Source organism: Strigops habroptila, chromosome 15, assembly GCF_004027225.2.
Source record: "Strigops habroptila isolate Jane chromosome 15, bStrHab1.2.pri, whole genome shotgun sequence".
In the NCBI taxonomy this organism is placed as follows: Eukaryota; Metazoa; Chordata; class Aves; order Psittaciformes; family Psittacidae; genus Strigops; species Strigops habroptila.
Genome location: NC_044291.2, coordinates 11,942,946 through 12,082,646, shown reverse-complemented (window position 1 = coordinate 12,082,646; position 139,701 = coordinate 11,942,946). Strand labels below are relative to the sequence as shown.

At 48.7% G+C, this 139,701-nt stretch overlaps 4 protein-coding genes and 3 long non-coding RNA genes across 16 annotated transcripts; 3 read left to right on the top strand and 4 right to left on the bottom strand.

Annotated features, from left to right (window-relative positions):
• The first annotated feature begins 3,459 nt into the window (after positions 1-3,459).
• LOC115617147 (sperm-associated antigen 4 protein-like) lies at positions 3,460-18,675 on the top strand. Of its 4 annotated transcripts, XM_030507346.1 has the most exons (11): positions 3,460-3,472; positions 11,230-11,663; positions 12,367-12,434; positions 13,026-13,087; positions 13,285-13,325; positions 14,148-14,244; positions 14,805-14,889; positions 15,429-15,541; positions 16,097-16,264; positions 16,615-16,704; positions 17,505-18,675. In XM_030507346.1, exons 2-11 carry the CDS (start codon positions 11,413-11,415, stop codon positions 17,628-17,630), a joined length of 1,101 nt encoding a protein of 366 aa, XP_030363206.1. In that variant the 5' UTR covers positions 3,460-3,472; positions 11,230-11,412; the 3' UTR covers positions 17,631-18,675. The 4 variants fall into 4 exon arrangements, with proteins under 4 accessions (XP_030363206.1, XP_030363205.1, XP_030363208.1 ...); XM_030507345.1 differs by lacking the exon at positions 3,460-3,472 and having other exon boundaries at positions 10,513-11,663; XM_030507347.1 differs by lacking the exons at positions 3,460-3,472; positions 11,230-11,663 and adding an exon at positions 11,859-11,862.
• Positions 18,676-20,775: 2,100 nt separating this feature from the next.
• Positions 20,776-26,459, bottom strand: LOC115617044. Its single transcript, XR_003994484.1, has 3 exons — positions 26,450-26,459; positions 24,911-24,913; positions 20,776-20,893 (listed from the first exon to the last, which is right to left on the bottom strand). It is a non-coding gene; the product is annotated as an uncharacterized LOC115617044 (long non-coding RNA).
• On the bottom strand, positions 21,675-22,822 carry LOC115617043. The gene is made up of 3 exons (XR_003994483.1): positions 22,787-22,822; positions 22,311-22,373; positions 21,675-21,828 (listed from the first exon to the last, which is right to left on the bottom strand). It is a non-coding gene; the product is annotated as an uncharacterized LOC115617043 (long non-coding RNA).
• Positions 26,460-33,881: 7,422 nt separating the features above from the next.
• Positions 33,882-41,284, bottom strand: LOC115617168 (SUN domain-containing protein 2-like). Of its 2 annotated transcripts, XM_030507386.1 has the most exons (11): positions 40,425-41,284; positions 40,095-40,179; positions 39,324-39,391; positions 38,671-38,732; positions 38,433-38,473; positions 37,514-37,610; positions 36,868-36,952; positions 36,216-36,328; positions 35,493-35,661; positions 35,052-35,141; positions 33,882-34,247 (listed from the first exon to the last, which is right to left on the bottom strand). In XM_030507386.1, coding segments are annotated over exons 2-11 (1,074 nt in total). In that variant the 5' UTR covers positions 40,097-40,179; positions 40,425-41,284; the 3' UTR covers positions 33,882-33,900. The 2 variants fall into 2 exon arrangements, with proteins under 2 accessions (XP_030363246.1, XP_030363245.1); XM_030507385.1 differs by having other exon boundaries at positions 40,095-41,284.
• A 12,848-nt stretch (positions 41,285-54,132) lies between these two features.
• On the bottom strand, positions 54,133-137,324 carry LOC115616921 (ankyrin repeat and MYND domain-containing protein 1-like). 6 transcript variants are annotated; one of them, XM_030506729.1, is made up of 17 exons: positions 137,139-137,231; positions 120,606-120,805; positions 81,084-81,230; positions 78,537-78,970; positions 77,330-77,546; positions 76,371-76,535; positions 74,587-74,645; positions 72,951-73,122; positions 72,324-72,464; positions 67,201-67,371; positions 66,051-66,158; positions 63,556-63,687; positions 62,608-62,721; positions 60,234-60,396; positions 59,251-59,317; positions 57,715-57,869; positions 54,133-56,050 (listed from the first exon to the last, which is right to left on the bottom strand). In XM_030506729.1, the coding sequence occupies exons 2-17, from the start codon at positions 120,792-120,794 to the stop codon at positions 55,890-55,892; spliced, it is 2,595 nt and encodes an 864-aa protein (XP_030362589.1). In that variant the 5' UTR covers positions 120,795-120,805; positions 137,139-137,231; the 3' UTR covers positions 54,133-55,889. The 6 variants fall into 6 exon arrangements, 4 of the variants coding, with proteins under 4 accessions (XP_030362589.1, XP_030362591.1, XP_030362590.1 ...); XR_003994437.1 differs by having other exon boundaries at positions 54,192-56,050; positions 60,136-60,396; XM_030506731.1 differs by lacking the exon at positions 120,606-120,805.
• Positions 75,011-87,431, top strand: LOC115616925. The gene is made up of 3 exons (XR_003994439.1): positions 75,011-75,117; positions 86,287-86,293; positions 87,421-87,431. It is a non-coding gene; the product is annotated as an uncharacterized LOC115616925 (long non-coding RNA).
• LOC115617016 (ficolin-2-like) lies at positions 88,907-103,942 on the top strand. The gene is given in 11 exon segments (XM_030507009.1): positions 88,907-88,918; positions 94,011-94,064; positions 94,066-94,160; positions 94,162-94,244; positions 95,062-95,175; positions 95,900-95,953; positions 97,102-97,128; positions 100,874-101,001; positions 101,418-101,547; positions 102,441-102,575; positions 103,468-103,942. Coding segments are annotated over 11 exon segments (1,080 nt in total). The 3' UTR covers positions 103,716-103,942.
• Positions 137,325-139,701: the final 2,377 nt, after the last annotated feature.

Below are 139,701 nucleotides of genomic sequence, written 5' to 3'. Positions count from 1 at the left end.
GGCTCTCCAGAACGGGTAATGTTGCTGCCATTCATTCTGAGTGGTGCTCCAGCCTTCATTTACATCTGGTATCTCAGATGTCCCAGCCTTTCTCTAGAGTAAGTCTCTGATATCTGACAATAAATTTAGGTGCAAATTATGAGAGCCAAGATCCTGCATTTGGAATATGCCTGCCTCTCTGCAATATTCAGTTGTGCTCCCTGGTATGGGTGGATCTGCCATAAAAGCAGAAGTCATTCACAAAAGATATGACTTCCTTTGTAATTCAGGATACTCATCATACTTGAGGAAGACCTTTCCTGTTAAACAGAAACTCATTGCAAGAATACCAGGAGATGGTATTGACAGAGGAATTGTTTACACATCCTTCGTTATTAGCAAAGGTAGCTCATGGTTTAAAAAAGAAAAAAAACAAAAAAAAAAAGTTTGAATTATTTGGGCATCTGTGACATTATCAGGACATGTAGCAGTGCTAGTTCAAGGTAAAGATTTTAGGGAAATTCCTTGGCTTTAGCCTTTTTACCCAAAGCCATACGCTGGCCCAAATCACAGCTTCGTGGAAGCAGACTATAAAATGGATTTCTTGGAACACACAACGAAGTGTGAGCCCTCTTCTAGGCGTACCATCTAGGGTATTAAAACACTTTAGATAGATGAAAAGAATAGTAGACTGTTCATATAAACTGTGAATGGTGTGTTTCTACTGTTGAAGTTTGTAATGCTTTGGAGTATCTTTGCCACCTTCATCTTCTTTGCCAAGACTTTCTTCTGATAACACTATAACTACCGTACCTCAATTTAACATTAAACTGTTCAAGTACTCTTGCAGATTCTATGAAATCCAAAACGCCCTGCATGGACGCTTACAGGTTTTGCTATTACCGTCATGTTGAAGACACATCGATCCTACCCAAACCTCAACCCGCAAAACCTGAAGACCAATTTAGGCAAAACCCATCCCAAAATTTGCAATTGGTGCATATGCATCAGTCTTCTGTCCTCGCCAAAACTGTTGGTGACTTGTCATCAGCCTCCCTGACTGGCAGCAGGCAAGACTCTCTCACATGGCTTAGTTCAGTTGGCAGCTTCTAGGAAGATGGCTGCTGCAGAAAGTTATGTCTTGTTTTGGGAAAGTGTTTCAAGGAATGTTTTTAATACCTAAACGGTAACACTAAGCATGCTAATCTCGCACCAATCCCAGGTCTGCCATGGATTAAATGAGCAATAACAGGCAAGTCATGAACTTCCCCACTGAGAAAAACAATGTCTAATGCACACAGTCTCTGCTACTAGCTTTGGTACGTTTTTCATGAAAGATGTAAAAGTGCTAACAGCAGTGTACAATTACCTAGCAGATTTCAGAGCCTGAGAGCATCAAGCCCTCTGTCCTCTTTCAGCTGGAATAGCGTTAATTTCTTCCTAGAAGCTGGCCACAGGTGGCTCCATCATCCAACACTAAGCTGGGCTCTTCAGTCCCCCCAGGTGTTGCAAAAGCAACACTGGTTTTCCCTCCCATTGCTGCTATCATGGATATAAGGAACCTGTCCTTCCTTGTAAGGAAATAACATAAAAAAGGACAGTAATCCGAAGTATGGCTTTCTATCTGATCCTTTAATCTAATTTTTATGTGTGCTTATGAGTTCCTCAAAAAGTGTTTTCAGAGTCTTCTTTTCAACCATGTACTGGAGGGTTTTTTTCTCAATAATGTTGTAAAAGTATTAAAGTATTGTTTTGCAGTTAGCCACAAGATGGCAGTTAAGGAGGGAAAACCTCAGCAGGAGCTGGGTTAGTGCTTACAATGTACAGAAGCCATACGTACCATAAAAGCATGTTGGCGAGGCGGGGGTTGGAGGGGAGTGAGCTGTCAAACAGAGTAATGCACTCTGTAAACAGGGATGGACTTCACGTGGGTAACTTAGGCACTTTAGATAGGCTGTAAACCTTGGAGTACCTGGCCAATAGAGAAACAAGGGAGGGACTTTGCGGTCAGGTCATAGAAGGGAGAAGCCTTGTAACCAGAGTGTGCCTACTTACTACAACATAGTAAGTTGCAAAAATGTTAAGTAAATAGATGCTTCACTGTTGTCTCTAACCTGAGCCTTTACAAGAAAAGTTTTTAAGTTTCTAACAATCTTACTGCAAGCACAGATCATTTTGTGAAAGCCACCTTAAATTAAGCCATTTGAAAGTTGTTCTCAAGGGGCAGGCAACTTCCGTGTTGCCCCAGGAGAGCCCAGCGGGAGCCCTGCTCAGCCCCACTGTGACATCAGAGCCACCACTCTGAGTCAGAACTAGGCTGCCCTTGGCTGTTGCCCTGGGCAGGCATACTCCTGTGGAAGGGTGGTGTGGAGCTGCTGCTGGAGCTGGTTCTGCCTGAGAACCCAGATTGCTGAGGCTTAGGAGTAAGAGCTGAGCAGGGAGCCTGCGTTTGCCCAGAGATGGCAAGGAGAAAGGCACCACAGAAAAGAGGCCAAGGGAGCTTAGATGTCTCCTTTGAGAGCAAGGCTGACCAACAGTCAGCAGGGGAGGGACTGGCAGCAGGGAGCCACTGCCAGACGAGTAGGTACGAAGTTGGCTGCTCCTGCCCAGGGCATCAGGTTAGGACAGTAGATGGGACATGGCCTAATGAGCCAGTGGATCATGGATCAGCATGGGGAAGCTGACAGACGCTTCTGCACAAGAGCCCGATGGCTTGCCAAGCCCCCTTCTGGTGGGCCTCGGCTGAAAGCCTGGCTTGCTCTCCCAGCCAAAAGCCAGCATGCAGCAGGGGATTCCTCATGCTGCGAGGGTTGGGGCTCAGCTTAGCTGTGCGGGGGGCCCAGCCCCTGACACCTCAGGTTGGTCTCCTGGGACCTGCCTGGCAGAGGGGAGGGTGCTACCTGGGGAGGAGAGGTCAGCACCAGGGAAGAGGTGGGGGATGGTGGTTGGGGGCAGCAGCCTGTGCCCCCTTTGTGAACAGCCACTGAGAGGAGCTGCCAAGAGGCAGGTTGGGGCAGAGAACATGGAGGGAGGGGATGAGAATCAGGCTGTGCTGGGGTGTCACCAAAAGTCAGGAGAATAAGAACCCTTTACACCAATCCTAGAATCATAGGTTGGAAAGGACCTTAAGATAATCTAGTTCCAACCCCCCTGCCATGGGCAGGGGCATCTCACACTAAACCATATCACCCAAGAGTCCATCCAACCTGGCCTTGAACATTGCCAGGGATGGAGCATTCACAACTTCATTGGGCAACCCACTCCAGCGCCTCACCACCCTCACAGTAAAGAACTTCTTCCTTATATCTAACCTAACTTCCCCTGTTTAAGTTTGAACCCATTACCCCTTGTCCTATCACTACAGCCCCTAATGAAGAGTCCCTCTCCAGCATCCTTGTAGACCCCCTTCAGATACTGGAAGGGGGTCTTCACGCAGCATTCCCTTCTCCAGGCTGAACAGCCCCAACTTTCTCAGGCTGTCTTCATACAGGAGGTGCTATATCCCCCTTATCATCCTCATGGCCCTCCTCTGGACTTGCTCCAACAGCTCCATGTCCTTTTTATATTGAGGACACCAGAACTGTACAGTACTCCAAATGAGGTCTCACGAGAGCAGAGTAGAGGGGCAGGATCACCTCCTTCAAGCTGCTGGTCAGCTTCTTTTGGTGCAGCCCAGGATACAGTTGGCTTTCTGGGCTGTGAGCACACACTCCCAGCTCATGTTAAGTTTCTCATCAAATGTAGCATTAAGAAGCAGGCACTTTTTACTACGGCACTGGATGCACAGGGCAATTGCTCCACCAAATGTGCATGTCAAGTCTTACAGGGTTCTTGCTTTAAGAATTCGTCTCATACATATATATTACAATTCCCAGGAATCTTATATGTAATTTCTTCCCAGAACTAATTGACATGAGTTACTACCCACTAGAGCATGTGCAGTAACTCTCTCTGGTGGTCCCGGGGGTCGTTACTTCATCTCTCTTCTTCAAGTTATTCACAAGTCACATGGAGGAAGATGAAGGCACGTTACTTCATCTTTTTCTCACTGTAGTAATCCTCCACACAGTGCCAGATGTCCTTCTTGATTGCCTGTGCTAGCCCTGTTATCTATGAACCACATGTGTACATTATAACATGTTTCCATGGTATGAACGGGCTACTTTTAGCTGAGTTTGCAAGTCTCAAGGCACTTAAACAATTGAGCATTGTAGAAGCGTTTTTATATGTATCATCCCCCCTTTTTCTTTTGAGAGTTCCTTATTATGATCCTCAACTCCATATAGTCTTTTCGATCCTACAGTTACTACAGTGATTACTATTACTAGAACTATTATTCTTAAAGTTTGTAAAAGAGATGCTAACCATCCAGTAAGCAAAATGCCACCCAGATTTGATAATAATTTATTTAACCAATTGTCTTCCATTCCTTCTTTGAGATCTCGTGATTGTTGGGCCACTTCTCTCATTCTATTAATTTGTTCATTCAAACTGTCAGTTACATTAGGGGTGTGTATGCAACAATGATCATGATCCAATTTTACACATACTCCATGTTCTTTCAGTAATAGAAAATCTAGGGCTAGTTTATTCTGCGAAGTCACCTCTGTGTTGTCTTGGACTTGTTCATTTGTTTTAATCCTTGAGCTGTAGCATTAACTGGAGTCAAGTTAGGTTATCCATGTTAAGTTATCCAGAATTAATCTATTTTCTAATGTCATTAAACCTGGCATTAGGAAACTCTGAAGTCCCCAGCTTATGACTACTGATGTAGCTGGGAGCCTCCAGGCATCAGGAGAAACTTCCCTCTTTATTCTTGTCCAGTGTTTTACCTAGATGGGACTTTCTTTCCATAAAGGACACAAGGTTAAAACTCCAAAGGTGACTTGATAGATTTGAGTAGTCCATGTTAGTCTTGTAGTTCATTTACGATTGCTCAGAACCCAAACTGTATACCCTGGACCTGAAATTCCTACATTTTGCATACCATTGTTCGTACATGGGCTAGATGTCCCATTACAGATGATACTAGTATTTAATGCCTGCTGAACTATTTGCAGGAGTTTCGTTTGGTCATGACTTGTCATATTCTGTTGATTTAAATGACAAGTTATAACAGTGTTATTAGTGCCATATTTCCAATCCAGGATTGTGATGGGTTTGCTATAGGGACCCCATGCAAAGCTCCAGATCATATTTCCTAAATATTTCCAAGTTCTCTCCATGCCTTTCTTCCCAGTTTCTCTATCTATCCTCAGAGGCTCATACTGTGGCAATTTGGTGAAGTTAGTATGGTTTTTTGTAGTTACACATAAAGAGTGAAGTCCCTGACTTGAGATTGCTCCATTCTGGGTATTTGTTTCTATCCATGCTAAAAATCCTTCATTTAACAGAGTTGAGTGCTCAGGGCAAGGAGTTCCATTTGCGTGTGCAAATAGTGTCCGATTATCTCCTTATGTCCACAAGCCTGAATCCTGTAATATATCTGTTCCCTGGTGGAACAGATTTTTGTCTAGGTAGTGGATGGCATTTGCTTTTTGGATAACTGTGGTAACATTATCCATTTTCTCTAAGTAACTTAAATCTAAAGGTATAATTCCCCAAGGCCAAGAATCAGATGCTGATTTTGGCAAAGGAACACAGGCAGTTAAGCTAGATAGATTACGCAGTTGTCCAAACCCTGTAGTTAACCCTAAGATAGTATTTTGTTCCCAGTCGTGTGTTTTTACTCCTAACTTTATCTATACTTGTTCACTTACTTATTGTTATTTCACTTAACAGCAAAACTGCTATTATCCAAAGATCCTCACCTATTTTAACAGGAGATAAAAGTCCTTTTGTTACTCACTAACCTGTTGTCTAGGAATTTTCAGTCGTAGAGGTCCCGTAGTGTCGACCTTCCATTCCGTGGGTGCCTCTTTCTTGATCCTGGCATAGTGAATCCACGGAGCAATACCATCTACTTTGATGGCTGTGCGAGTGGTCAACAATACCTAATAGGGTCCTTTCCACTTCTCTTGAAGTGGTTCAGAGTTCCAGGTTTTCATATACACATAGTCTCCTGGTAGGTGCGAAGGGGCTGGAGTGTCAAGAGTCAGTGGTTCAGAAAGGATGATGTATTCTTTAAGTAGGTGTAAAACTTGTCCTAGAGAGATTAAATAATTGTTAATTTCTTGTCTCCCCACTTGTTCCATTGAACCCAGGAGGGTGGACATTTGATAAGGTCTACCAAACATAAGTTCATATGGACTAATTTTCAGTTTAGTCCTTGGCTGTACAATTATTCTAAGTAGAGCCAAGGGTAATACCTGAGGCCACTTTAAAGAGGTTTCTTGGCAGATTTTGAGGACCTGCCTCTTTAGTGTTTGATTCATCCTTTCTAATTTCTCACTGGACTGTGATCACCAAGGGGTGTGTAGATCCTATCATATTCCTAGAATTTTACTTAACCATTGGAGTATTTCTGCTATAAAATAGGGTCCTCTATCAGAGGACATTCCTATTGGTACTCCAAATCTGGGAATAATTTTTTTAATAAGGTTTTTGTTACTTCTCTAGTCTTGTTAGTGTGGCAGGGAAAGGGTTCGGACCATCCTGAAGAAGTATCTATCAATGCTAGTAGATACTGGTACCCTTGTTGTTGAGGCAATTCTGAAAAATCTATTTGCCAATAATCTCCTGGTGAATAACCTTTCCTGGTTATACCCAGAGGTGGTTGCTTTATATTCAGGGGGGTTTTCTTTAAGCACACTGGGCATTTTTCAGGGATCAATTTTACTATCTTTGTCATCCTAACACTAATCACCTGAGGCTTTAAACTATTTAACGTAGACTCTACTCTCCAATGCATCTGTTGGCTTTTATCTTTGACTATTCATGTCATTAATGGTACAGGTATTATTACCTGATTTTGTGGAGTTATAAACCGGCCTTGATAATTTTTAAGTGCAATGCTAATTTATATCAACTTATAGATAATTTGGCCTGACATTTAGTATTGAAATAACCTTTTCTGGAATTAATGCTAGGATGCCTTCTTGTGCAGCCTCTTTTGCCATTTTATCCGCCAATTTATTCCCCTGATGAACTGGTAAAAACCCTTGCTGGTGTGCTTGACAATGCATAACAGCAACCTCCTTGGGCTTTTTAACAGCTTCCAAGAGTTTTAAAATTTTTTCTTTGTGTTTTATTGATGATCCTTGTGTTGATAACAAACCCCTTTCCCTCCAAATAGCTTCATGTGCATGTATTACACTGAACACATATTGTGAATCAGTCCAGATATTTACGCTTATCTTCTTTCATTTCCAATGCCTGGTGGAGAGCAATCAGTTCTTCTTTTTGGGCAGCCATATTTATAGGCAAGGGTTTACCTTCAATTACCTCCGTGGTAGTTATGACAGCATACCCTGCTTTTTGTTTTCCTTCTTGAACAAAACTGCTACTGTCCGTGAAAAGTTCATAATCAGGATTCTCCAATGGTTCATCGAGCAGGCCAGGACGACTTGAATATGCCTGTTCAATAGTCAGTAAACAATCATGGGTCAATGGTTCCTCCTTTGATTCTTGGGTAGTCAGGAATAAGGCTGGGTCAACTGCTGAAGTTGTCTTCAGTTCTACATCATCTTGTTCCATCAAGACCGCCTGATATTTCAGCATTCGACTAGGAGACAACCAATGCCCTCCTTTTTGCTCTAAACCAGAGCTGACTGCGTGGGGTACATATATGGTCATCTCCTGCCCCATAGTCAGCTTTCTGGCTTCTTGAATTAACAGGACAGTTGCTGCAACTGCTCAAAAGCAGCTGAGCCACCCCTGGCTTACTTGATCTAATTGCTTACGGAAGTAACCCACAGGTCTTTCTTCTCTGCCGACTTTTTGGGTCAAAACTCCCAACGCCAGATGCTGTCTTCCGTGCACAAAGAGTTCAAAAGGTTTTGTTAAATCTGGGAGTCCCAGCACAGATGCTGTCATCAATGCTCATTTAAGAGCCTTGAAAGCACTTCTGGCTTCTGGAGTACAAATCAATAGTCCTTCAGGGACTTCCTTCAGTAATTCATAACTAACAGTCTGTAATTTGAAATCCATAATCTCCACCATCCAGCCATTTCTAGAAAGGCCCTCAAGTCTCTGACTGTCTGTGGCATGTTGCTTCTTTACGATCTGGCCCTAATCTTTGCTGTCCAGGTATAATTTCAAAGCCTGACCTGTTATTGCACAATCTGGGTCTTTTTCCAAGATACGTTGTATCCCCCTTGACCCAAAAAGTTCAGGAGGCTAATGGTTAATTCCAGGCACTTCTCATTAGTCTCTCCTGCCCTACATATTGCAGTACCAGTCCCTCCAGGTTCTCTTTTTTTTTCCCACATTTCCAATTCTTTGGCTAATTGATTTCCAAAGATTGTCGGGCTGTTTTTAAACCCTTATGGTAATACAGTCCATGTAAGTTGAGTCTTGTGGTGTGTCTGAAGATTGTCCCATTCAAAGGCAAAAATCGCCTGACTGTTTAGATCAAGAGATATGCAGAAGAATGCATCTTTTAAATCTATGACTGTAAACCACTGATGTTTTTCCCTAAGAGTGGTTAGTAGTGTGTAGGGGTTAGCTGCTACTGGATGGATGTCCTGAACTATCTGATTTATTGCCCGTAAATCTTCCACTAATCAATATTGTCCTGTCCCAGGCTTTTCAACAGGCAAATTGGAGTATTATACTCTAATTCACATTCTATCAAAAAGCCAATTTTTTTTAAGTTCTCTATCAACCCCTCAATTCCCTTTTGTGCTTCCAGTTTCAGGGGATATTGTTTTCATCTTACCAGTCTCAATGCAGGATTTAGGGTAACACAGGTTGAGCTTGTCGGGAACGTCCTGTAGTTCCACTGGCCCAAACCAGGAGCGTTACTGCATTTTCTATCTCCTCCAGTACTCCTTCAAGATTATCTGGTTCTGGTTTTCCCTGCAACATAAAAGTCTTTGCCTCAATGGCTTTAGTCTCAGGTACCAATAATTGTACCTCTCCCCCTTTGAATATAATTTGAGCATCCAATTTACCTAACAGGCCTCTTCCCCAGAGGGGTACTGGGCATTCCGGCATATATAAAAACTGATGAGTTAAACATTGCTTGCCAAATTTAAAATTAATGGGGTTAAAGAAAGTCCATGTTTCCTACTTCCCAGTCACACCGACGTTTACAGTTTCTTTTCTTAAAATACCTTGCTTAGTATTTATAACTGAAAATGAAGGCCCTGTATCTAATAAAAAGATTGACCTTTTGTTTCCCCAGTTCCAGTGTAACCAGGGGCTTAGCTGGGGTCTGTTCCCCTGGTTCCCTTCATTGCTGATTTAAAGGAAAGTTCCAATGCTCCCTCCTCAGGTGGCTTTTGAGGACATTCTTTCCTCCAATGTCCAAATCTCTTGCAACAAGTACACAGGTTCGGTTTCAAGCCTCCTTTCTTAGGTGTTTGCCTACCCCCACCTCATGGAGTTGGTGGTCCTCTCAAAGTGGTAATAAGTCCAGCATCCCTTTTTCTATCTCTTTTTTTATTTTTCTAACTCTCTTTTCCTTTCTTGTTCTTCTCTTTCCTGTTCTCTTTCTCTCAGTTTATTGTCTTCTTCCTCACCTCAATTATTAAAGCTACCCAAGCTACTTCTATCATTTTGTCTAGGTTTCATGAATCTTCTCCCTCTAATTTCTGTAATTTCTTTCAAATATCCGGTGCTTCCGGATATCTATCTTCCTTGAAAGATAGAGGCTAGTTATACTGCCTTCTTGGGCATGTTTAGACCCACTTGTTCCCATTTCTTAGTACTCCTCGGGACACCACAAAGTATTCTTGTATCAATTACACCACTAACAGATTAAATTGATTATTATCTCAACACTTGCACCTGGTGAATCCATTTTTTCCAATCAACAAATTTGAAAAAGATACTTAAAGGTTCTGATTTTACTCTGGAACTTATCTTGCGCCCCCCCACATATACAATAACAACAGATTCCTAGTTGAAACTTGACAGACATTATAACCCACAATACACAATATTGTATTATATCAACCAACAGTATTCATAATTGGGGTCTCAAATCCCCCCTTTTTTCTTTTTTTTTTTTTTCTTTTCTTTTTTTTTCCTTTTTTCTCTCCTAGGGGTCTCAAACCCCTTTTGGCCAATTCATCCAATCCTAGGGGACTCGAACCGCCTACAGACGGTAAGCTTACCACAGGGACTTGGACTCTGTTCAGGGGACTCTAACCCCAGTTTCCATTAATCAGTTTTACTTCAAAATAATGCCTTTAAAACTTACTCACCCAGGGATCTTGTCCCAAGCCCCTAACAGTCTGTTGTTGCGGTTCTCCCCAAGAATCCCTTGGTGCCAGCTGGAGATTAGTTGATTCCAGATCTGCTGAGGCTCAGAGGTGAGGTCCCATATGGGTTGCCAAAACTGTCACCGAAAATCAGGAGAATAAGACTCCTTAACACCAATACAGCATTAAGAAGCAGGCATTATTTATTACAGCACCACATGCACGGGGCAATTGCTCCACCAAACATGCATGCCAATTCTTACAGGTTTCTTGCTTATAAGAATTCATCTCATACATATACATTATAATTACCAGGAATCTTATACATATTAAAATTTCTTCCCAGAACTAACTGACATAGGTTACTACCCACTACAGCGTGTGCGGTAACTCTCTCTGGTGGTCCTGGGGGTCGTTACTTCATCTCTCTTCTCTTCCTCAGGTTATTCACAGGTCACATGGAGGAAGATGAAGGCACATTACTTCATCTTTTTCTCGCTGTAGCAATTCTCCACATCATAATGCCAGATGTCCTTCTTGATTGCCTGGGCTAGCCCTGTTATCTATGAACCACATGTATACATTGTAACATGTTTCCATGGTATGAACGGGCTACTTTTAGCTGAGTTTGCAAACCTCAAGGCACTTAAACAATTGAGCACTGTAGGAGTGTTTTTACATGTATTAGCTGGGTCTGCTTCCAGTGGTGGAGACTGCTGCTGCTGCCACCAGCTTCTTCCTCTTCCTCCACTGCAGGCCTGTAAAGCAAAGGATGGGGAAAGAAGAGAGGGGACCCCTGGAACCAGCCCAGCTGTGCTGCCTTCTCTTGCTGCAGCTGGAACGTCTCTTGGGAGGCTTCCCAAGGCTGAGCTCTGGCAAGGGCCTTGGCCCTCAGAGCATGGGCACTGCAGGCAATCAGCATCTTTTTTTCCTCCCATAGGAGCCTTTTCACAGAGGTGGAGCTGGTGAAACGCTTTTCTCAGACCACTTCCAGCTCAGCCACTCGAGGGACAGCAAAGTGGCATGACAATGCCACAGCACTTGCAAGTAAGCTCAGCACTGGTTCTTGTTGCAAAGTCCTTGGGGGTGAACTCAGAGAGCTGCACCGTGCCAGCAGTCTGGCGAAATGTCACAAGTGGCTGGAGAAATGCAGGCTGCCCTGCACCCCAGAGATGTGGCACCTAGGACTCAGTGCTTGCCTCCCTACAGGGAGCCAAAACACTCTTGGCTGGGCATCCTAGAGAAGAGACCTCAAGAGAGAGACCTAACTGTTCTCTGGTTTCTTTGCCCAGGGACGGTCTTCAGCCTTGCTTGCCATCCGGCAGGTACCCTTGCATCCCTCTGGAGATGTCTGCTGAGCACGTGCGTCTTCACCATGTATGTACTACCTGTTTTTGCTGTTGGGCTTTTGGGGAGGCGGTAGCTTCATGCTGCAGGGGGCAGGGAGGGAGGGGGTGAGAATTGGGCTGTGCTGCTGGCTGTGCTTCCAGCAGTGGGGACTGCTGCTGCTGCTGCCAGCTTCTTCCTGTTCCTCCACTGCAGGCTACACTGCTTTACAGCAAAGATGAGGAAACGAGTATGTATGTACTACATGTTTCTGCGTTGGACAGGGGGAGAAAGGAGATGTCTGAGGGCCAGTGCAAGCAAAGGGGAGAGCAGGGGGTGTTCCCCAGCTTGCTGCCCATTCTCACAAGCACTGCTCATGTTGTGGCCATTCTCAGGGAGAACCAAGAGCAAAGGCCCTGGGCACTCTCACTGCTACACATTTGCCAGAGGCCCAAATTTTGGCCATGGTAGGACAAACTGCCATGTAGCCAGATGCTGGGGTGCAGAGCTGAAAGTCTTGTTTTGCTCAACCTCTTTACTTTCTGGGAGTAATGGCTTCTGGAGCCCTTCCTTTGGGGAAGAGCTGCTGGCAGTTTTGAAAGGTGTGGACAGAAAGTGTTCCTCCTGGGCGCTGCTCTAGCAGCTGTCAGCAGCAGGCTTCTGAAACAGTGGCTTTCCTGCCTGGAAGTGGTAATCCAGCTGGTTTGCTCAAAACCTGGCTCATTGACAGACACAGGACTCCCTCCTTTTTCAGGCAAAAGATGGCCGTGCACAAGAAAAGGTGCTTGAAATTCATTGTCTTCTTGCTCCCAATGGTTCTTGGTGAGTGTCCATGAGCAAACATGTGAGAGTGACAGCCTGGTTGTGCTGGATGCCAGCTTTCCTTTTCAGCCTGTATGTGTGGAAACTCGCATGGCCCAAGTGCTTCCAGAGTACGTCCTTTACGAGGACTTGCTTTTCAGCTACCAGTAAGACTGGTAGTCTCCCAGCCATGCTGCTGCACTGGCCACAGGACCAAAGGGCTTGCTTAGTCTGCAAGCTCGGGAGAGAAGAGTGTATGTATTTCCAAGCCTGAACTGGGGGATTCCCAGAGGGGCCGTGCAGGGTGACCAGTGGAGAGGTACCTCTCCTGGCTGATGCAGCCTGGTCTTGGGGCTCATGGAAGCAGTAAGGGGAAACAGGGAATAGCTCTGGGGCACCAAGCACACCTGAAGATCATGGCTACAGAGTGCCATGAAGCCCGCGGTGATGACTTCCGGTCAGAGGCATGTCCTCTCTCTGCACTCCGTGTTCCCCACCTCCTCAGCTTACCTGCTGCCCCACCCACAATGCAACCAGGAGGAGACCACAGCACTGCCAGGGATCATTAGCAACCCTCGTCAAGTAACTGTCTCTTGGTGATGTGAATTGCAGCTGGTGTTTACTGTGGGACCTCACTGCCAGTGTGGACTACACAGGCAAAGGCACAGAGAGAGGTTGGTGACTCTTTGGGACAGGCAACTCCTGCAAGGGAGCATTGCTGACAATCGCTGGCTAAATCATGGGCTCTTCTGTGTCCACACAGGATGACCCAAAGAATCAGTAGCGTTTGCTGGGGCTTCCTAGGGAAGCCTCTTCTGGGAAGCCCCAGCAGCTCTGGTGGATGCTCTAATGGAGCGTTTTTCCCTTTCAGGATCTGACATGGGCATCTGCAGCAGAAACAAAGATGCTGAGGTAAAAGATGTTTCCTGGGCTGGAATTGGGTCTGTGCAGAAGCATCAGCCAACCTGTCATGGTTTAAGCTCAGCCGGTAACTCAGAACCATGCAGCCGCTCGCTCACTCCCCTACTTCTTCCTCCCCCTGCTCCCAGAGGGATGTGGAGGAGAATCAAAAGAATGTAACTCCCACAGGTTGAGATAAGAACAGTCCAATAACTAAGGTATAATACAAAACTACTGCTGCTACCACCAATAACGATAATGATAAGGGAAATAACAAGGGGGGAGAATGCAATTGCTCACCACCCGCCGACTGACACTCAGCCCGACCCGAGCAGTGGTCTGGGCCTTCTGGGTAACTCCGCTCAGTTTATATAGTGGGCATGATGTGCTGTGGTATGGAATACTCCTTTGGCTAGTTTGGGTCAGGTGTCCTGTCTCTGCTTCCTCCCGGCTTCCCCTCCTCCCTGGCAGAGCATGAGACTGAGAAAGTCCTTGGTCGGAGTAAACATTACTTATCAACAACTGAAAACATCGGTGTTATCAGCGTTGTTCCCAGGCTGAAAGTCAAAAACACAGCACTGCACCAGCTACTAAGAAGGAGAAAAAATGACTGCTGTAGCTGAACCCAGGACAACCTCGTGCTACCTGCACCTGTTTTCCTAACAGCCAGGGCTCCCGTACTTCCCTTTGGCCTTTGCCTTTCTCTCAGCCTGGGGAGGAAGGGAAGCATTCACTAAGCAGGGAAAGCCCCTGTGTCTCTGCTCCTTGCTGAGCTCAGATGCTCCCAAGGGAATGGGCTGCTCTCTGACAACATCTGCTTTCCTGTTCTTGCAGGAATTTGCACACCTTTTTGACAGAGCAAACCCAGAAGCTGCAGCTTCTGCTGGAGGAGGTGGCTCAGCTGGGGGCAGAGATCAGCAGTCTGAAGAAGGTAACCCTGCATTTTGAGGAAGGAGGCTTGGCTTCTGCCCAAGAAGCCCTGAGGAAGCACTCCTTGGGATTAGTGATGGGCTCAGCCTGCTGACTGCGCAAGCCAGCCTTTGCCAGGGGCTTGATGGGTGAGCTTTGATGCTGCCAAGGCCTTTCTCCGGGCCCAGGTTAACCGGTGCTTCAGGCAGTGGGGGTCTTTTCCCAGGTTAACCAGTGCTTCAGGCAGTGGGGGTCTTTCAACATGCTTCCCTTGGCACGGGCACCTCTGGCTGCTCTGGCTGGGCCCTGAGCAGCAGTAAGGCCCAGGCCCAGTCCTGGGGCCAGCCATCGCAGACAGGGCCTGAGCATGGAGGTTGCGATCAAGGCGGTGGGGACCCCATGGCCATGGCCATGGCCATAGGTACTGTGCTTGTGGCTCACGTCAGCTGCAGTCTCTCAGCTCATTGGACAAGGCTTGCCTTGTGTTTCTGACACTGACCCTTTGCCTCTCTTGGTGCTGGTAGCCATGCTGAACTGCCTGCAGATGTGCTCATTTTCTGTGCTTGCTTGTGTCTTTCCCAGGAGAGACAGGAGATGAATCAGGCAGCGCTGGAGCTGGCTTCGGAAGTCTACGTCGGGAGATCTGACTGGGCCCTGAAAAGTTCTGGTATGGACACAGCAGCCCATTCTCCTTGCCATGCACTTGTCTGTAGCACTCCCCAGAGGAGGCTGTCCTCCAGGCGCTGCTCTCCAAAGTGGGGGAACTGAAAGCAGAGGACCTTCATGAGGTCCGAGAGCAAGGCTGTGGCAGTGGCTCTCTTGGATTCCCTCCCGGTCCCACCTCTGTGTGGGTGCCTCTGGCACTGCCCCACACACATCCAGGGCTGATGGAGGGGCTCCCTTCCTCAACAATGCATTTGGAAAGGGAATGGCTGCGTCATCCTATACTGCCCCCATAGCAAGCCCTCAGCTTTGGTCTGCTGTCATTCACCCGCACCCTCAGACCTTCTCCTTGTGGCGCTGAGAGGAGCAGACACCAGGCATATGGGTGCCGTTGTCCTGTGCAGCTAGGTACCCCCACCAGCATGGAGGTGAGGAGAGGACTGACAGACATGGAGCTGGCCAGCGGCATCAGAAATAGTGTCTGAGCACAGGGTCCTCCTAGTCTGTGACCTCTTGCAGTCACCTGCTCTCCCTTCCTTACAGGTGCCACCATTGACATGCAGAGAACTTCCAAGACGTATGACTGCAAAGAGAATTGGGTCTGCAGGGTTTTATGGTTCTTCCGCGCTCCCAACCCTCCTGATACAATTTTGCAGGTATTGTAGCAGAAATCATCAGTGCATGTTTCCTTCCTGTGAAGTTGGGGACTGACCTTAGGGGCTGTCCTCTCAGGCCAGTGGTTATGCTCAAGCCCACAGTGTTGGCCTGGTGCCTGAAACCAAAGCTCAAACTCAGGGCTGGACTTGCTAGAAAGCAGTGGTTCCCCTCAGGAGGGGAACAGAGCTCAACTGCTGCATCTTGCCCACAGTCCTCTGTCACAGCTGGGTGAAAGACTTTCTCCCTGGTGACCACATTTCCACACTTACCCCTAACAGTACCTTTTTGAAGTGGGAGGCAGGAGGTCCTCTGCAGAGCCACTGGGCAGAGAGGTGTATCTGTAAGGCCCTGACTAGGATGGCTTAGTAACAGGTATACTCCTCTTTCCATAATACTGAGAGGCTGCTGCTTCTGTCCATTTCCTCACACATGCCTCATTTTCAAGCTGGAATAGACCCCACAGACACACCAGTGCCTGTGCTTCAAGCTACATGAGCAGCTGTGTTGGACTGAACATGGGCTCACATTTCATTACTCTCACATTCTGGTTGCAGCCGGATGTTTCCCCAGAAAACTGCTGGCCTTTACAAGGGCACCAGGGCCAGGTGGTCATCAGGTTGCCAGCACGAGTCCATCTGACTGCTGTCAGTGTGCAGCACATCTACAAAGAAGTCTCTCCATCTGGGACCGTCATCAGCGCGCCCCGAGACATCACTGTGTTCGTAAGTCTCTGCTGGGTGCTTTTGGCTGGCATGTGGCCCTGGAGGAAAGCTGTGACTGGGACTTGCTTGCTTTGTGCATTCTTGGAGGTTCATGTCCTGTTTTCTCCTAAGCCTAGCAGTGCCCTTGCAGGATACTTCAGGGGGTCTAGAGGTTCCATCCCTCTCAAGACTCATTCTGGTGAGAGCACCTCAGGGTTCTTGAGTAAAACACGAGGTGGAGACAGCACTTAACTACTGCTAGAGCCCCAGGAGAGGCTGGACACATAACAGGGCTGATCCAGCACATATGTTCCCTCTTTGCTGCGACGAGTCTGAGCTTCTCTCCTTCCTCCTTGTGCTTTGCCCTTGAGGGAGTGGATGCAGACAGAGAAGAGGAAACTCTCCTTGGGACGTTCATGTACAACGTGGCAAAAGAGGCCATTCAAACCTTCCCTCTAAAGGTACGGTCCATGCATGGGGGCAAGATGCCCAGGAGAAAACCAGGAGCGCCTGCAAGTCTGTGACAGGAAGAGCGTGAATGCTCTCTCCCGTGGCACAGGGGCCCGGGCTGCTGCGGAGGAGACCTGGTGGAGTTGGGAGGACTGAGTAGCATGCGGTGGTGGTAGCAGCAACAGGTTTGCAGGGGCAGGGTCATGCCTGTGTGAGCTTAAGTCCCGAGAGACCCCTGGTTGCAGCTGCTGCCTTCAGCAGAGCCAGCTGCACACGTGGCCGCTCCATCAAAGCAACATCTTTGCAGCAGGAGAAACAGGGATGCCTGGTGGGGAAATCTGCCAGGCAGCACTGTCGCTCCACCCTGTGGCCTGCTGGCAGGCTGGACAGTGTCCTCTCCTCCCAGCACAGCACGCCTCTTTTCTCCTGGTGCCCTCACACCTGCCAGGAGGAAGGCAGGCAGAGCGGATAGTGGGAGCTTAGTGGGGATTCACACCAACTGCCCCACGCACAGGAGGACCTCCCCGGCCTCTCTGTCAGCACAGAGCGAGCTGCAGAGGGAAAGGGACAATGGGAAGGGAGGCGCAGTCCCCAGCAGGCCAGGTTGCAGGGGGTGCCAGGTGCCTTCCCCCTTCCCGTGCCTCCAGTCTCTGCAGGAGCCCCGGTACCAGCGGTGAGCCTCAGATGCCTCCAGCCACTCCCACCCACTTCTGGAAGCTTGTGCCTGAGCAGGAACAGGGCTGGCAGGGGAAGAAACATCGATTGCACTGTCACGCTTAACGCCTCAGTTTCCCTGTTGCTCTCTTCACAGGACGCACACAGAGCCTTTTCACACATCAAACTTATTGTGAAGAGCAACTGGGGAAACAGAGCCTACACCTGCATTTATCGAGTGCAGGTTCATGGGAAGATGGCAAAACCAGAAAGCCTCAACTGAGATCAGAGGAGAAAAAGAACATAAACAAAAAAGAGGAAGAGGGGAGGAGGGATAAATGCTTTGTCAGATCGGAGTGGTGTAGAAGATCTGTCTCCAAAGTCCAGTGTGCAGGAAGGTCCATCGGGGGAGGGCAGGAGTGCCCACTGACATGGCTACAGGGCAGCCTGCAGGCAGGGGATGTGGGTCGACCAACAATCCTTGGGGCTGCCAGGGGCTTGTGAGCTCCCCCTTTTAATTTCCCAGTAGTGGGGCTGGAGGAGCATCAGATTCCCCACTGCACCATCAGAGGGGTGTGTGTGATGGCTGCCTTCTCCCGGGGATGGTTTCAGGGTTGTGCAGCCAGGTGTGCAGCCAGGGCTGTCCTTCCAAGCAGGGTCCCTGCACCCCAGGGGCTGTGTGTCAGAACAATCTGGGTGAAGTCATCTTCCTGCTGAAAGAGCCAGCACAGGGCAGCTGAGACCAAGGCTGATGGACAGATGAGATCTTCTGAAAAGCTCTTTGATATCATGTGTGAATTTCATCTGACACCACCCCCCCCACCATGTTCCTATATCCCTACTGCTGGAGGGCAGGACTGGCTCTGCCAGAGCCCCCAGCAGAGCCCTCTCCTCCCAGTGACACCCTCAGCCTGCACCAACCAGAGCTCATGGAAGGGGCCTGCCGAAAGTCTTCCTAAAACCAGAGAAGAGGCAGTTTCAGGGGGTTTCTGTGAGAAATGCATTAGGTTTTGCTCAGAGAATTCTCCCCTAAATCGTCACTGTCTTTTCCCTCTTGGGAAGCCCCCCGTAACAAGATGAAGCAAATGTCCAGTGGCAGCTCTATCACCCAGTCGCTCCTCCTGGCATTTGCAGACACGTGGGAGCTGCAGCTCCTGAGCTTCTGGCTCTTCCTCGGCATCTACCTGGCTGCGCTCCTGGACAATGGACTCATCATCACCACCACAGCCTGCAACCAACGCCTTCACACCCCCATGTACTTCTTCCTCCTCAGCCTCCGCCTGCTGGAGCTGGGCTCCATGTCCACCACTGTCACTAAAGCGATTGCCAATTCCCTCTGGAACACCAGGGCCATTTCCTTCCTGGGATGCACTGCCCAGGTCTTTTTCTTTCTCTCCTCAATCACAGCCAAGTTTTATCTTCTCACCGTCATGTCCTACAACCGCTACGTGTCCATCTGCCAACCCCTGCTCGACGGGATCCCCCTGGGCAGCAGAGCTTGTGTCCACATGGCAGCAGCTGCCTGGGCCAGAGGGTTTCCCAGTTCTCTGCTGCACACTGCGGGACGTTGTCACTCCCCTCTGCCAAGGCAATGCCCAGGGGACCAAAGCCGGGTGAGAAGAGTGGAATCCTGTCCCCTCTCTGCCTGTCCTGGGACAGTTCTGCCACTGTCCAGAAGCTCTGGGAGAGCTTGGAGCCCTTCCCTGAGGCTGTGTATGAGGAGATCAGTTACAGCTCAGCACGGGAGAAGCAGGCAAGGTTCAGTTGCCCACATTCAGTGGGTCCCCTCCATGGGGCACATCTGCCAGGCTTTTTTCCCTCACTCCCCCACCCATGGCTGACCCCCTGTGCTGGGGTCTGTGTGAGGAGAGCAGCAAGGTCCTGGGCCCAAGACAGGAGCTTCCTCTCACCAGTTCTTCCTGTCCAAGCCAGGGACAGCCCCTCTCTCTGTGCTCCTGCATGCTGCGTGATACCTGAGGGTTGAGGGAAGGTGCTGTCCCAGGGCAGCTCTGGGAGCCCCTTTGAGACAGGGTTTGTCCCAGGGGAGCATGGTGAGTCCTGAGCCCTCCTCCCACTCGGCCTTGGCTCTCTGGATCCCCCCAGCACTGAACACAAGCTTGGTCAGCAGAGCACATCCCGTAACATCTCCAGGCTCCTATTCAAAGAGGTCCCTGCCTTCTAAGATTCGATGATTCTTTCAGGCTGGAACTTGTGATTCTCTCTCCTTAACTGTTGGTGTTTTGGGGGACTTGTCTGTGGTATTTAACCCATGGCAATGGTCATGCAGAGCATCTGTGTTTCTGGCTACACCCTTCAGAGAAGCTAGACACGTGCACTGCAAAGGGGAGTGCTTAGATGGGCTGTGTCCTTGGAGGCAAGCCTGTTCCTGCGGGGGACACAGCCCTGGGAGAGAGTGTGTAGGGAAGGGCTGGGCTGCGTTCACAAGGCAGTGTTTATCTCCAGTCAAGTGACACGATGCTGTCAGAGCTCTGTGCCTTGCTTGTTCCTCTCCCTTTGCCCTCACCTTGCAGGGTTTTGGCTGAGGCACAGCCATGGAATGGAGAGAGCTGATCATCCTCAGCCACGCACACCCCCTCTCCCCGTGGCTGAAGGGAAGAGACCAGCTTTTGGGGAGTGTTTTTCATTAGACTCATATTGGAGGTAGTAGAGGAGCCGTGTAGAGGGAATGTCGGAGTCCAAAAGAGGGAGCAGGTGCCTGTGGCTTAATCAGCGTCACCTGGAAGGGGAAAAGAGAGGAAAACAAGGTGCCCATAGTGCCTCGTTCTCCAGAAGACTTGTCTGCAGTGCAGGCGTCTGGCATAACGAGTTGCTGTACGTGCATTTGACGTTTGCTGTGTGTTGCTGTGTGCATGCCTGGGAACCTTTAGCTAAAGTCCCCCTGTCCCAGTGGCACGCTTGATGGAAACATCCTGTGTAATCAGGACATTGTTAATGGTCTGCTGCTGTCACTGATTGACATTTCTCCCCTTTTTGAGGAGGAAGGTAAAGGCAAGAGAGACAGAGCTAAGGGGCAGGTAAAATACGTCCCTCAAGGGGTTTTAGAAGGCCTCCCAAAGGAAAGATCTTGTCTCTGATGCAAACTGGAGTGACATCAGAGACATCATGTGGCAGGGCAAGCTCATGGCTGGAGCTGAGCTGGCACTGGAATTGGTTCTAAGTCCTGAGCCCTCCTAGCTCCAGCCAGACATTGCTGGGTGCCCCTGCTCTGCCAGCTGATCCCCAGTGCGTGAGAAACGTCTGATCCAGGGTCTGCTTATGCCTTCTAAACAGCTTGTGATGTGTGAGCGCACGTCAGCATTGAATAGCTGAGCTAGTGAAAGGCAAAGATGTGTTCTTTGGCCTCCCTCCGCTCAGCTTTGGGCCAAGGCAGGGGAGCAGGCCTGCTGTCCTGTGGCTGCCCACTCCGGTAAGGTGGTCGTGTGTTCTCAGAAGCCCCGTCAGAAGGTGGAGATTCTCAAGGGCTGGTAGTTGCAAAGCAGAGGAGGAGGGGTGGGCAGGCTGCCTTACCTTTCCTGGGCAGTAGTGCTGGTTTTGGCTGGGATAGAGTTAATTCTCTTCCCTGTGGCTGGTGCAGTGCTGTGTTTTGGCTTTAGTCTGAGAACAATGCTGGTAACACACCGATGGTTTAGTTGTTCCTCAGTAGCACTTGCCCTGATCAAGGACTTTTCAGTCTCTCATGCTCTGCCAGTGAGGAGGGGCACAAGAAGCCAGGAGGAAGCAGAGACAGGACACCTGACCTGAACTAGACACAGAGGTATTCCATACCACAGCACGTCATGCCCAGTATAGAAGCTGGGGGGAGTTGGACAGAAAGGGCCAATCACTGCTGGGTCAGGCTGGGTATTGGTCAGTGGGTGCTGAGCAATTGTATTGGGCAACACTTGTGTTTTCTGGATTTTCATTCTCTTTTTCTGTTGCTCCCTATTATTATCATTACTGTTATTATTAGTATTATTTATATTATCACTGTATTTTACTCAATTTCAATTATTTAACTGTTCTTATCTCCACCCACAGGTTTTACGCTCTTCCGATTCTCCTCCCCATCGCACGCGGGGGCTGAGCGAGCGGCTGCCTGGTGCTGAGTTACCAGCTGGGTTTAAACCAGGACAGAGGGACACTCCAGTTTGCCCTCGTCTGCCCTTATCTGGGGCACATGGTGTGTGGGAAGGGAATCTCCTTTACAGAGACACCCCAGGCGCCCACGCTCCCTCAGCCACTCTGCTCATTGTGGTGGTGCAGCCAGAGAGGATCCAGGCATGCGGGCGCTGGCAGAGGAGGGGGGACACAGACACAGACACACAGACACACAGAGTGCAGCTCTGCTAAAGGGATTTAATGGATCATGAGAGGGAAATGGCCCAGGGCTCCCAGGGGATCAGGCGGGGTCCTCCAGGGATGACTATCTCCTCATGCCGCTGGAGAGGGACACGATAAGGGTGTCACCACCACTTCTGGTCCTGAAAGACAGAGATCAAAATGAGACACCACCACCCCCCCCGCGGCAGTATCCTCTGGGACATGAGAGGGGCCTTGTCCCCACTGTCTGTCTCTGCAGAGACCTGGGGAAGGAGAAGGGAATTGGAGACCCCAATATGCCTGGGATGGGGCTTGGCTCTTGTGAGATCCATATGGCACCCAGAGTCCCTTACCCCAGGATGCCTTGAAAGCTCCCAGAGCCCTGCCCAGCCCTCACGGTGATCCTGGGGGTCTGTATGGCACCAGGGCCCTTGCCTGGCCTGCACGGTGATCCTCTGGGCCTGCCGAGCCCCACTGAGTGCAAGGAAAGGCAGCTCTGTCCAGCTTGCCCTGGGACATGGATCATGGACAGTCCCCTTTGTTTCCCTCTCCCATACCCAAGCTCTGGCCACCCCTGAGGGCTCGGGGATTTCCTGGCTCTCAGAATCCCTTGTGGGGCCAGAAATGCCATGATGCCGCTCACCTAGGCATGAAGACCTACAGCCAGGCGTTTCTGGCGGACAAGCTCCAGCACCTGGAGAGGAACCTGAGGAGAAAGGGAGGGTTAGGGACATGCTTGGGTGCACTGGGGTGTACTAGGAGGCAGGGAAAAGCAGTGAGCAATGGGGTCCTTGGAGAAGGTGCTTTCAGGGAGAAGTGGGGTACATGAATTTGCATGGCGGTACACAGAAAGCAATGGGGGTCCTGGGGAAGGGGCCCACCTGGGTGCATGGCCGTGCACTGGGGTATCCTGGAGTGCTCTGGGTTGTAATGGGATGGATGGGAATGCAAGGGGGACCCTGGGGAAGGGGGCCTCCCTGGAAAAACACTGGGGTGTGGGGATGCTCTCGAGGGTTGTAGTGGGGTGCACTGGGGTGCGCTGGGACACACTGGGATGTCCTGGAGTGTTGTGGCCATGAGAGGGGAGCATCTGGGGACAGTAGAACTCATGATACCTACCTCAGGCTTCTTTCCTTCCTCTATTTTGAGTTCCCCCTGTAGAGAGACCACGAAACCTCACTGGTCACTGGGATGTCCCCAGTACCAGCAAGGGACCAGCAAGGGACGGGAGGAGCAAACTGCCCTCCAGTTCCCCAGACTGGATGCCCTCCAAGCCCACCCCAGTACTTACGTCCAGGCTATAATCTCCGCTTTCTTCTAAGACTGCCTGGGAAAGAGAGCAAAGAGCTTGTCTGGATTGGACCTTGGTGGGGCTGTGTGTGAGGCACAGGTGTCCCCAGCCTCCCCAGGCCCATGGCTTCCCCCTGGTCTGAGCAGGAAGATCTCTTCTGCTCCCCCAGCCCCATTGCTCCAAGTTTCACCTGGGAAACCTGTTCATGCAGTGACCAGGGGTGGGGACGGAGGTAAGGACAGCCTGGGGAATTAGGGGTCTCCAAAGGGGATGGGGTGACTGGGACCCAAAGATAGGGCACTGGCGTAAATTAACTGGACTGGTGGCATTGAAGGGACAGGACTGCATGGGATGTTAATGCGGGGTATAGGAATTCAAGTGGAGGGGATACGGGGACTTCAAGCATGGTGGATGGTAGGGGCAGAAGGACGAGGACTGCAGAGGACCAAAGTGAGGGGATTGGGAGAGTGTTTGGGAGTTGGGGTTCAAGGAAGGGGTTTTGGGGACACTACCGCAGTGGACAAGATGAAAGGCAAAGGGCTGAGTGGGGAAATGTCCCGGAAGGCACTGGGAACGATCAAAGGGAGGGCATTTGGGGACCCTAGGTAGGACACAGAGGAGATCCCAGGGAGGAGATGTCTGAGGGGACCAAAAGGATGGGATGAGGGGGCCCAAAAAGGAGGGGTGTGAGGGCATCGAGACAAGAAGCTGGTGGGGGCCCTCCTAGGCAGGAGATAGGTCCGGCCATTCAGTGGAGAAGCTGGGCTCTGGGTATCGGGAGCTATACTGCGGGGAAGCGTGGGAACAGGCAGAACTGTGGAAGGCAGAAAGCTGCATTGCCTGGGGCTGGAGGTGCAGGGAGGCCTGGAGGGGCCCCTTGCTTGGGAAAGGGAGAAGCCGACTCAAGGGGTTTCATGCCCACCACTATGATTTCATTCTGCAGGAGAGCTGATGTCTTGCAGCCAACACCTGTTCCCAGCCGTGAGCCCCTCCACGGGGCATTGGGGACTCACCTTAGCATCTGCTGGGGTGCACAGCAGGATGGTGAAGAGCAGGGCCATGCTGAGCACTGCGACTTCATGTTTCTCTGCGGTGTGGTGAGTCCTGGGTGAAGCTGGAGAAGGTGAGAGGCAGATTTATCCCTCCCAGGACTCCTCCTTGCCCTCCCCAAGAGCCCCCAGGGCAAAGCCAGACTTGGCAGAGACACCAGCCCTGGCAACAAGCCTGGCCTCGGCACAGAGTCACCCCCACCTCCAGCATGGCTTCAGCCACCTTTCCCGGCATCCGGCCAGCTTCCTGCACGGGGCAGCTGGACATGCAAGGGCCCAGGCATCTGGGGGTGGTGAAGGGCAACAGACAAAGGACCCCTGACAGCCAGACATCCTTTGGTGACTGCCCACTGCTCCAACACAAAACCATCCCCCAACAGCCCCCCAAAGCCAGATCCCCCCATCTCCCAGTGCCCCTCACCTCCCAGCACTGCCATCTCCCAGTACCGCCTGCCTCCCCGGACTGTCTTTCGCCCCAGGACTCCCCCAGGGATGATGCCAGCCTCAGACCAGGGGTCTCTGAGGCAGAACTGTCCCTGCCCCCTCTCCATCCCTTGGGTAAACAGGGGGCTGGGAATGACCCCTCTTCTTGGGGCATCAAGGACCCCAGGATTAGGGAACACCAGGAGGTGGGAGGACAGCTGCGGGGTGTTGGCAGTGGGGGTACTGGTGGGTGACTGGGATCTTCAGTCACTGGAGGCAATGGGGAGCACTGGTGAATGCTGGGCACTGGAAGATGAGGGTTCGGCTTGAAGGAAGTGCTGGGGTGGTCACAGTGCCCAGCTCCAGCCCACCCCATTTCCCATGCACTGCAGGCCCCAGTCTGGTCCAGTCCCCAGCCATGGCCTTCCCAGTGCAGAGGACAGAGCAGAATATCCCCTGCCCTGGCCATCACCCTGCCACTGCCTGGGGCCACCATGCCCACCCAGATCACTGGAGTCCCACTCTGCAGAGCTGCCCCCAGATGGTGGGTCCCAGTGATGCCAGCAAGGCATCCCCAACAAGGGTCTGGCTCCAGCCACGTCCCTGGATGGGACTTGGACACGGCCCACCCAAGGCCCTCATGCCCAGGAGATGTCCCTTCAATGCCCTCATCCTTGGCCAGGCCAGCTCTGTCCCTGAGCAGGATGTGGCCGTCCGGAGGGACACAGTGAAGTGGGTGCTTGCCCTCAGGCAGCCACTTGGAGCTAATTGTGGGGACAACAGAGCTCCCATGGCAACAGGAGGGATGTTTGTTCTTGTCATCCCTCCTCTGTATGTGTGTGGCTGATAAGCTGTGTTTGCCCAGGGCCAGTGGCGCAGGAACCTGTCAGCAAGAATATGTTGGTGCTTCCAACATGTTCTGCAAGGTTAGTGCTTCATGAGAATGCCTGATGGGGGGTGAGGGGGAACCTGGAGAGGTTAAGCAAGCCTGGCAGAGCCTGCTGAGGAGGGCAGCGCTGGGGGCATCAGGGAGGAGCAGGTCCAGGGCACCCCGCACACTCACTGGGGCTCCCTCAGGACAGGCTGGAGCCCAGAGGTGGGGGCAGTCCCAGGGGAACAGCCTCACGGCCAGAGAGTCCCTCTCTTTCATGGCAGCCCCATGGCAGGGGTTTCCCACGGGAGCGCTGCTTAGAGACTCCTGGTTTAGGGAAGTGCCTCCCCAGGGGCACCGTCCCCTCTTCCTTCTGCCCCCCACCTCCCCTGCAACTATCCCTGCCTTTCCAGAGTGGTTTCTTTCACGGCACCACTGGTCCAGACATCACCATCCTGGTGACCCTGGGCAGTGTCATTTGCCCAGTGTGAGGCAGGGGCAGTGTGGTATGTGGCAATTGCTTCATTGCTCCATGCTGAGTGGGGTGCACCCCAGGGGGTGTGGGTGTTGAGTGTTTTCCATCTCCAGCCCTTGATCATCACTCTAAGCAGAGGAGGATTCCAGATGCCCAATACCCTATTTCCCTCCCCTGTGCTGCTGGCAGCCATTCAGGGACATCTGCCAGACACCTCTCAGGTGCAATTGGGGCTTGTGGAGTAACGCAAGTGTGGATGCCATGGTTACTGTCAGGTCTTGCCATAAGATGCTGGGCTACCACCCAGACTGCCAGGAGTTGGTTCAGGGGTAGTTGATAGCATGGTGGGAGGGGCAGGAGCAGGGGCCATGGGGCTCAGGGGCAAGGGATCACACAGCTGGAGGAATGTTCAGTCACCTTTCTCTCCCCTTACAACACCTGCACTAACTCTGGGCTCCAGCCTGTCCTGAGGGAGCCCCAGTGAGTGTGCGGGGTGCCCTGGACCTGCTCCTCCCTGATGCCCCCAGCGCTGCCCTCCTCAGCAGGCTCTGCCAGGCTTGCTTAACCTCTCCAGGTTCCCCCTCACCCCCCATCAGGCATTCTCATGAAGCACTAACCTTGCAGAACATGTTGGAAGCACCAACATATTCTTGCTGACAGGTTCCTGCGCCACTGGCCCTGGGCAAACACAGCTTATCAGCCACACACATACAGAGGAGGGATGACAAGAACAAACATCCCTCCTGTTGCCATGGGAGCTCTGTTGTCCCCACAATTAGCTCCAAGTGGCTGCCTGAGGACAAGCACCCACTTCACTGTGTCCCTCCGGACGGCCACATCCTGCTCAGGGACAGAGCTGGCCTGGCCAAGGATGAGGGCATTGAAGGGACATCTCCTGGGCATGAGGGCCTTGGGTGGGCCGTGTCCAAGTCCCATCCAGGGACGTGGCTGGAGCCAGACCCTTGTTGGGGATGCCTTGCTGGCATCACTGGGACCCACCATCTGGGGGCAGCTCTGCAGAGTGGGACTCCAGTGATCTGGGTGGGCATGGTGGCCCCAGGCAGTGGCAGGGTGATGGCCAGGGCAGGGGATATTCTGCTCTGTCCTCTGCACTGGGAAGGCCATGGCTGGGGACTGGACCAGACTGGGGCCTGCAGTGCATGGGAAATGGGGTGGGCTGGAGCTGGGCACTGTGACCACCCCAGCACTTCCTTCAAGCCGAACCCTCATCTTCCAGTGCCCAGCATTCACCAGTGCTCCCCATTGCCTCCAGTGACTGAAGATCCCAGTCACCCACCAGTACCCCCACTGCCAACACCCCGCAGCTGTCCTCCACCTCCTGGTGTTCCCTAATCCTGGGGTCCTTGATGCCCCAAGAAGAGGGTCATTCCCAGCCCCCTGTTTACCCAAGGGATGGAGAGGGGGCAGGGACAGTTCTGCCTCAGAGACCCCTGGTCTGAGGCTGGCATCATCCCTGGGGGAGTCCTGGGGCGAAAGACAGTCCGGGGAGGCAGGCGGTACTGGGAGATGGCAGTGCTGGGAGGTGAGGGGCACTGGGAGATGGGGGGATCTGGCTTTGGGGGGCTGTTGGGGGATGGTTTTGTGTTGGAGCAGTGGGCAGTCACCAAAGGATGTCTGGCTGTCAGGGGTCCTTTGTCTGTTGCCCTTCACCACCCCCAGATGCCTGGGCCCTTGCATGTCCAGCTGCCCCGTGCAGGAAGCTGGCCGGATGCCGGGAAAGGTGGCTGAAGCCATGCTGGAGGTGGGGGTGACTCTGTGCCGAGGCCAGGCTTGTTGCCAGGGCTGGTGTCTCTGCCAAGTCTGGCTTTGCCCTGGGGGCTCTTGGGGAGGGCAAGGAGGAGTCCTGGGAGGGATAAATCTGCCTCTCACCTTCTCCAGCTTCACCCAGGACTCACCACACCGCAGAGAAACATGAAGGTCGCAGTGCTCAGCATGGCCCTGCTCTTCACCATCCTGCTGTGCACCCCAGCAGATGCTAAGGTGAGTCCCCAATGCCCCGTGGAGGGGCTCACGGCTGGGAACAGGTGTTGGCTGCAAGACATCAGCTCTCCTGCAGAATGAAATCATAGTGGTGGGCATGAAACCCCTTGAGTCGGCTTCTCCCTTTCCCAAGCAAGGGGCCCCTCCAGGCCTCCCTGCACCTCCAGCCCCAGGCAATGCAGCTTTCTGCCTTCCACAGTTCTGCCTGTTCCCACGCTTCCCCGCAGTATAGCTCCCGATACCCAGAGCCCAGCTTCTCCACTGAATGGCCGGACCTATCTCCTGCCTAGGAGGGCCCCCACCAGCTTCTTGTCTCGATGCCCTCACACCCCTCCTTTTTGGGCCCCCTCATCCCATCCTTTTGGTCCCCTCAGACATCTCCTCCCTGGGATCTCCTCTGTGTCCTACCTAGGGTCCCCAAATGCCCTCCCTTTGATCGTTCCCAGTGCCTTCCGGGACATTTCCCCACTCAGCCCTTGCCTTTCATCTTGTCCACTGCGGTAGTGTCCCCAAAACCCCTTCCTTGAACCCCAACTCCCAAACACTCTCCCAATCCCCTCACTTTGGTCCTCTGCAGTCCTCGTCCTTCTGCCCCTACCATCCACCATGCTTGAAGTCCCCGTATCCCCTCCACTTGAATTCCTATACCCCGCATTAACATCCCATGCAGTCCTGTCCCTTCAATGCCACCAGTCCAGTTAATTTTACGCCAGTGCCCTATCTTTGGGTCCCAGTCACCCCATCCCCTTTGGAGACCCCTAATTCCCCAGGCTGTCCTTACCTCCGTCCCCACCCCTGGTCACTGCATGAACAGGTTTCCCAGGTGAAACTTGGAGCAATGGGGCTGGGGGAGCAGAAGAGATCTTCCTGCTCAGACCAGGGGGAAGCCATGGGCCTGGGGAGGCTGGGGACACCTGTGCCTCACACACAGCCCCACCAAGGTCCAATCCAGACAAGCTCTTTGCTCTCTTTCCCAGGCAGTCTTAGAAGAAAGCGGAGATTATAGCCTGGACGTAAGTACTGGGGTGGGCTTGGAGGGCATCCAGTCTGGGGAACTGGAGGGCAGTTTGCTCCTCCCGTCCCTTGCTGGTCCCTTGCTGGTACTGGGACATCCCAGTGACCAGTGAGGTTTCGTGGTCTCTCTACAGGGGGAACTCAAAATAGAGGAAGGAAAGAAGCCTGAGGTAGGTATCATGAGTTCTACTGTCCCCAGATGCTCCCCTCTCATGGCCACAACACTCCAGGACATCCCAGTGTGTCCCAGCGCACCCCAGTGCACCCCACTACAACCCTCGAGAGCATCCCACACCCCAGTGTTTTTCCCAGGGAGGCCCCCTTCCCCAGGGTCCCCCTTGCATTCCCATCCATCCCATTACAACCCAGAGCACTCCAGGATACCCCAGTGCACGGCCATGCACCCAGGTGGGCCCCTTCCCCAGGACCCCCATTGCTTTCTGTGTACCGCCATGCAAATTCATGTACCCCACTTCTCCCTGAAAGCACCTTCTCCAAGGACCCCATTGCTCACTGCTTTTCCCTGCCTCCTAGTACACCCCAGTGCACCCAAGCATGTCCCTAACCCTCCCTTTCTCCTCAGGTTCCTCTCCAGGTGCTGGAGCTTGTCCGCCAGAAACGCCTGGCTGTAGGTCTTCATGCCTAGGTGAGCGGCATCATGGCATTTCCGGCCCCACAAGGGATTCTGAGAGCCAGGAAATCCCCGAGCCCTCAGGGGTGGCCAGAGCTTGGGTATGGGAGAGGGAAACAAAGGGGACTGTCCATGATCCATGTCCCAGGGCAAGCTGGACAGAGCTGCCTTTCCTTGCACTCAGTGGGGCTCGGCAGGCCCAGAGGATCACCGTGCAGGCCAGGCAAGGGCCCTGGTGCCATACAGACCCCCAGGATCACCGTGAGGGCTGGGCAGGGCTCTGGGAGCTTTCAAGGCATCCTGGGGTAAGGGACTCTGGGTGCCATATGGATCTCACAAGAGCCAAGCCCCATCCCAGCATATTGGGGTCTCCAATTCCCTTCTCCTTCCCCAGGTCTCTGCAGAGACAGACAGTGGGGACAAGGCCCCTCTCATGTCCCAGAGGACACTGCCGCGGGGGGGGTGTGGTGTCTCATTTTGATCTCTGTCTTTCAGGACCAGAAGTGGTGGTGACACCCTTATCGTGTCCCTCCTCCAGCGGCATGAGGAGATAGTCATCCTGGAGGACCCCGCCTGATCCCTGGGAGCCCTGGGCCATTTCCCTCTCATGATCCATTAAATCCCTTTAGCAGAGCTGCACTCTGTGTGTCTGTGTGTCTGTGTCTGTGTCCCCCCTCCTCTGCCAGCGCCCGCATGCCTGGATCCTCTCTGGCCTGCACCACCACAATGAGCAGAGTGGCTGAGGGAGCGTGGGCGCCTGGGGTGTCTCTGTAAAGGAGATTCCCTTCCCACACACCATGTGCCCCAGATAAGGGCAGACGAGGGCAAACTGGAGTGTCCCTCTGTCCTGGTTTAAACCCAGCTGGTAACTCAGCACCAGGCAGCCGCTCGCTCAGCCCCCGCGTGCGATGGGGAGGAGAATCGGAAGAGCGTAAAACCTGTGGTGGAGATAAGAACAGTTAAATAATTGAAATTGAGTAAAATACAGTGATAATATAAATAATACTAATAATAACAGTAATGATAATAATAGGGAGCAACAGAAAAAGAGAATGAAAATCCAGAAAACACAAGTGTTGCCCAATACAATTGCTCAGCACCCACTGACCAATACCCAGCCTGACCCAGCAGTGATTGGCCCTTTCTGTCCAACCCCCCCAGCTTCTATACTGGGCATGACGTGCTGTGGTATGGAATACCTCTGTGTCTAGTTCAGGTCAGGTGTCCTGTCTCTGCTTCCTCCTGGCTTCTTGTGCCCCTCCTCACTGGCAGAGCATGAGAGACTGAAAAGTCCTTGATCAGGGCAAGTGCTACTGAGGAACAACTAAACCATCGGTGTGTTACAGCATTGTTCTCAGACTAAAGCCAAAACACAGCACTGCACCAGCCACAGGGAAGAGAATTAACTCTATCCCAGCCAAAACCAGCACTACTGCCCAGGAAAGGTAAGGCAGCCTGCCCCACCCCTCCTCCTCTGCTTTGCAACTACCAGCCCTTGAGAATCTCCACCTTCTGACGGGGCTTCTGAGAACACACGACCACCTTACCGGAGTGGGCAGCCACAGGACAGCAGGCCTGCTCCCCTGCCTTGGCCCAAAGCTGAGCGGAGGGAGGCCAAAGAACACATCTTTGCCTTTCACTAGCTCAGCTATTCAATGCTGACGTGCGCTCACACATCACAAGCTGTTTAGAAGGCATAAGCAGACCCTGGATCAGACGTTTCTCACGCACTGGGGATCAGCTGGCAGAGCAGGGGCACCCAGCAATGTCTGGCTGGAGCTAGGAGGGCTCAGGACTTAGAACCAATTCCAGTGCCAGCTCAGCTCCAGCCATGAGCTTGCCCTGCCACATGATGTCTCTGATGTCACTCCAGTTTGCATCAGAGACAAGATCTTTCCTTTGGGAGGCCTTCTAAAACCCCTTGAGGGACGTATTTTACCTGCCCCTTAGCTCTGTCTCTCTTGCCTTTACCTTCCTCCTCAAAAAGGGGAGAAATGTCAATCAGTGACAGCAGCAGACCATTAACAATGTCCTGATTACACAGGATGTTTCCATCAAGCGTGCCACTGGGACAGGGGGACTTTAGCTAAAGGTTCCCAGGCATGCACACAGCAACACACAGCAAACGTCAAATGCACGTACAGCAACTCGTTATGCCAGACGCCTGCACTGCAGACAAGTCTTCTGGAGAACGAGGCACTATGGGCACCTTGTTTTCCTCTCTTTTCCCCTTCCAGGTGACGCTGATTAAGCCACAGGCACCTGCTCCCTCTTTTGGACTCCGACATTCCCTCTACACGGCTCCTCTACTACCTCCAATATGAGTCTAATGAAAAACACTCCCCAAAAGCTGGTCTCTTCCCTTCAGCCACGGGAGAGGGGGGTGTGCGTGGCTGAGGATGATCAGCTCTCTCCATTCCATGGCTGTGCCTCAGCCAAAACCCTGCAAGGTGAGGGCAAAGGGAGAGGAACAAGCAAGGCACAGAGCTCTGACAGCATCGTGTCACTTGACTGGAGATAAACACTGCCTTGTGAACGCAGCCCAGCCCTTCCCTACACACTCTCTCCCAGGGCTGTGTCCCCCGCAGGAACAGGCTTGCCTCCAAGGACACAGCCCATCTAAGCACTCCCCTTTGGCAGTGCACGTGTCTAGCTTCTCTGAAGGGTGTAGCCAGAAACACAGATGCTCTGCATGACCATTGCCATGGGTTAAATACCACAGACAAGTCCCCCAAAACACCAACAGTTAAGGAGAGAGAATCACAAGTTCCAGCCTGAAAGAATCATCGAATCTTAGAAGGCAGGGACCTCTTTGAATAGGAGCCTGGAGATGTTACGGGATGTGCTCTGCTGACCAAGCTTGTGTTCAGTGCTGGGGGGATCCAGAGAGCCAAGGCCGAGTGGGAGGAGGGCTCAGGAACTCACCATGCTCCCCTGGGACAAACCCTGTCTCAAAGGGGCTCCCAGAGCTGCCCTGGGACAGCACCTTCCCTCAACCCTCAGGTATCACGCAGCATGCAGGAGCACCAGAGAGAGGGGCTGTCCCTGGCTTGGACAGGAAGAACTGGTGAGAGGAAGCTCCTGTCTTGGGCCCAGGACCTTGCTTGCTCTCCTCACACAGACCCCAGCACAGGGGGTCAGCCATGGGTGGGGGAGTGAGGGAAAAAAGCCTGGCAGATGTGCCCCATGGAGGGGACCCACTGAATGTGGGCAACTGAACCTTGCCTGCTTCTCCCGTGCTGAGCTGTAAACTGATCTCCTCATACACAGCCTCAGGGAAGGGCTCCAAGCCTCTCCCAGAAGCTTCTGGACAGTGGGCAGAACTGTCCCAGGACAGGCAGAGAGGGGACAGGATTCCACTCTTCTCACCCGGCTTTGGTCCCCTGGGCATTGCCTTGGCAGAGGGGAGTGACAACGTCCGCAGTGTGCAGCAGAGAACTGGGAAACCCTCTGGCCCAGGCAGCTGCTGCCATGTGGACACAAGCTCTGCTGCCCAGGGGATCCCGTCGAGCAGGGGTGGCAGATGGACACGTAGCGGTTGTAGGACATGACGGTGAGAAGATAAAACTTGGCTGTGATTGAGGAGAGAAAGAAAAAAGACCTGGGCAGTGCATCCCAGGAAGGAAATGGCCCCTGGGTGTTCCAGAGGGAAATTGGCAATCGCTTTAGTGACAGTGGTGGACATGGAGCCCAGCTCCAGCAGGCGGAGGCTGAGGAGGAAGAAGTACATGGGGGTGTGAAGGCGTTGGTTGCAGGCTGTGGTGGTGATGATGAGTCCATTGTCCAGGAGCGCACGCCAGGTAGATGCCCGAGGAAGAGCCAGAAGCTCAGGAGCTGCAGCTCCCACGTGTCTGCAAATGCCAGGAGGAGCGACTGGGTGATAGAGCTGCCACTGACCATTTGCTTCATCTTGTTACGGGGGGCTTCCCAAGAGGGAAAAGACAGTGACGATTTAGGGGAGAATTCTCTGAGCAAAACCTAATGCATTTCTCACAGAAACCCCCTGAAACTGCCTCTTCTCTGGTTTTAGGAAGACTTTCGGCAGGCCCCTTCCATGAGCTCTGGTTGGTGCAGGCTGAGGGTGTCACTGGGAGGAGAGGGCTCTGCTGGGGGCTCTGGCAGAGCCAGTCCTGCCTCCAGCAGTAGGGATATAGGAACATGGTGGGGGGGTGGTGTCAGATGAAATTCACACATGATATCAAAGAGCTTTTCAGAAGATCTCATCTGTCCATCAGCCTTGGTCTCAGCTGCCCTGTGCTGGCTCTTTTCAGCAGGAAGATGACTTCACCCAGATTGTTCTGACACACAGCCCCTGGGGTGCAGGGACCCTGCTTGGAAGGACAGCCCTGGCTGCACACCTGGCTGCACAACCCTGAAACCATCCCCGGGAGAAGGCAGCCATCACACACACCCCTCTGATGGTGCAGTGGGAATCTGATGCTCCTCCAGCCCACTACTGGGAAATTAAAAGGGGGAGCTCACAAGCCCCTGGCAGCCCCAAGGATTGTTGGTCGACCCACATCCCCTGCCTGCAGGCTGCCCTGTAGCCATGTCAGTGGGCACTCCTGCCCTCCCCCGATGGACCTTCCTGCACACTGGACTTTGGAGACAGATCTTCTACACCACTCCGATCTGACAAAGCATTTATCCCTCCTCCCCTCTTCCTCTTTTTTGTTTATGTTCTTTTCTCCTCTGATCTCAGTTGAGGCTTTCTGGTTTTGCCATCTTCCCATGAACCTGCCACTCGATAAATGCAGGTGTAGGCTCTGTTTCCCCAGTTGCTCTTCACAATAAGTTTGATGTGTGAAAAGGCTCTGTGTGCGTCCTGTGAAGAGAGCAACAGGGAAACTGAGGCGTTAAGCGTGACAGTGCAATCGATGTTTCTTCCCCTGCCAGCCCTGTTCCTGCTCAGGCACAAGCTTCCAGAAGTGGGTGGGAGTGGCTGGAGGCATCTGAGGCTCACCGCTGGTACCGGGGCTCCTGCAGAGACTGGAGGCACGGGAAGGGGGAAGGCACCTGGCACCCCCTGCAACCTGGCCTGCTGGGGACTGCGCCTCCCTTCCCCATTGTCCCCTTTCCCTCTGCAGCTCGCTCTTGCTGACAGAGAGGCCGGGGAGTGTCCTCCTGTGCGTGGGGCAAGTTGGTGTGAATCCCCACTAAGCTCCCACTATCCGCTCTGCCTGCCTTCCTCCTGGCAGGTGTGAGGGCACCAGGAGAAAAGAGGCGTGCTGTGCTGGGAGGAGAGGACACTGTCCAGCCTGCCAGCAGGCCACAGGGTGGAGCGACAGTGCTGCCCTGGCAGATTTCCCCACCAGGCATCCCTGTTTCTCCTGCTGCAAAGATGTTGCTTTGATGGAGCGGCCACGTGTGCAGCTGGCTCTGCTGAAGGCAGCAGCTGCAACCAGGGGTCTCTCGGGACTTAAGCTCACACAGGCATGACCCTGCCCCTGCAAACCTGTTGCTGCTACCACCACCGCATGCTACTCAGTCCTCCCAACTCCACCAGGTCTCCTCCGCAGCAGCCCGGGCCCCTGTGCCACGGGAGAGAGCATTCACGCTCTTCCTGTCACAGACTTGCAGGCGCTCCTGGTTTTCTCCTGGGCATCTTGCCCCCATGCATGGACCGTACCTTTAGAGGGAAGGTTTGAATGGCCTCTTTTGCCACGTTGTACATGAACGTCCCAAGGAGAGTTTCCTCTTCTCTGTCTGCATCCACTCCCTCAAGGGCAAAGCACAAGGAGGAAGGAGAGAAGCTCAGACTCGTCGCAGCAAAGAGGGAACATATGTGCTGGATCAGCCCTGTTATGTGTCCAGCCTCTCCTGGGGCTCTAGCAGTAGTTAAGTGCTGTCTCCACCTCGTGTTTTACTCAAGAACCCTGAGGTGCTCTCACCAGAATGAGTCTTGAGAGGGATGGAACCTCTAGACCCCCTGAAGTATCCTGCAAGGGCACTGCTAGGCTTAGGAGAAAACAGGACATGAACCTCCAAGAATGCACAAAGCAAGCAAGTCCCAGTCACAGCTTTCCTCCAGGGCCCACATGCCAGCCAAAAGCACCCAGCAGAGACTTACGAACACAGTGATGTCTCGGGGCGCGCTGATGACGGTCCCAGATGGAGAGACTTCTTTGTAGATGTGCTGCACACTGACAGCAGTCAGATGGGACTCGTGCTGGCAACCTGATGACCACCTGGCCCTGGTGCCCTTGTAAAGGCCAGCAGTTTTCTGGGGAAACATCCGGCTGCAACCAGAATGTGAGAGTAATGAAATGTGAGCCCATGTTCAGTCCAACACAGCTGCTCATGTAGCTTGAAGCACAGGCACTGGTGTGTCTGTGGGGTCTATTCCAGCTTGAAATGAGGCATGTGTGAGGAAATGGACAGAAGCAGCAGCCTCTCAGTATTATGGAAAGAGGAGTATACCTGTTACTAAGCCATCCTAGTCAGGGCCTTACAGATACACCTCTCTGCCCAGTGCTCTGCAGAGGACCTCCTGCCTCCCACTTCAAAAAGGTACTGTTAGGGGTAAGTGTGGAAATGTGGTCACCAGGGAGAAAGTCTTTCACCCAGCTGTGACAGAGGACTGTGGGCAAGATGCAAGCAGTTGAGCTCTGTTCCCCTCCTGAGGGGAACCACTGCTTTCTAGCAAGTCCAGCCCTGAGTTTGAGCTTTGGTTTCAGGCACCAGGCCAACACTGTGGGCTTGAGCATAACCACTGGCCTGAGAGGACAGCCCCTAAGGTCAGTCCCCAACTTCACAGGAAGGAAACATGCACTGATGATTTCTGCTACAATACCTGCAAAATTGTATCAGGAGGGTTGGGAGCGCGGAAGAACCATAAAACCCTGCAGACCCAATTCTCTTTGCAGTCATACGTCTTGGAAGTTCTCTGCATGTCAATGGTGGCACCTGTAAGGAAGGGAGAGCAGGTGACTGCAAGAGGTCACAGACTAGGAGGACCCTGTGCTCAGACACTATTTCTGATGCCGCTGGCCAGCTCCATGTCTGTCAGTCCTCTCCTCACCTCCATGCTGGTGGGGGTACCTAGCTGCACAGGACAACGGCACCCATATGCCTGGTGTCTGCTCCTCTCAGCGCCACAAGGAGAAGGTCTGAGGGTGCGGGTGAATGACAGCAGACCAAAGCTGAGGGCTTGCTATGGGGGCAGTATAGGATGACGCAGCCATTCCCTTTCCAAATGCATTGTTGAGGAAGGGAGCCCCTCCATCAGCCCTGGATGTGTGTGGGGCAGTGCCAGAGGCACCCACACAGAGGTGGGACCGGGAGGGAATCCAAGAGAGCCACTGCCACAGCCTTGCTCTCGGACCTCATGAAGGTCCTCTGCTTTCAGTTCCCCCACTTTGGAGAGCAGCGCCTGGAGGACAGCCTCCTCTGGGGAGTGCTACAGACAAGTGCATGGCAAGGAGAATGGGCTGCTGTGTCCATACCAGAACTTTTCAGGGCCCAGTCAGATCTCCCGACGTAGACTTCCGAAGCCAGCTCCAGCGCTGCCTGATTCATCTCCTGTCTCTCCTGGGAAAGACACAAGCAAGCACAGAAAATGAGCACATCTGCAGGCAGTTCAGCATGGCTACCAGCACCAAGAGAGGCAAAGGGTCAGTGTCAGAAACACAAGGCAAGCCTTGTCCAATGAGCTGAGAGACTGCAGCTGACGTGAGCCACAAGCACAGTACCTATGGCCATGGCCATGGCCATGGGGTCCCCACCGCCTTGATCGCAACCTCCATGCTCAGGCCCTGTCTGCGATGGCTGGCCCCAGGACTGGGCCTGGGCCTTACTGCTGCTCAGGGCCCAGCCAGAGCAGCCAGAGGTGCCCGTGCCAAGGGAAGCATGTTGAAAGACCCCCACTGCCTGAAGCACTGGTTAACCTGGGAAAAGACCCCCCACTGCCTGAAGCACCGGTTAACCTGGGCCCGGAGAAAGGCCTTGGCAGCATCAAAGCTCACCCATCAAGCCCCTGGCAAAGGCTGGCTTGCGCAGTCAGCAGGCTGAGCCCATCACTAATCCCAAGGAGTGCTTCCTCAGGGCTTCTTGGGCAGAAGCCAAGCCTCCTTCCTCAAAATGCAGGGTTACCTTCTTCAGACTGCTGATCTCTGCCCCCAGCTGAGCCACCTCCTCCAGCAGAAGCTGCAGCTTCTGGGTTTGCTCTGTCAAAAAGGTGTGCAAATTCCTGCAAGAACAGGAAAGCAGATGTTGTCAGAGCGCAGCCCATTCCCTTGGGAGCATCTGAGCTCAGCAAGGAGCAGAGACACAGGGGCTTTCCCTGCTTAGTGAATGCTTCCCTTCCTCCCCAGGCTGAGAGAAAGGCAAAGGCCAAAGGGAAGTACGGGAGCCCTGGCTGTTAGGAAAACAGGTGCAGGTAGCACGAGGTTGTCCTGGGTTCAGCTACAGCAGTCATTTTTTCTCCTTCTTAGTAGCTGGTGCAGTGCTGTGTTTTTGACTTTCAGCCTGGGAACAACGCTGATAACACCGATGTTTTCAGTTGTTGATAAGTAATGTTTACTCCGACCAAGGACTTTCTCAGTCTCATGCTCTGCCAGGGAGGAGGGGAAGCCGGGAGGAAGCAGAGACAGGACACCTGACCCAAACTAGCCAAAGGAGTATTCCATACCACAGCACATCATGCCCACTATATAAACTGAGCGGAGTTACCCAGAAGGCCCAGACCACTGCTCGGGTCGGGCTGAGTGTCAGTCGGCGGGTGGTGAGCAATTGCATTCTCCCCCCTTGTTATTTCCCTTATCATTATCGTTATTGGTGGTAGCAGCAGTAGTTTTGTATTATACCTTAGTTATTGGACTGTTCTTATCTCAACCTGTGGGAGTTACATTCTTTTGATTCTCCTCCACATCCCTCTGGGAGCAGGGGGAGGAAGAAGTAGGGGAGTGAGCGAGCGGCTGCATGGTTCTGAGTTACCGGCTGAGCTTAAACCATGACAGGTTGGCTGATGCTTCTGCACAGACCCAATTCCAGCCCAGGAAACATCTTTTACCTCAGCATCTTTGTTTCTGCTGCAGATGCCCATGTCAGATCCTGAAAGGGAAAAACGCTCCATTAGAGCATCCACCAGAGCTGCTGGGGCTTCCCAGAAGAGGCTTCCCTAGGAAGCCCCAGCAAACGCTACTGATTCTTTGGGTCATCCTGTGTGGACACAGAAGAGCCCATGATTTAGCCAGCGATTGTCAGCAATGCTCCCTTGCAGGAGTTGCCTGTCCCAAAGAGTCACCAACCTCTCTCTGTGCCTTTGCCTGTGTAGTCCACACTGGCAGTGAGGTCCCACAGTAAACACCAGCTGCAATTCACATCACCAAGAGACAGTTACTTGACGAGGGTTGCTAATGATCCCTGGCAGTGCTGTGGTCTCCTCCTGGTTGCATTGTGGGTGGGGCAGCAGGTAAGCTGAGGAGGTGGGGAACACGGAGTGCAGAGAGAGGACATGCCTCTGACCGGAAGTCATCACCGCGGGCTTCATGGCACTCTGTAGCCATGATCTTCAGGTGTGCTTGGTGCCCCAGAGCTATTCCCTGTTTCCCCTTACTGCTTCCATGAGCCCCAAGACCAGGCTGCATCAGCCAGGAGAGGTACCTCTCCACTGGTCACCCTGCACGGCCCCTCTGGGAATCCCCCAGTTCAGGCTTGGAAATACATACACTCTTCTCTCCCGAGCTTGCAGACTAAGCAAGCCCTTTGGTCCTGTGGCCAGTGCAGCAGCATGGCTGGGAGACTACCAGTCTTACTGGTAGCTGAAAAGCAAGTCCTCGTAAAGGACGTACTCTGGAAGCACTTGGGCCATGCGAGTTTCCACACATACAGGCTGAAAAGGAAAGCTGGCATCCAGCACAACCAGGCTGTCACTCTCACATGTTTGCTCATGGACACTCACCAAGAACCATTGGGAGCAAGAAGACAATGAATTTCAAGCACCTTTTCTTGTGCACGGCCATCTTTTGCCTGAAAAAGGAGGGAGTCCTGTGTCTGTCAATGAGCCAGGTTTTGAGCAAACCAGCTGGATTACCACTTCCAGGCAGGAAAGCCACTGTTTCAGAAGCCTGCTGCTGACAGCTGCTAGAGCAGCGCCCAGGAGGAACACTTTCTGTCCACACCTTTCAAAACTGCCAGCAGCTCTTCCCCAAAGGAAGGGCTCCAGAAGCCATTACTCCCAGAAAGTAAAGAGGTTGAGCAAAACAAGACTTTCAGCTCTGCACCCCAGCATCTGGCTACATGGCAGTTTGTCCTACCATGGCCAAAATTTGGGCCTCTGGCAAATGTGTAGCAGTGAGAGTGCCCAGGGCCTTTGCTCTTGGTTCTCCCTGAGAATGGCCACAACACGAGCAGTGCTTGTGAGAATGGGCAGCAAGCTGGGGAACACCCCCTGCTCTCCCCTTTGCTTGCACTGGCCCTCAGACATCTCCTTTCTCCCCCTGTCCAACGCAGAAACATGTAGTACATACATACTCGTTTCCTCATCTTTGCTGTAAAGCAGTGTAGCCTGCAGTGGAGGAACAGGAAGAAGCTGGCAGCAGCAGCAGCAGTCCCCACTGCTGGAAGCACAGCCAGCAGCACAGCCCAATTCTCACCCCCTCCCTCCCTGCCCCCTGCAGCATGAAGCTACCGCCTCCCCAAAAGCCCAACAGCAAAAACAGGTAGTACATACATGGTGAAGACGCACGTGCTCAGCAGACATCTCCAGAGGGATGCAAGGGTACCTGCCGGATGGCAAGCAAGGCTGAAGACCGTCCCTGGGCAAAGAAACCAGAGAACAGTTAGGTCTCTCTCTTGAGGTCTCTTCTCTAGGATGCCCAGCCAAGAGTGTTTTGGCTCCCTGTAGGGAGGCAAGCACTGAGTCCTAGGTGCCACATCTCTGGGGTGCAGGGCAGCCTGCATTTCTCCAGCCACTTGTGACATTTCGCCAGACTGCTGGCACGGTGCAGCTCTCTGAGTTCACCCCCAAGGACTTTGCAACAAGAACCAGTGCTGAGCTTACTTGCAAGTGCTGTGGCATTGTCATGCCACTTTGCTGTCCCTCGAGTGGCTGAGCTGGAAGTGGTCTGAGAAAAGCGTTTCACCAGCTCCACCTCTGTGAAAAGGCTCCTATGGGAGGAAAAAAAGATGCTGATTGCCTGCAGTGCCCATGCTCTGAGGGCCAAGGCCCTTGCCAGAGCTCAGCCTTGGGAAGCCTCCCAAGAGACGTTCCAGCTGCAGCAAGAGAAGGCAGCACAGCTGGGCTGGTTCCAGGGGTCCCCTCTCTTCTTTCCCCATCCTTTGCTTTACAGGCCTGCAGTGGAGGAAGAGGAAGAAGCTGGTGGCAGCAGCAGCAGTCTCCACCACTGGAAGCAGACCCAGCTAATACATGTAAAAACACTCCTACAGTGCTCAATTGTTTAAGTGCCTTGAGGTTTGCAAACTCAGCTAAAAGTAGCCCGTTCATACCATGGAAACATGTTACAATGTATACATGTGGTTCATAGATAACAGGGCTAGCACAGGCAATCAAGAAGGACATCTGGCATTATGATGTGGAGAATTGCTACAGCGAGAAAAAGATGAAGTAATGTGCCTTCATCTTCCTCCATGTGACCTGTGAATAACCTGAGGAAGAGAAGAGAGATGAAGTAACGACCCCCAGGACCACCAGAGAGAGTTACCGCACACGCTGTAGTGGGTAGTAACCTATGTCAGTTAGTTCTGGGAAGAAATTTTAATATGTATAAGATTCCTGGTAATTATAATGTATATGTATGAGATGAATTCTTATAAGCAAGAAACCTGTAAGAATTGGCATGCATGTTTGGTGGAGCAATTGCCCCGTGCATGTGGTGCTGTAATAAATAATGCCTGCTTCTTAATGCTGTATTGGTGTTAAGGAGTCTTATTCTCCTGATTTTCGGTGACAGTTTTGGCAACCCATATGGGACCTCACCTCTGAGCCTCAGCAGATCTGGAATCAACTAATCTCCAGCTGGCACCAAGGGATTCTTGGGGAGAACCGCAACAACAGACTGTTAGGGGCTTGGGACAAGATCCCTGGGTGAGTAAGTTTTAAAGGCATTATTTTGAAGTAAAACTGATTAATGGAAACTGGGGTTAGAGTCCCCTGAACAGAGTTCAAGTCCCTGTGGTAAGCTTACCGTCTGTAGGCGGTTCGAGTCCCCTAGGATTGGATGAATTGGCCAAAAGGGGTTTGAGACCCCTAGGAGAGAAAAAAGGAAAAAAAAAGAAAAGAAAAAAAAAAAAGAAAAAAGGGGGGATTTGAGACCCCAATTATGAATACTGTTGGTTGATATAATACAATATTGTGTATTGTGGGTTATAATGTCTGTCAAGTTTCAACTAGGAATCTGTTGTTATTGTATATGGGGGGGGGGCACAAGATAAGTTCCAGAGTAAAATCAGAACCTTTAAGTATCTTTTTCAAATTTGTTGATTGGAAAAAATGGATTCACCAGGTGCAAGTGTTGAGATAATAATCAATTTAATCTGTTAGTGGTGTAATTGATACAAGAATACTTTGTGGTGTCCCGAGGAGTACTAAGAAATGGGAACAAGTGGGTCTAAACATGCCCAAGAAGGCAGTATAACTAGCCTCTATCTTTCAAGGAAGATAGATATCCGGAAGCACCTTGTGTTTTATTCAAGAACCCTGAGGTGCTCTGGCCAGAGCTCTGCCTCTCTTGCCTTTAGCTTCTTCCTCAAAAATGGGAGAAATGTCAATCAGCAACAGCAGCAGACCATTAACAATGTCCTGATTACACAGGATGTTTCCATCAAGCGTGCCACTGGGACAGGGGGACTTTAGCTAAAGGTTCCCAGGCATGCACACAGCAACACACAGCAAAGGGCAAATGCACGTACAGCAACTCGTTATGCCAGACGCCTGCACTGCAGACAAGTCTTCTGGAGAACAAGGCACTATGGGCACCTTGTTTTCCTCTCTTTTCCCATTCCAGGTGATGCTGATCAAGCCACAGGCACCTGCTCACTCTTTTGGGCTGTCCTGGGTTCAGCTATAGCAGTCATTTTTCTCCTTCTTAGTAGCTGGTGCAGTGCTGTGTTTTTTAACTTTCAGCCTGGGAACAACGCTGATAACACTGATGTTTTTAGTTGTTGCTAAGTAATGTTTACTCCGACCAAGGACTTTCTCAGTCTCATGCTCTGCCAGGGAGGAGGGGGAAGCTGGGAGGAAGCAGAGGCAGGACACCTGACCCAAACTGGCCAAAGGGGTATTCCATACCACAGCACGTCATGCCCAGTATATAAACTGGGGGGAGTTACCCGGAAGGCCCAGATCACTGCTCGGGTCGGGCTGGGTATTGGTCAGCAGGTGGTGAGCAATTGTATCTTCTCCCCTTGTTATTTCCCTTATTGTTATTATCATTGGTGGTAGCAGTAGTGGTTTTGTATTATACCTTAGTTACTGAACTGCTCTTATCTCAACCCATGGGAGTTACATTCTTTCGATTCTCCTCCCCATCCGTCCGGGAGCAGGGGGTGGAAGAAGGAGGGGAGTGAGCGAGCGGCTGCGTGGTTCCGAGTTACCGGCTGGGCTCAAGCCACGACATGGACTCAATAGGCAGTTTTCTCTTGTCCTGTCCCTTGTTAGTTGGGAGAAGAGGCTGACCCCCAGCTCTCTCCATCCTCCTTTCATGTAGTTGTTGAGAGCGAGAAGGTCCCCCCTGAGGCTTCTCTTCTGCAGACTAACCACCACCACCTGTTCCCTCAGCCATTCCTCATAGGACTTGTTCTCTGGACCCTTCACCTGCTCTGTTGTCCTTCTTTGGACATGCTCCAGCACTTCTCTGTGTGTCCTGTAGTGCATCTCCTGCACGTCTTTCAGGACTGCAAAGAATGGATCAGCTTCCAAACTAACAGAAAGCTGCATCAGTTGTTAACACATCTGTGGAGAGAGGAGAAGACAGGGACAGTTGGAATAAAAATAGCTCCAATTTCCTCTTGACCTTTGGCAAATAAGCAGCCAAGTTTTCCATAGCAGTTGCACTGACATCTTGTAAGAATTTTATCTGACCAGCCCCTTGAGAGACATGATATTAATTTGCTGCTTTACTTGGACAATCTTGATTATTTCCACTTGGAAATGGATGGAAGAGAGCAGCTAAATCATATTGTGCTCTCCATCACAGGGGAAATCCATACCCCAGCTTCTTCATAATGTTGCCACAAAATCTATTTCCTCTTTCATCAACACAAATGTCAGTGATTCAGTGGGTGGGCTGGCACAGGAGAGACACTGTGGTGTAGGGAGTGTTAATAGTAATTTCTGATTCATTGAGATCGTGCAAAAGCACCAAGAGTTGAAGACTAATTAACCCACAGTGGTCTCCAAAGGCTTACAAATTGTGGTTTGGGGCTTTTTTGTTTGTTTGGAATTTTTAAATAGTACTTTTTAGATATTTTCTAAGCAGTCTTGCAAAAAAAACCATCACCACTGAGCTTTGAATGAAAGAAGCCACCTCGTAACTTCTCTGGTGGCTCACCGAGTTTGTGAACTTTGATGTTCACAAAGCCACCAACCGAGAAAGTCATTTCCTGGATGTAGTTGGTCTGTTACAGCCAGTCATCTGTGCAACAGAAGAGGCAGAATTAGAGACATCAGCTTGTCTTGGAAAACTAAGTAGAGTTGAGCAGAGTAAATGCAGGAAGATCTCACACCAGGAATCCAGTCCTGCAGGCATGATGCAAAACAAGTGCACATCTCCCTTTTAGTGTCAAATGAGTTTTACTTGGCCATTCCTGTTGCTTTTATATAAAAGTCTGCCACACAATGGAATTACAGAATGGTGATGTTTAACTAATATATTACAATAGTAAAAAGTTTGGGAAAAGACCCTAAGACCAGGCAGAGCACTACTGTTTGCTTTAAAAACAAAACCCCACACAAACCCACAGAGCAGTGAAGCTGCTTTCTGCAGCCTGGATGTGGCCTTTAGGATGATTCTGCATCCATCTTGTGCTTTGAGCCTCCCTATTCCTCTTACCCTCAGGCTTACAGAGGGCAAGCCACAGACCAAATGGCAGAGACAGGTTAACCCTCATCATTCCTGTTGCTGTCAATCCCACATAGAGCTACCACCTGGGCCATGGAATGCACAGGCATTGAGAAATCCCTCTCTTTTCCCTGGGAAATAGCATTGGCTGTGCTTCTGAACACATTGCAGACGGTCACCAGGAACGTAGAAATTCCAGGAAGCTCCAGGATCAACTGCAGCTGCTCATCACCTTCTGAGAAAAACACCTCCAAAAGAGCAACAAACCTGGGAAACAAAATGGCAGCCAAAGGAGTTGCCCTTTAGGGCATTGTAAGGGGTATGTGAATAGGCACAACTCATCTAATCCTTCTCTCTCTGTCCCCCTTCACCAGCCCAGATGGCTGAGCCCTTCCATTTCCACCTTCCCCGTGCAGCACTGGGGAGGATGAGGGGAATTAGAGACCAGAAGTAGGAGAACTGGTGCAGACTGGGTGAATGAGAGAGCAGAACTGGGAGCACAGGGGTGGGTTGGGTGAATGAGAGAGTGCACTGGGAGCACTGGGGTAGGAGGGGGGAACAAAGAAGTGGCACTGGGAGGGTGGGAGAGAAAGGAAGCAGAACTGGGACCACTGGGGCAGACAAAGGGAACCAGGCAGTGGCGTGGGAGGGCACTGGGGCAGGTGGGTGGACTGAGGGAGAAGAACTGGGAGCACTGGGGTTCAGGGGAGTTCAGGTGATGCTGGGGTCACACTCAGGGTGTATGGGATGACACTGGGGGCAGCAATGTGGCAATAGGGGTTGCTGGCAGCTGTGGGGTCACTGGAACCCTGGGGGTAGAGAACCTCTGTGCCCTGATGGACATTGTCACCTACCTATTGTTCTCTAGAGGCAGCTGAAAATCAGAAGTCACCACAAGTAACCACCAGCCAGGCTAGAAGCCCCACATCTCTCCCCCCTCCAAGTCATTTAGACACTATCTGGTGGCTCCTCACCTCTCACTCTTCTCACATTCAGGACCATTCTCCCCCACATGGCTCTCACAGTCCCTAGAGGTGTTGATTGAGGTGGTAATCAGTAACCTCCAGCCCACTAAATTACAGGTCCTTGTAGTTGATGTCCCAGTTGGGCATGAAGCTGTAGAAGGAGGCATATCAGCTCCTGCATAGTGGACTTCACTTGTATGCTCTGATACTGCCCAAAGGCACCCATAGAGAAGATCCAAGGTGCAGAAAGACTCGAGTCAATTTGCTGATGATAAAATCATTGCTGGTCCATTTGTGGTGCTCCCACTGATATTTGTGGGTGTTGGTGAGTTGCTTCAACCACCACAGCCCACCTGGATCAGGCTCTTTCCAAGTTCCCTCGGTAGGCTCTTTGTCCTGTGAGCCCTGGGCAAACATGGCTTATCAGAGATGCTGTGAGAACAAACATCCTTCCTACAGCCAAGGGAGCTCTGTTCCTGCAATTAGCTCCAAGTGGCTGCTTGGGGACAAGCAGACAATTCATTGTGTCACCTCAGAATGGCCATATCTTGCTCAGTGACAGCACTGACTTGGGCTGACGATGATGGTGGTGGAGGGTGTCACAAAAACTCACACTGACTGAAGCAAGAGGTCAGCACACAAAGTACAGAATTACAACAATAAATATTCATGTACATAAGGTGTTCCAGCCAAACTGGGGCACCCAAATGTGGTTTTACACAGGGTTCATGTAACCTTCAAATGTTCAGGTAAGGCGTGAATCGACTGATCACTAACACCTTCACAACCAATTAATAAACATAGTAAAACAAAGGAGGAAGATGAAGGTCACAGTGCTCAACTTGGCCCTGCTCCTCATCATCTGGTGCACCAAATCAGATGCACAGGTGAGCCCAAATTATTAACCATTATTAATGATTAAGGCTGGGGGTTGGTCTGGGTTGCAGGAGGTCCCAGTGACTATGAGGGTTCTTTGCACTCATGGACATCTGGGTCCCAGCATAAGGTGTGGATCTGTGTCTGGACTCCTAGGTCCCTAACTCTCATCCCATTGCCCTCTTCTCTCTCTCCAGTTACTCATACCTCTTTGATTGTTGAACTTGGACCATGTGGTAAGTGCCCAGATGGCCCCTCAGGTGCCAGTCTGGGGTAATGGTACCCCAGAGAGCCTGGAAATGCCCTCCAGACACCTCCAGGGAGCTCTGGGGAGACTGGGGTAGGATTTCTCAGCAAGCTGATACCATCAATCTTGCAGAAGAAAGCTGCAGTGCTGGGGATCAAACCTCTTGACTTTGCCTCTCCCTGTCCCAAGCAAGGGGCTACCCAATCCCATTAGAACCTCTCCTTCCTGCCATAAGTCTTTCTGTTCCTGGAGCCCGGGTTCACAGTGAATGGTCACATCTGTCCCATGCTTGGGCAGGCACATCCCAAACTCATGGAGGGGCCTCCACCAAGTCCATGGTTATGTGTCCGTAAAGAAATCCTCCTTGCTCTCTCTCCATGACCTTTTAGTTCTTCCTAGATCTACACATATTATTTTGTCTGGTCCATAGCCCAAATCGCCCTAAGAGCAGTCCTCCCAGGCCCCTTAATTTGAATCTGCTTCAGTTCTTTTCCTTCAATGCCTACCAATTACCTCAGTTGAACTTCCCAAAATCCTCTCCCTTGACACTTCCCAATCTCCTCTCCTTGGGTACCCAAATTCCCTGCAGTGTCCTATGCCTCCATCTCCACCCAAGTTGTCTTTGCATGGGTAGACATCCCAGACAAACCTGGAAAGTAACGAGGCTGGGGGTGTACGAGGGGGAAGCTTGGGGAGGGATGAGGAAAAACGTCTCTGATCCTCCCCACCTCTCAGGTCCCATCACAACTGCTTTGTGGATCTTCTTCCCTAGGACATGGCAGATGCTGATCTCCCAGCAAGTGGAGATGTTCCTGTGACCACGAGTAGCTGAGAGAGGTTGGACTTGGCGTCAGCCAGCATGGGGAAGCAAAGGGGGAATCTGTCCCCTCTGCTCCCTGATGGCCCTTGGGAACATCCTTGTGACCTTCAAGGTCTCTCATGGTCACCCTCCTGTCGCAGGTGAATGACATTCAGGAGAAGGAATCTCTGGTCAGCACCATGAGTTCTGCAGGCCCCTTCCTCTCTTGGCCAGGGCTCCTCAGTGTGCCCCAGTGCATCCCATTGCCACACCATGCAAACCCGTGAACTACAGTTTTTTCCCTGGAGGTCCTCTTCCCCATGGTCCCCATTGCTTTCCCCTCCCAGTACACTCCAGGGCTCCCCAGGGTGGCCCTAACACTCCCTTTCTCCCAGCCTCTGGTCGATGAGATGATGCCCTTTGTGCATCAGAAACACCTGGGTGGGATCTTTGGTCTCTGTGAAAGCAGCACTGGGACACACATCCTCACATGGGATGAGGGATCTTGGGGGATCGCAGAGACCTCAAAGGCCTGGGGGGCAGGGCCTGGATGGGGGTAGAGGGGACTGTCCAGGAATGGTTGCAGGGGTGAACTGGGCAGATCCATCTGTGGGACTGTAGAGCAGAGACCAGGAGGGTCTCTTGTAAGGACCAGGAAGGGCTCTGGGTGCCACATAGAAAGGCCAGGGTCATTGTACAGATGGGACAGAGGTTCTGGGTGCCCTCCGAGGACAGCCAAGTCCTGCCATGCGGGTGTTGGCTGCTCTAAACCCTTCTCCCTCCCTAGATCTTTTCAGAAAGAGACAGTGAGGATGAGGCCCCTCTCTTATCCCAGTGGATTTGGGGGTCACACTTTGGGGTCTGTCTTTCAGGACTTGAGTGAGGCTTTATGGACCCATCCTGTTCTCCTCCAGCAGTGAGAAAAGATGACCATCCCCCTTGTAGTGAAGGGCCCAGAACTGAACTCAGGATACAAGGTACAGCCTCACCAGTGCCAAGCACAGGGGGATGATTGCTGCCCTGATCCTGCTGCCACACTGGTGCTGATGCTTATATTCTTCTTTTCCTCTTCCCCAGACCCAAGGAAGTTGGGGGGAATCAAAATCATAGAATCATAGAATAGTTAGGGTTGGAAAGGACCTTAAGATTATCTAGTTCCAACCCCCCTGCCATGGGCAGGAACACCTCACCCTAGACCATGTTGCCCAAGGCTCTGTCCAACCTGGCCTTGAACACTGCCAGGGATGGAGCATTTACCCACTTCTTTTTTTGGGCAACCTGTTCCAGTGCCTCACCACCCTCACAATAAAGAACTTCTTCCTTATATCTAACCTGAACTTCCCCTGTTTTAGTTTGAATCCACCACCCCTCGTCCTATTGCTACAGTCCCTGATGAATAGTCCCTCTCCAGCATCCTTGTTGGCCCACTTCAGATATTGGAAGGCTGCTAGGATGTGGAAGGTCACCACACTGGGGGGATAAAGGCAATAAGAGTTGATGGATCAGGCACTATCAGGTGGGATATTTGAGCCCAGTCATCGATGGCTCTTTGATGCTATACAAATCGGTAGTCAGGTTTTCCATCCAGGCATAGTTTAGGTAGTTGTTAATGGGTAGTTAAATTGGCCTGCAGTTTGCAGTGTAAATGTCTCCCTAAGACATTGGTTGGGCTGTTTTCAAATAGTACAAAAGAATGTGTAATTGATAAGTGGCCCACCTGGAAGGGTGTCTTTTCTGAAAAAGGGTACATCTTGGGGACCTTTGTTCAATTCCCATGCTATATTGTCGTCCCACTCTGTTCATGTTGTGTGGTCATTTGTTCAGAGATGAATGCATGGTGCACATATCTATCGGGCACAAAGAATCTCCCACACACACCTTCCTCGCCTGTAAGGGTGTGTGGGAGCTCTTGTTGTGGGTTTATGTTATTTAAAATCATGTGGGCTTTACTCATGGTTGCTATATAACAGACTCCCAGTAATTGTGAATCTTGGGTACATTTATGTTCCTGTGCAGGTGCAGGGGATTGGATTTGGAAGTCATGGTTAAACCTGGCATAGCTTGTGGTGCCAAGGAAAAACATACCTTAAAGGGGTAATCTTTTTTCCGGTGGCCGTATGACTCACAATAGTTGCAGAAATTGGCTTGGGGGATTTCAGGGGGGAAAAGTCCTCGTGGTTTACTGTATCCTTGCCGTTGTTCCCTTCCTCTTGGGAAAAAGGGTCCTGGACCCCTAAGGGCTGTGGGAACTAGCAAGGGAACTTTCCTCTTGCATTGTTCCTCATTTTCTCCTTATGATCTTTCCTGCCATTAAAGACAAAAGTTGCTATGCTAACAATTTCATGTCTTCCTTGCCCTTGCCATGCTGGAGCATGTTTAGAAAAATCTTTTTGGATGTCAGGAGTGGGTTGGTTGACAAAAAGGGAAAAATTATTTTCAGGGTGGACCCTCCCATACATACTCCTTTGCTAAGCTCATCAAGCATAAACATCAGATGGGTGCTCTGTTGACCCTTACTGACATTCCCTCATCTGACTGCAATTGGTTGTTTTTCATCCTGCTCACTCCAGGGATTCTAAAAGTCCGTCTCTATGTTGTGCCAAGGTGTCCCTACTTGCTTCTGTACCATGATCCCACCCTGGTTTGCCACTGGCTGCAGCCTTTTCCCAGAGGCTTCTGCAGCCCAGTGCTATACCTGCCCCCATGCTCAGCACTGTCCCTGTCCCCACGCTCAGAGCCATACCCATCCACCCTTCCCATCCCAGCGTCAGTGCAGTCCCCATCCCCACACTCGTCCCTGGCTCCAGCTCCATGCTTGGCCCTTACCTCCATGCTCTTTGTGAGCCCTGATCCTCAGCTTGGCCCTTGCCCCCCATTTGATGAGGTCCCCAGCCCCATGCTCAGCAGCACCCATGTCCCATGCTGGCACAGTTTAACCCTGGTAGGCAGCTAAACCCCTCACAGATGCTCACTCACCTCCACACTGGGATGGGGGAGAGAATCAGAAGGGTAAAAATGCAAAACCTCATGGTTTGAGATAAAGACAGTTTAATGAGCAAAACAAACTCAATCAAGATAAAGAAGACAAGTGATGCAAAGAGCTACAATTGCTCACCATGAGCTGGCTGATGCCTGGCCAGTCCAGGAGCAACAAAAGCACAAGCCCAGACTGATCAAGGTTGGAGGGCACCTCTGGAGACCATCTAGCCCAAGTGCCTGCTCAAGCAGGGGCCTCCTGGAGTAGGCTGTCCAGGCCCATATCCAGATGGGTTGGGCCTGGCTTCAAGGCTGGAGACACCACAGCCGAGCACTGCAGTCCTGTAGGTGTGCAAGAACGGCAGACCTCCTGACCCAGGTGCCAAGGGTTTGGTCCTGGCCTCGCAATTCAGACCCACCCACTGTGAGATGGTGGCCATGTTACAGGGGGTAGCAGGAAGCCAAGGCCGTCCTTGCCCCCTTACTGGGGGCACATGCAGATGGGTGGTGCTGTGTCACAGTGGCTACTTCCACCATTGCCAAGGCCTGGATAAAAGAGTGCTGGGCTCCAGCTGCGTGTTGGTGTGACCCGGTGAGGGGAGGACAGGGAAGGAAGGGGTTCTCCTGGGGCTGCTGAGGGAGGAGGGGAGCTTCACACCTCGGGGCTCTGGGGCCTGTGCAGAGAGCTCACCCACATCCCACTGTTCTGTCAGGGTTGGAAGAGGAGCATCTGGACGAGAAGCATTGGTGCTGATGGGGCAGAGGCGCTCCAAGTGCTGGCTTTCAAAAGGCACCATGTGCGCAATGAAGCAGCAAGATGCTGACTTGAGGGAGAAAGGTGAGAGCAAAGTATCCCTCTTCACAGCTTCCCATAGCTGGCAAAGGGATTGTCGGGACAGTCTGTGCGTGGCCAAGACCAGTGGCAGAGGAATGAAGGGGCTTCCCAACTACCCTAGGGCAGGGTCCCTCCTCTCCTCAGCAAGTGGGGCCCAGGCTGGGTTGTGGACACCTGCAGGGCACTCATGCCTGCCATGCTCCCCTCTCCACAGGCCCAAGCTCTGCCCTTCAGCCACCTAGGCAGGGACAGAGCAGGGCCTCGGAGGCAGTCTCACAGGGACTCTTTCACAGGCGTACAGAGGTGCTCATTCCCAGCGGCATTTGCTCTGTCCCCTCCAGCATGCGTGCTGTGTCACCGGGCAGAGGCTGACCCAGATATCTGTGGGCGCAAAACAGTGAAGAAAGGGCTCTGTGCCCACACCTATTGCCTGGTGAGTTCCACTGCTTGCATTGCCAAAACAAAGATCAGTTTGTGATGGAAATGCTCACCATGGGTGTTCAAGTCTCCAAGAGGTTGTTTTTTCTCTTCCCAACTCACACAACATCAGTCACAAGCACAGTGCCAGGCCAGGGATGGCGCTAGCAGGCCTGGCCTTCTGCTGTCCGCTGACTCCTGTCCTCAGCTTCATGGAGAAGATGGAAATGGGGTGGAGGCAGAAGAGCAGGGACAGCCTGGATCAGCTGGATGCTGGGGCAGCAGGAGCTCAACACTTTTCCCTTCCTTCTCCAACAGACAACCATCATGGAAACAGGACTGAGCACTTGGACTGGTATATCAGAGGCACAACTGCTGCAATGCCAGAAAGTGCCTTTGTCCGGGAGGCAGGGAGCAGGCAGAAGAAGAGGGGTAAGTTGCTAAAGAAGCAATCTAGGGCTCTGCATGGGATCTCTGTCTCCCCAGGGGCTCAGGGAGGAAGGACTAGGAAAAAGGGCTCTGCTGGGCTTGTCTGCATCACTTTATCTTCACAACCAGCAACCTGCTTGCTTCCCCAGGCCCTGGCAATTGCTGCTGAGCAGCTCCTGTACCACCAAAGGCATCCACCGACTCCGCTCCTACTTGAGGTACAGAGCAATCACCTGGGAGTGTGGCTGCTTTGCTGGTGTGGGCACTGGTAGGAGACAAAGCACCCAGGAGCCCCTGCGCTAGAGCCAGGGGCCAGGCTAGGCCTGGTAGCAGGGTTTTAGGGTAGGTTTGGCTCCAGGAGCTCTGTGGGCACCACCACAGCACGCACCATCCTGCCCTAGGGCTGGGTGGCTGTACTGCTGACCTTCTTATATCTCCCCTCATAGCCTCCAGTGACAATTCAGAGATTGTCAGCTCCACCTCTGCCAGCCAGCAGGTATTGGGGCTGTCCCATGGCTCCCAAGCCTATGAGAGCAGCAGGCCCAGCACCATCACCCAGGGTCCACTAGGGCGATTCCACAGCTGCCCAGTGCCTGAAAGCAGAAACCATTCCAGCTGCCCTGGGCCAGACCGGATCCAACACTGCTCATGATTACAGGGGCAGGAGCAAAAGCCATACACCTGGCCTGGAAAACCCTGTGGGACCAGCCATGTGCCTGCCCTAAGAGCCGCTCCCCATCTCCCAGCACAATAAAGTTGACTGTATGTCTTCTCCTAACTGGGATATCCCACACTCATTTGTGAGTCATTCTCCTCTGCTTTTCTTGTGGGGCAGTGCTAGGGGACAGGACTGGTGGGTCATCTTCTTTTCCAGGCTTGGCAGCACCTTCGCCAGACCTTCCTGTTCTCTGGCCCTATCCGGCTGCCCAATGCTTTGGCCATGTGCTTCAGGCCTTGCTGGCCCCGGGAGGCTGCTGTGCCGTGTTTATTCCGGAGCGGTGCTTTCCCCCAGTGGGATGTTCACAAACAGCTCACTGAGCCCTTTCTGCTCCCACAGTCCCTGCCACTTCCCCACTCCCATGCAGCAGCTTTTCCCCACCTCTGGGCACAGCTCCACCATGCCCCAGGGTGCTCCCAGCCCCTGAGAGAACAGCCTTGCACAGGAAGGCCTGACTGGGCCCCAGCACCCTGGAAGTAGCCTTAGTATCATAGAATCATAGAATTATAGACTGGTTTGTGTTGGAAGGGACCTTGAAGCTCATCCAGTTCCAACCTGCTCCCACAGGCAGGGACACCTTCCACTAGACCAGGTTGCTCCCAGCCCTGTCAAACCTGGCCTTGAACACTGCCAGGGGTGAGGCAGCCACAGCTTCTCTGGGCAACCTCTGCCAGCACCTCACCACCCTCACAGGGAAGAACTGCCTAATGTCTAATAAATCTACAGTTGCTACTAATGTACCTTAATCTTGCTACTCATAAAGCAAAACCAACTGCTTTATAATATCTCAGTGATAGCCTTGGCTGCAGTGATCGTAACATTGTGGAGTCTGAGGTCGAGCTGAGAGCCCTGAAAGTTGGTACTAAGACAAGGTTTTACATTTCAGAAGAGGAAACTTCAGCTCACTTCAGTCCCAGTAAGGGGATTGAAAGGGTCCCTCCCCATCCTGTGCCCTAAGAGAGGAGCTAGAAAGAACATCAGTTTCCCATGGGACCTAAAAGCAGCACGGGTGGACATTTCTGCTTTCTTTGCTGTGGAGTTCCCTCTAGGAAGCCACATGGCTTCTCTATACAGGCACACTTGGAAGCTAAATTCCAGCTTCATAAAGATCCTTCGGACTTGGAAAGGCAAATAGTCCAGCTCATCTGACTCCTGAGATGGCCTCTTAATCCATAACATGACAGTCTTCACCAGCATCAAGCGGTGAAATTGGGCTGTTGCTTTCCACAGCCTTACGTGTTCCTTTCTCTGGACATCTGCCTGTGCAGCCTCCTCTCTTGCCTTAATGCTTGACTGTAGGCACCTGCAGCCAGCCCTCTTTTCCCTTGACTAGGGGAGCTAAATAATGGAAGTGACGGTGCCTCAGTATACCACCATGGAGTATTAGGGTACAGAAACACACCACTGACATAAAAAGGCTACATCAGCAAGTACATTAATGATTTACTCATTTACAAATTCTTAATTTGAAAGATGATGGAGTATCACTGGCATCCATAATACAAAGTGGCAAATGTAAGATTTCTGCTGTTTTCATTCGTAATCACCTGTCCAAGGTGCTTGGAGTTGGTCTAGTCAGTCAGCTCAACCTTCCAGATTGATGTCACCTAACCAGTTAATCAGTTTTAACTTCTTTGTAAGCATTAGGTTGAACAGCGCACCTCCCTTGATTGGATCCTCAATCACCTGTGCTAGGAAGTTGTTGTGAGTGTACTCCAGAAACGCCCTGGATTATTCATGTTCTGTATGTCCTTCTATGACATACCAGGGTGCTTAAAGTCCCCCCCTGAGGACTTGGTCCTATGAGCATGAGGTTTCTTCCAGCTGTTTGACGAAGACCTCATCTACTTCTTCATGATCAGGCAGTCTGTACAGATACCTCACCTCACATCACCCATGTTAGTCTGCCGGCTAATCCTGAGCCATAACCTCTCAATCAGCTCATTGTTCACCCCAAGGCAGAGCTCCATGGATTCCAGCTGCTGTCACAGTAAGAGCAACTCCTGCTCATCATCTTCCCAGTCTGTCCTTCCTAAAGAGCCTGTGTCCACCCATTTCAGCACTTCTGTCATGTGAGCTTTCCCACCTCATCTCTATGACTTCACTGAGACTGTAGCCCTCTAATGGCATGTAAACTTCTAACATCTCCTGTTTGCTCCCCATACTGACTGCATTAGTGTATAGACACTCCTGAAAGGTGAGGGACAACCTCCACCCCTCCACCAATGTCCTCTCAGCAATTCCTTATTTGTGGGTGTGCACCATTCTTCCCTGTTCTGTAGATTTTGAGGACTGTTAACCACATCACTCTGCACCTTTGCTTGCCAGTCCAATCCACCACTTCCTCACTTGAATGTGGGTCATCATCTCCCTCCTATCTTATTCTAGTCTCCTCAGGTTTGCCAGTCTGTTAGCAAAGAGTGGTTTTTACCCCAGTTTGTCAGGAAGATTCTACTTGTCCCTACCAATCCTTGACCCCCAAAGAGGGTCCTGTGGTTTTAAAATCAAACCATTGTCAGTGACACAGCTGCACAACAATGTGCTGAACCTCAAGATCCATCCACTCCTTAAACCTTTCCAATTCGACAGTAGGACTAAAGAGAAAACCATGTGGACTCACCCTGACCTTAGCCCTCATCCCCCCAGCCATGTAGTCACTCTCGATATGCTCAGATACTCTCCTGGCAGGACTGTCAGTGTCCATGTGGGCTAACATCAAGGGGTAACAGTCTAAGTGCTGAACAGTCTGCAGCAACGTCTACCCAGGAGCCCAGACCTAAGCTCCCCATGAACTTCCCTAGAGAGCAAGTCTCATTCCCAAATGGGCCCATTGCTCCCTACTGGAGGGAGTATTTGTGACGATGATTAATAAGGGGCAATGTTGGGTTTTAAAATATATATATATATGGCATTAGATCATTAAAAGCAATCTGAAGGTCACTGTATTTCTAATTGCAAACTTACATAAATACATAGCTTGCATACACACACACACACTGGTTTTCGAGGGGATTATAATCCTTGAGCTCATATGCAATATCTTAGAAAGATGGTTTGGCTTTACTTTCTCAAAACATGTCAAATTAGATCACTTTTAAGCTTAGTAGAAGTGCGTTACAAGGCTGAAAGAACAGTGGTATTAAAACTTGTCCTAACAATAGTAGGAGTGACCTGAAACAAGTCAGTCATTCTTTGTGATGCTCTCTTTCACCAGTCCCAGCTTTACTCTTTCTTCCACCTCTCTCTTCATCTTTTCTTTCTCTTCCGTTTTCCCCCTTTTTGCCAGTGACGTTCTTTTGGCATCCTGCGCGGCTTCCATCCAGAGCTGCTCGAGCTGTACTCTTCTCTGGAAAAAAAAAAACAAAACAGGCCATGTTTCTTTGTGTGACTTTTGTTTCTCTGAAACAATAAACTGGAAGCATGTACAAGACTCAAGGAAGCTCCTATTTTGGCATAGTTTATTAAATGTGATGTTAACAGATACAACTCTTGGGTAGCTGTGGCTACCTACTCACCTATAAACTTCCTAGCAAACAATGACTACATATGGAAGTGTAAATGACACTTGTTTCTTCTAGTAAATGTATTTGAGAATGTATTAATCCTGCAGTTAATACTATTAGTTACTTCAGAACTCAGATAAACATTGAGAGTATTGCTTATAAAGTACAAAATAAATGCTAATCACATCATACTACAGTGAAAAGGAATCAGGAAAGGGGGTGGAGGGCATCAGAGCCTCTCAGAGCAACAGATTGAATTGCTGAAACTCATCTGAGGGAATTTCAGGTCATTTTAAATCAAGGACATGATGGGAGAGAAAAATAATATAACAAAGGAACAAACAAAAACCTTTCTACCTCAAAATTAACTAGACAGGGAAACACTTCTGAGGAAGTTTGTTTATTACCGAAAACAATTCTGTCTACAGGAAGGCATTCACACTGGTTCTGAATTGAAGCCACTGAATTTGAATTGAATGAAATTTGACATTTGCCATACAGGAAAAGGATTATCTCAAAGAAGCAGTAACTTAAATAACTACTAATTAGCATCATAACATCACCCAGCTGTATCCATAATGCATTAAATTTTTAAACACAAGGTAGTAAAATTCTGTTTTCTAAACGAATGTACTTTTTTTCATGTTTAAGTCCTTCAGTGTACAGCTGCCATATTACCCACCATTTGTCCTTTCCGGTTGATGCCTATTCTGTTCTGTTCCATAATATTTTGATTCTATACAGAGCCCATACTGGTATGCATGTATGTTTGACATAACTTATCTCCAATGAGACAGACCTCACCATTCCAAACACACAGGGTTTTCCATGTATCCAGATTTAAAAGTCCCATTCAAGGCAGCCGCTAAAAAATAGATCAATCGCAGAACTTCTGTGAATACAGCAGTTCTGTATCCACCTCACAGTTGACAGATTTCTCATTCAATCTATGTGAGCATCTGATATAATTAAAATAGTGTAATTTCTACCTTGCTAGTCTTCTACTGCTAGGTAGCACGTGGCTTCATTTTTATGAGCACAAGTGTGGTTTCCAATAAGCACAGTGGTGTGGTATCAACAAATCCATGCATAAAGGTCAGAAATCTCATTTACTTCTCTTCTAATATACAGGTACAGGTGATTAAGTGGTAGAGCTTGTACCGAAAGCTCCACCCTGCCTAGCTTGTTTGATCTATAGTGGTCTTTCAGCCTGGAAAGTTGTCTATTGATGTCTACAGTAGCTAACCTTAGTCTTAGAGAGAGTATTTCCTTTGCTCTGCACTCACCTTAAAGATTCTTTTCTCCTGAAGTTGTGAGTAATGACCAACAGCTCTCTCAAAGCTGGTGGCTTTACAAAGATCACAGCTATTCAAGTGAATGAACCGAACCTTCTTATTTAAATTCTTTTGTAAAACACATTTTACTGGTGCATTACACAGAAGGCATACCCCAGTCAGTATACAAGCACAAACCATTGTACTCAGATCGTAATGACGGGCAGACTTACCCAGCAATCCCAAACACTCCTGCCTATGCCGCTCATTCCAGGATTTCTTTTTGCAAATATCACTGCAAGTGAAGACTTCATGACAACGCTGGCAAGGTGAGAGCTGAACACCAACTGAACGTCCGCACTGATAGCAGTATTTAAAGAAAGGTAGTCTAGAACAAAGGCAGTTGTAAAATGAAAGCACATTGTTGTTTGGTTAGTGCTTTCCTCAAGCTGAAAGCATGTCTGCAGATCACACTAAAACTGAATTAAAATGGCTATAACACAGAAATAATAATGTTCAACAGTAATGCTCAGCAATAAAGGAACAGGAGTCTCTGTAGCTTATCACGGGGGTCAGTGGGGAGCAGACTGCATACCAGCTGCAATGCCAGCCCCGAGAAAAGCCAAGTGTCCTAGTGAGAAAAATGACCGAGCTTTTACCAAACCAACATTCACATCCTTCCATACACTAGAACACTGCATGCTTTATGGTACACTCAGCCTGGAGATGTCTGTTTTCAAACTGGCATACAACCAGATAATAAATGGCCAGAGATAACAAAGCCTTGCTGGCAAACTTAAAACAACCCTGACAGAACCCCCTGGAATACTGCAGAGACAAACAAGGACTTTCACAGGCCTCTGCACCACAACAGTTATTCCAAAGTTGGAACACAAAGAGTGCTTGGGCTAAGGCTGTCAGTGGGACTGGGAAGCAGAACATTAGATATAAGTGCAAGCTGGACTACAGATTCACATCCTTTTAAAAGCATCTAAGAATCATTTTCAAATAGCAAGTTTCACTAAGGTTTCATCTGTTGCTGCAAGTCATCAGTGAGATCTATTTGTAAAATCTTTGTGTACTAGTTTAACTTTCCAGATTTTAGTTTGGGTCAGTTTATGTTCTTCTAGCTATTTCTGTATCTTATGCTATTATTGATCTATCTCAGTTCAGAAAAAAATGCTACTTCAAAATTTCCATCTTCAAAAGGGCCCCAGTTCCTGATGCCTATCTTACTTCCTCTTGATTCAAATACTGAGACAAAGTTCAGAAGCCTGTGAATTCCCTGCAGTAAGAGAAACTGGTGACAGAATTCAATATTCTTGAGGCAAGTATTCCATTATTATTCAAACTTTTGTTAATACACAGTTCCAAGAATAACATTCAAATTGTACAACTTATTCCTGCAATTTCTGGAGAAATGTAAGCTACAAAATTTGTATGGGCCTAATTCTTAATATTTGCATGCTACTCTAATGTACTGATGTCATTAATTGGTTTAAAACACAAGGACACTCTGCTTCCCACAAGAAGACTGAATATTATAAACAGTCACAGCAAAGTCTGAAGCTGAAAAGGAGTGATATGATCAGGGCAGAGAAAGAACCTAATGGCAGCTGGTAAGTCTGGATGGACCGGAGAGGAAAATTAGGAACGAGAAAAATGGCAGGGTGACAATAATTTTGGTGAGGAAAAAAAACCCCAGGGCGTAAGATTTTTGACTCCTAATAGTCAATACTCGAGTGCAGTATCCTGTAGTAGTGTCTTACCTCATTTCTTCCACATGATGGCTCCCTCCCTTCTTCTTTGAAACACGTGTATGAACGGCTGAATCCACTACACCAGCAAAAGAGAACACGGGGGAAAACAAAAATTGGTATTCTGACATAAGAATTCAAATACTAGTCACAAGACCCATTTTCATTAAAAGTCTGCTTGGCTCTGTCTACTGTAGAAAATTTGAAGATACATAATAAAATGCATCTTCCATCCATAAGCTTCAGAAGCCAAGAAAATAGGAGCCAAGTTGCTCCTTGTCATAGCCAAGAGGAAGAAACCATACAGATAATTTATTCTTACCACCTGCTTGTGACAAGCCACAGAGTCACAGGTTATGCTGAACTGCAAAGGTAACAACCTTACATTCCGAGTTCACTTCCCAGGTGTGCTACATCTTATGTCCCAAAGACCTATCAGAGACCTAGATTCTAAGCCTGATTTCACCACACATTTGATCACTACTGAGGGTGTAACTCAGATCATCCAAATTAAGATTTATGTAACATATTAATATATTCATTGTTGCTACTTTAATAGCAGAAGAGCACTGACACAATGGGAGCCTTAGGAAAGGACCTGATAGTCAGTTGCCATAAGGAATGAAGATACGCTAGACACCCACAGTGACCATTGCATGTATCCGGATCCCTGCACTAAATGCAAAGCAATTCCAAGGTTCTCCCATGAAAGAAGAGCCAACTCCCTCAATCACTCCTTAACACATGTAGTAGATCTTGTACAGGGATTTACCAGGAAGCAGCTGACAGGCACTAAACCCAGATTTTCTTCACAAAGTCTGTTCATTCTCTTTAATATTTGTAGAACCCCTACATCTCCTTACCAAACATGGATAAGCAGTTTTTATTAGGAGTTACCTTTTCAGATAATGATAACTAGAACTATAATAATCAATTCCCCTTCACATCAGGTGATGCTACCCTTGATCTTGAACTAATCTTAGACTTGAACTAACATTTCTTCGATCTTCTCAGCTCTTCTTGATCCCACTCTTTCTCTTTCAGGACGACACGCTCACGGAGCTTCGCTGTAATGTGTTCCAGCAGTGACTGGCGTGTTTGAAAAACTTCCTGCTCAGATGCTGACAGTATGTGGTATGGTGTGTGAGCAATTCTATCCTGCAACATAATATGAGATAATTCACTAACGTATGGGAACACTAACACACAAGTTAGTGTTTCAGAGTTAAAGCCAACCTATTCCAAAAGCACAGCATTGTCCCTGCTGGATTCTGGCTTGGAGCTCAGTCCATGATATGGAGCACAGAATATGTCCACATTAGATGTCCTAGTTGTTCCAGTTATCAGTTTGGTGAGTGCTCAAGAAGTTAACTAAAACAATTTCCAGATGTTTCTTCAAGAGGACATCATAGAATAATAGAATAGTTTGGGTTGGGAAGGACCTTTAAAGGTCATCTAGTCCAACCCCCCTGTAATAAGCAGGGATATCTTCAACTAGATCAGGTTGCTCAGAGCACCATCAAGCAAGGGACGGTGTTTCCAGGGATAAGGCATCTATTCCCACTGGAATAGGTTTCATATCTTCTCTGTGAAACCTATTCCAGTGTTTCACCACTCACATTGTAAAAAATTTCCTTACATCTAGTAAAATCTACCCTCTTTCAAGTTTAGAACTATTACTCCTTGTCCTATTGCAACTGGCCTGCTAAAAGGTTTGTCCCCCTCTTATAAGCTCCCTTTAAGTACTGAAAGGATGCAGTAAGTTCTCCTTGGAGACTTCTCTTCTCCAGGCTAAACCAGCCCAGCTCTCTCAGCCTGGATCCAGAGCAGAGCTGCTCCAGCCCTCGCAGCATCTCCGTGGCCTCCTCTGGACTCGCTCCAACAGCTCCATGTCCCTCTTGTGTTCTTGCCCCAGAGCTGGACGCAGGGCTGCAGGGGGGATCTCCCCAGAGCACAGCAGAGGGGGAGAATCCTCTCCCTTGACCGGCTGCTCATGCTCTGGGGATGCAGCCCAGCACATGGCGGGGTGGGTTCTAGGCTCAAGCGCACAGTGCCGGGCCACATCCAGCTTTTCAACCACCAGTACCCCCATGTCCTTCTCTTCAGGGCTGCTCTCAATCGCTGCCTCACCCCCAGCCTTTATTGATACCAGGGGTTGCACGGACCCATGTGCAGGATCTTGCACTTGGAAGCTACCCTCATCTTGCAGAGCTCTTCTCCCAGCACTTCTGGAAGCACCACGAAGTTTCTTGAAAATTAAAAGACAGCTGGAGGGCACTGTTTGCCCACTATTATGTTACTCCATTCCCCATACTACTTCCCTGCAGCAAGTGTCAGGAAGGAGAGTATAGACAAAAGTCCAGAACAAGACAGTAAGGCACATGGAGTACAGTGATCAAATTTGACCTGTGATTACAGCTATGAATTGCTTATTTTCCTGTTTGAGGATTAGCTACAATCACAACTTGATGTCGACATAGAACATTGGTGTGGGATGCAAAAACCCTCAGTAGCTCTAAGCAGGCTGCTCTGTGAACAAGGTGACCATTACTATTGTTCTTTTCAGAACAACTGCTGTTTACGTTTCAGACAAGCAATCTGCTCAACGTGTACGTTTTCTTGTTAGTAAGAATGCTATAAAAAAAAAAAAAACCCATAAAAAAATAGTTTTAATTAGAACTGTCACAGAATCCCAGGCCTTTTTAAAGTATTTTTTATAAACAAATATATCCAAAAAAATAACATCAGGTAGAAATTTATTTGTTATACTTCACAGTGAGATTCTTTTTATAAGGCATTACTAAATGATTAAAGATCCCTTTAGTAAATTCACTTACTTAATAAGTATATACTTTAGTTATTTATCTGTAACATATAATGCATAATACATATTTTAATGTATGTTTTATTTAAATATATGTATTTTATTTAGGAAATCCATTATTTTAAATTTCGACCAATAATGTCCTCTCATAGCTTCCAAGACATCAAAAATTACCATGATCTATAACCCATAATAACTTCCCCTGATTTCATTGTAGCCTTGCAGAAACACATACTACTTTTGGTTTTAATGCCTGAGTTTAAGATTACAAGTAACCCTCTTCAACCAGACTATGGATGGAATCTTACAACAATATGTGACAGCTAGGATTGCCTTCACAGGCAAAACTATTAGAGTTATTAAGACTTCAAGTGATTAATGTTTCATTTGGTGCTGAACTGAGTCTCACCAAAAAAGAAGAGAAAATCAAATTTCCATAAAAGGTTCCGAAGGAGGCCCTAGACAATTCATAAGGACATAACAGGCCATGTACTTGAATGGATGCAAATGCACAGGACTTTCAGATATGGGAACTGAAGTTATACCTGGTAATATTCATAATAGGCGTAGTCAACAACTGTTCCCACAGCTTTTCTCTGTCCTTCCTGAAGAGTAACTGGTGCAAGGATATCTGCACCAGCTTCAAGCAGCTTATCAACCTGAAGAAAGCAAATCATTACACATTCAAGCAAAAAGAAAACTTTCCCAGAAATTGCATTCATACCACAGCTAAAGAGACAGTACTGAGCATCAGAGCTTAACCTCTATTTGTGAGAACATTTTGTGCACAAAACCATGCATTTCTTCTGCCCCTTTAGAGCTGATGATGAATTGTCAAATCTAAACATGTTTTCTAAGCAAAACCTTCTTGCAGGCAGTTGCTATTTGTTTCTGGATATCTCACAATATTCCAGCAATAAATGCAGCACAGACAATTAGTGAGGGAGGGTTCAGCACAGAACCCACCTGAGGAAATTCCTTCCTCTCCCAGACCCATCAGCTGCAGCCTTCCCCACCTCCACTCTGAATGAGATCAGCCCTGTGCTCCCTGGGATGAGGAGAAAAACTCCAGTTTTTGCAAGGCCAAACGCTGCCATTGACCTAATCATGAATGAGAAAGCTCACTCATCACCAGTGGTATCAAATACTTTACAGTAACAATCAAAGACAACCGCATCTCTCTTTGTGTGGATGCTGGCTGGGTGGATAAATAAGGTAATAGTCAGATTTGACAGGACTGTGGGCACTACAACTACCCCATCTGACTTTAATGTAGTTTTTCCTTTTCTACACAAGGAGGTTATAATCCTCTTAAACATGAAAATGAATTTCCATACAAAACACCTGTTCCTCAGGACAGAAATAAACAGCATTAGGAACAGACACAGGGAGAGTGGGGGGAAATCAGCTTACCCATTACAGAGAAAGGAGACAGAACTCTCTGGTTTTCTGAGGTTTGAAAAAAAACAACAAACACCCAGAAGTTATCTCACCAAGGCAATCCTCTGTGCTGCCGTCCTCTGCTGTTCATACGCTGTACTGACAGCAGCACACAGAGCACTTCTTACTGCTCCACTCAATGGCAGATTTGGGTCAGCCCCATGTTTGAGGAGTTCAATCACTGCCTGCAAATGTGCATATACGAATGTGACACTTTAGTGACTGGAGAAGCCATTATTGACAGTTCTACAGGAGGAAACCGAGACCCTGGTCAGATGAGTCAAGGCCCTAAAGCTTTACAGTATTTACGACAGCACACTTGGAGTATCTGCCTGTATTTGTCATAGCTTCAGTAACACTCAAAAATTTAGTCACCAGACAGTAGGTTTTACTTCTTTTAGCATGAATCATAGCATCACCATCGAATACTTTACCAAACAACACAAACAACAGTACGAAAGGGTAGCTTTAAAAATCACCTGGTCTGAGTCATAGTATATTTAAAAAAAAAAATGCTTTACTACAAAAATAAGGATTAGATAGGGTGATCCCTTACAGCCTATTGGATCATTACTTTATCAGACATAAAGAAGCAGTAGAAATCGTTGCATATGGGACTATTTCATTAAAAATCATGAAATCTAAATTTTTGTGTTGCTGTCCTGGGTTCAGCTATAGCAGTCATTTTTCTCCTGCTTAGTAGCTGGTGCAGTGCTGTGTTTTTTAACTTTCAGCCTGGGAACAACGCTGATAACACCGGTGTTTTTAGTTGTTGCTAAGTAATGTTTATTCCAACCAAGGACTTTCTCAGTCTCATGCTTTGCCAGGGAGGAGGGGAAGCCGGGAGGAAGCAGAGACAGGACACCTGACCCAAACTAGCCAAAGGGGTATTCCATACCACAGCACGTCATGCCCAGTATATAAACCGGGGGGAGTTACCCGGAAGGCCCTGATCACTGCTCGGGTCAGGCTGGGTATCGGTCGGCGGGTGGTGAGCAATTGTATCCTCTCCCCTTGTTATTTCACTAATCGTTATTATCATTGGTGGTAGCAGTAGTGGTTTTGTGTTATACCTTAGTTGCGGGACTGCTCTTATCTCAACCCGTGGGAGTTACATTCTTCCCATTCTCCTCCCCATCCCTCCGGGAGCAGGGGGAGGAAGAAGGGGGGGGGGGAGTGAGCGAGCGGCTGTGTGGTTCTGAGTTACCGGCTGGGCTCAAACCACGACAGTTGCAATAAAGCACTTTTGCCCAGAAGAATACCAAAATTGACTTTAAAATTATGAAGACAGCATAAAGAAAAAGGTTCAGAAACAAAGACTTGATACAGAATCTATTTCATGTTGTATGCAGTTGTCACCCCTTCCATAGTAGACACTCTAGCTCCTCCAGCTCTATATATTGCATCCAGGTTTATTTTTATAGATATTTGATTCCCTTCCAGTGAAAGGAATAGCAGAAAGAAGAGCAACACACAACAAATATTTTCTACTTTGTTCTACTGCTTATCCTATGTAAAGTATAAATTTTGTAGTGACAGAACAAAAGGTAAAATGTTGATTTCATAAAAAATACTGAAAATGGTTTCCCCTAGCTTTGCTCATGGCTGTGTTTCCAACAGAATGCTGCTCTGGATTATTTGTGTGCTTTTGTATTGGAGAAAGGTAAACAGGGATGCAGAAATCACACTCCATCCCTGCCCCTTTCAGCTTATCTGAACTGCTAGGCTTACCCCCCTTTGGAGTGTTCTTACCATGGCTTCGTGTGCTAGCTGCACAAAAGCTGAGCTCAGTGGGGAGCCAGGGTGCCACTCTCACCCCATCATTCTCCTGCATTGCTTTCCACAAAGAAGATAAGCCAGGAATCTGGAAACACTGAGCTCTATTTGAAGAGAGGTAGAGTACTGCAGACACATCTGCTTCATCACCTGCTTCGGCTGCATATCTTGCACCATTCTGGCTGCTGTGGACCTGATCTTACGGGCCTAGTGTGGGCAGAAGGCAGTCCACCCCCTGCTCAGGAAATTCACACACTGAATTCTACTGTGTGAACTATAAGACTCATCTGTGGAGTGTGGAGCTTTACTACTACCAAACTCTTTCTAAGACTGATTATTCATCTTTTCACAGAACAGCATACTTCTTACCATCAATGGCTACCTACATTTTTGTCTTATACCCAGAAGCAAGTGTTTCAGTGTTTGGTTGGATTGCTCCAGGCAAGAAGACAGCCTGTGAGAGAAGTGGATGTTCTTGGGATTCAAAAAATGAACGCAGTTCTCCAATGTTAGTCTCTTCTGAGTCCTACCAAAATATTTCTGTCTATCTCATACTAAAGTCCTTTAGGGTTCCTCCAGTTCATGAAATATCCATAGGTTTGAAAGAAAAGTAAAAACTTTATTATTTTTGCTGAAAATGTATGATTGCAAGCGCCACTCATTATGTAGTTTGGCTGTCACCAAAGGAGGCAGACATGAATGAAGAAGTATACCCAAAAAAATTAAGGAACATACTTTCCCCCCAAAAATGAAGAAACTTAAAGATACTTACCAAGTCATTTCCACTCGCAATTGCTAAGGAAAGTGGTGAATGGCCACTCCACAACGTGTTTGGATTTGCCTGATGCATTAAAAGGAGGCGGATAACATCTCTGGCATGCTTTGTAGGCAAGTGTGGTAGAAAAAGATACAATTAGATCATAACAAAGCTTCCTTTTTAATATTAAATCTAATAATAAGAGTATAATTAATAAAATGAGCAGTATAAAACACATTCAAACCTTTCACCTAAACTGTGATGTTATAGAAAAAATTTACATTCACTTTTCGTGACTGAGAACCAGATTATCAAATCTCATTAATCCTTCCACTGAAGGAATGTGTAAATTTGCTTCTGAAGAATCATAAAATCCCAGACTGGTTTGGGTTGGAAGGGAGCTTAAAGCCCATCCAATTCCAAGCCCCTGCCATGGGCAGGGTTACCTTCCACTAGAGCAGGTTGCTCCAAGCCCCTGTGTCCAACCTGGCCTTGAACACTGCCAGGGATGGGGCAGCTACAGCTTCTCTGGGCACCCTGTGCCAGCGCCTCAGCACCCTCACAGGGAAGAACTTCTGCCTAAGATCGCATCTCAATCTCCCCTCTGGCAGGTTAAGCCATTCCCCCTTGTCCTGTCCCTACAGGCCCTTGTCCAAAGGCCCTCTCCAGCTTTCTTGTCAGCCCCTTTATGCACTGGAAGCTGCCCTAAGGTCTCCCAAGCCTTCTCGTCTCCAGGCTGAACAAGAAGTAGGTCTCCTCTCTCAAATACCTTTCTCCAACTGGATGCATCCCAAATCTGCCTGAAGAATGTTACTGAAGTACAAAATTAAATGCACAGAGGTTACTGCATGCCAAAACTAAGACTGTCCAACTTCATATTTGCCATGTGGACGATTAAGTTAATGGCTAATTAAACCAATGGAAACTCGACTAAAGGAGTTTCTCTTGTCAAACAGAACTCCAAAGATTTAAGCAATGTTTCTTCCTCAAGTGCCAACAAATTTTTAATCAGTACAATGCTAATAATTCAGTAAAAAAGGAGTTTATTCATGGTACTCAATCAGTTCCTTACAGAGGGATGAATGTCTTCACTGCTAAGTTATGTCATTTAAGATTAGCTTAGAACTAAACCCCATGAGCAGAGCCTCAGAAGCTATGATCTTACCTCACTGTTGTCCTCTCTTTCGCATGCAATATGCAATGCACTCCTTCCACCTTCTTCAGGGACAGGACCTCTATAGGAGGAAAAGTACTCTCGTGGCGGTCCTGCTTCATTTTTCAGTTGCAAAGTAACACCACCTTTCAAGTTAGCTTCTCCATCTTGAGGCTGAGGAATCTAAGTGACATGATGTGCACATTTGCAACACAGCTTAAAGACAAGTTAACAGGAAAAACCACCTGCCTGGTCACCCATTGGTCTGGATCTCCACCATGGACAAGGCTTGCTCAGCCCCACAAAAACAAGAACCACCCTTTTTCTACTTTCTTCTTTACATTCATGTCTTGTTGGCTTTCGCACCACCCATTATGAAGTTTAGTAAAACCACCGGAGAAGTCTGGGGATGGCAAATTTGAGAGATAGATGTTAACAACTTTCACTGGGCCAAATGATACAGAGTTGGGAGTGAGAGGGAAGCAGCAAGTTTTCAGGCACAAAGGACCTGCCTTGAGTGGGCCTCACATATTCATTTAAGCTCTATGAACAAAGGGTTACCAGATCAATATAAGAGTGATATTTGAAAAAGTAAATCTTGCCTAGACTGTGTCTGGGCGTTCTGTAACTAAGTACTGTTGATAAATAGGTATTAAGCTCTCCTGTTTACTACTTAAGGACAAAGTACTAAAATACAAACTGAGAAAGCCATTGAAATCTCCCTGTCCTGCAGACGTTCACCTTAGTCATTGTCATAAAAGATAAAATTTATCAGTCTAGTTACATAAGTCAGCTCATTTTTTTAAGTGATTGAGACCTGATGGTATGCCAGGAAGCTGGCCACTGTCATTGCGAGGCCACTCTGGTTACCTCTGAATGGCCATGGTGAAGAGGGGGCACTTCTGAGGAAATACTTTGCATTTCTGGCAAAATGGAAGGAAGAACCAGGGAACTACAAGCTGGGCAGCCTCACCTCGACCTATGGGAAACTGATGGAAAAGTCTTCTGAGAAGCTACCTCAAGACATACTACAGATAAGAAGGCAAACGGAAACAGTCAGCAGAGGAGAAATCATTCCTGACACACATGATAGCTTCTGTAGTAAGATGATCAGCTTGGTGAAAGACGGGAAAGCGGTGAATGTTGTTTATCTTGATGTTATCAAGGCTCTCAACTCTATCTCCCATAGCATCCTCACAGACAGGCTGAAGTATGGACTAGACAACTGGGCAATGAAGTAGATAATGGATTGTGATCAGCAGCACAAAGTCCAGCTGTACTATACCCCAGGGAAGATACTGGGGACAATAATATTTAATGTCCCTCAATGCTGGGAGAGAGTGCACCCTCTGCAAGAACACAGATGATACAAAACTGGGAAGAGTGTTTTAAGGCACCACACAGTTGTGCTGCTTTTCAGACAGACCTGGGCAGGCTGTCCAGAATTTAGCAGAGAGGCATCTTATTAAATTCAACAAAAGGAAACTGTTGTGTTCCTCCCCTGGACGTGGGGAGGACTAACTTCAGGCACTAGTACATGCTGGGGGTTGATCAGGTGAAAAAAACCTTCCAGAACAGGGCCTGGAAGTCTTGGTGGACAAGCTGAACATGAGCCACTAGTGTGCCCCTGCAGCAAAAGTGGTCACAGCCTCCTTGGCTGCATTAGGAAAAGCGTTGCCACTGGAACAGGTTGCCCAGACAAGTTGTGGAGTCTCCACATCTTCTTGGAGATACATAGAAACCAACTGGACTAGATCCCGAGCAATCTGATGTAACTGATCCTGCTTTGAGCAGGGCTATCGTACTAGAGAGACTTCAGAGGTCCCTTCCAACCTTTCAACTGTTCTGTGACTACACGATTTTGTTACTACAGCTTAAAGTAATTCCTCGGGTAACAAACGACAGAAAAAGCACGTATTGCTGGTATAGCTCCAATAGCAGTAGAGAATTATTATCAAAAATGGCAACTCTAACTAAAAAGTGCTATAGTACCAAAAATGTCTACTGCTAGGCTGACCTGCAATCTGGAGGTGCAGCAGATACTGCAGGAATCTAGCAAAGACAGCCTGAGTTCAATGAAAAAAGAAACAAGGAAAGAAAAGAAGTACGAGGCCAACTCCATGGAGCTGAAACAAGCAAGTCCCATGACAGACATATATATCTTCAGGCATTTGAGTATGGACTTTTGTGTGGGGACACGTGATGAGTCAACAGAGAGTTTGTGGGTCAGGGTCAAATGGAGACCAGTGATGGGGGACATTACTGTGGGGATCCCTTACAGGCCACCCGATCAGGAGGACTCTGTGGACGAAGCGCTCTATAGACTGCTTAGACTCTATAGACTGCTCTATAGACTCTATAGGAGCAGCCTCACGCTCACAGGCCCTTGTCCTCATGGGGGACTTCAACCTTCCTGATATCTGTTGGAGGGACGGTACAGCCTGGCACAAGCAATCCAGGAGGTTCCTCGATTGTGTGGAAGACAACTTCCTCTTGCAAGTAATAGAGAAGCCAACAAGAAGAGCCATGCTTTACCTCGTACTCACCAACAGGGAGGGGCTGGTTGGGAATGTGACACTCCAGGGCAGCCTTGGCTGTAGCAATCATGAGATGGTCGAGTTCAAGATCCTCAGGACAGGGAAAAGGGCACCCAGCAAGCTCACTGCCCTGGACTTCAAGAAAGCAGACTTTGGCCTCTTCAGGAACCTGCTTGGTAAGGTTCCAGGGGATAAAGCTCTGGAGGACAGGGGGTCCCAAGACTGATGGTTGATATTCAAGGATCACTTGCTCCAAGCTCAGGAGTGTTGTGTCCCGACTAGAAGGAAATGCAGCAGGAGGCCCAGGAGGCCTCCATGGATGGATAAGGAGCTGCTGAGAAAACTTAGAGGGAAAAGAGAAGCTTATAAAAGGTGGAAGTGAGGACAGGCAGCCTGTGAAGAATACAGGGACATCTTTTGGGAAGCTAGGGACCAGGTCAGGAAAGCTAAGGCCCAGTTAGCATTAAATCTGGCAAGGGATGTGAAAGATAATAGAAAGGGCTTCTACAGGTATGCAGCAAACAAAAGACAGACTAGGGATAATGTGGGCCCTCTCCAAAAGCTAAGGGGAGAACTGGCTATCCTGGATTTGGAGAAGACTGAGGTTCGAAATTACTTCTTTGCCTCAGTCTTCACTGGCAAGTGCTCTGAACATGCTGCCCAAGTCTTGGAAGGCAGATGCAGGGACTGTGAGAATGAAGACCTTAGGCCCACTGTAGGAGAGGATCAGGTTCGAGACTATCTTAAGAACCTGAACGTGCACAAGTCCATGGGACTTGATGAATTATACCTGTGGATCCTGAAGGAGCTGGCAATGAAGCTGCTAAACCACTGTCCACCATATTTAAAAAATCATGGCAGGGAGGTGAAGTTCCCAACAACTGGAAAAAGGGAAATATAACCCCCATTTTCAAGAAGGGGAATATGGAAGACCCAGGGAACTACAGACCAGCCAGTCTCATGTCTGAGCCTGGCAAAATCTTGGAGCAGATTCTCCTGGAAAGCATGCTAAGGCACATGAAAAACAACGAGGTGGTTGGTGACAGCCAACATGGCTTCACTAAGGGCAAATCATGTCTGACCAATTTGGTGGCCTTCTATGATGGGGCTACAGAACTGATGGATAGGGGCAAAGCAGTTGACACCATCTACCTGGACTTGTGCAAAGCGTGTGAGACTGTCCGACATGACATCCTTGTCTCTAAACTGGAGAGACATAAATTTGATGGATGGACCATTCGGTGGATAAAGAATTGGCTGGATGGCCGCATGCAAAGAGTTGTGGTCAATGGCTCAATGTCCAATTGGAGACCAGTAACAAGTGCTGCTCCTCAGGGGTCAGTGTTGGGACTGATCTTGTTCAACATCTTTGTTGGTGACATGGCCAGTGGGATTGATGCGCCCTCAGCAAGTTTGCCGACAACACTAAGTTATGTGGTTGGGTTGATATGCTGGAGGGAAAGGATGCCATCCAGAGGGACCTTGACACACTTGAGAGGTGGGCCAATGCCAACCTCATGAAGTTCAACCAAGGCAAGTGCAAGGTCCTACACCTGGGTTGGGGCAATGCCAGGCACAGCTACAGGTTGGGCAGAGAAGAGATTCAGAGCAGCCCTGCAGAGAAGGACTTGGGAGTGTTGGTCGATGAGAAACTGAACATGAGCTGGCTTCAGTGTGCACTTGCAGCCCAGAAAGCCAACCATATCCTGGGCTGCATCAAAAGAAGCGTGACCAGCAGCTTGAAGGAGGTGATCTTGCCACTCTGCTCTTGTGAGACCCCACTTGGAGTACTGCGTACAGTTCTGGTGTCCTCAACATAAGAAGGACGCGGAGCTGTTGGAACAAGTCCAAAGGATGGCCACAAGGATGATAAGGGCGCTAGAGCACCTCTCATATGAAGACAAACTGAGAAAGTTGGGGCTATTCAGCCTGGAGAAGAGAAGGCTGCGTGAAGACCTCATAACAGCCTTCCAGTATCTGAAGGAGGCCTACAAGGATGCTGGAGAGGGACTCTTCATTAGGGACTGTAGCGACAGGACAAAGGGGAATGGGTTTAAACTTAAACAAGGGAAGTTTAGGTTAGATATAAGTACGAAGTTCTTTACTGTGAAGGTGGTGAGGCACTGGAACAGGTTGCCCAAGGATGTTGTGAATGCTCCATCCCTGGCAGTGTTCAAGGCCAGGCTGGACGTAGTCTTGGGTGACATGGTTTAGTGTGTGGTGTCCCTGCCCATGGAAGGGGTTGAAACTATATGATCTTAAGGTCCTTTCCAACTCTAACTATTCTATGATTCAATGAATCTATGATTTATACTGGACTACACATAAGAAACTTCTAGACTCTGCCTTATATAAGACATGATAGCAGAATGTTCTGGGGCACCAGAAGGATATGTTTATTACAACCCAATACAATAGACCTCAAGTGACTTTCGCTTTTGGGGTTTTTTGGGTTTGGTTTTCTTTTTAAGGTTCTTTCAGTGAAATGCAAAGATTTCACTGTGAAACCAGGCAGGTGGGAATCTCGACTCCCTGCTTAGGTCCTCTGCAATCTGAATTTCAATAGCTGAAAGAAGATGAGCTCAAAAAGTAACATACCTTGTCTGGACCGTATATCTCATTTCCATCTTCTGCCCTTGCATTAAGATCTGGGGCAGAATGCAGGAGGTACTGTGTTATCTGGACCCCTTCCTGCCCAGGAATCGAGGCAGCTATGTGGAGAGGAGTTAATCCCCCTAACTGAAAACACAAACATAGCATTAAGACTCCTGTTTATCAGAAGCAGCACCTAAACAGTGCTAAATATTTTTTCAAAGAATAATCCAAGCTCACTCTTCCCAAATGCTGTGCCTCACGAACAGCCACCAGAAATCTAGAGCCCAGAGTTATAAGACTGTGGAATACTAAAGGTCCCAGACACTTAGCCTGTTAAATATCACAACAGCTATAACCAACTTGAGGAGCAGCTTCACAAATATTCCTAAACCACTCACAAGCTTGGCAACCAGAAAACATAAGAATTAAAAAATACTTGGAGAGTAAGGACCTTTGAGTTCTTTCTACTAAAAAAAAAAAAAAAAAAAAATCTTTGAACAAGATAATCGCTTTAAACATCTTTCTGACCATTCTAAAGCCGATTCTGACATGCGGGATATTTTACAGTAGGGCACTGAAGCTGCAGTACACATCTAGAATCCCACATTATGAATTATCATTCAGTAAAACCTTCGATGGAAGCCGCACATCAGACCTGGCTCCCCTTTTTAAGAGGAGTTCCACTGCTTCTGCATCTGCAGCTTTAACAGCAAAGAACAGAAGGTGTGGTGGGGCCCAGGATGCGTTGGGATCTGCACCTCGACGAAGCAGCAGCTGGATTGTTTCCCATCTCTTCTGTCGTCTAGAATTGACATGGAAAATACCAGAATAACATATTAGCACCTTCCAAGAAAACTCTAAAAGCTAGTGGACTAAAATGACTTGCAGGTAATAGACATTAAAAATGTCACTTAGCAGAGGGAAGACATGGCAGTCTTTAGGGCTGCACCACAACTGTCATACACCAACCAGGCAACAACATTATGACCTGAAAAGGAGACAGTACAGTCAGTGTATCTCAGCCCTCTAAACTAAAGCAGTGGCATGCAAAGAACAGTCTCTGCAGTCATGAAAAGCTGCAGCATAGGGACAGATAAAAAGCAAGGCAAGGTTCTCTGCATCTTCACTAGTCTCACATGTGACTTGTAAAACATTTAGTCTTAGTCTTTTTTAATGAAAGAAACAGAGTCCTCCTTCCTGCCATCAAAGACTGCTTGGAAGTTTCTTTCCTCAATTAAACCTCATTCACCCATCCATCCCAACAAAACAAAGGTACAGTGTTTCCCTTAAACAAAAGCTGGAACAGGAGCTATGCTAGACTAGGACAGTATATTCCAGGTGCCATCTGCATTTCTAGAGAGGCAAACTATTCACACACACACAAAAGTATCTGATACCCCCACAAAACAAAAGCAAACAAAAAAAAAAGGCAAACAGCACTTGGACTTGGCTACTTGCATATCACCCAGAAATTCCATCACAAAGTGTTCTCAGGGGATACTCATCTTTTCAGGTATGGTAATAACCCAGTTTTACCCACAAGCCCTACATTCAATGGATCTCTATATTCCAATGAACAATATTTCAGACAACAAGAACCATGGGAGGTGGGAGGATGTGCCACAAAAGTAAAATGTGGCACAAGTAAGGGATGAATGTCAGAAGGCCAACCATGAACTTTCAGTCTGGGGGTTTTGAGATATCAAAATGACCTACACTGCCATAAAACCCACACAAAAATTTTGACATCTTTGGTGATTGCTCTGTAAGCAAAGCAAAAAGCAAAATGTGCCCCTTTCAAAGATCCACAAATGCAAAACAGTTGGACTATGTTTCAGTTGACACTGCTGAACAGACACTTGCAGAAAACAACTAGCAAGTTCATATGTAGTCAAGACTTCAAGTAATAAATGAATATATTCTCCTTCCTCAGGTCTGCACTACACTGCAAGTGTCCATTGCGTAGTTAGCAGCTTTTCACACTCTGCTAAGAAGAAATCTTGTCTTGTTCAAGCATGATGTCCTTTGCTTGAACTGCACTTTTCAACTACAATCTTTGTCACTGCTGACATGAGTCACATTAGAGTGTATAAACAATTAGTGGTTTCTACAGGCATGAAAACAAGATTTGCCCAGTTAAACAACCAAAAAATATCTTTCCCTGCAATGGATGCACACTTATGTGAAATATGTGAAATAATGTTACCTTCTTTTTGCAAAACCATTTATGAGAGTTGGCCTCCCATTTCTAGTGCATGAGACTTACTCTGAGATTATGCCTTCAGCATCACTGACAGTTTCTGAGGATTCTGATTTTTCAGTCCACTTAAAGATTTAAAAAAAAAAAGAAAGGTTACTAAAATGAAAAAAATCTTCTTGCAATGCATGACTCAGTGTACTAACACACCTGTTAATTACACGTGTAATGCAATACAGCACATAATGATACTGGAATTTTGTTAACAATTGTTAGGGAAATAATTTAAAAGTAAATTGTAACTAAGTTTTTGCTTATTCGTTTAATTTCTTAAAATAACAGAATATTTTTCTTGTTCAATTTCAGGGGAAGTTCAGGTTAGATATAAGGAAGAAGTTCTTTACTGTGAGGGTGGTGAGGCACTGGAACAGGTTGCCCAAAAAAAGAAGTGGGTAAATGATCCATCCCTGGCAGTATTCTAGGCCAGGTTGGACAGAGCCTTGGGCAACATGGTCTAGGGTGAGGTGTCCCTGCCCATGGCAGGGGGGTTGGAACTGGATGATCTGAACGTCCTTTCCACCCCTATTTTATGATTCCATGGTGTTTAAAACATGTTTAGAACAGTTAAATGTTTCTTCCAGTATACATCATCTAGCTTAAGAGAAAAAGAATTGCTGAAATAAAATGAGACACACACAGATTTTCAACCTGCATTAGCTTGCATGAGAATCTGATACTAGGATCTACAAGGCTGATGTTTCCAAATCTGGATGCATGTTCAATTCAGAGGAAAAGTGAAAGCAATGTACATCTATGTACATTGTATATCAATGTACAATGTACCCTACCTGCAGAATCTCGCAGACTGTGACAGACACATACCAACACAGAAACATGCCCTCTCTATTCCTAATTACCTCATAGTACCTCCAAAGTGAGAGGTAATAGCTCTGCATTGATTTTCTGTGCAGTTTTCAGCAGCAGCTATCTCTCACTCCCCTTCTCCCTTTCCCATAATTGCCTTGCAACTTTAGCAATGGGCCACCACATGATCATACTCTTGGAACTGGAACAGTGACTTCAGAGCAACCAAGGATTATTTGGTACTTAATTTCCAACAAGTTTCCTCAAAGCATGGGCCACTACTTGTCTAACCTCATGTGAAAGTCCCAGCAGCACCCTTCCATTTCTAGACTACACTGAAACACTTCTCAGACCACACAGTTCCCGGCCAGACCTCTTTTTTAGCTGTTTTCTCGTACTGGCTGCTGATTCCTGATAGCCTTGCTTTCATTTCTTTCCCATTCCCAGGTTTGTACTCTTACAAAATTTATATCCTGTTCCTATACAGGAAGTGAGAGCAGGTGTTTCTCTTTGTGGCAGGAGAAAGGTTAGGGATATGACTCTGCCTTTTTGAGTACTCTCCAAGCATCAGCAGACTCCTGACAGAACAACTGCTTTTTAGTAGCCACTGCCATGATGCCAGCAGGGTCACGTAGTACCAGGAGAATCACCTACATCCTACTGTTCTGCTTACACTTTTGTAATTCCTATTAACTCTCCCACTGCATCTTCACTGTGTTAAACACCTACACAGCACAGCCTCGCATTCTGCTATTGATACAGCGCCTTATTTCAATTGCAGAGTAAGCTTGTAACTGCACTGGAGCATGTTCCTTCGAGTTAGGAGTTAGCAGTAAGAGTAGAGATTATTCTGCATTCTCAGAGTGCAAAATGCATTAAAGTTCTGAGTTTTTCCTAGGGAGTATATACTGTAAATTTTAAAAGCAAGCTTACGGGTTGAGGAAATAATACATTATGATTCTGTTATTTTAGATTAGAAGTAAACAAACCTTGTAACTGTGCAAGCTCCTCTCAGCAATATTACCCTTAAAAGATTCTTCTGGATAAATGAGAATAAAACACATGGAGAGAGCAGATAATCCTTCATCACTACACTTATTCACATCAGCTCCACTATCAAGAAGAAGATTGACAACAGCATTATGGGAATGAACCTGTAGAGGGGAAACATCCATTTTTGCACATATAGGTACACACTTCTAGTTTGTGACATGGAAGAACTGACAACACAATTTTGAGGTAATGATGCTCTACACTGTTTATCTAATTCACATTTATATTTTCCTCAAAACAGAAGCTCAATGTCTAACAGCGTTCAGAACATAACATTTTTTGGCTAATTTTTAACTAACGGATTTTGGTGGAATTCAGTGAGGATTCATGCAGAGAGAGACCAGAAATGACAGAGATGGCTATAGGAGAAATATAGTGTTCTAAATTCTCTAGTTTCTGCTTGCCATTTACAATGAATGGTGAGTACTAAGGCAGCTGAAAGGGGCATGAAGAAAAAGGCAGGGGGGAGATTGCATCCCCCTCCTACAGAAATTGGAGTTGTGCATGCATGGTTTCAGCCACCACCACTTTTCAGCAAAAACAAAACAACTCTGAGTGCATCTGATTTCAAATAGGAGAAAAAATAATAAGGGCACAGTCACATCCGAGAACATGGATCTAGCCCACTGCATAATCACAACTTGAAATCAAACCTGATATTTGAAATCATTGCTAATATTTACTGAAGGGCTTCTTTTAGGGTATTTATTTACCACGGGGGTTGGCATGATACCAGTCATTACAGATACTACTCATGCCACACCGCTTTTCTGGTTTTCCTGCTTACTGAACATTCCTTTCACACTATGTAATGAAACAAGAGAAAAATTTAATCTAGCCTACTATGACAGGCATTTTCTCATCACGTGGTAAAGAGTCATGCTTAGAATCTTACAGCCGCAGCAGCAAGTGCTGTGTATCCATGTTTGTCAGCTATGTCTGGATGAGCGAGCCCGTTCCTCAGAATTGCATAGACCCCATCATAGTCTCCTCTTGCTGCCTTCTTAATTAGCTGCTCTGAGGCAAGTTCTCTGGGGCCTGGAGGCCCATAAGCATTGCGGGCTCCACTGAGAATGAGGTTGACATCTGAAGCAAACTCCACTTGACAGCACCTAGAAAAGGAGAGAAAAGCACAGCACATTTAAGCAGCTAGGTACTCTTAGAACACTACTGCAATTAAAGAAAAAATACACCAAGAATAAAATACGCTGGTCAGCAAGATGGGAAAATAAGGCCAGCTATCATTTTAAGAGGTATTTTAGATAATGTGAGCTTGCTTATATTAACGGGGTGCTGGCAGCAGCATACAGATTTTGTCTAGACAAGTTAAAAGTATTTTAGTAGATGTTTGATGGATGGATAAGAAAACAAAATCTAACTACCATGTGTTTCTATGAACAAATTTATCATGCACAGTCATGACATTTGTTTATGATTTTTCATCATCTGCTTTAACTATGACTATAAAATATACATATGTAGCTTGTTCCTGTTAAAAAAGCAATAAGGAAATACTCTGTGGGCTCAAAGACCATCGCCACATACAAGCACCAAGCTACATAAAAACTGACGTGCAGTTGGCAGTTCTACTAGCTGTAGACTTTTTTGTTACAGCATATTTTTTATAGCCTTGAAGAAGAACAAGAGTCAAGACAACCACAAAAAGTTATCAATGGCCAGATTTTCAGTACTTTCAAAAATCTGGCACTATGCTTCTCCATATTTCTATTTCTATGCAAGACTACACTCTCAGGACAGCAAAAGTCAGAAGAGGTCTCTACAGCCCTTGACTCCCAATTCTTTTCTAAACTGGACTTCCAGAAACTCTGACATGCTAATGAGTAATGAGACTATTTTTCTAGGTGTAACCAGGATAAACCCGACATTTAACTTAAAGGAGTAAAATCTGTGAATTGAGAGATGAACATGTTATTTGCTTCCTTTTTTAAAAAAAATCCTTATTGGCAACTTGTAATCTCAAGGCCATAAAACCCAATCTGGAGTGCAGCTTTTGTTCTGCAACGTAAATTTGAAAATAATGAACACACATGGATAGTAATTGATAAAAATCCACACATAATAAACAAATCATCAACAGTTACCTGTGCTTATACACATGCATCTGCATTCTAACCAGTAGTGAGGTTACATTTGCAACAGGCCAAGGATCTTCCTCAGGCAGCTTTGAGGTGTTCCGAAAATACCAAGCATCACACTCTTCCAGGAAGGAGTGAGTCAAAGTAAGATGGTCCATGTTAAGAGAATATGCAAAGACTCCTTCAGGTAAAATATCCTTATCATCAAAAGGGAGATGTTTATAGCTACGGAGAAATGGGTCTTCCTCAAGTGAAACATACTCCTGAGATCTGTCATCAATGTATCCGTAGTGTGCTGGATAATCCAAGACAGAAAAATAACCAGGTACTTCAGTACAGAGTTTAATTAGATGATCTCTGAGCCACAAGCCAACGTCCTGACAGCCATCTGGGTAGCTCTCAATCCCTGGTCCAAATCGCTCATCAGATTTGTACAGCCCCTTAAGAAACAAGTAAACTCATGAGTATCAGTCAGACATCAAACAATTTGTACAATTAAAGTCTGGATTGTATTTAAACTAATCCGGCTGCTTTTGGCCTTACTGGTCCACTTCCTATTGACAGAGCAGTAACTGCCAAAGCCAATCTGAACAGCAAAGCCTTCACATTCACGTTGGTCTAATTAATAGCAAATACAAATCTTCCAGCACAAGAACAGTAGAAGGCCCTAAATTTAACTACAGTAGGATGTAATGTTTAGATTAAAATTCCTGATGCTTTTAAGGGCTAGGCAAGATTTTATTTTTATTCTGTGACCAATTTTAGATTGCAGCTTTTTGGTCTAGGACAGATTTTTGGTTAGATTTTACTACCTTATCAAAACAAACATTTCTGAAACACATCTGTGCAGACACAGATTATGGAAATGATATATTTCTTTTCTTCCAGTGTAACTAAATTTAGGATAGCTATAGCCTTGCAAGCATGACAAGACATGCCAACAGAAAAGTTTCAGTAGCAAATAGAGCACTACAGGACAGGAGTTTCAGACTTCCTATAAAAGGTATCCTAGTTTTTATGTCAAGTTTGACCTTGACACTATGGTAGGTAAGGCACAAACATCACCAAATTTAAGCAGACTCATGCATATCTGGACCACACATATGGTTCAAGACAGGTTCACACTAAGCTATCACAACCTCAAAACAGCTATTTGGAGCAAAAATCAGCAACTTCACACTGAACTGCTTAACTACAAAGACAAAGGAGTAGGGGAAGAGCACTACCACTGGCAAGAATAAAATTCTGACTATGGTTATGATCTGAAGTTTCTCTATTTTTCCCCTAGCTTTAGATTTTACATCATAAACTAAAGCTCTCCTAAATCTGTAATTAGTGCCACATTATCAACATTCGGCAAGAATGCTATGTTCTTGTTGATGCCTCCTCAATGTTGATTGACCCTCTCAATGCAAAGACCATTATGTTGTTTCTCTGTATGTTTTAGATTATTTGATGAATTGAAGAGATACCCAGGGATCAGCAGGAACAGGTGGGCACTGTTCCCCTATCCTGGGACTTTTCAGATATACCTTTTAAGAAAATAAAGAAGGACTGCAAGCTCTTAGAAAACAACATTTCCAGCTTCTGCTAGCAACATCAGGGCTGAAAATGATGCAAAACAGACAACCAGCTACCTGGACACTTCAGAGTGCTGTCTGTCTTCAGAGTTTCCTAAAATGCAGTATTTTTCCAGCTTCTTACTGCTGGCATCCTAATATGCCTTTTGAGAATACTGTCTAACAAACAAGCTCTTCATCAAAGGAGAATAAATACCGAAATCTTATACATTAGATACAAGAACAAGAAACTTTTTCAGGCAGCACTGGTGAGGATGCACCTCAAATATTGTGCTCAGTTTCAGGCCCCTCAGTACAAAAAAGACACGGAAGTGCTGGAGTGGGTCCAGAGAATGGCAATGGAGCTGGTGAAAGGCCTGGAGCACAAGTCTGATGAAGGAACTGGGGGTGTTTAGCCTGGAGAAAAGAAGGCTCAGGGGAGACTTTATCACTCTCTACAACTACCTGAAAGGAGACTGTAGCGAGGTGGGGGTTGGTCTCTTTTCCCAAGTTCCAAGAGGAAATGGCCTTAAATTGCACCACAGGAGATTTAGACTGGATATTAGGAAATATTTCTTCACTGAAAGGGTGGTCAGGTCTTGGAACAGGCTGCCCAGGGAAGTGGTAGAATCACCATCCTGGAGGTATTTAAAAAGACATGTAGATGTGGCACTTATGGACATGGTTTAGTGGTGGAATTGGCAGTGCTGGGTTAATGGTTGGACTTTATGATCTTAAGGGTCTTTTCCAACCCAAATGATTCTATTATCATCTCCTTCAATATTTCCCCATAGAAAAGTTGAGTAGAGCAGAAGCTAAGCTGTTGAAATAGCATCCTCACTCATGGGAGATCAAAGCATGACAACTTTACTCTAGAGAACTAAAATACTGAGCTACTTGAAAGAAAAAAACAAAATCAAAAAACCAAACCAAAACACTGCTGACTTTGAAAGGCACAGGAATCGCAGTATTAGCACAGCATTTTTCCAGTTACCTGAAATTTTCTGCCATCCTTCCATTCCAGGGTCCCATAGCCTTCCACACGGCCAAGATAAAGAGCTCCGGTGAATTTGGAACCATCAGGCCAGTAGTAAATCCCCTTTCCATGGCGGTGGCCCATGTACAACTTTCCCACGTATCTCTGTAATCCACAAAAGAGGACAAGACAACAAGAATGATACAACTGACAGGACAAAAATAAGTGAAATTGCATTCTTACTGCAACAGAGCAAGACTAACAAGATGCAGGCAACTGACACATGAAGAGGATGAATCTGTTACACAGTTAAGAAAGACTGGGCACAGTCTCAACTTCATTCAGTTGTGGGCTTCAAAGCTCAGCCAGGATTTTACCAATTTCTCTAGAAGCTCTTCCATCACATAGCAATCAGTAGTTCATACTACTTCAGCAGATGTATCTCAGTGTTCATATCCCCATTGCTAAATAACACAGGATAAACCAACATTTATTCTATCATTCAACAGCTGTCATAAAGACCTGTATGCCAATATACCTTTAGCATTCTGCATTCAAAACAAGGTAAAAGCCTTCAACTGTCAGATGCCTGTGAAGTGACTGGATTATTAAACCTTCACACACCACTTGCTTTAAAAGTGCTCCAAAACTGTCACTTTTACCCCTCAGTAGAAAGCACTGACGAATTTTTGTACCATAGGTAAACAAACTGCTGGATTGTATGAAAGTGGCAGATGCTCAGTAAAAAGGTTGTCCATAAACCCCTCTCTTCAGTGAAGAAAACCTTAGCTACCAACCTGCTCATCTGACTTCCTGACTGAAATTTGATCGTCATTGATTTCAGTTACAAACACTTTAAAGTGTTCACTATTCTGAAGCAAAACCAGACATTTGGAAGATATTTTATATAAATAAATCAGAAATTATTAATTAAAAGCAAAAACCACTTAAATAAAAATCTCAATTCCACACTTCTTCTGGTGCATTAATCCTTACGTTTGCAGCCCTGCCATAGTCCTGGCACTTTGTGGCATAAAAGGAGTGACTGCCCCTGGCTTAAAACAAAAGAACATTATGGTGCTAATAGCAACAGCACTCACAGCAACCATTTACCATTTTCTCTGGGACAGGGGACAGACTCAGTGGTCCAAGTGAGGGAGCAGAGGATGTTACCTGAAAACGTGGAGCTCATTTTTTATTTTCACAGTGGACATGTCACCAACCCAGACACGGAGTGACAGGAACACCGGGAAAAGCAGTGAGGGCTGATTTAACTGGTGAACGTGCTCTCAGACATCACACGGACGCTGTGAAGATCTTGCCTTACTCAGAATAAGCTAAAACTGCCTAGTTTGGCACCAGTACAGGGCGAGCAGTGAGAGGAAGCCCAGGGAAGCCGGCATTCGAGCCGCTCTCCTTACAAGGAGGGCCTCCAGAGCACCCCTTCCCTGCCCCCAGACGGGCAGGGCTCCCAGCAAACACACGCTGGGTGGCCGGCGGCCACGGCGTATCATCGGCAGCCGCCCGGGGCCCGCGGGACGATCGTACCCGGGCGGCAGAGCGGAGGCACCTCTGGCGGTCCCTCCCCGCAGCCCAGCACCAGCACCCCGTACCTCGCCGGTCCCCGGCCCGCGGGGAAGGCCCTGCCCGGGGCTGTGGCCGCAGGCAGCCGCCCTCGCCTCTTCCGTGCCCTCGGCCGCCGGCAGAGTGGAAACTCGCCCCACGCCGACGGCCATGGCTGCGCTCCCGGCAGCGCTCCCCGCTCCGCCCGGCGGGATGCGGGGCCCCGTGTCACGCGCGGCGCGTTGCCGTGGACACCCCGACGGCCCCGCCCGGAGCTGGGGCCTGGACGGAGGCTCGCGTAGCCGTCCGGCGCCCCCCCCGCCCGTACGGCCTTAGCGAGGCTCTGCTCGCGACCACGCGCCGCGCCAGTAACCGGGGTAGGAGGTGTACTCCTAAGCCCGGCCCTGCTCACCCCAGCCCTTCGTCCGGCTCTTCTGACAGCGCTCGCCCTCCTCTGCAGTCGCGAGCAGCTCTCCTGGCCGACTCCCTCAACCTTGACCACGCTGGCAGCGTACCAAACCCATACAACCTTTCCAATCGATTGATGAACTCCAGGCCTCTGGGGCTGACGACAGCAGGACTGATTAGCATTTGGGCACAAATAGCTGCCATGGAAATATACAGAATTTATGTCAGCCCAAGTCACCAGGCGGCCCCAGCAGCAGTCTCTTCCGAGCCAGCACTTGGCCTTGGCCCACTATTAGGTTGCCATGGGTTGTCTTTATCTTTGTAAAAAAACAAAAAAACAAAACCAAAAACCAAACAAAAAACCCCATGTATTTAACCAAAATCCTCCAGATTTTCCAGCATTATTAGAGAAGCCAACTAATGAGTCTAAGCCTCCCTTTGCTATAAAAGCACAGTCAATCTGAAGTTAAGGTAATTCATGGTAAAACACATTGGGACTTTTTCCTAAATCTCCACTGAGCACTAAACCCATGACAGTCTTCTTCATCTGTAGAGCTCACCGCCCCTGAAGGACCAGGTAACCCATGCACTCCTGGGTATGTATGAAGTACACCAGTTCTGAGTGCAGAGCAAACACAGTTTTCGGAGACTAAATCAAAATCTTTGCTTATATTTCTAGCTGTGGAAGATCTCAGATACAGAACATAAGCAAGCCAGAGAGGATTACCCTCTCCTTACTTGCAGTGTACCAGCAGACTCCTGGAATGCCGACTGTTTGAGACCAGTGTTTTTAGACCAGGATGCAGCATCCTACGATGCCCTATGCAGTTCTGCAGGCTTCCTTTGCTTCCTTCTGACTGAACAGTCAGACAGTTTGCAGGGCAAAGTAGCTATTTAGGGCATGGGAAATAGAGAGCAAATAAACTCTGCCTCTGTTACCTTCTCTCTACATCACCAGCCAGAGAGAGCTGCTTGCACAAATGTAGCAGCTTCAATGCCACAAGCTCAGAGGAGGCTCTGGCAGAAATGCAGTTGGTTCTCAGCCAAAGATCCCTTGGGAAATAAGAGACCTTGGGAAGATGGTCAGAGGGCTTTGGAGAAGACTTCTTCCTCAGATTTGATGTACCCACTTGTCAGTCCCATCAGAAAAACTGCAACTGCAAGGAAATTTCCTCTTCTCCCCACTATTTTGTTAATAAAGTGATACATGGCTGGCAAGCTCTCACACTCTACTCTCCCTAAATCACCTGTACGAAGTGTCCCATCTCCCACTCTAGATGGCTTCTGTCTGCCAGACCATGTATCATGCCCTCTTTTCCCTCTATGCATATTTGAGCAAGCAGATGGAAGCAAAAGAAGTTTGCTTCCCATCTTCCTCATCTGTCATCACCACTGGCAACTCTCAATGTGGGACTATTTCTACTAGAAGATATTTCTGCATATTCCCTTCTGCAGAAGGAACAAAAGCAAAATGCTGTTTGGTATGATGCTTGCCATACTCCCCAGGTTGGAGTCAGTTCATTAGTATTTGACTAGATGCTCTAAATGAAATTAAATAACCTTCTTGGCAGCCTTGGAAGAACAGATTCAATAGGAAGGTGTGATTTAAATGATGACCCATTGCTGGCAGCTCTAAAAAACTGAAGTATTTAAAAGCAGCTGAAGGGAATATAATTGTTTTCGTAAAATTTGCAGAATGCCACTCTGCATACTTGGGACAGGTTTGCCCAGGCTGTCAGGTTTGCCTGTACATTTTTTTTTTTTTTTCTTTTTTTTGGACAGGTTTGCCCAGAGAAATCAGAGTCTGGATCCTAGAAGCAGGATCAACAGGAAGGACTGCACTGAACTGTGACTGATCCTCTCCATTTGAAATGAATCGTATACAGAGGTCTTTTTCTTACTGAAAGTAACTAATTATAAAAAATGGTCTGACTTTCACTAGCAGTGACTGAAAGTACAAATGGCTTGGCAGCAAATCTAATGCATTATTTTGTTTCTCAACCCACTCTGACCCTCCAAAAAAAAGGTGTTTTAAAAGTCCATTTGTTCAGGGCTAGGAATTGCCAACTGTAATGGATTGTTTTCGCTTGTTAGTTTTGAAATGACACCTGGATTTAGCAATTGCCGTGAATTAACCTTGAAAAGAAAAAATCCATCAGAAAGGTGAAAGCTTTTGGGGAAAGCAGAAGCAAAAGAGGCAGGATGGAGATTAATAGAGACTTCTTTCAAGTCTATCCGTGACAATTTTCTTTTTATTCCATCAGGCAACCTGATGTTCAGCTCTTTCCACATTTCAGTGCTCAGTTACCTACCCAGATTTACTACACTGGCGTATTAATGAATGCACCTCACTGTGTAGATGACCTTTCTGACAGCCTGGGAAGTGATTTGTGGACCTCATGTGTGTTCAGAGCTGCATGCTGGCAAAGGCTGCACATAAAACATTCTTATTTGCTGAAACCAAATCATGTAACTCCAAAAGAGGCATTCAAAAGCAGTGAGTACCTCTAAGTGGTATAATCTCCCTGAGCCTTAGATTGTAACAAAGCCTGCTGATGTCACAGAAGTCTTACGAAAGTTAATTATTTCATGTGTGTGAAGCTCACAGATTCTGAAATTAAGTCTTTCATTGAAAAGAAAGTAAAGAAATCAATAATGCTGCATTCAGGGAGTAATTTGCAACACAAATGGTTTAGTATCCCACATTAGGCATAGGAAATGAGACAAAATACTAAAGTCTGAGCACTGTTCACTTTGTGCCCTGAGAGGGACAGGAAAAAAATAGCAGATATTCATGGAATTTAAAGTAACATGTTGTATAACCACCTGAGAGACAAGTCAAGGCAGTCCTGGTATGGTTGCTCACAGATAATACACACTTCTATCATATCATAATACACATTATCTTACATGACTCTGGTTCTAACATCTTCCTTTTCTCTTTTATCTTCTTCTTTTTAATCTTCCAGTCATAAAGCAAAGGCAAATAGCCTGCATGCAATGTCAGTTTGGATAAATATTTCAAATGGCACTGGTGGAGTCCTGGATCTGCAGCTGCTTGTTATACCAACAGATGATTAGATCTTTTTTCCTTTCCCTCCTACAGCACTATTTCATGGAGAGTCAATTTTTTTATCACATCTCTGTGATAAAAGATTTGCTGCTGTCCAAGATTTGCTGTTTCAATCTTTTAAAGGAAACAAAGCTAACACTAAATTGCCATCTCTGTGTCTGCTTGAGCCCTTGTCAGATTCTCTGTTTCCTCATCCCTCAAAAATTAAAGCTGTTTTATGAAAATAAGAGACATATGCAAACAACTGCTGCCTACAGGGAAACTAGAAGACTGTGCCCTTATGTGTTCTGAAAGCCAATGAGTCTATCAGCACATGCTCTAAATAACAAATTAGCTTACCAGGAGCTCTAAACAAAATGGATGGTAACCAGGAAAATAGGTAGAGGGCTTGGGAAGGTTGATGGATGAACTGTAGAGGGGTTTGGGTATGAAGAGACTTAGCAACACAGCAGGGAGGATTGGGAGACATAAGAGTGCTGGTGGAAAATTGTAGGAGCTGTAGGGAGAAGATTTTGGTAGTGGGGAGAGTATCCTGAGGATGAACTGGAGTGATTCCAGTGAAAACTACAAGCTGTTGCTTGGAAGTTTCCATTCAGGTACTGCAGGGAGGTACTAGATGTTCCCTCAACATTTCATAACACTAGGAAACCCTACAAAGCCAAGATGAGCAAAGAGCAAAATACTGAATCCTTACTCAAGTCCTGTACTAGTACACTGAACTTTAGGATACTTCCTATGAGATGAGCTAAGCAAGGAGCTTAAATCCTGTAAAATAGAGGGAGCTGGTAGCTCAAAAAGCCAGTTTTGCTCAAATAACTGCAATTACCATTTTTATTGAATACTGTATTACTACTTTATGCTGAAATTGAGCTAGGATAAAGCAGATAGCCTTATTTTGGACTCTTTAGAGTGCACATGGTTTGCAGGGTTAACTCTTGTAACAGACAATTGCTATTTTGGTTTCAGGTCCTTTGCAATCTTTCAGAAAATACCCACACACAAAGCTTTCTCCAAATAACTTTTTTCAATCCTAATTTTAAAGGAGAAATCCAGATGCCCCAAATGGAAGGTACACGTCCTTTAGCTATGAAGCTGCACGTAGCTTGTGGCACAGGTTCACAGGCTGGACTTTTGAGCCTGGAGAAAATAAAAGCTACATCTTACTGATGCCCCCAAACTCTGACAAAACATGCTTCACTGGAATTCCTCTGCTGAGCCGCAGCTCGTAGAGAGCATATATCTCCTCCAGTGAGAGGTCTTGTACCATGCTATTAGGTGATGCTGCCATACACTTATTTAGGCTATCTAGAGGGATTAATTTATCAGTTTTTTCTTATTTTTGCTGTTGCGTATCTTTTGGTTATTTCTGAGCACCATAGTAGAACCAGAGAGCTGGAGGATCTCCAGTTAGGTTTGTGTTTCCACCACCAGTCCCCAGGGTGAGGAATTCAGCAGGGCTGTTGCTAAACAGCAGCAGCTTCCATAACAAAAAGTTGAGGAAAAACAAAACCTATTCCAAAACATACTGCATTCAGCAGTCCTTGTCCTCAGTGTAGTTCTGTCTTTAAAATCCAGAGAGGAGGTGCGTCTTGCAGTTACCCTGGAAGTGAATAATTTGGGAATTTCCAACATAAATAAAATTATAGCGAGCAGTTCTAGAAATAGCTTGACTTTTTATATCTTGGCAAGTCATTCTTATTCCTGCGAATCGATATGCCTTCCCACAGAGCAACAGGGAGCCATGTTTTAATATAAAGTAGCCTCTTCTTTTCTAGAAGATGAAGGAGACATTTGAACACTATGTGACATTTTATACACTCTCTCGTATTTAATTGTGGAATTATAATAATATGAATTGCATAGAAAGCTTCAGCAATGAGCTCAGAACATTCTTGTAGTGGATGAGGCCTGTGTGGGAAGAACAGAAGGTCCTTTTAGAGGCTAGCCTGAGCGTACATTACATTAAAGATATTATTTAAGCATGGTTTTTCTTCAGAAATATTCACAGCTATTGCAAATAAATACCCTGAGATAAGCTCTTCCCTGCTGAATGAAGTCAAAATTGTATTGGCCGCTTCCTCCATAAATATCAGAACAGCCCATACATGAATGAAAATTTCTTCTGTCCTTACCTCTGATCCTTGAAAAAGGGGTGTAGAGGGCACCTTTCTGGGCAGCTTCAAGCAGGAGCAGCTTGTTCCTGAATGGCAGCTCCTGGCTGTCTACACAGGCATGGGTTTTCTCAGGCTGGAAATCCTGTGTTCAGCAGGACTGCCTTCTGAGGTTTCAGGAGGAACAAGCTTGATCCTGATCTGGCTTGGCATGTTGAAATCCCTTGATTTCAGAAAGGAATTCACCCACTTTAGAGGGTGATTTTGACACAGCATTTTCACTGTTAGGATTGCAAGGCCCTGAAAACGCAACAACATACCTGCTACCTTCTGGGGAAGAAGGGAGTATTTTGCTTGTCAGTAATGATGTTTTTAATTTCATTTTCATGTATGTAAAAACATGTTTAAAATATTTTTTCTTTATATTATATTTATACTCTTGAGTTTAAATATAATACCTATATAATATTTATATGATATATTTATATGTTATAATATTTATAGTCTTGAGGACTCAACTACACTCCCGTCTGCTTTATTTTGCTTATTTTTACCAATTGGTTTTAAAATACCTTCGTATTGCGGTTTGTACATATTGAACTCTCCATTTTAACTTCTTTATGCTCAAATAATCCTTTTTCTCAAATAATCAGAAATCTAACAGCACCCAGGCAGGTGGTGACAACATGAAGCTCATGGTAAGAACTTGGGATTGGGAAATGCATTAAAGCTGAAACAGAAACGTTCATTATGCTTTTATGTAACTGCAGGTTTGGTTTTTGTTGCAATTGATTGAATAGTCTGTCTCTGCTATTTATAGCAATAAATCAAGGTGGATTTTTAATTAAGAAGACAGGCTGTTAAAACAAGGAAGGTAGGAGATAACGTATTTTTGCGTTGTTTTTGATGACCTCCCAGAAAATAAGAAATAAGAAGGCGTTCTCCTCCTTCTAGAAGGAAGCCAGAAAGTGGCTCTAGAGAGCTGAAGTCCTGGTCTCAACTGACAAAGTAGATGTCATTGTCTCTGAGCTGCTGTCTCTGCCTAAAATAAGCCAAATAGAAGTATGCTAGCAGTGGGATAGCAAGGGATCTTGCAGGGATCATCAAACAAGGGACTTGAGAGTAGATTAAAACCTTGCACCCTAAGCTCAAAGCAGGTGCAGTTCACTGAAGACCTGGATGGTCCCAGTTTGCAAGGCCTTTGGGTGAGTTGGGGCTATGCTAAAGTTTGAGGAAAATGCTGCTTTAGAAAAGACATGACTATGTACATCTGGCTTGCTAGTAAAATTGGGTGTTACTGCTTAGGATCCTTATGTATGAGAAGGAGAATCCCAGCACACAGGGACTGAGCCTGAGAGGTGAGTCTGTGGTTTTGGAGAGGAGTGTATGTCTTGGTTTATGGCATGCCACTGTTAGAGAATCATGCTCGCAGGACCATTCAGACCACATCTTTCATACCACAGTGCAGCTGGACTGCACCCATCTTGAGATGGGTGAGTAGATTTGGAAAAGAACATGTAAGCTACTATATTTTGAAATATCTTTTCTACCTTGAAGCATCCCTGGGAAAGAGCATGCTGAATTTCAATAATCTGTTGTTTGAAACTTAACATGTTCTGAAGTTCCCTATAAAATGGCAATTCGGGGGGGGGGGAGGGGGAAGGTTTTGTAAATAGAATGTCATATTTCCAAAATCACGTTTGTTCTCTGGTGGAATTTGAAGAACTTCACCAGAGCTGTTCAGCTCTGAATGCACTGCAGAGGTGATAGGTGTCTCCACCTCCATGAGAAGCCCATGGCATGCTCTTCCAGGTTGCCTCTCCCAGAGCTCTGAGAGTCCCCCAGCATAATAACATTCACAATATTAAGTCACAGGTGCCACACGCTGTTTGTATTCAGCAGCTCATGATTAATTCAAGTTATTACTGGGGTTGCAAGGAATCTTGACTGACATGGATAGTGCACATGGATAGGGCTCCCCAGAGCTGCAACATGAATACTTCTGTGTTCCCGTTCACCCTTTACAGCAGTTCACTAGGGTAAACCATCACAGACCAGCCCAGGACTGAGTGGAAACCCACTTGTAACTTAATGGAAGTTCCTTCATGTCCCAGTACATTTTCTGATTATTGATGAATTTGTATTTTGCAGCACTGAAAAACTATTTATATCCACTATTTGTACAGAAAGTCTTCAGCCACCACTGTAGGTCTGGAATCAGAATACTGGGACTGGCAACTGGATCTCAGAGTTGGGGGGTGAGGTGGCATAAAAATACCCCACTGGAGAGGAAGGAAGCAAATATTATTATGCAGCAGTCGCTAAGAAATGGGACATTTGAGGCCTGAATGGGGATAATAGAAGTATATGCGAAACCTTCCCCAAGAACCAAATAATTCACCTCATGCAGATATAACTTCCACTTGTGTGACATCTGTCTGGTCTAACAACAGGCAAATAGTTGGAAAAATTATTCTGCCGTTTAGCCTTTGCTGTCCTTGCCCTTTTGGTGCGCATACCCTCACCAGATGCCCCTGCAGCAAAAGCCTTCTTTGCCTGTTCCCTAAGCACATTCCTCATCCAACCAGTTGTGCCAGAGCAACCAGTCCCACCTATGTCTCCACTGCTCTGTACATAGAAAAATAAATATTAGCAAAGAAAAGGGGCTTAGGTACTCCTTAGGATTCATTTGAGCAGGGAGGGTGCAGAGCAGTTTCTGCCTACCCTATAAATCACCTCTGCTTTTTTTCCCTTATCTCAGCAAGAACAGCTGCCAGCTTTTCACAGATCAGAAGAGGTGTTACTGGAGATTATAAAATAAGCTAAAAATGCAATGAAGCAGGAAATGTCTTGTTGAAACAGAAGCTGATAGAGAGGTTGGTAGGAAAGAAACCACTAAATTGAAATCCTTTTTGGGTTGGCTGTCTCAATATATCACCATAAGGAGAGTTAAGCACAGGCTTCCCCACACCAACTCCTAGAGGAGACCAAGCAAATGCCAAACCAAAGGTTCAGCAAGGGCATGCAGCTGGTGTGCAATAATTGATAGAGACCTGTCCTAATTGAAATCAGGAAAACACTGTGCCCCAAAATCTACATTTCTACACTGTGTGTAGAAATGTGGGGAAGATGCCCCTAAATGCAAGTTCAAAGTGAGTGCTCTGTGTTCATAAATCGCTGAACTGCCTGGCTGCCCAGTACTGAGACATGTTACAGCCAGCATCAACTATGGGAAAGGTTGGCTTTCCTCTGCCCAGCAGGAAGGGTCTGTAGGCACCAGCCAAGGCCAGCAAAACCAGCAGCCTGACCTCCTTTGCTTCCCCACATTTCCCCTGCTTGGTGAGGACAACTAGCCTTAGAAAATCTACTAGTTACCCGTGCCTTTTTGAAGCCTCAGGAACTCATTTGAACTGGTTTTGTAGTAAGGAAAAGGGAAATGTGCAGCAGGGCTCTTAGCGCTGAGGAGCTCAAGCACTCAGAGGTGCCATATATTCACAAAACCTAGAATCAGGAAGGGGAAAACCAAGAGACATCTTTTGAAAAAACTGCTACCTTAGCTTGATCAAATGTTCCCACCACAAATACTAAGACTAGTTATGGACTGAAGAAAGTCCGCTTTGGAAATACAAATGTTCATTAAAAAAAATCCCTGAAAACTCAGTTATTCACACATAGCAAAGAGTTAGAAATAGCACAGCCCACAAAAGACAAAGCCAGAACATCTTTCCTTGTTACTTTGGATGATAACCCACCCTTGCAGGTTGACATCACTCCTTTCCCAGCAAGGCAAGTATCCAGACCACATGGAAGCTCCCCTTGAGCACCTACAATAATGCCAACTCTCAAGCAAGCTCTTATTTCACATCAGTTAAAGTCAGACCTGTCAGAGTTTACCTCCCAGCTCCCCCGTACCAACTGTCTGGCCTTCTTGTAGCTTTAGGAGTTGCATGGCAACGTCCTTAAGTCAGCACAGAGCAGAGGAACGCAATGACTGGGCTTGCTTCTTGGTTTAGGTACCTACAGCTTTTGCAGCTTTCCCCATCCTCCCTGCGCAGCTCTAGCCTCCTGGTGGCAGCAAAGCCCCTGGACACCACCAGGAGCTAGGATTTCACCTAGAACTTTGCATTAATAATTTCTAAATAATCTGTAGCACACAGTATGATGCTCCCATGTGAAATTTTTGAAGCTCTTCTGCCATCTTGCCTTCTGCTTTGCTAAGCTTAATTTCTGGAGAATTTGCAGATCAGTCCAATTCTGGGGACTTTGCTCTTGCATTTATGTCTCTAGAGGTGAAGTGACAGGTCACAGTGTCCAGAGGTGCTCCCCATTCACGCAGTGTGCTGAAAATCCTTGTTTTCTCATCCCCAAAATGATCCTCGACTTTCAAGACTCACAGGGGAAATTTCCCAGGGCTCAAGGGAGACTCTACAGAGAAAAAAGAATTGCTGATGATGTAAGTGATCAGCCCTCTGCAATCTTCACTGGGTCATGGGATGAGGAAAAACAAATAAGGACATATTGATCACTGGGCCAATTTCAAAATCTACCCTCAGGGGCCTGACCTACTTTGGACTAAGCTCATTTACTGGCAGTTTCTCCCCCTGCTCCCTGCATCCACAAGGACACTGCTACTTTCCTCAGATGGAAGCAGGGTGACATCTCCAGGTGTCTCCCAGGCTGGATGGAGCCACAGATGGTAACACCTAACAGGATGCATCAGAGTGAGCAGATATATCACAGCTGCCTACACAACATGTGTTCTCAGCCCAACCCAGACCTGGCCGCCCAGCTAATGGAGTAAGCAGAAAGAACAGGACAAACCCATTCTTACTACTGTTTTTGGCAGGAAAGATCTAGCGACTATGATAATGTGGTAATCTGTAAGGCCATTGCTTTTTGGAGCAATATATCACGTGAAACACCTGAGGACAGCAGCTTTTGCCTCCAGAGAGTTAAAACAAGGTATTGCAGCCTTTTCCAGCCACAGAACACAGGATATAAGGCACTGGGTAGGAGAAGGCTTCTCAGGCTAGGGGCTGGATCTTCTTCCTCTCCACCTGCCCCATGGAGCAGACATGAGCCAATGTCTCTGAACTAGCTTGCAACAATAAGGAGGATAAAAATGTTAATTCTGCCCGCTTCTCAAATTCATATACTTTACAGGCTCTGTGTCTGAAGGTAACATGGGGGTCAAACTCAGTGAGGCAGTTTGGACCATTTGTTCTGCCACAAGTGAGCAGAGCACAAGGCATACAGCAAAGCAAAACCAAAATCCTGATCACTATTACGATGATCAGGGTCTGGAGAAAAAGAAGAACGGGGGGGGGGGGGGGGGGGAATCAAGCAGGTTCTGCCCACCTAACCTTGCCTGGATACCCAGTGTTTTAACTCCATATCAATCATGGATCATGTATAAATTCAAACCTCTGAAGGGCTGTGAAGTGATGCTGGGATGCCAGGCAGCATGAGCTAAGACTGTGCAGCTTCTTTCTGCCAATGGCCTCAGCTGACCTTGGGCTTTTTGGCTCTCAGTGCCTTGGTTTCCCCATCTACACACTAAGCTATGCTTTTTGTAAAGAGTCATTTGTAGCAGGCAGGAGGAGGGGAACTGCCTGCGCTTAGTTAAACCTATGATTTTGCTGGTTCATTTCCTCTAGAAATAAAATATGGGAGGGAAAAGCATCCAAAATTTGCAGAGGACAGAGGCGAGGCAGACTCAGGCAGCCGAACAAGAATTTTCCCATCAGACTTGTGGGAGGCGGCTTGTTTGGGAAACACCTTGAGACCCAGCTAGAGTCCCAGACCCGAGAGCAGGCAGTGGGCAAGCGCAGAGTTGGAGCTTACACTGGGGGGTTTTGTTAGATATAAAAGGCTTAGATGGATCAATGCTAACTACAGCGCTTGGGATGTGGATGAGGGGAGCTATGCAGAGAGCAGAGCCTGCCATGGGATGGGCAGCCCAAACCCTCCTGGCACTGCTCAGCCTAATAGCGACTATTTGTGATGCCCAGGACACCTGCCCAGGTGAGTGAGGCACAAATCCTACTGCCATCCCACTGAGACAGCCTGCCTTAACTTCCCTCCATAATACAAGGAGATTGGGTGAGGGTGGAGGGATGTGATTATTTTTCTTCCGTGCTTTTCTTAATTCAGCTGTAAGTTGGAGGAGGGTAAGGGGGATCTGACATCTCAGCAGCCACTTTACAAAACTGCTGGTTCCAACCAAAGATGTGCCATCCTCCTCAACTTACCAGTGGCATCTCCAGGAACAGGCTGTCCCAGTTGAGGTTTTCCATCCTGGTGAAGGGGTTTTTGTTCATGGCACCTTGGCCCAGTTACTAAAGGATGCAGTGCAATACAAAGGATTGGTCAAGTGCTTGCTGGGTGCCAGGAACCCTGGCAGCTTGGGGATGCTGCACAAAGCTTTTTGTCTATATTCCTTGGGAAGGCAATAGGGGTGATTTCAAACTGACCTGCTGTTAGGAAATTTAGCAGAACCTTTACTGTTCACAGATCTGTCAGTGTCACATACTCTGCTGTCAATACTCCCTTGGGGCACCTCTCAGGTTTTGTTTTATTAAGCTACAGTTTATTTGTCATGCATGTAATGTCATATATAACAGCCTCCTCTCCTACTGAACTCCCCTGAAGCCAGAGAGATTCATTGTGTAGCTCCTCTAATATGTGAGGTCTCAATGCCATCCGTTGATCCACACACCTCCAAACTCCCACCCTCATTTCTTTTGCTTGTACAGTTTCTCAACTTCAGAGGGTTCAGTTTCCTCTCCAAGACATTTCAGAGCCCTAATAATCTCCACAAAGACTGTCTTCATTTCCTCAGAGGTGAGAATAGTGGGACTCGGTGATGCTGACCAGCTTGCCCTTCTCCAAGGATGCCCAGGGAACCCAGGTGCCTCTGGTCCAAAAGGAGAACCAGGTCTCCCAGGAACAAAAGGTGAGACCCCAAAAGCCAGCAATGAACACTGTGAGATGAGGTGGCTTTGTTGCTTGGGGCAGGGGAAGCTGATGCTGGAGCAGTGGCTGGCCTGGCACTGGCTTCTGCAACTAGAGAGTCGGAGTGGAAAACACTATGTCTAGAGATGGGCTGGTACACATGGAGTCACCTTTTCTCTCCTCAGTCCTGTCACAAGTCTGAAGTGGTCTTGGGGTGTGAAGTGCTATAACTTGTTTGATTCTTCTACAGTAAAAACATCTGTTTATTTTCTGAGTCTTTATTGAACTGTCGGTTGAGAGGGAAGCTGCGATGCTCCTGCATGTTTACCAGGGAACAGCTGGGGAACTGTGCAGGCACCCCCTATCCCAGAAAGCAAGGGAGATGGGAGTCCTTAGGGGTTTCATAGCCAACTCATGGAAAAGGTGAATCACACTAGCAGAGGGAAGAGACCCACTGTAGCAAAATCCGTGGACTGGCTCCAGGATGCACAAAGGTTATAGGAATTCCTATGTGAACTGCAAATTAGGATTTGCAATGGCAGTGCCAGTGTAGTGTAGCTTCAGCAGAAGGAAAGGAGTAAGGTATGTTGCAGGATTGAATTTAATTAACAAAACCCAGCTTCCTTGTTCTTGCAAAAGCCAAGGCCCAGCTGCCCGGGCTTCTGTATCCCCTCCCCTCTGGCCAATTTAATATGTGCATGTACAAACTGAGTCTTTCCTTGCAGGAGAAAGGGGAGCCCAGGGACTCCCTGGAAAAGCAGGACCACCTGGTGTAAAAGGTAATGTGCAACATATTCAGGTGTAATCCATAAATCTACCCAAGTTCAGGACATACTGGGACACAGAGTCTACAGAGATGAACTGTAGAGCTGGTCACAGTCCAAGAAAGAGCCCTGAAGTAGTGTAAGTAAAGCAGGATTTGGGGGTATGGATCTTGCATGGGGTGAGTACTAGAAAGAATGTCCTTGAGTGGGGCCACATTACAGAGGAAGACATTACTCTTCTTCTCAAAGTTCCCTACTGACCCTGACCAGCTCCCTAAAATCAGACCCCTCCTCATTCCCATCCTAACCTGCCTCTACAGGACAAACCTGCCCAAAAGCCTCCCCCCTTTTGAGGAGCTTTGCCATGTTTCCTCCAGGGTGCCTGATGAAGAGACACAATACCAAGTGTTTCCAGCAGCCTCCAGGCCTGGTCTTGGCGTGCAATGACCAGGAGGATGGGATCAAAACTCTAGGAAACAGCTGGCACAGGGTGAAGCAAGGAGGGAATGGGGGTTCTTCGCAATAGTATGAGCCCCTGAAAAGAGGACAATGTGTGCTGAGAAATCAGCTTCCACTCCATCCAGGCTGTGCTTGAGGTCTTCAGCAGGATCTGTGTGCTGCAGACATTGGAAAATTGTCTCTTTTAGAGAAACCAGTTCCCAGAACAAGGTGGCACCCAGGAACTGAGCACCAATGCACTGACTAGCTGGGAAAACAGCCCTTTTTGCATGCTGAATATGTAGCTATTTCCTGGCCAAAAGCACTAAAGACTTCAGCTGAAACTCCAGCAGGAGATGAAGGAACCCACTGGACAAGCAGCTATTGCCCCAAATTTCACAGATGCCTCACTGCAAATGGGAAGTTCCCACAAAAAGTTACTGGGATGGAGCTGAGAATCCCCAATACCTCTCCAGCAGCATTTCCCTCTCCCTTCTGTCCTGCTCCTCCTGCTTTTCTGAGAGATGCTGCTGATCAAGAGAGCAGACAGGCCAGGTGGCAGCATCAGCTGAGACACAGGAGAGCACCATGGCTTTGCACCACTTGAGAGCCCTCACCTGTACATTTGGGACATAGGGAGGGGGTGGAGCAGATACCTGGGGAGTCACAGTAATCCACTTGCTTTGAATCATCTGTGATGAGCATTTTCGTCTCGTGTCTTGCAGGTTCAGCTGGAGAGCCTGGCTTCCCAGGTAAATTATGCTGTGCTGAATTTATCATATGAGCTGGTTTAGTTAAAATTCTACTCTGTGCTGTTCGGGAACAACACACCAGGTGGAGCACTATACAGAAATAAAGCCCCCCCACATATACTGGATGGGGCTGTTTGGTGGCAGTTGTGCCCCATTGTAGGCTCAGCCCTGGCCCAGATGGTGTAAGCAGCTCCTCTCCCAAACCAGCTCTTCAGCAACAGGGGCCGCCCCCAGCTCCCCATGCTGCTGCACAGCACCATCACCTGCAGAAACCACAGGGCTTCCCATACCCCAGCCTGAGGGACCAGCCAGATTCGTGCAGACCTCTGACCTTCCCGTGCTATGGCAAAAGGCAGAGGCTCAGATGAAACTCAGTCACTGCCAGAGCCAGGGGAACGTCTTTCTACCAGCACTAGCAAAAGGGTAGAGAGAAAACAAGGTTTTTTTCCTGATGCCATCATTCCACATGCAAGAGCCACTGGCATCCATCAATGGGCACTGGCTGCACTGAGGCTGCCCTCACTGGAATTTGGCTTGTAATAGCTGGGGACCAAGCACTGCTGATCTAGTGGCTCGTTCAGCACATTTGCTCCAGCTGTCTCAGCTGCTCCAAAGCCATTGACTCTGCCATCAGCAAACATTCCCCTCTTGGGGCTTTGACCTTGCCTTCCCACACGTGTGTTTCATCCTTCCCACACCCATCTGCTCCTGTCCCAGCCCAGTGGGACTCACTGGCACAAAGTGTTGATACCCAACTCTATGGGCTAGCCAGCAGCAGGCAGAGCAAACACGTCCAGTGGAGACACATTTTGTGTCAGTCTTGCCATTTGGACCTCTCAGCCCCAGATCAGATGTCAGGGGAAAATATATCATGCTGGGTCCAACAGTCCGAGAGGCAAGGCTGCTGGTCCTTGTGCATCTATAATGTGTCCCAGCCTCCTGGTAGCCACCCTGTGTGCCTGTTAGGTGACCTGGAAAGTTGCTCCCAGTGACTGAGGGTGCTGAGTATCACTACTGTAATAACAGGACTCTGTGACTTGGGTTCCCACCTGCCGTTGTCCCTCTGTGCTCTTCTGGGTCTGTGCAAATGGGCCTTTGATGGGCTGGTGGGTCTTCTCTGGTGGGCGCAGGTGCAGATGGGGCAGAACTTTTATTGAGTTACTCATCCTGCCTGGTTTCTCTGTGCCTCTGTTGTGTGCACAGATGAGTTAAACCCTTCTCGTGACATCACAGCTCTCTACCAGTGCAGCAGAATTTGTCTTGAAAAGCAAATAATGCCAAGTGCTGGTGGAGGGGAGGGCAGGGTGTGGAAGGTGAAGAGCAATTGATTGGTGTTGTGTGTCCAACAGGAATGAAAGGAGAACCTGGATTTCCAGAAACCTGGGGTAAGTTTCATTCTGAGGTACTTCATGCCACTGTTGGCTTTCCAGAGCAGATGCTGGTGGAATCCCTGCACCAGAAGTCAGGATAGTGCAGCAATAGTGACATTGAAGGATGGGGTAAGGAAATATCACAGTCCATTTGCTTTGACAGCCATATGCAGCTTCTGTGTGTCTACTCTGTAATCCAGCTGGGCCAGAAAAGTCCTGTCCTCTGAGCACTATCTGAGTCACCTGCCTTCTGTGTGTCTCAGACATCTGTCAGGTCTTGAGAGCCTCTGTGTCCTGGTTTCCAAGATGAAACCACTAGAAACAGCTCTACAGACATGCTGCCACTTCAAAGGCAGTTATACCACCATGCTTGGAGTGCCAGGTACAGTAGATGCAGAGTTCACGTGTGATAGTGCTCAGATTAACTTAACCATTGGGAAAAAGAAGGGAAGGGAAGGGAAGGGAAGGGAAGGGAAGGGAAGGGAAGGGAAGGGAAGGGAAGGGAAGGGAAGGGAAGGGAAGGGAAGGGAAGGGAAGGGAAGGGAAGGGAAGGAGGAGAGAGGAGAGGAGAGGAGAGAGGAAAGGAAAGGAAAGGAAAGGAAAGGAAAGGAAAGGAAAGGAAAGGAAAGGAAAGGAAAGGAAAGGAGAGGGAAAGAAGGAAAGGGAAGGGAAGGGAAGGGAAGGGAAGGGAAGGGAAGGGAAGGGAAGGGAAGGGAAGGGAAGGGAAGGGAAGGAGGAGAGAGGAGAGGAGAGAGGAAAGGAAAGGAAAGGAAAGGAAAGGAAAGGAAAGGAAAGGAAAGGAAAGGAAAGGAAAGGAGAGGGAAAGAAGGGAAGGGAAGGGAAGGGAAGGGAAGGGAAGGGAAGGGAAGGGAAGGGAAGGGAAGGAAGGGAAGGGAAGGGAAGGGAAGGGAAGGGAAGGGAAGGGAAGGGAAGGGAAGGAGGAGAGAGGAGAGGAGAGAGGAAAGGAAAGGAAAGGAAAGGAAAGGAAAGGAAAGGAAAGGAAAGGAAAGGAAAGGAAAGGAAAGGAAAGGAAAGGAAAGGAAAGGAAAGGAAAGGAAAGGAGAGGGAAAGAAGGAAGGAAAGGAAAGGAAAGGAAAGGAAAGGAAAGGAAAGGAAAGGAAAGGAAAGGAAAGGAAAGGAAAGGAAAGGAGAGGGAAAGAAGGAAAGGAAAGGAAAGGAAAGGAAAGGGAAAGGAAAGGAAAGGAAAGGAAAGGAAAGGAAAGGAAAGGAAAAGGAAAGGAAAGGAAAGGAAGGAGGAGAGGAAAGGGAAGGAAAGGAAAGGAAAGGAAAGGAAAGGAAAGGAAAGGAAAGGAAAGGAAAGGAAAGGAAAGGAAAGGAAAGGAAAGGAAAGGAAAGGAAAGGAAAGAGGAAAGGAAAGGAAAGGAAAGGAAACAAGCTTTAGTTGTCCCATCTGTCTCCATGAGGTAAAGCCAAAGCAGAACTACAACCTGCTCTGGCTACACTTGGATGCCATAGGGCCACAGTCATATGCAGAGAAACACTCAGGCACATCAGAGCTGCTGTAACACCAGATGCCACTGAACTGGCCCCTTGCTGCCCCAGATGCTCCTCTGCCCTTTTATGTTTCCTGGGCATGTAAAAATACTTCACTAATAAGGAACAGGCCAAGTCCAGCACCATCCCTCCCTTAGGAAGGACACCCATGCCCACAAGACAGCCTGGTACAGCTCTGCATCCATTAATCAAACAGCACACTCAGACACCCACTCCACCAGCACCGTCTCAGGTTATCTCCCAAGGCTTTCACCTGTGAAAGCCACAGAGGCAACTGGAAGCTGGGATGCCTGAAAAGGACCATTCCAGTCAATCCTTTGGCAGCTGTGAATCTGAGTTTCTATCATCAGGTGTGGGTTTTGGGAGGAAGAATAAATTTATACATAATATATATGTATATATTCAAAAGTGACATCTGTCCAACCTGAACACTGTTTTCTCTATTACAGGTAGATGTTTTTCTGTGTCACCACTCCTTTGCTGCTAACTACTCAAACACTCCCTGTGCCCCCCACATACATTCCTGAGCCTGGGCAAATTCCTGGATCATGAGTTTGTCATCCTGCTCAGAGCAGCTCCATCACCCAGGCCTCCAAAAGAGCCATTGCAGATGAGAGGAGTCTGAGCACCTTAGGCCATCTCTTAGAATGTGCCCATCTCCACTATGACATACGGACTCAGAAGCTGCAACGGGGTTTGGCTCCCAGTACATGTGTGCCAGAGTCCTGCAGTGCAAAGAGCCAGCTGGGAGGTTGAAGGGCTCAAAGCCTCAGGCTTAGGGAGTGAGGTTGATGTGCCCCCTGGATGCAGTGAGTCCATTGTAACTCTTTCCACTCAATCTCTTTCCCTGATTTGCACAGAAGCCAGGAACTGCCAAGAGCTGTTGGGTAGAGGCAAGATCCTGAGTGGCTGGTACACCATCTACCCCCAAGGCTGCAATGCCACTACTGTCTTCTGCGACATGGACACCGATGGCGGAGGGTGGATTGTGAGTAGGATGAGGAGAGGGAGGTTTCTAAGTTCCTACAAAGGTTTTTATTAAGGCTGCAAAGGATGGCACAGAAATAGAAACAAAAAGGGAGGAAAACACACACTGAGGGGACAGCTGAGGTTCATGTCAGCAAGCCAGGGTGAATCCCTATGGATGCAGGGGATTCTCCCAGGGGATGTCTCTGGGAGCAGGCTGAGTACAACAGACCCATGCCCTGCTTAAATCAGAAAATCATTTCCTCCTCATTTCAAAGGGCAGACGGAGGAGGTCTATAAATTAGAGATTCCTCCGGAGTTTGGTCCCCAGAGACCTGCAGGAGTGTCCTGACCCAGGTGGAGCATTTGCTGGGCTATCCGGGCGCTGAGGATGCTTTTGGGTGTGGGTGGCAGGCCTGTGGTTCTCCTTTCCTGCAGGTTTTCCAGAGGCGCTGGGATGGGTCAGTGAACTTCTTGCGAGATTGGGATTCATACAAACGAGGCTTTGGCAACCAGCTGACCGAGTTCTGGCTGGGGAATGACAACATCCACTTCCTCACCTCGCTGGGTAAGGTCTCTCTCCGTCCTGGACTGGGGCCCTCTGAGTCCAACCCCTGTACCACACTTGGTCATTAAAGGACTCTGAACTTCCTGCATCTATCTAAGGCCCCAACAGTTAATCCTAAACAGCATGCAGGCCCTTGCAGCCCATAGCACACAGGAAATTGCATTCTAAAAAAACCCAAAACTAGAAGCCAGGGAAGAGAATGAGCTGGTTACATGACCTATCCCAGAGATAGGCCAAAACATCTTCCTACTAGGACTAGTTGTGATGGCAGTCATCTTGTTCACACACAGCCTTGGAGTCACAGCTGTGTACAGGACTCATGTGTGTGTACCTCTCAGTGCCCATGACCACCCAACATCAGATCAGAAAAGGTGCTTCACAAGAAAGCCATCAATGCTTCTGCAGGAATTTCAAATAAATCATGATCTTGAGAGATAGTAGCAGAAGCTCCTCTTAAGTTCATAGAATCAACTGGGTTGGAAAAGACCTTTAAGATCACCGAGTCCAACTGTTCCCAGCACTGCCAAGGCCACCACTAATCCATGGCACTAAGGGCCTTGTCTACACGGTTTGTGAACGCTTCCAAGGACGGTGACTCCAGCACTGCCCTGGGCAGCCTGTTCCAATGCCTGAGCACCCCTTCAGGGAAGAAGTTTTCCCTAATATCCACTCTAAACCTCCCCTGGTGCAGCTTGAGGCCATTTCCTCTTGTCCTATCACTTTTTATTGGGAGCAGAGACCAGCCACCTCCTGGCTCTATCCTCCTGTCAGGTACTTGTAGAGAGATACAATTCTCTTAAGTTAGCTCAGAGCTTCTTAAACCCTTCACCCTGAAATCCAGGTGTGTGGTCACCAATCAGCCCTGCACCACTGCTGTCTACCTTCTCTTCTAGGACTCTCTGAACTCCGCATTGACCTGAGAGACTTTGACAACAACTACTATTTTGCCAAGTACGCTTCATTCAGAGTTTTAGGAGAGTCTGAGAAATATAAACTGGTTCTAGGAGATTTCCTTGGTGGAAATGCTGGTAAGTAAGTCAGCAGCAGCTCACTGGGAAAGGCTGTTTTCTAGATCATTTCAGAAGTGTTCAGCATTTATAGTGCAGAGCTGTATTGTATAAACTCCTTGTACCATCTACATTTTGGGTCAATCTTTAAAATTGGCCGTGGTACTTCAGGCGCTGAGTGGTCTTTGTGTGAGGGAAGGACAGGGACCGCCTCACCTGCAGGAGCGTGACCTACAGGCCCAGCCACTTGGTTTAGCAGCAAATGTGGAGCCTGGTCCTGAGCAGCACCTCAATCCAAGGTAACCTTCCCAACAGCTCTGCAGCAGCTGGGCCAAGTTCTCCCTTCAGTTATATTGAAAGGAAATATTTGCACACAAGGTTTGGCATTTCCAGGGCTGGGGTGCTGTTAGCATCCCAGTGCATCAGCACTGCATCCTCTTAATGCCTGATGTTCTGTTTTGCTTTAAAAAGCAAATAAATCCTTGCCAAAATTCAATACCCCTCATGCAGGAATGAGTGAAACCAAAACCTGAGATAGCAATGTTCTGGGTTTATATGGCTTTGTACACTGCAACTCTGTCTGATAGTCCAGACCTCAGTATGCCTGCAGAGAATCTGAGCAAGAGAAGTGAGCTGAGTGCAAGAGAAGTGACTCCTGTGTAACTGTGAGGAGAACATGGTCCATTTGATTCAGAAGCATAGATACATTCTCTGTGCTTTAGCAGTCCTGGAAGAGCTCAGGATGGTCTGTTTCTCCAGGACCAAGAAGGAAACCTGGGCAACCAAGAGAATAGCAGGATTTATAAAATCTGCCTTGCATCCAGCAAGGCCCACTGCTGCCCTGCAGTGGTGCTCAGACATGTCAGGTTTTGTACTCTCTATTACAGTAACTGTGAATGTGTGCTCTCTGCAGGAGACTCCTTATCATACCACAAGGACATGCCATTTTCAACAACAGACGAGGACAATGACATGAGCTCCTTTAACTGTGCCACAGAATACAAGGGAGCGTGGTGGTACAATGACTGCCATTACTCTAACTTGAATGGGATGTACTGGTTGGGTGTTCACGGGAGCTATGCTGATGGCATAAACTGGAAGACAGGCAAAGAATACCATTACTCCCATAAGCGAACGGAAATGAAATTCAGGCCAGTTTAACATGGCAAGAGAATGTCTGACTACCACCATCAGGTGCCATTCAACAGCCTAGAGTAGACACAAAACAAAGTTGTTTGAGGGCAAAATTGGACCAGGATGGATATTACAGGTTGTGCCTTCAGGCTAGAGCAGACTTTTAGAGACCACAAGAGACTGGTGCGGGTTTGAGCTCCTGTAAGCACCAGACTCTCACCCTGGACTATCTCCAGCAGCCCCACAAATGCTGACTGAGCCTGAGCATCTTTTCCTGAAAAGTATATTACCTTGATTTAAAGTGATGGTGAGGCTACTGCATCTCAGTAAAGCTTTCATATATTATTACCCTAAATGGTGATTACTGGTAATTTTCAGTCTTTCCACATGTATGAAGCCTCCAGTGCTCTTGCAGCCTGCTTTTCTGTCGGATCTAAGAGCTATCTTGAAAGGCACTGAATACCCGACAGCCCCCCGCTCTCTCCCTGCAGGCTGTGACAGAGCCACGATGTAAACCAGCATGAAAAGAACTGAGCTTCCAGCACACGGCTGTCAGCACTGCCACCTCCCTCCTTCCCTCCCTACTGCCTCACACAGTCCATGGTTCAGGACCTCACGTGGGACCTCAGCTTCTCGAACCACAGGAGTGTTGCCCAGCACTTCCCACCATGACACAACTGCAGCCACTCCTCCAAGGCACATTTCTAGATCTCATTCTTTAGCCACTGTGGACCAAGAACTGGATACAGAACTGTCTGTCCAGCAATATTTTTGGTACCAAGACACTACAGTAGTCCCAAGTCAAGCCTTGCACAAGTGAACATCATGTAAATTGCCAAGAGGTGCCAGTATCTTCCATTTCCCCTTGTTTCCAGTGGCATTTGAAGATACGCTATCTGCTGGAAGATGGAGGCAGTTCATACAGTTACTGTGATGTTGTATTTGACTATTAGCAGAACTGGTTAAAGGAGCTCTTCTTCATGGACTCCTCCTCCATAGGGGAGGAGAGCCTGCTGCTACCTCCTCCCTGCAGGGACAGATCAGAGTCAGTGGAAGCAGAGTATTTATTTGTGTATGTTCCTAATGGTCCCAGGTTTATCACACTACTTATTGCATAGATGTGTAGCAAGGGCAGCTACACCCCTACAATACTGAATCCAAACTTTGTGGGTGAGAAAAGCAAAGAGGCCACTCATCCAGCACACCAGAGCCAGTCAACGATGTGCTAAGAAACAAAGCTGAGGCTTTGCATCTCCCTATTCGCTATGTCCTGTCCCTGCTTACTTCTCCTTTTCAGGTACATGAGAGGTCTGAGCAGAGAAGCACACACTGCAAGTCCCATAGACACTTCCCCATCTCCATGAGCTGCGTTTTGTTTTTCTCCTACTCCCAGCCAGTTTGACATGTCCTCAGCAGGAGCAGCAGCAAGGTCTCAAGCATCCAGTTGTGCCTCACCCAATCAGCCACTGATGTTGTTGTCTCAGAGATGCCCAAGGTGCTGTCACAGACAGTTCTGCAAAACCACAGACTCCTCTGCAGAGACGTAAGAGCTGGTGCCGACAGTCAGCTTTAACGTTGCTAAAAGTGCTGAATCCCCTTTCTCTGCTCCCCTCTATCTTCTCCTCCTACTACACAGAAACCTTCAACATTTAAATTTCATCTGTGAAGGACACCGATGTTAGAGGGATCAAAAGAACACCAAGAGCAGTTCACATAAGCCCATCTGGTTGATATTCCCAGGCTGCCACCCAACTCCATGGAGGAAATGTTCGGGTATGAAAAGCCATCACCAGTGCTAGGTGAAGTGATTTGGTCTTGGCTGCAGAGTGAAATTCTCATGCATCCCCTAAGCTGGTGCAGTAAGCCATGGGTTGGTACCACATCCCCAATCACTTCAGGGCAGAAAATGCTCCCTATGCTGACACAGGTATGTGGGGGAGAGGGTCCTTGGGCTTGATGGTCCATTTCAGGCACCATGCCTGCAGCAGTCAGAGAGGGTTTGTGACTCCAGCCAGGAAGACTTGAACCACTAAGGTCAGGATCCAGTTCCCTAGGTACATACACATACCACTCTCACCTCTCCCTAGGAAGGGTTCACGCTCCCCCAGTCAGCTTTCACATCTGACCAGTGAGTCAGACCTGAGATGTCCTAAAGTAATATGCTCCCCAAACTGTCAGGATACCATCCAGTCCCTCTTGCTTTCCATTCTCTTGCCAAAGGTCCCCAGAAGAAAACCAAGAATAGCCCCAGTCAACCTGTAACTGATCCCAGCCACTGCTCATCTCAAGGCTTTTCTTCTGTGTCCTGGAAAGCTCATTTCTATGTTTGAAATTTTGTGTTTGGAAACTCTCTTCTGCTCATTAGCACATCCGGAAAGGGCCAACCCTGAAGCCTAGAAATTACAATGTCCCTGGAGCTTCTCCAAACATTTGCCTTGCTGCAAATAATGACAAGTGAGGCTGGGGGAGTCACCAGCAGAGCAGGTGGGCCTGGCTATGAGGTGTGGGGAGAGGACATGGTTTCTGCCATATCAGGGAGCCAGACACATGATGAGAGGTTGGAAGCATCTCTGATGGCTTGTTGATGCACAGCCATCTGAAAGCAAACGCAGGGCCAAACTAGTCCTCTCAGGTCCCACCAAGTCCAGCCTCCTGGCCAGATCAAGGCTGCCTCCAGCAATGCCCGCCTGCATTGTCTGGGACATGGGAAGACCTGGGAGTCTGAACCACCCATGCGATTGCCGGCAGCCTCCAAGGGCGGCAATAAAGCTCTTTCCAAGGAGGAACACAGGACTTTGGCCATGTGCAAGTGCCCAGAGTTTTCACAGCTGTAAATCTGAAATCTGATTGACTCCAAGAAACTGGACTTTGGAATGAAAGGTCTTCTTCCTACCTAACACTGATGAGAGGAGCTCAGAGAACTGAGCTTCAGCACTGCTCTATGCTTTGTGTTTGGAGGCAGCAGACCTGGTGGTCCTGGCATTGTGAATAACTTCCTTAGATTTTCTGAGGTGTCCTTGTGAGAGCATTGCATCTAAAGAGTAACTAATGCCGTGTGTGAGCCAGCATGAAGCAAGCTGCAGCTGGGGAAGGGAAATCATTTCACTGTGTTTTGTCCTTTTGGCTTATGGGCTGCTGGGGTGGAAAAGATGAATCCTACATCCTTTGCCCTGTGTTTGTGCTCCTGCTGTTACCTTGTGCCCACCCAAATGAAGTGAAGGGGTGACTTAAGACACCAGCTGACCCTGCCACAAACCGAGATACAATGGACTCAAAATACCACTCTGTCATGGGTAATACTCTTCTGTAAGTTACTTTAATTAAAGGTTTATTATGCCAGGCTGAGGGAGCACAAAGCTGTTCATTTAGTTGTGTTTGGTGCCTATGCTTGGAAACACGGCACTTCGGCAGCACCGCTCAGCAGACCCAGGATGATTAAACACAGCAGCCAGGGCTGATGTAGAAAAGACCCACTAGAGTTTATTCCCAAATGGCATTTATAAAAACAAAGACACAATGGAGTATGCAGGAACTCATGGCCCATGGGGCACAGCATGGCCAGGTCCATGCCATCAGCCACCTGCACAGCAAGTGGACAATAGAGGGAAGAGGCAGAGGAGGCAGCTCCTGGTCTGGTCCAGCAAAGAGGAGCCTGCTGCACCACCCCAGAATGTCCACCCACCAACACAGTTACTTCAGTTCAGTGCCAGGATTCCAAGACATGAAATTCAACCACCAACCTGGTCTTTGCATCAGACTGGCATGGGGAAGCCAGGCCCTGCACTCCCACCACAGGGGCTTGTACTTGGAGGGCATCTCAGCAAGGTTTCCCATGCTCACCTCTCACCAGTGAAGAGAAACTCTTGGCCCATGAAATGCGCTAGACAAGTTCCCAGACCACTTCTGTTCTCTGCAGGCTCCCCAATTGGTTTTTCTAGTCCACATGGTGCCTGCAGACAGTCTCAGTTCCACCTGCTCCTGCAGCAGGTACCAAAGGTCCTTCTAGCAAGGACCTGACATCCTTCAGTCACCTATGATCCAGCGTATGTCCCCATCATGAGAGTGGGTGGGGCACATGACAAACCTAGAAGAAACACAGTCCATGCAGCTCAGACTGTGCTGGCTAATGCTGTGTGTGCTCTGTGCAGAAATTATCCACACACACCCCTGCATCTGTTTAATCCTTGAGCAAGCTTCTTACTCCCAAGCAGATAAATAAAACCAAAATATCTTCCTTCATACCACAGCACCACCAAAGTATACACAACTCCACATACCTCTTCTACTATGTCCCAGTCCCACAGTTGTCGCTCTGCAGGACCAGAGTCAGACATACGGCTGGAGGAACGATGAACTCGGTCCGTGGTAGGGCACCACCAGCACCAAGCCTTGCTGGTCCTGGGAACGGGGTGGCCAGCAGAGGAGCAGCCTTGCAGGGAGACAAGATGCCTTCATCCCGTAAGAGGCCATTTGAGGGATCAGTATGTTGAGGGAATCTTCATTTAGTCTACTCTTCTGTAGGGGAGGGCAGAGGAAGAATAGACTCCAGCCTGGCAGACCAGACAGTGTGGGGAAGGCTGGGGAAAGGCTTTGTGAAAGCAATGCATCTAGCCAAGGACTGAGCGAAGGTGGACAGCTGTCCTTCATCTATAGTGGCCTTTGGAAAAGGCTTTGTATCCTTAATGCTTCAGTTGTTAAGACATACTGTTAAGATTCCTCAGTCTCAAGCCTATCCCTGTATGAAAGAAGTGCCCAGGGTAGCCTGGGAAGCCTTGGAAGGTTGCAGTTAGCTCCTCAGGTCCATCTCCTGGTAGCCAAATATATACCCTGTGACTTTCATCCAACACATTGCAGTGATGCTGGTGGTGACTACCTGTCACTGAAGACACACACATGTATCAGTGCAGTTTGCACTGCTGCTGCAGTTCCAATTCACTCCACTGGTCTGAAGTCACCAAACTGGAGCAATTCAAAAAGTGGATCCCTCCTCCAGGTTGAAAAGGTTCCATTATTTTCAGTCTTCTATTTCTCGAGGCTTTGCTTCCCACACTGGCAGTATCCAGCTGAGATGAAGGTATTTGCTGGGCAGTTTAGTGTTGAGCAGGAGGTTTCGTGTGCAAGTAAGTCAATATCACGCGAAAGCACAATGGCACCTTTGGGGAATGAGGAGCTGCAGATGCCCCCAGGAGCCCCCTGGCTGATGTGGTGACCCTGGTGCCATTCAGTGTGTTTCATGACAGCTTATAATTCTTTATGATCCCTGTTAAAAATGCACCGTGCTCCTCCACCAAGTCTCTGCCCCAGCACACCATTGACACTCCCTTATGCAGGCACCACGGCACAGAGATGTTAGATATATATGATACTAAATCCAGCTCCAAGAGCTTGAGACGAGGCCCCCAGGGAGGTTTACCATTATGTTGGGAGAAGGCCCAATCGGCTGCACACTGCACAAATACTTTTTGGTAGACAGATGAATGATCCTTGCTCCAAGAGCTTACAGTCTACAAGAACAGAGCCACAGCTCCACCACTGTACAGACATTAGACCTATTTACACCCACAAACATTTTGGTCCCAGCAGAACATGTCTTTCAGACCAATGGCCCAGCAATTAGCTGACCTGGGGGCAGGGACTCGATTGCTCATTCCCTTCTTTTAATTTGCAATATCAGACCATTTCTAGCTGTTATTCTTTCCACCTCTGGTTGGGGTTCACAGCCCCAGCACCATCCTCTGGCCCATAGAAGAAAACATGGTATCAATACAAAGTCCTTCCCTGGCTGCCTGAGCCCTGGTGCCTGTGAGGCTGTCCCACATTGCCAAGGAGGCAGAGAAATTGGTGAGATGCTGAATGATACTGGACCCAGCTCTCCCCCATTATGCCTCACAAGCTGTTGGCAATTAGTTCTCTGCAGCGGGACAAGAAGGAGGGAGGCAGAATCCTCCATCCTTGAGCCCCAGTCGAGGGCAGCTGGGAGAAATCCAGACTACCATGTCTGACAAAGCTTTTCTGAGAGGAATGTCAGTTGGTTAGTTGGTATCTTAATAAGGCACACCCTCCCCATCGCCTTGGTTGGCACAGGTCAGCACCCCATGGGTGGCCCTGTCTGATTCTCCAAAACCTTGCCCAGAGCCTCCATCCCCAGATGCACCCTGATCCAGGCAGAGACCTTACAGAACATACCTGCCCTGCACGGCTGCTGGATGGGTGCTTTAAGGCTTTGAAATATAAGGTGACTCCAAACCTAACCAAGCACCCCAAAGCCCCTCTCCTTCTCATGGCCAGACCCCAGCCCTCCAAGGCCATGGGGATGGAGAAGGGGAAGGCCCTGTGTCCGGGGGCCACAGGGAAGCAGGAGAAGATAATGTTTCTATCAGGGATCGGAAAACATCCTTAAAGGAATTCAGGTTCCTCCAGGATTATTTGCTTTTAACAAGCAAACAAAGCCTGCTTGGTGTCCTAATTACATGTGTTAAAAACTTTAGCTAGGAAAAATACACCCTTGGTAAGTCTCTTCTCCATTTTTAACCCTGTTTTCCATCCAAGAAGTTAGAGACCAAGACTATGATTAAATAAACTCCAGCACACCACTTAGCTCTTCCCTTCCCACCTTCCTTCTTCACTCCTGTCCCACCCCAGGCAGTTAATTTACAGTTTGGGCAATGCTCTGCCAAGCCTCACAGGAGGCATGCAGCTCAGCCCAAAAGTGGGTTGTCCCTCCTAGGTTCCAGGCTCTCCACGACATCCTCCAGCTCATCCAGGATTTCGGAGAATGATGGTCTCTTAAATGCTTCCACCTGGAATCAGAAGAGAAAGCTGAAGAGGACACCCTGGAATGGAGGCAGCTGCTCTGCAGCAGCTCTCTTGGCTCCCAAGGTTGGGCAATGGCATCCATCCACCATCAGCACTGGTCTGGGTCACATGCCTGCTGATGGAGCTTTCTGTCACCACCACTTGGTGATCCAGGCCTGGGCTGCTGCAAAGAAGTAGCTGCAGGAAAGGTCCCATGGTATGATACAGCTCAAGCAAAGGCAGTGAGATGCTGAAAACCAGCCTGATGTAGAATCACAGAATAGTTCGAGTTGGAAGGGACTTTAAAGATCATCTAGTTCAAATCCCCTGCCATACCCTGACCTGGACAGGGTGTGGGAAATGCCCACCCAAACAGTGTAGGGGCAGGTGTTGTGCAAGGAAAGGCTGCAGGTAGGTATCAGAAGGGAGATGTGTCATTCCCTAAGTTTTTTTCATGAAGGTCAGGATTTGTTTTGTCTCCCTGATGCAGTTCATCCTCAGTGGGCTGTGATCCCCCAGTGTATTTTGGGTGTACCCTGAGGGACATGGCCACGGACACCCCCATCCTGCACCCCGTCCATGCCCGCCGGGCTGCCCTTTATGCCTGACCCCATGGAGCCAGCCTGGGGAGCTGCACCAGAAACTCCCCAAACCTGAACATCGCACAAGGGCAGAGAACAACCTCAAAGGCCATTTCTGGCAGAAGCCCGTTATTATATCAACTTGCATTAGAAAGATGCCCTTCAGCGATACAAGATCTGAACACACATATGTCTAAGCCAGCTCCTGATGTGAATCACTCCTGTGATTCAGGGCAAGTTATTCACACATCCTCCAGCCCCATGCAAGGATTTACTTCCATTTGCTGCCTTGAGCTCCGAGCAGTTAGGTGCACTATGATCACTCAGCTCCTCCACTCTCTGCCTGATTACTGCCTTTGTATTCTCTTTCTTTCACAGACGATCTTGGATCCTCACTTTCTCTCTGCTTTGGACAGCATGGGGAGGCACCCCTCAGCTTTCACCATTAACTTTTATGCTAAAGCAAGAAAGGTTGGAGGAATATGCTCTGATGGTATCTGTAATGCCAGGGCTGCTAATAGCAAGGCAGTACCCTCCAGAGAGGATCAGCCAGGTGCCTCTGCCTGCAGCCTGGCTTAGGGAGGGACTGAACATCACCAGCAACATGCTTCCCACTCTATGTTTGACATGCAAGGGAACAGGCAGGACCTTGGGATGTTCTGGGCTCTAATCCACAAACAATACACTTTTCCTAGCAGCAAACTTCAGGGTGGATTAAAGCATATAACATATGATACAAAGCCAATAAAACCAAAAGGGGGAAAAAAAAAAAAAAAGAAAAACTAACTAGCAAGAATCTCACCCAACAGCATCTAGCAGCAAGGTCCATCACCTGCTTGGGACATTCACTGATCATTCCCTGGAAGGCAGCAACATCCAAGCCATAATCCTGTGAGGAAGGGGGAAGAGTACAAAGAAAAGACTTCAGCTATAATGTCCTTTAAAAGCTCTTCATCCTTCTCAAAGTGTCAAAGCATAAAATGCTCATGGTTTAAACCTTTTAGAGTCTCCATCACAGCTATTTTACTGATGGCTATGCAAAGGTACCAGGGCAACATCAGCTCTGGCAGGACTGCACAGATAGTAAATCATTAGCAGAGCTGGGAGACCGCAGCATCCTTTTGCTTGATCTGTGCTATCCCTGTCCAGGCAGTACGTGATCTCCTGGAAAAGCTAAGACTAGGGCAACAAGAGCCACAAAAGGCAAAACCAGAAGAGGAACCAGCACCAGGTGCTGAGCAGCGGCTGCCAAGGACAGGAACTGCAAATAATCTGGTCTTCCAACAGCAAGCGAGAGCCAAAGGGGTCCAGCCAGCAGTTAGCAGTTTCCATAACCACAGCTTTGCCCCTCCAGACATCATTACATATTATTACTATGATATGTAATTCTCCTTCATCTTGTGAACACAGATGGAGCATTATTTCCTGTTCAGTCTCACAGAAACATGGAATAATCTCTGGTCACTGCCGGTTCTTTGCATTGCTCCTTGGAAAGCAGCAGTTTGTTGTTTTCCTGCTGGGTTTCCCTGTTCAGGATAAACTTTCCCTTCCCACTTTATGGAAGGGAAATGTTGCAAATGTTGAAACAAAAAAGACCATGTTTTTAGGGAAGCTCACTGTTTCCACATGAACTGTGGATTAACTGCAGCATTTTGTAAAATAAGCGTATGGGATGAAAGTTATGTTTAACCTGCCACTTCAATGGAGAAGCTGAAATGTCAAAGCAAAATGAAGTGTTTAGAACTAAGGTCTTTAAAAGGAAGTACTTAATCACAAATTGTTGATCTAACAGAAGTTTTCAAGCTATAGATGCACTGAACTCTTGTGCACTGAAATTTTTGAGATCAGATTTTCTCATGGGAAAACCTCTAGAGAGAAACCTGAATGTGAACCACATACACGTGTACAGGTCTGTCTGGTCCAGAGTGCAACCATAATCTGGTACCATGGAGAAAACACGATTGAGATTGGCTGCAGGAATCATTACCTGAGTCCTGGGAAGCACTTCAGGGTCAGCTGGGATCCTGCCCAGGATTTCACAGAGGACAATGCCAAAGGAAAACACATCCACCTACAGGAGGGGTGAAAGAGTGGGCGATGGGACAGGACATGCACAGAAGCAAAGCATGACAAAGAGGAGTACCAACAAAAAGGTCCTTAAAAAAAACTCCACAAACACTGGAGATTAAGGCAGCAAACTCCTAAACTTCTGGGCTTCTGAACCCACCCAGAAAGACCTCATCTTTGGAAAACCTGCCCCATGCTCTTTTTCAATATGTCTGGTGTTTCTACCACAGCTCTGGCACCCACCCCAGATCCTGCAACAGGCTCACTGGGCTGTAACTCATCAAGCATATTCCTCAGAGAGGCTCCACTGTGCTTGTCCACAGCAGCAGTCCATTTCCCTAAAAGTTTAACTTAACAAGGCCACATAAGGAACTTGCTAGTTGCTAAATAAAACATTACTGAGTAAAGGTCCAGGTAGCAGAGGCAGCATTTCCCAGGGAAGGAGGGAAGGGCTTTTCTGCTGTTGGGACATGTCACCAGCAAGCAGAAGAGAAATCTCCCACATTCACTCAGGGGCTCTGGGAATGAACAAAGACCTGGAAGCAGTTGCCATACCTTCCGGTCATAGGGCTCTCCCCGCAGCATCTCAGGAGCCATCCAGAAAGCAGAGCCCACCAGAGACAGCTTCCTCTCTGCATCCTTCACAGGCAGCTCCACCACCTCCCTGGCCAGCCCAAAGTCAGTCACCAGCGCCTCGTGGCCCCGCGGCGTCACTCGAATGAGGCAGTTCTAAAAGGAGCCCATGGGACATGGCATGAGATGCCTGGTGAGGAAGGGCCTAGACACTTCACTGAGCAGCACTTCACCAGCCCTTGGCCCAACTTTGCCATTGCGGGCTCTCCCCTCACCAGAGACATGCATCCCAGCAGCAAAAACGGAGTGCACGGAGCAGATATGGAATGAATGAATCACATCTGAAGCCAGGAAAGGTCCTTGGAAGAAGATATTCAATGAACATGATGATCCACATTCTTTTATCTGAAGGAGACCTCAAAATCTTGCATGCTGATCCCGTTCAGCTGTGGCAGATCAATCCACAGCACTTCTCACTACCCATGGCTACACATCCCTAACACTGCTTTCTGTAGGAATTCCTATAAGGTTTCCCAAAACCCCAGCAGTTTCAGCCTGTTCAGGTTCCCAGGATTTCCTCCTCAGCATCTGCTCCCAGGGAACTAGCTTTCTGCAGATGGCTCTCACTAGAGAGCTAGATTTCAGGTAAGCGTGTACACACATCTCTCTCATATCTTCAGCCATCACCACTGCAGGTTTCTTAGGTTTCCGTGGGGAAGGATGAACCTCTTTCAGGGGGTCCACCACAGCAAGACAGAAAGGACAGGCAGGGACCTCCAGCATTTTCTACAAGCAAATGTGGAAAGCTCCTGAGCTCATCAGTCACCACTAAACAGGAAATTACATCTCACCTGACTTCAGAGCACACTGGCCAAGAAACCTGTGGTCAGAGTGAACCAGGTTCTTGCCTTGTCCTCAGCCTGCTAACTGAGCCAAGTAAACAGCCTGAGAATACAGAGGTGAGTTTTATTCCTGTGCTGGTGTCTCTCAGAACTGTATCACGTGACTGGCTTCCCCACTGGTGACCTTCATCCATATTTCAAGTTTTTCTTAAAAATCTCACTGAGCACCAATAAAAACAGCTGTAAGAGATACACCACTACCTGCCCAGGCTCAATTGCAAGGACTTGCAGGCTCCACTTCAGTGAATCACCAAGCCAGCCTCCAACATCAGCTGAGACAGACATGATCCAGGCTGGTGGTCAACCCCTCAGCTCACATTCCCTGTGGTATCATGATCTACCACAGGGTACAGATCTACCTGAGGTTTGGGTAGTTTGTCCAAGACAGATCAACAAGGCACTGCCCCACCATGTTCCTACTGCCATACCAGTGGCAGAGAAAGAGCCACATCAAAGCCCATCACCATGGACAAACCTTACAATGGCAAACCCCAGTGCTTGTTCCTGCCCCCATCAAGCAGCATGAGCCCATGCTGAGAAAATCAGCCACCCAGGCACTGGGCTAATACATCAGGAACATGATGCACCTTTGTGTTACACCCAAAGCCTGTCTCCAGATGCCAGTCTGCACACTTAGTGAGACCTAGGGAGGTGACCATTCTAAAATTGGTGACGTAGACCCTATGGATCAAGGAAGAACAACTTCTCTGCACTTGAGGAGACACACATCTCCTGAGCTCTGCTGGTGCTCTGCACACAGACAGGGACCATCTCACACGGCATTCGTTCCCAGAGCCCGTGACCAGCTCCTGTTAGCAACAGCTTCCCCTTTTCTGTGAGCAGGAAAGGAAATCTTTAAATCTGGAAGAGCTTCTCCTGCAACTGTAGGCAAAGAAAACCATGTGCAATCCTGCACACATTTCCATCTGGTTTCTTTTCTGAAAGCAACTGCACTAGAAGTAATTATTTTTATCTCTATCTGGGTGTCCTGCTTGCCAAGTGATGAATGCAATGTAATGATGGGTTTTATCAAGAAAGCTTCCTTGCCTGCAGAGGGATTAGCATGGAGTAGAGGATCAGCATGAGGCCTCATGGTCACAGCCCTAAAGGGTCCTCTACACAATCAACTTCAGCAATCCAGAGGAGATGTCCCCTTTCCAGTGCATACCTTGGAGTTGAGATCTCGGTGGTAGATGTTCTTGGAGTGCAGGTAGATCATGCCTCTGGTGATGTCAGAAGCTAAGTCCACTTTTTCCTTCCAGGTCAAAGCAATGTCTTTGCAGGCCAGGAGCTCCTCCAGGCAACCCCCATTCACATACTGTGAAACAGAGGCAAAAAGCGGTGGCTGTGTGGCCAGGCACAAGCTCTGCTGGAGCTCCCAGGAACCCCTCCTTCAGGTTGAAGCTTGGGAATACCACTGCATGCAGGGGCCCCTGTGTATGGTATGGTGCAAATACCCCTCCAGTCACAAGCAGTCACCACCCATCTCTGGGCTCTGCCCCACTCCAGGGATCCAGCCAGATGCAGTCCTCACTCACAGGCAGCAAACTAGATGCAAGAAGCCTAACAGCAGCTCAGTGAATGCCTTCTGCCACCAACAGCATAGGAACAAGGTGAGACCTCCCAGGAACCAGCCCAGGCTTTTCCATTAGACCACACCACCATTCCAGAGCCACCCTGGAGGTTCTGCGACTGTCTGCTTGACTTTCTACTCCTGGCTCCTCTTCTCCCTGCCATCTGGCCCATTCTGGCCCTCTGGTGGTACCAATCCAACCTAAAACACTTTTTGGTTATCCTGCTTGAATCTCATGGCCCTGCAGTGACTGTGACCAGCTGTGGGGGAGACAGGACCAGAAGCTCCTCCAAGGCAATCTTGCTGGTCCAGAGCCATTCATAAGCACACGAGTTGAAGAGGTGTAGATATGCATTATAGCACATCTGCCATCCCCCCTGCCAAAGAATCTCAGGGTCATTGCCTGCTCACAGCGCACTCACAAGCTAGAAACCTTTACCTCCAGAATTGGGTACAGCTTGTCATCCTTCACGCATATCCCAAGGTACCTAAGCAGAACACACCAAAAAAAGAAAAGCAAAGAAGCCATCAAGGTTCAGCTCAATCCTTCATTGCAGAACTGCCTTAGAGATACCAAACCAACTCCAGCCCCGAGCAGCGCCCACTGCTCATGGCTGGAGGATGTGCCCACCTGACAATGTTGGGATGGGACAGCTTCTGTAGCAGGCTGATCTCACGTACAATCACCTCTTGATCCACATCATTCTTGTAGATCTTCACCACCATCACTTTAGAAGCAGCAGCCTGGGTCACCTGGAGCCAAATTTGGAGCAAGACACCTCATAGCTTCCAGAGGTCTGCCAGCCCCTCTGGACAACAGCATCCAGTCCCAACCAAAGGCTTGAATCTCATTTCCCTGCTGCCCAGAGCTTTTGCTGTTATTTGCACAAGTGCAAGATGCTGTCCCTTCCACATAAGCTCCACTCCAGTGATGCCTGCTTGGGTAGCTGGGAACAGCTACAGCCCTCCTGTCCCAACACATCACAACACTATTTCTCTGCCAAAATTTGTGCATTCTTGGGCTCCTGGGAGGAGTTTCTCAGCCCACCCTGGGTTACCACAGAGCTGTTCTTCTCCCCTCTAATGCCTTGATTCAGTGTCCTTTCCCAACCACAGCCTGCCCCCACATCTCCATCCCTCCTTCCTACCTGGGCCTTATCAGTGCACCAGACTGCTGGCCACACTCCCCATCTCCAATTCCTCCTGCACCCCTGCCCATGGCCAGCTCCCTTCCACGCAGGCTCTGCCAGACAGACCCAACAAAGGAAGCACAGAGTCAGCTCGTCTCTCTCCCACATCCCAGGACGGAGGTCCCATGTCTGCTTCCCAGCCACATGCTACCCTGAACCCCTGCTATGGAATACCACCAGACATTTCATTCCTAGAGCTTCCCCCAGGCAGCAATACTGGAAGAGAAAGAACAGCAATCATAATGCTTTTCCCCCACCTTACAACACTGAACAGACTGAGCAGGCATTTGGGGAGGAAATTTGTTGTCCCCTGTGGAGGCACCAGGGTTGGGCAGTACTGAATGCAGGGATTTCATGCAGAGGTCCTGTGGCGCTCAGCCCTGAGAGGACCATCCAGGGCCCCTGTACTGCAGCTGATGTTATCTGGGTTGACAATCCAAATAGCAGTTTACAGACTACATCACAGAGCACTGTGGTACTTCAACATTTCCATTCTCAATTAACATCTGTTTTAAGGAAGACTGATGTATCAGATGTGGCCCACACTGATGTCCTGACAGCTCCCCCAGGGTTAGCAGGGAATCAAGCCACATGTCTAATTTTCTCTCATTTTGACGTGGGGTTTTGTTTGTTTGTTTTAAGGGAAAAATATTTAGACACAGCACGAGCTGGCTTAAGAGCAGCACTCTGAGTCCCAGAGTGTCACTCTCTGTGATGGATCACTTTACAGATAAGGTTACTAACTCAGTTGAGGGGAACAAAAAGCAGCATGTTAGACTTACCTGGGCTGGAAGGACAGAAAGGGTCATTATAACCAGGGTCACAAAACAAAGTGTCTTGGGAGCAACATGAACTGCTGCTTCCTTTCTGAAAGAACTCAACCTGACAGTCAATGTTATCACTGAAATAACTCTGCCTCTCTACTCGAGCAGGTCATAAGGAAGCTAGAGCTCTGTACCGCCCACCTGATGGGACTTCATAACCACAGACTATGGGTCACTAACCAGATGTAAATATAAAAGATGCTATCAATCATTTTTGCCCAAATATTGTGAGTGCCCTTATGCCCAGCACAGAGTACAGGGAGCATCTGAAATCTGGAAGATCTGAAAAACTTTCAGAAGAGCTAATACTGAGTTTCAGTGAGACCTACTAGCTCTGCACAAACTCTGTTGGAGACTCTGAGCTACACTCAGCTTTCAGGTGAGGTTGCATGTCCCAGCTGGACACTAGTGGAGTTCATAATTACTCTGTCCAGGCTTGTGGAGTCAGTGAGTGCTGATGGTTTTCCTGTCCACAGGGCAATGTAAAGTCCAGCCTGGTCTGGAAAAGAAATGACTGAAAAGCAAGGGTAGACCTAAACCCCAAAACCAGTAGTGGGAGAAATAGGCAAAGGTAATGGGCTCAGAAGGCCTCTTCCAAGACCACATATATTCATATATAAATAGTTCCTTATTGCACATCAGAAAACTAGGGCAGAGAAAGAGGGAAAGCACCTTGTGCCCAGGTCATGCAATACATAACCCACAGACCAGAAGGCTGTACGAAGACTTCTTGAGTTTGAGTCACCAAGTAGAACCAAGTGAATTCTCCTTCCTCAGCCAAACCACATTTAACTCCTGAGAATGGGCTTACCCAAAGTAAAAAGGACAGCAAAAGCAACAGGCAGCCAGCACAGGCAGCACCAGCACTGCAGGGAATCTATGTTCTTCCTGAGAGAGCACATTGGAAGACACCATCTGTTGACAAAGAGCTTCAAAGGACCATGGCCAGTGATGCTTTGCAGCAGGAGTTCTGGTGTTCAGGGCTATGAGTCCAGAGGGGAGTAGCTGACGCAAGAGGACCACAAGTCATCAGAGCACTTGGTTATGGACATACTTGAATACCCAGACAAATGTCAAGTCCCCACAAAGGACAGTCCTTGTCCCAAGTCCTCCTCCACTGTCTTTTGACTATTTGACCCATAGCATTTCATTCAAACTTTATTTTTTTTACACTTCTTTTTCTGCTTCTGATACAAGAAATTATTTCATTTTCATTCAAGATCCATGTCTCCAGCCTGCCTACTGCTGGAATTTCATTCACTGCCAGGGCAGGAGGAAACTGTCATGCACAGAGGAAACAGCAACTGTTACTATGAAAATTTGCTAGATAAAGGAGAGAGAAAGTAATAGCAACAGCATACTGTGTAGGTGGGCAAAAAAAATACTAGAAGGAGGCTTTGGTGGTAAGAGGTATTTGTCATGTATTGCTCTAGTCTGCAAAGAGCTGCCACAGACCTTTGGCTGGAGATTTCCCTTGAACAGCTGTAGTGCGCTGTCCCAGGACCCGGCAAAGCAATGTGACATCTGCTTTCAAGAGATGAAGGCTGAGTCTTCCTTCCTAATGTGAAGCACCTCCTTTCACTTTGCTGTTCATAAAGCCGAAGGCTGCAGGGAAAAGAGACCCAAGTCTCATCCACTCCCCCTAATGAAGCAGTGGCACTCCCAGACTGAGGAGCGAAGCTAGCAGCACCCTGGATCCTGTGCTTCCTCAGAGAGGGTTAAACAAACTCCCACACAAATAGAGCTTGGTGCAGGGAGGAACTTGACAGCCCCAGTGAGAAAAGCAGTTTTGTTTTGGTGACACACCAGCCTGCACTGGCTTGCAGGGAGCCACGAGTCTCCTGCCACTAAGGCAGCAGAGGCAGAAGCAGATGGACCAGCAGCCTGTCCCAGCTTGACCCTGCCCCAAGCCCCCTGCTCTTCCTCAGCATCACCACATTACAGGGCAGCAGCTGGGGAGGAGTGACAGCGCTGGCATCTCCACGGCTTGTGGGCAGTGGGTCTTCTGGGAGACACACACAGCTTAATGTTATGTTCTTTTTCTCTATATATTTTGCTACAGTTTTGGTAACAAAACACAGAGCATAAGTATCCCCTAATCTCATCCAGTACTCAGATTAGCTCCCTGACAAGCGTTTTGTATGGCAAGACAACAGTATCAGTGAATACTGACTGACCAGGTCCTCCTATCTCCTTTTTCACTATGAAAGGGATGTGCATCAAAGGCAATGTGCTCGATGTGCAGAGGGGTTGTCCTTTCCTCCCTCACCTCATCCAACCTGCTAGAGAATGCTGGGAGGGATGAAGACAAGGAAATAAGCTTGGGAACAGATTCCTCAGGTAAGGTGCTATCTACACAGCCTCAGCAGCTGCTCTTACACGAGGTCGTGGGCTGTCTGCGTGTCAGTTTACCTTGTAGACCTTGGAGAAGAAGCCACTGCCTATCAGCTCGGCGTTGAAGTTTTCCCAGAACTCCAGCTTCCTGACAGCCGTGCGCAGCCTCTGCCAGCGGTCCACATGGTAGTAGGTGTCAGACGACTCACCACAGCACTGTATGAGGCCAGAGGGCTCTGGTGCGATCAGCCCTGCTTCACACATCATGGGGGCAGCAGCTAAAACACAGTGTGTTTCACAATAAGCCAACAGCGGTATTTGGACATCAAACAAATACCTGCACTAGAGACCAGGACTCGATGAAGCCTCAGGAAATGGGGGAGAGTAGATGAGGCACTGAGGTGATGCACCCTGCACATATTGCACCGGAACCCGCTGGAGTTAGGCCTGCCTTATGCAGGTTGTATTCATATTTCTTTAGACTAGGACTTAAAGATGTTAAATCAGCATATACTTTCTTATACCTCCTAAAGGTTTACAGCAGGTTGGATGTATCACCTTCCAGACATGATAGTGCACCCAGGAAAAGTCTAGAGGTCTTGGTCTTGCTCAGCCAGCTTATGTTGGGTTAAAAGCCACTGTGTGTAAACTGGGCTTTCAGTATAGGTCACATGCCACATACAAATGCCAAATCCATTCCCACAGAGCTCTAGACAGGACTTAGCTACTATTGCAAACAGAGGGTCGTGACTTGAGTGTGCTAGCAGGAAACAGTCTTAAAAGGGTCCTCACTTTGGCAGGTGCCTACAGCTCAGTATAAGCCCTGAAGAATGACAGAACAAGGAAATGCCCCAGCAACCCTCCTGCTGTCTGTGTCCCGAATTTGACTCCAAGTGCCTCTGCTGAACTGTCTTCCTCTTACACTGCTCTGTTTCTCATACTTCCCTCTCCAGCCCCCTCATGCTGTTGCCCTTCCTGCCTTTTATAGCACCAGACTCACACTCCTCCAAAGCCATATGCCATTCTTCTCCTTCTCTCACATCACTTGCCTCTAATTACTTCCAAAATGCAGAGGAGGCAAATCCAGTGGAAAATGGGCTTCTGACACCCTGAGGGAGGTGAATAAGGCGCCACTTCCATATAATTGTAACCAACCATTGGTACGCCACAAAGCTGTCTGAGCACCTTCCACTGGCGGCATGTGCTGATTCCTGGGGCTCTGGCGAGCTGCTTTACCAGACTGTGACCAGATGAGACAACAGTCAACAAAGCAATTTTTCAATGCTTCCAGCTGAAGCAAAGGTAAGCTCTGCTCTCCTTAAGCTTCTGCCCTAGGTCTTGCACCAAACAATAAGCTCTATCAGCATCCTGTGGATTATTTCATGGCTACTTTGCTTCTACAGGGAAAGGCAAAATTTCCTAGAATCATAACACCGTAGAACAGTTTGGCTTGTTAGCAACTTTAAAGCCCATCCAGTTCCAACCCCCTGCCACGGGCAGGGATACCTTCCACCAGACCAGGTTGCTCCAAACCCAGTCCAACCTGGCCTTATGTACCTTGGACAGAGATCTCTAAAAGTCCTGGGCAACACGTCAGGGGTTGGGTTTTTTTTTTAATTATTAATTTGCACTAATAATATTAATGACATTGATGTTACAATAATATTGTTAATTTCCATTGAGATGTGCATAAAATGTTTGCACCAGCTACCTCATTCTCCCACAGTCCAGCCAAGATCCAGAGAGCTGCCAAACAGGAACAGACAGATGTGGTGGCAGGGCTAAGCAAGGCAGGTGTTCGCGAAGAGCCAAGGGCTGGGACATGGGGCAGGCAGACAGCTGGCACTGAGCAGAGCAAGGATCCCTGACACAAACAGCAGGCAAGCTCCATGCTGAGACTCGGAGAGATGCAACGGAGGGGAACAACAGCACAAACTTCTCAAAGCAGCCAGACCCCAAGATTGCCACCACAAGACAGTCCCACACAGACTGCAGGAATCCAGTCCCAGCAAAATCAACATGATACATGGGCTCCTACCTGACCACACGGCAAACACCTGCAGGACCAAATCCTTGGAACTGCTCATAAGCAGGGGAACCCGTGACCATGATAAGTGGAGATCACTCAGATCAGACAGGGCACATGAAGGAGGTTACAAGGCCACAGTTTTACCCCCGCTGTGACCCAAGGACAGGCAACTAAGGAACATCCCATGACAGGACACAGCTGCAGGGACCTGCCTGGAGGTTTTTGCCTTGGGATGGTCACTGCTCCTTACAGCCAGCACCATTGAAATGCAGGCGTGCTCAGCCCCCTCCCATCCAGCCTGCACCCAGGCACCATGTACTGGCACCAGGGGAGAGGCTAATGCAGAAGCAGGAGACAGTACTCATCAATCATACTCAGCGCTGCACCAAAGGCATTACATTCCCACAGGCATGATTCATCTGCAAGGACCATTCTGCAAGGATCTCTGGTGTACAAAATGGCACAGCTCTAGCACAGCTTGCGGGATGGATGCAGCAGGGCAAGGCACTGGGTGCACGAGCTGGTGGCAGGGTGCAGCGAAGGGCTTTTATTGCCCAAGGCCATGCTCAGCATGCAGGGCCACAGCACAGGAGGGCAGACGCAGGAGGTGCTGCAGCTCCAGGCCAAGCAAGTGGTGCTTCATGCTCAGTTGGCAAGACACAGAGGAACTCCTCCACATCCTGCACAACTGACCAGGACATAATGCTGACAGGGTCTAACTGATCCTGCTGACCCCAAGCCACCAACAAGGATGCACTCTCAGCATTTACCCACTCCTGCACCCAATTCTGAGACACAGGTTTGCCCTCTCCTGTTGTGTGGATGGTAAAACAGTAACACAGTGACCCACAACCTCACTCCAGAGGTGTGGCAGAGCTGCAGTGAGCACCCCCAACTGCTGCATTAGCTACCAGAGACACATTTACCCAGCAGGCTCTGAAAGCCTCTGCCTCCACTTTAGCACCCTTCGGTCACAAAGGAAAAAGGAGCCATTCCCACCAGAGCAGCAGACCTGACCCCAGCCACCTTGGAGCCCCTCTTGCCTGCAGGGTGACCCACAGGTCCCCTTGGGCAAGGCAGGCTGCCTGAGGCTGCATCTTCCACAGGGAATGGTTTCCTTTTCAGAGGCCTCTCTTTTCAGTGCTTTTCCCATGTACCATCTCCTCCCACCAGGACCTAGTTCCTCAATTGCCTCTTTGTCCAGTAAAGAATCCCTGCAGCATCCCCAGCATGCCAGGAATGGCCCCTCACATTATGCTGCTGAGTGGGAGCAGAGTCTTTATTTTTTTCTTATAAATGTGGCTGTTTACCCCAGATTAGTGCTGGCACGTAGGCTGGGGGGAAAAAATGGCCTTTCAAAATGCCAAGATTTATTTGAAGGCTTCCTAGGAGCTGTGGAGAAGGAGAGGGAGCAGGAAGGGCTGTCTTGGGGGACAGCCCGCAGCCCTGGACAGCAGGCAGGGCACACTCTCGTGTCACCAGCACGGTTTAGAGCACCCAAAGCCCTGCTTTTATCTGAACAGGCAAAGCACTGGGGCAGCTGCCCATATCTCCAGTGCTCCCAGATCAAACTCAACCCACAGGGAGGACACAGGCTCGGCCACAGGAGGATGCTCATCCCCTTTGAGGCTGCCCTACCTTAAGGGAAAGGGGAGAGAGAGCCACTGGCTTTCACTACCCTCTGGGGAAATTGCTCATGTCCTCAAGCTTTCAGCTGCTGCCTCTGTACACAGCAGCCAACATGCACCTCCCAGCTCCCCAGGGTGGCAAGAAGCACCAAGGAAGCAGCTCACAGGCAGCCTGGAAATGTTTGGATGCTGTGAGCTGTCACTGCAGGGAACGCACTCCTTGACAGACTGAAAACCTTAAATTAGCAGTCACTTTGAAAAGCAGCCCTGGGACACCTTCTTCCTCTGGTCTTTCCTCATTGCAAACACCAGAGGTACCTGCTGCAGGGAATTTCCTCCCCTGGTCTGGCCCCCCAGCAGGGCTCACTGCCCCACCACGGGCTTGGCAAGGCTCCAGCGCTGGCAGGGCTGGCAGAGACCCTCAAGAAGCCTGTGCATGCACCCTGCGAGGGCAATCACAGCCAAAAGTGTGGCTCCATCCTCACCACCACGGCTGGCTCCAGCCAGGGAAGGGCCTGGCAGGAGCAGGCAGGCACTGGGGTGTTTGTTCTGTCTGTTCAGCAATGCAGCACCCACAGCTCTCAAGTAAACCACCTCCCAACAGACCAGTAACCCCAGACAGCCCCAAGCAACTGCCCAGGCCCTGCTGTGAGGATACAAAGCCCAGTCTTCAAACCCCTCTTCTAGACAGCCAATTTTCCCCTTCCTCCCCTCACCTGCTGGACAGCCAACCTCCCTCCCCGGCCACCATTTCCAGGACTTTTCTTCCCATCATCAGGAAAGCAGAATGCTTCTCCCCAGCTTCCTCTGCCAGTATGTTGGAGGTTGGACTGGGCACAGAGACCTCCCTGGACCAGGAAGCTCAGTGTCTGATGGCTGGAGCTTTCCCCTCAGGAGCAGCATATAACAACTTATCTAGTGCTTATTAACATGCCACGCAAGAACCTTCTGTGATCAGAGATCACTGTAAACAAAGTATCTTTGCCAGGACAGCAGGGTGCCAGCACTGGGGTCTAAAACAGGGGAACCCACCCTCCTGGTGGGCAGGGGGGTGTGCTCCAACTGTTTATGTGTGCATGCATGCACACTTGTGCATGATTTGGGGGATCAGATACAGAAGGATGTTTAGAAATCTGTAGGTGCTTATCAACATTTTGTAAGCATCTAGCACTGGGGTTTAGCTGATGAGTTGCTGATAATGATCCTGATGCTTCACTGATGGCCAGTTGATTACATCTCATCAACAAATCAGTAAATCACTTCAGTCCCCACATGGTTTAAACCACAGGAGTTGAGTGGTCTTCTCTTGCAGCACAGGTGACCATGAGGTGCCTGGGAAACGTTCCTACAGCCCTCTCCATCCTGCCTTCCCTGTGCTTGGCTCACCCAGATGGAGAGGTGAGTGCTCCTCAGCTCCTCCAGAAAACAGTGGTAACATTAGATGAGATCATTTATCTAAACCAGATGAACAAAACACCTCAGTAGAGTTACTCAGCCTTTACTTCTGTCAATAGAAATGGACTTTCTTCCGTTCTGGCTTTTTATAACAGACATCAACAAACCTTCTTGTAGTACAAGAACAATGTAGTAAGTCAAGCAAAACCAAAGTGGATTTGCTGACCAATACACTCCTGATCCCTAAGAATATGTTATCAGTATTTTTGAGTTCTTGACCCACAGGAAAAAGAATTTCCCAAATAGTCCCCGCCTGGGGAGGAGGCTAAACCACAACTCCTGCTGTCCAGCAAGAGGGTGGTTCCCCAGAGATAAAACAGTGACATTCTCCAGTGCAAGGATGTGAGGAACAGCCCTGCAGCCAACAGCTCCCAGCATAAATAGAGATCAGCTTGCTTTCCCTGGATGCCAAGTTAGCAGTTAGCTTTTCGTAGACATCCTCACTTACATGAGAACATCTAGCCTAAGCTTGGCTGTTTCCCTCAAGCTAACCCCAAAATATTTGATCTCTCCAGTCAAAAAGACAATTTTTTGTTGGGGAAAAAAAACCCAACAAAATGAGTCAGGAAAGTAAATTCCTCTCTCCACAGGAAGGCAAATTAAATTACGCAGCAGGGATAAAGGGACACTTGCATTTCATCTGAGCATGAACACATTTTTCATTAAATGAAATAAACAAATACAGCCTGGAAAGTAAGACTTTAAAAGCTCAGGGTAAGTTACCAACAAGATAAATCATTTTCACTTTGCAAATCCAAGTGCTTATTTTGCTGCCGTCAACCAGGACATCTGTGAGCCACAGACTTGGATGAAATCCTGCCCTCCGAGGATGGCACCATGCTCACAGGGCCGGAATCACACCTGGACTGCAATCCCAGCTTTGATTTGGCTGCTCAGATTTCAAACTTACCCCTTGCCAGGAAAGAAAGAATCCTTAGGAAAAATCTAAAATCTGGGAAATCTACTTCTCTGGGAGATTTAAACACAAGGGAAAGTCACAAGAGAACTGGTACCTGAAGTATCCTTTTGCTGAGGGGAAAATGCCAAGTAATAGGGATAAGGGCATTATAAGATCCAGCAAATGGGAACTCAGATGATCTAAGGACAGGAGGTTCTTGGCACAGGTAAGTTTAGGTCTTTATTGTAACTGGCCACCATGTGACATAAATCCCCTTTGAAATCTGAAATAGAAGCATAGACTCATAGAATCATATAGGTTGGAATAGACCTTCAAGATCACCGAGTCCAACTGTAAACTTAACACTGCCAAGTCCACCCCTGAACACATCTATATGTCTTCTAAATACCTCCCGGGATGGTGACTCAACCACTTCCCTGGGCAGCCTATTCCAACTCTTGACAATCCCCTTTATGTGAAGACATTGTTCCTAATACTGAGTTTAAACCTCCCCTGCTGCAGCTTGAGGCCGTTTCCTCTTGTCCTAATGCTTGTTCCTTGGGAGAACAGACCAGCCCCCTCCTGGCTCCATTCTCCTTTCAGGTAGTTGTAGAGAGCAAGAAGGTCCTCCCTGAGCCTTCTCTTGTCCAGACTAAACACCCCAGTTCCCTCAGCCATTCCTCATGGGACTTGTTCTCTAGACCCTTCACCAGCTTTGTTGTCCTTCTTTGGACACAGTTAAAAGGCTCCACCCATGTTATGCTCAGGGAAGACCTAAGTGTTGGAAAACCTGATCAGGACAGTCTTGATCTAACTAAAAAGCATAAAGTTTCCAGGTGAAGATCTATGGCTGATGCTACCCACAAGGGGGAAACAAGCTTTTAAGATCTGGCCCTAAAAACCAGTATTTCCCCAAGGCTTTCAAGGAAGAGATTAACTGCCTGTAACTTTGGCTTTAGCAACGAACATTTTTGAAGGTAAGTGGAAAAAGACTCGCTCCTCCAGGAACTGACTTGCCTCCACCCCATAAAACAAGTCTACGGGGGAACAAAGATGCAGGTGGCCCCTCCTCCTCCTCCAAGGAGCCCTGACCTCCAGCTCCCTTGTGCCCACATCCAGAGAACTGAGTCCCACATGAAAAGGCTTTCACAAAACTGATGAAGACTCATGGGGCCAGGATGCCTAAAGACATTTAGGCAGCTAAGATGCAGTTTGGCCTCTAGCAGGGTTAAGGATAGTCAGGCACCTGAATCTTCCAAGAACAACTTAGCTGTTCTGCATTGACTTTGGAGCAAGTTTAACCAAACCATCTACAAAGGTCTGTGCAGTGTCCTCCCCAGTAACACTCCCCATGCACAGAAAGTGCCACAGCACTGCCTGCCTGGTGGGAAATTAGGGGGTGTTTTGAAGGAAGAGAAACAAGACAAGAACAAGTGAAAACACTCTTCAGGGCAGTCAGCAGAGAAAGCTTCAATCTGGCTCACCCTGCAAAATGGATGATGGACAAGGCACATGGATTCCTTTGAGATGGAAAGGTGCAGAAGAGAGTAGAAAAAAAATAGTCATAACAACTCAGCAGTCACAAGCCTGATCCCACACATTGACTGTCCCACACATTGACTGTCTGTCCCTGCTCCGTTTGCTACGCTCTTCATGCATTCCTGTGATTTTTTTAATTTTAATTCTGAAGACTCACAGTACAAGACTCCTAAACTGATGTCATATGGCACTTATTTCATCAGCATATCTAAAGCTCATTTCCCTCTGGTATTTAATTGATGCTATACAAATGAAAAAGCAGAGCAGGGCATGTGGGTGTTTAAAAGGAAGCTCGGTGTGTGGGAACTGTCAAGCATTTCAGCTGGCTAGAACATCCCCAGCCCACCCTCTCCATCAAGGAAAATGCATCAAGATGAGAAAAAGATACCGTGACCTTATTGCTGAAATGTCTGAGGCATCATCTAATAGCAATTATTATAACTTGCTTCTTGTTACAGCCCACAGACAAAGGCTGGAGGCTATGGAGGGATCAAGAAGGGAGTTGGGAGCTGTACTGTCAAACAGGCCATCAAGGGCTGGGCTCCTTGCAAACCCAAACGTGCTCCACAGCAGGTGAAGGCCATGGCCTTTGTCTTTGGGGTTTCCAACCAAAACCCACAAAATACACCTCAAATCTCAACCACTCTGTATTGTTCCCAGAAGCTGAGATTATTTTTAGCTCAGGGATTGTTCTTGTTGAAGATGGTCAGAGTCCTAAAGTAGAATAAAGGCTCGGGCTATCTGCCATGCACTGCAGGCAGATCACCCCACTGTGAATGAGCCTCTCCATTTCAGAGAGGACCCAGTGGACCTGAGACCCATGTTCCAGCCATATCTCCATCCCTCAGAGACAAGGGGATGAGTTGGGTGAAGACAATAGCTAAAGGGGCCCCACCTCCTGTTGACCACTGTATCTACAGACTCCCAGGAATCATGGAAAGAATAGCCTAGAGAGTCCTTATAGCATCCTCCAACACTGTGGTGCTGGCTGCTGTTGTGGACAGGGACAGCCTGGAAGGACCACAAAACCCTGCTCTGCTGAGGCTGTTCCTAGGAAAACACTAATCATGATATAAACTGAATTAAAGATTTTGAGGTCTTTGAAATCTGTAGGTGGGCAGACACCAGAGTCACCACTGTGACCATCCTGCTCCATGAGATTATTCATGTATGGCACAGAAAAATCCTGCAGAAGTGGCACAGCCCAGTGAGTACGGAGCAGACTCAGGACACCTGGGCTGCAGCCCCAGTCAGCATCTCCTAGGCATCACCTTTTTACCTTCTTCCTCTTCTTGGCTTTTCTCAGTCCTTCAGGACAGGGACCAGCTCTTAACCCACACAGAGCTTGCAAATGGTGGGATGCACCCTGTCTGCAGGCGGTGCGAAGGACACCGCAGAAGGATACCCCAGGAGATGGCATCCATCTTCCTTGGGAAGTGCTGGTCTTTCTCCAACAACTGTTAAAACCAGGAGGGAGACCCACTTGGACCAGGCACCCCGCTTTCAGAGAACTAAACCTGGCGAGAGGCGAGCCTGGGCCCCAAATACCCTCAAGGCTCCAGGCCTTAGTTTACCCTTTCTCTGACAGCAGCCATTTGAGTGGAGAGGAACAGCAGCTGAGAAACACCTGAGGGAAGCAACTTGAGGGCTAAACCAAAGCAAACATTACCACTCTCTACAACTACATGACACGAGGATACAGCCAGGAGTGGGCTGGTCTCTTCTCCCAAGGAACAAACAACAGGACAAGAGGAAACAGCCTCAAGCTGCACCAGGGGAGGTTTAGACTGGAGATTAGGAACAATGTCTTCCCCAGAGCGTGGTCAGGCATTGGAACAGGCTGCCCAGGGCAGTGGTGGAGTCACCATCCCTGGAAGTATTCACAAACTGTGTAGACAAGGCCCTCAGTGACATGGGTTAGTGGTGGTCTTGGCACTGCTGGGAACGGTTGAACTTGATGATCTTAAAGGTCTTTTCTAGCCTAGTTGATTCTACGGTCTTTAATTGAAGGGCCATCCCCATTATGGCAAAGGATGATCTCCCAGCTGAGGGAGCACAGCCTGTGCTTGCTGCCCACAGGCTCACTAGGCACATCATTCATATGCAGCAAGCATCAGCATGCAGGGAAAGCCAGAGAATAGTGGCAATGCTTTTTTAACTCGGGCTCACACCAATGAACAACCCACTGGATCTGGTCACAGCAGAGGTATATTAAACAGCCTTGCTGTGCATCCCTCCCTTGCTTCACCATCACAGCTTCCCACCCTTGCCATGATACCCTTCCCATACAGCAATGCTTGGGCTCTGCTTCATTTTCTCAGCTCTGCGAGACCTACGGCAAAAACAAACCATCATCCTTCCATTAAGCAGAAATCATTCATCCTCTTCCCTTCGTAAAGAGACTGCTTTTCCCCTCTCCATATTTGCAGGTCACAGTTCAAGGAAAAAGATAAGCCAAAGTGCTGCTGAGAGGATGGAGGAAAGCTGCCCCCAGCCTTCTCACTGCAGTGAGGACATGAACAGGCAGCCCCCAGCTGCCTCAACTTTGAAGCCTGCATAATTCAGCAGTGAATTTGACTCATGCTTCCTAATCCCGCCTCCAGAGCAAGATGCAAGTGCATCCTTGAGGGAACGGCTCCAGTGTAACTTTAACTCTTGATCCACCATGAGAGGAAGGGCAAAGCTTCCCCTGGGCTGAGGCATGCTGAAATATCCATATTCCCCAGCCCTTCCAGCTTGACTGCCTCCAGAGTGAAGGGGCGGTCACTCAGCACAGAGACTTCACACGCCCCAGACTGCCCTCTGGCCGTGTTTCTCTGCCTCCATCATTTACAGGAGCCTCTAGGGCACTATCCAAATAATTCACAGAGTAATACTGCATTCCCCATAACATCTCCATGCCTCAATTCCCAGTCCACACAAGGAGGAGGAAAGCCTGAGCCTTCGCACCACCAGGTTCACTCCAGCACCTTTGCAGATGTACCACCTCAGACCAAGCCATGCCAGTGCTGGGCAGGGCAGTGCAACAGGGACGAATGGTGGTGGGTCCCCAAGCAAGAGGCATCTTGGCAGCAGACCTGAACCCAGTAGAGGACACAGACACAATGGTAAACCTGGTGTGGAACCTTGCTGGTTCACAGGGGTCATTGTGGGAGAAATTCTGCCCCTTGTGAGCTTAAGAAGCCTCCAGCACATATTTCTCCTTGCACATTATCCACTCCCCAGCCAAAGTAGAACTGTAGTAAATACCCAGCAGACAAAGCTGAAATCCAGTTAGAGTATCTCAGATATCTTTTTTCCCAGCAGTGGAAAATTAATCACAGTAGCCCCATTGACTTCAGCTGGCTGCCCCCAAAGCTGGAGCTATGGTCTTCAGCAGCTAAAGGACTGATCTTTCCAGGCAGCTTAAAACAAATTAATAAAACACAAAAGATTTGCAGCAAAATTTCTCAACCTTTTATGGGGCTTCTGAGCCCTCTTCCTGCAAAAAGCTAGTGCAAAATTATTTCAGCAGGTTTGGCAGGGACTGCTGTGCTTTGAAGCTTTTTCAACACTGGAAAAATCTGTTTTCAGACCTGCTCTCATTGCGTTCTGCAGCTTGAGCACAGAAACAAACCACTCCTCTCACACTGCACAAATTCAGGAGGTGATGAATCCTCTTAAGATTCACCAGCATTGAAGCAGGTTCATTTCAGTCAGGCCACTTCTCAGTCTCTGCCACTCAAATCTTCCCAGGAGCTAGTGTGACAGCCAGTGCTGGCGTGATGGCCTACTGTGCACCTCTGCTACCGTGGCTGCACCAACAGGCATGCAAGTAAAACACAGTGGCTTCGAAACTTTGTGTTGTAAGAAATGTGACTGAGGCTCCACGTCCTAGCAGTGGCAGAGGATTTTGAATTGCAAACACAGCTATATTCACTGATTTTTCCCCCCCTCCCTGCAAGAGATTCCTGCTCCGAAAAAAAAGCCACTTCAAGAACCAGCTGCTGATGGTGGGACACCAGCAAGGGACCACTGCATGGGCACTGGGCCTCTCCATCCCATCTGTACACAGGGACTAAAACCACGGTAATCTACCTGCCAGAGGCTGCATAAGAAAAGTAGGTAAGAGATAATTTTAAAGGTCATGCTTTGAGATGGAGGAAACCAGACGCACCTTGGCATTCTCACAAGTTCCACATCCCCACAGCACTTGTGGGCACTATGTCCCTGCCTTTCATGTAGCCCTTGCCCTGACTCCCTGCAGCGAGGCTGTGCAGATGCAAGGGAAAATGTTCCCTGCTCCAACAGCCTTCAGGATTCATCCTGCCAGACATGAGTCCTTCCCAGGGGAGTGAAGGAGTGAGAGCTCAAATCCTGCTATGTCAGGGCAGGGCTTGTCTGTCTACCTCAAGCTGAGTTTGCCTCAAGCATCCAGGGCTGCTGTCCCGTAACACCCTGCTCTCCCCTCTCCCTACTCCAAGCCTTCCTCTGGCCATGCCTGCTGTATCCCATCCACCACTGGCTTAAGAAAAACCCTATGACTTGTGGGAAGTTGAACTTCAGCTGTCTGACAAGCTGCCCAGGTCAGGTTAGCCCCCCTAGGGAAATCAATCACCCGCATTAAATCCATTTCTCCGTGTAAAGCTATGTAAACAAGCAGTATTTGCATGACAACACAGGTTCTAAGAAGCTCTTCAAGGCAAGCTTTTCCAAGAGCTCCAGGAACAACCTCACAGCCAGCTAACGCTGGGGACATTGAAAGCAGTAAAGTCTCTCTCCAGAGAACAGGGTATCACTCAACAGCTCCCTAACTGCCAGGGAGAAAAATAGATCTGCACCTGAGATAAGCATTTTCTTATCAATCTAGCACAGCAGACTGAGCCCTTAAGGCAATCCCAGCTCCCTACACTTGTTATCTCTTACCAGTCCACTGTTGCAAAGCAGGAAGACTTGGCTATCACTGACAGATGGAAAAACTAAAGCTAAAATGTAAGAAAGGCAAGTTAAGCAAGTTGCTGAAGGCCACGTGAGGAGCCAGTGTCAAGGTGGGGTGTCAAGTATGAGCTGTGAGGGGTGACAAGGACCCCCCTCACCCTTGGGCTCAGACCTGTCTCTGCTCATTTGCCTTCTGGGTTCCCACTTGTAGCTCAGCACAGAAGGTGCTGACACAGGGATTTGTACTGAATAGCTCTTAATGGATGTTTTCCTTCTATGAATGTGCCCAGTAAAGCTTTTGAAACTACACAGGTTTTTAGCCCCAGAACATGCTTTGGCCAGAAGTTGCACAGCTCAGCAGCATGGCCTGCTGCATGGGGAGCAAGAATCAGATCTGCTGAACCCAAACACCTGCCCCGGCTGCACCTCTGTCAGCGTTGCCCACTGCAGTGGCTCTTCACATCCCCTAATGCTTCTGCAGAGCCTTTAACCTGGCCCTGGAAAAGCAGCAGTGGGGTGAGCAGGCTCCCCAGCACACAGGCTCATGCCCACAGCAGATTTGGACATGGCTATTTGCTCGCTGCCCACTTCCACACCAAGGAGGGAGGGCAGCAGAGAGGAACCCTGGCGGCAACTGAGCAATTGAGGAGTAGGAGTGAAGCAGCAGTTCACGCAGCTTACCTCTCCTAGGACATCAAGGCCCATTCCCACACCACTGTAACTCCAGTGGCTTCAATAAGCTTGCAGAAAATGGAGCTGACCCACAGTACGTGCAGGTCGAGGGAGAGGATTCTCACCCTCTGCTGCACTCTGGAGAGACCCCCCCCTGCAGTCCTCATCCAGCTCTGGGGCAATAGTGCAAGAAGGACATGGAGCTGTTGGAGCAAGTCCAGAGGAGGCCACGGAGCTGCTGCGAGGGCTGGAGCAGCTCTGCTCTGGAGCCAGGCTGAGAGAGCTGGGCTGGGGCAGCCTGGAGAAGAGAAGGCTCCTTAAGGGGAGACCTTAGAGCAGCTCCCAGTGCCTGAAGAGGCTACAAGAAACCTGGAGAGGGGCTTTGGACAAGGGCCTGTAGGGACAGGACAAGGGGAATGGCTTTAACCTGCCAGAGGGGAGGTTGAGATGAGCTCTTGGGCAGAAGCTCTTCCCTGTGAAAGTGGTGAGGCCCTCGCACAGGGTGCCCAGAGAAGCTGTGGCTGCCCCATCCCTGGCAGTGTTCAAGGCCAGGTTGGACACAGGGGCTGGGAGCAACCTGCTCTAGTGGAAGGTGTCCCTGCCCGTGGCAGGGGGTTGGAACTGGATGAGCTTTAACGTCCCTTCCAACCCAAACCATTCTGTGTTTCTATGATTCAATGATTTACCTAATTACAGCTGTCACCGAGGACACAGGAGGAGCACAGCACCAGCCAACCACTTGCTAAATAGCAGCAACATGGTATTTCATGTTTGGTGGCAAGAGATGTACACCTCTAGCCTTAAGCACTCATGTTGAAGATCATATGGGATAGGAGCCAAAGCATTTGCCATCAATGCGCAAAGTTGAAAGTTGCCTCAGAAACTGTGCTTCAAGTCACAACCCCATGGCCTTGCTTTATGTAAAGCCAGGCTGAAACTTTACATAAAGTTTTCATTGCAAAATCTGCCCTCAGGGAAGAAGATTATGCAAAACTTAATTTGAATAGTAGGAACGACCCTGAAGTGTTTTATTTAAAGGCCCTGATGTTTTAAACTCTGACTGCAGGAAGCTGCCAGGCTTCCAGTCCCCAGCAGAAGAAAACCAGCTCCTGTGCTCGCAAAGCAGACAAGCAGCAGCTCTCTCAATACAGAAAGAAGCAGGGACGTGGCAGAAAAATCGCAACCTCTGTCACAAATGGGCTTGCCAACTTATGCCCTATGCGCTCCAGAGAACTCCTGTGCCACTCCCCAGGTGCAGGTACATTTGGGTGCAGCCTGAAGGCACGGAACACACTCCCAAAAACTTTGCCAACTGGTGTAGAGAAGTGCTTTAGTAATGACAGGACCTCCAGTTCCAGCCCACGAGCTCAGATTGCTTTGACATCCTCCGAAATGTCACCAGAAAGCACCAAACCTAATGATCATGGGGATAATAATTTAAATAGAAAATAACAAGTGTGTCTACAGCAATCATCAGCAGTGGCGGCTGCTGAGGATTTACTGTGCAAGGGAGACCTTGCCTGGTGGACCAGCACAAGAGAGATGCTGGAAACACAGCTGCATCTCACCTCACACAACCTCCCCACTACGTGTGAGTAGCTACACTCCTGAAAGAGCAAGATTAAACGGGAAAAGGACAAGGAAGTATGTGCCAGGTACCCCGAGTGACTCAGCCTGACGCCTGCCTGTGGAGGGACCCTGGGCTAGGTGAGGACTCTCCAGCAAGGTCCCTACAGAAGCCTGAGGGGCTCTAAGTGCTGCCCAGCCTTCCCCATGCTGACATCCCATCATGAGCTGACATCCCAGCTCCACAGCATGGTGCATCCCTCAGCCTCACTGCTCGGGTCCAGCTTGGGTTTATATTCTTCTTTTGCTCAGGGATAGGAGCACTGCAACTCTTTGCCTGATGATTTAGAACCATGCGCATGCAGGTAGCTCCACTTTGAACACTTCAGCTCCAGCTGGCACAAGTAAGCTTGTGCCATGCTGTGACTGACCCTGCATGGTAACAGCAATCCTTTCACTACACAGTACTGCCTTTTCACCGTTTGTTTACCCCACAGCTTTACCTGCACTTTGCAGCAGGTTTTACATAGGCTCCAATTCAGTTTTACCTGTTACCTGAGTGTTTGGGGATTTTTAAAAAGAAAAACATGATACATTTGATATCCTGCTGAAGGCAGCTTGAGTGTGCTCTCTCCTGGATACTGTTTCGGCGGTGGAGATGCTGAACACGGCAGGGAAATTGAAGGAGACCTGGAGCTGCTGGGCCACAGATGGGGGAGGCAGATTTAGACAGAGGGGAGATTGAGATGAGATCTTAGGCAGAAGTTCTTCCCTGTGAAAGTGGTGAGGCCCTCGCACAGGGTGCCCAGAGAAGCTGTGGCTGCCCCATCCCTGGCAGTGTTCAAGGCCAGGTTGGACACAGGGGCTTGGAGCAACCTGCTCTAGCGCAAGGTGTCCCTGCCTGTGGCAGGGGGTTGGAACTGGATGAGCTTTAAGGTCCCTTCCAAACCAAACCATTCCACGATTCTATGAATCCTGCCTGATCCACCTGGAGCCATTCCTTCCCTTGGCAGGGCCCCCTCCTAGCGCTGCTCTGGGGCAGATCCATGTCTTCAAGCTAGGTGCACCAAGAAGGGGCAGGGAAAGAGGGACCTTTCCTGCAAAGCAGAGACTGGGCTGAAAAAACATCCTTCCTTCAGCAAACCAACCTGAACCACTGTGTGCACAGAATGTGCAAGCAGCATCAGAGCAGCATCAAAGACAAACTACTTGCTTGGGCATGGGGAAAGGTAACACAGCACCTGCCAAGGAATTCCAGACCAAGCCAGTACTCTATTTCCCCACCCTTGGGATCTACCTTTTTCTTGCAGTCCTCCAAAAAGCCCAGAACCCTTCTCCAAATCACGACTAGGGACAGTGCTACAGACATCAATCTCTCTGGACCACCGAGTGGGTGCCAAGGACAGCAGATGGGAAACCAGTCGCAGGTCCACTGAGAACCAGGCCAGAAGAGATACAGAACTGCTGCTTCCATGAGCGGTTCCTCCATGCCACCACTCCCGGGGGCACCTCTGCCCCATGCCCTGGCCTGCTTAGCTGCTCCCATCGGGACAAAGCACAAAGCGGGCTCTCCGGACTGGACCCAGCTTGGTCTTCATCTCCGGAAGGCAGGAGCGGGGCGGCCAGCTGGGCTTGACCTATCTCAGTGTCACTGTCAGCTCGTTCAAGCGCCCTGCGAACAGCAGGGTCTCGGTGCCGGAGGTACAGGCCCGCCGGGGCTACCATGCTCCTGGAGAAGAGGGAGCGGAGCGTCCATGGGCGCTTGGGAGCGGGGCGGCGGTGCCCCGTGTCCCGCGGGGTCCAGCCCGCCCGCTCCGGAGATTCCCAGCGGCGGGCGCCAAACGAGCCAGCGGGGACTCGCCGGGACACGGCTCGGCTCCCCCCGCCCGGCCCCAGCGCAGACTCACCTGCCGCAGGCTCGGCCCCGCTGGGCCCCGGTCCTGCAGGACGCGCTATCCTCGGCTCGGCTCGGCTCGGCTCGGCTCGGCACGGCACGGCACGGCACGGCACAACCGCCACTCCCCCGGCGTGAGCCCGCTCGGCTCGGCCCCGCCCGCCCCACGGCAATGCACCACCCCCCGCGCCTTGCACCGCCCTCCCCAAGGAAGGCATCACCCCCCGCACACCCCTTCTCGGCTTCCGCAGCCCCTCCTGAGGTCTCCGCCGGCACACGGCACTACTTGTGTCCAGCGTGCGGCTCCGCACCAGCGGCTCCACGGTGTTCCCCACGCCCAACCTCTTCCGTGAAGCGCGGCAGAGGCGACCCCCAACTATCCTCCCCCGCACCGTGCCCCACGGTGGGTCACGGTGGGGCCGTGGCCGTCTGAGCCTCACCCCTCCGCAGCCGGGGCACACTGGCTCCTGGGAGATGATGGGGGCTGCGCAGAGCAAAACCAACTCAAACTCCAGACATGCTGCACCAGCACATGCATGTCCCACGAGGACTCCACTGTTAGACCCCAGACTATTAAATGGCAACAGATCCTGGCACTGGGACTTCCCAGGATTTATACGAAGCCAGAAGAGCTGGTGAAGACCCCAGGCTGAGGAAAAAGACCTTCTATTCCCATCTCTGATGGTGGTCCAAGTCTTCTCACCCCTCCTCCCATTCTGACTCCTCTCCCAGCTGCTATCCCATCCCTTCACCAGCAGGATAAGGGTGCTCATAGAGAGCTGCCATACAGCACCCAGTAGGTCTCCATGGACCCAAAGTATAGGGACAGGGTGACCCCCTCACTGCTCTGACAGGCACCGCAACGGCCTGTCACAAAAGGCATCAACACAAATGCTGCTGTGACAGTGGGTGAGGGTGTCCTGTGGGTTTCAGCAACCTCACTACAAAAGCATCCAAGTTATTTGATGAGGACAAGACAAACAAAAGTCAGTCACGCAAGAGCAGGAGGCAGCTGGAACTTGAGGAACGCAGCTGGTGGCAAGGCAGAAATGTGACTGCATTAGTGACTCTGGTATGCTCCAGTGCAGAACAGGGCTCCCAAGACAGCAATGTGTGACTGAGGCACGTGCTCAGTCCTCTGTCCCCTCCACAGCGTTCCTGTCACAGAATCCCAGACTGTTTGGGTTGGAAGGGACCTTAAAGCTCATCCAGTTCCAAGCCTCTGCCATGGGCAGGGACACCTTCCCCTAGAGCAGGTTGCTCCAAGCCCCTGTGTCCAACCTGGCCTTGAACACTGCCAGGGATGGGGCAGCCACAGCTTCTCTGTGTCAGGGCCTCACCACCCTCGCAGGGAAGAACTTCTTCCTAACACATAGATTTCATCAGTGACTATGGCAAACCCATGCGTCTGGGTTACGTCTCCTTCTGCAACCATCTTCCACAACATACAGAGCAATTCTCATTAAGTAGCTAAATGTGAAGCAGCTCAGTAGAGTTAAGGAAATGCCTAATTCAAAACTAATTGAAGGGGCAAACTTATCTGCGCAGAAAATGAATTTGTGTGAAGTCATATATGAAGAGCAGGAATCGGGGGAGATGCAGGTAGGAAGGGGCTGTTACCCCCTGCCCTCCCCTCCGGCCCTGCCAGCTTCCCGGGGACACCCTAACTGCCATGGTGGGGGGCACATGATGCCAGGGTTGACAGCGATGCAGGGTAGAGGGGAGATGCTTGGAGCAGCCACACAGGCTCTCCTGGGTCAGGGTCTTTGAATCCCCTTTGCAGAGGGATTAACCATCCAGGGCAGTTTCTTCCAATAAGAACAAAATCAGGTAGAGCAATGATGGCTGGTTGGATACTGCAGGAAACTGCATTTTAGGGGTGTCACAGACCCTCTTCCCCTGAAGCACCATAGACCTCCTCCATCAGAGTTGGCACAGGCCACCGATGTGTAGAGAATCATAGAATCATAGAATCATAGAATCGTAAGGGTTGGAAAGGACCTTAAGATCATCTACTTCCAACCCCCCTGCCATGGGCAGGGACACCTTGCCCTAAACCACGTGATCCAAGGCTCTGTCCAGCCTGGCCTTGAACACCGCCAGGGATGGAGCATCCACAACCTCCCTGGGCAACCCATTCCAGTGCTTCACCACCCTCACTGTAAAGAACTTCTTCCTTATATCTAATCTAAACTTCCCCTGTTTAAGTTTGAACCCATTACCCCTTGTCCTACCACTCCAGTCCCTAAGGAAGAGTCCCTCCCCAGCATCCTTGTAGACCCCCTTCAGATACGGGAAGGCTGCTATGAGGTCTCCACGCAGCCTTCTCTTCTCCAGGCTGAACAGCCCCAACTCTCTCAGCCTGTCTTCATACGGGAGGTGCTCCAGCCCTCTTATCATCCTCGTGGCCCTCCTCTGGACTCGCTCCAACAGCTCCATGTCCTTTTTATGTTGAGGACACCAGAACTGTACGCAGTACTCCAAGTGAGGTCTCACAAGAGCAGAGTAGAGAGGCAGGATCACCTCCTTCGACCTGCTGGTCACGCTTCTTTTGATGCAGCCCAGGATACGGTTGG

What these genes read in the sequence shown, in the direction of transcription:
- LOC115617147 (XM_030507346.1), top strand. Translation starts at nt 11,413, where the DNA reads ATGTCACAAGTGGCTGGAGAAATGCAGGCTGCCCTGCACCCCAGAGAT. An exon ending in AGCACGTGCGTCTTCACCAT is followed by an intron (nt 11,664 to 12,366) that starts GTATGTACTACC and finishes CTCCTTTTTCAG; the next exon opens with GCAAAAGATGGCCGTGCACA. An exon ending in CTTGCTCCCAATGGTTCTTG is followed by an intron (nt 12,435 to 13,025) that starts GTGAGTGTCCAT and finishes TGTGAATTGCAG; the next exon opens with CTGGTGTTTACTGTGGGACC.
- LOC115617168 (XM_030507385.1), bottom strand. Translation starts at nt 40,345, where the DNA reads ATGTCACAAGTGGCTGGAGAAATGCAGGCTGCCCTGCACCCCAGAGAT. An exon ending in AGATCAGCAGTCTGAAGAAG is followed by an intron (nt 36,953 to 37,513) that starts GTAACCCTGCAT and finishes TGTCTTTCCCAG; the next exon opens with GAGAGACAGGAGATGAATCA. An exon ending in CCCGAGACATCACTGTGTTC is followed by an intron (nt 35,142 to 35,492) that starts GTAAGTCTCTGC and finishes TTTGCCCTTGAG; the next exon opens with GGAGTGGATGCAGACAGAGA.
- LOC115616921 (XM_030506729.1), bottom strand. Translation starts at nt 120,794, where the DNA reads ATGATGTGTGAAGCAGGGCTGATCGCACCAGAGCCCTCTGGCCTCATA. An exon ending in TCTTCTCCAAGGTCTACAAG is followed by an intron (nt 81,231 to 120,605) that starts GTAAACTGACAC and finishes TGTGGATTACAG; the next exon opens with AGATACGTGGGAAAGTTGTA. An exon ending in GGAGCTTGCACAGTTACAAG is followed by an intron (nt 74,646 to 76,370) that starts GTTTGTTTACTT and finishes TAAATCTTTAAG; the next exon opens with TGGACTGAAAAATCAGAATC.